This window comes from Hermetia illucens, chromosome 1 (assembly GCF_905115235.1).
Source record: "Hermetia illucens chromosome 1, iHerIll2.2.curated.20191125, whole genome shotgun sequence".
Lineage (NCBI taxonomy): Eukaryota > Metazoa > Arthropoda > Insecta > Diptera > Stratiomyidae > Hermetia > Hermetia illucens.
This window is the reverse complement of record NC_051849.1, coordinates 200,984,340-201,128,518: the sequence shown is the minus strand read 5'-3', so window position 1 is coordinate 201,128,518 and position 144,179 is coordinate 200,984,340. Positions and strand designations below refer to the sequence as shown.

The 144,179-nt window shown below is 41.5% G+C and overlaps 1 protein-coding gene and 1 long non-coding RNA gene across 2 annotated transcripts; both read right to left on the bottom strand.

Annotated features, from left to right (window-relative positions):
* Nucleotides 1-10,485: 10,485 nt before the first annotated feature.
* Nucleotides 10,486-11,515, bottom strand: LOC119646213. Its single transcript, XR_005248701.1, has 3 exons — nucleotides 11,261-11,515; nucleotides 11,093-11,182; nucleotides 10,486-10,776 (listed from the first exon to the last, which is right to left on the bottom strand). It is a non-coding gene; the product is annotated as an uncharacterized LOC119646213 (long non-coding RNA).
* A 14,003-nt stretch (nucleotides 11,516-25,518) lies between these two features.
* Nucleotides 25,519-104,313, bottom strand: LOC119646592. Its single transcript, XM_038047085.1, has 2 exons — nucleotides 103,205-104,313; nucleotides 25,519-27,716 (listed from the first exon to the last, which is right to left on the bottom strand). Exons 1-2 carry the CDS (start codon nucleotides 103,266-103,268, stop codon nucleotides 26,755-26,757), a joined length of 1,026 nt encoding a protein of 341 aa, XP_037903013.1. The 5' UTR covers nucleotides 103,269-104,313; the 3' UTR covers nucleotides 25,519-26,754.
* Nucleotides 104,314-144,179: the final 39,866 nt, after the last annotated feature.

Genomic DNA, 144,179 nt, shown 5'->3' with positions numbered 1-144,179 from the left:
ACCTGTTTAGCGGGATTTTATCCACAATCTGACGGTCATGGTATCGCTCATAGATTTCGTCGTTATGTAGACTACGGAATAATCCATCCTCATGTAGAAGGCCAAACATTTTTCGGAGGATTCCTCTTTCGAACGCGGCCAAGAGCTTGCAACTTTTCTTGCTAAGAACACAAGTCTCCGAGGAATACATGAGGACTGGCAAGATCATTATCTTGTACAGTAAGAGCTTTGACCCTATGGTGACGCTCTCGAGCGGAACAGTTTTTGTCAGCTGAAATAGGCTCTGTTGGCTGACAACGACCGTGCATCGTCGTAACTGTTATCGGTTGTGATTTTCGACCCTAGATAGGAGATATTGTTAACGGTTTCAAAGTTGTAATTTCTTATCTTTATTCTTTGACCAGTGCGGTTTGGTGTTTTTTGTTGGTTGGTTTTCGGTGCTGACGTTACCACCATATATTTTGTCTTGCCTTCATTAATGTCCAGCCCACGGTCTCACGTTAATCGCCTCCTGCTTTGTGAGTTTGTACGTCTCGGGTAGTTTTCCTCATGATGCCGGGTCGTTCTTCCCATGATCGTCAGCATAGGCCAGTAGTTGGGCGGACTTGAAGGGGATCATGACGCCCGTATTTACCTCAGCATCACGGATCACTTTTTCCTGGCCCAGTTAAAGAGGACGCGTGATAGGACATCCCCTTGCCGTAGATCGTTGTTGATGGTGAATGGTCTCGAGATTGATCCTGCTGCCTTTATCCGACCTAGCACAATGGTTAAAGTCAGCCTAGTCAGTGTTATCAATTTTGTGGGGATATCCAATTTTCTCATGAGTGTACAGTTTTACCTATCTATGTGGTCATAAGTGGCCTTGAGGCCGTTGAAAAGATGGTGCAACTCATGGCCATATTCCAACGGTTTTTGGATCGCTTGCCGCAGAGAGAAAATCTGATCTATTTCTGATTTGCCTAGAGTGATGCCTCTCTCTCTCTCTATGGGGCAGTGATGTTCTGGGCGTATCCGGCCTAGCAAGATAGCGGAGAATATCTTACATATGATACTCAGCAACGCGATACCTCTATAATTGCTGCACTGCGTGATATACCCCTTTATATGTATGGGACAGATAATGCCTCGTTGCCAGTCGTCAGGCATTGATTCGGTGTCCCACACCTTGAGCACAAGTTGATGAACTGCTTAGTGTAATTGGTCACCTCCATATTTAACCAATTCGGCTGTAATTCCATCGGCTCCTGGCGACCTATGGTTTTTAAGCCGACGAATTGCACGGACTGTTTCTTCTATACTTGGTAGTTGCACCATTTTTCGGTCATCTTCAGTTGGCGAGACCTCCAACTCGCCGATATTTTGGTTGTTGAGCAGCTTATCAAAATACTCAACCCACCGCTCTAATATGTCCATTCTGTCGGAAATCAGATTTCCCTCTTTGTCTCGGCAGAATGAACATCGAGGTGTGTAAGGCTTCATACCTCTGACTTGTTGGTAAAACTTGCGTATCTGGTGCGGTTGCTCCCTGTACTTTTCGAGCTCGCAGACCTGCTGGTTCTCCCAGCTTTTTTTTCCCATCATTCTTCCGTTCCGTTGCCAAATTACATTCATCGTCAAACCAGTCGTTTTGACTTTTTTTACGACTGGGGCAATATCAATAATAACGTTCTTTCTGGTATTTGTGAAAATCATTTGGCGATACTCCATCTCCCGAACCTCTGTTCACCTCTGTGGACTTGTTGGTAAAATTTGCACGCCTGGTGCGGTGGCTTCCTGTACTTTTCGAGTTCAGGGACTTGTTGGTTCTGCAAGGTTTCCTTTTTCCGTCTGTCAAGTCGCTTCTCCGTTCCCCGGAGTTCGTGATAAGTCGTCAAGGCTGAGAGGTGGCGGCGTTCGATCAACACGTGGTCAATTGGGTTGAAAGTGGTCCCATCTGGAGGGGTCCGCGTATGTTTGTGGACCTCCTTCCACGCAAACCAGGTACTTCCAACAACCACTTCGTGCGATACTGCTAATTTAATAATCCGCAGTCCGTCATCATTTGTATTTTGATGAAAGCTATGGGAGCCAACGTATCGCCTGAATACGGGCTCCTCCCCTACTTGGCTGTTACAATCCCCAAGTATGATTTTGATATTATATTTGGGACAGGCTTCGAGGATTAGTTCTATTGCCTCGTAGAAGGTATCCTTTCAATGACTCTGCAGTCTCCTCTGTAGGGGCGTGAACGTTAATGAAGCTTATATTTCTAAATTTTCCTCGCAAGCGCAGAGTGCATAGCCATTCGCTTATGTTTTCAAAGCCGATAACAGCAGGTTTCATTTTTTGGCTGACAAAGAAAGCTACTCCGAACACATGGTTTACAGGATCGCCGCTATGATATATGGTGTAGTGGCTCTGCTCCAGGAAACCGGTCCCTGTTCAACGTATTTCCTGTAACGCTGTTACATCGGTCCTATATTGGGACAGGGTATCCGCTAGCTGCTCAGCAGCTTCATCTCTGTGCAAGGAGCGAACGTTCCATTAGAAAATACGCAAATCCTTATTCCTTTGTCGTTGCCGTCATGGTGTTATCCGTCCAGTCCGAGGGTCCTGTTGTGGCTTCATAATAACTTGTTTTCCGTGTAGAGTTGTCAGCCCTACCCAACCCCTAACCTGGAGGACCTACATCGCCTTCATCCTTCTCCGTCTCCAGCTTTTCGTTAAGAAAGAACTCCCAGCGGTCACCACGTGGAGGTGGAGATAGTGTTTGGTAGTAGAGCTGTTGGTGTTGGTTCAGCAGGCGTTTCCGTGGTTTTATACTCCATCATGTGTACCAATCCACGTTTCACCCTGGGACCTATACTATCCTTTGATCACCACATTTCCTTCTAACCAGAAAATGGTCCGAGTCACAGTTAGCACCACGAAGCGTCCTCACGTCCAATATGTTTAAAGCAGCTCTTTTTTCGACGAGGACATGGTTGACTTGATTGAATGTCTGCCCGTCTGCTGATGCCCATGTCATTTTATATATGTCTTTATGGGGGAAGCAAATGGACCTTACGACTAAATTTTGTCTCTGGCCATCATCCTTTGTTTCATTATAGAGGTTCTGCCCGCCTGTTAAGCTTCTATGGAAAAGTTCGTTGCTAATTTTAGCATTGCCCAATAATACGTTGATGTCATCGGAGGACAACCCAACAAAAATTCGGCCCAGTTGTATGTAGAGTTCGTTTTTAATGAGATCATCTTTGTTTTCCGCTGGTGCATGGCAGTTGACATACCACATAGTGACAACCTTCATCTTGAAAAGGGTTAAGCAGATTCGTCCATTAATTTTGAAATCAGTTTTCATTTCTTTGAGCGCGAGGATGCTAATGCTGTTACGAGATACATCCTGCGTAAGCTTTTACAGTGCATGCGTTCAAAAAACCGATTACATTCCAAGACCAAAAAGGGTAGGCCATCTTACGTTGCCGAAGTCGTTGTCGTTTGATTCGTCCAACTGGAGGCTTTAAGGTGGGTCCGGTCGACCCTCTACTGATCTGGATAGTTTTTTCTGTGCGCGGTGTTGGAGAAGAAGAATAAATTAAAAGTTAGGAAAAACTCCAATAAAGTGACTGCGTACGAAACACATATGCATGTGTCATTGAGCGAAAATTGAGATTTGAGTGATTTGAGATACAATGTACGCCTTATGATGCATAAAATCACTGTCAGACATACCTATTCCTTGTTACCAAGTTACTGTTTCTATTCTTCACAGAAACTCGTAAAGTTGCACATTTGTATCTCATTCTTAATCTGAATTGGATTTATGAATAATAAAATAGTAATATATTGATTAAATCTGTCCCAGCTTCCAATATGATATACTCACATATTTGGAATTAATTGAATAACTCAAATAGCACTTGTCCAGTGTAAATGATGTAATTTCAATAGTCAATTGCAACAGTATCTTACATCAGTCTTTTTATTCAAATCAAGGATCATTGAATGCGCGTAAACAACACCCGGTCTGTTAAAATTTCATGTAAGTAGATGAAAGTATCTTTACATCTGGCTGGGAGTGGGATTTCGTGGATTACTAATTAATATTTTCCCTTACATTGTAATGTCGTTGTAATTTCCGCGATTATCGCATCAGAAAGTCACAATAATCTTAAAGATGATCGTTTTATTATTGCAATCAGCGGATGGTTGGCGATCGCAGTGATTTTAATGAATCTTTAATCAGTTCTAGGGGACACATGCAAATTCCTATGAGCAAGGTGTTTTACCGAACTGTCACTTGTTATATTTATATAAGTTGTAATTAATGTGACATGGTTATTAGAATTGAATTATACAAAAGATTTATCGACTGCGCATGTTAGATACTATTAGACGCGGAAACCGTTTCAGGTGGTTGTAGAATATGGAGCGAAATACATGTGCGTTTCAGCTTTGTGTTCACATGCAGAGCAGCTTGGCAATTTGTTTTACCTTTGAAATGAAAATGCAATAGCTGAAGCGTCTATAAAAGACTTGTAAGAATGATTGAGTGGTTTGTCACCAGTGAAGTTTGTCATCAATTAGTTGGTTATACAATTTTGGGCACAACGTAGACTCACATTTTAAAGGGCGATCAGCGATTCTTCCGACTCTATCCGGACCAAGAGAAGATGTGACTCCAAATTTGCGACGCTCTTTTTCCCCCTGAATTGGCTGATGCTGCTATCAAAAACTGGGAACAAGCTTCCTATAATGACAGGTGGCGAAGCTTTAATGCTGCTAGACAGACCAAACTCTTCCTGTCAGAACCAAACAAACGTACTGCAAAGTTTATCCTGTTGAAAAGTAGGAAGACTTGCTGAAGTATTGTGGGCATTCTGACTGGCCATAATTCACTAGTTGGGCCTTATGCTCAGAATAGGAATTATCCAAGATGATACGTGTCCATCTTGTAATCAGGAAGCGGAATCCACGGAACATTTTCTATGTGAGCGCCTATGGACGCATCAGACATCAGATTTGTGGTGCTCCAATTGCAGCGGGTAGTATCACATACACTAACGGAAAACCTGCCATACACAAACGAATCCGAGATATTCCGTTAGACGGGAGAATCGAGTACAATGGACCACTAAGGTCTGAGTGATCAGAGACTTTGCCTCTCCCCACCTCAAAGACACACACGAACACGTTTAATGACGATCACGTGAAAGACTTCCGATTTTGAACGATGAAAACGGAAGAATTGCTCATGAAAACTGATGGTGGGCGTTGGATACATTTTCTAAGATTTTTTCACTACGCTACAGATCTTCCTTATACAAAACAGCTAGTACAGAATACGGAGATTCTGAAAGTTGTGTGCAAGAAGGGTCTCAAAGTAATGAACAGAACGCTTCCGCTCGCGAGTTCCTTTAGCGATTTAAATTGGAAGATGATGATTTTCTAAACTCGGTTACAATTTGAGGTGAAACTGAGAACAAAAGGCAGTCCCTTCTTGGCGGTGGCAAACCAGTTTCTCATTTGCCAAAAAAAATCAAAATATCGGGCAAAAAAATCTGGTTTTGCCACTGAAAAAGGGCCATTTTAGTAGATTTTTTCTTAATGCAACACGATATTGTGTCATATTGTTGTCAGAGGGAGTGTTCGTGTCGCATCAATGCTCGCTCATCCTATTGGGACATTTTGAACCTTCATCTTTTCACTTGCCTTAAGACCACTGAGTGGAAAGCCGACAAGGAGTGTGAAAAAAGAGGTTCTGGACTAGAAAAGTAGGTGACGAGAAAATCCTTTGAAAAGTACATTAAAAGAAGTGTCCTATGGCTTCCAACCTGCATAGAACTGGACCACCTAGTTCAGCCCCGGTGGTGCGAGAAGCGGTGCTTTCTCTACCCACTTCCTTCTTAAATCGTGATGATAGTTGTCTTACTAATACGAGTTTCTTTATAAATGATAAAAAGAAGTGAACGGTGTGATTTTACAACGGAGTTGGAGAAGAAGGATCGCTCAAGGTAATATTCAAGATTACAAATTTCAAAAAATTATGTTTTCTGTTTTTGCATTTTTCAACTCTATGCACCTTCAAGAATTACCTTTCCAAATTTTTTAGAAAAATAAGAAATCAACCTACTGGTAGAACCAGGAAATTTCGGTGTCGAGATCATCATTCAAATGGGTGGGTGGTGACGCCAGATATCAGGGATGCCTTTTAAAGGGATTAAGGGCACCGTAGTTAACTAGAATTCCCTGGTTACTTATTTCGGATAATTGAAATCTACTTCTCGAAGAGACTCTCTGTTACGAGGTGGACGACGGGCCGAAAGAATACGTTGTAGCAGCTGGCGTTCTCCAAGGCTCCGTTTTGAGCCTCTGCCGTCAAACATGATATATGATGGAGTGCTTGGTCTACGTGCGCCAAAGAAGGCAACGTTAATTGGTTTTGTAAACAACCTAGCGGTAGATGTAGTTTTGAAACACCCGGGGCACATAAAGCATGGAAGTGAAAATATTTATTCCATCAAGAAGAATGGAACTAGGTCTGGCAGACAAAAAGACGGAGACGGTTGTTAGTACCATTCGCAGCAAAGACTAGATACTGGATAACACAGCGAACTAGATATGGTTGAGTTCAGCATTCCAGCCAATCTCAAGGTTTACAGCGCATATAGGACAGTATCGGCTGAGGCAGTGTGTGTGATCGCCCCTTGGATATTCTAGGGAATCAAACCCACTGTCTTTACAAGAAAAGGAACGCAAATTTGTACGATATAACTGCAGACTTCCGAAAAGCCTTCAAGTTATGTTCTGGGACCTATGGAGCCGGATTTTATCCACAACCAAACGGCCATGGTATCGCCAATAAATTTCGTCGTGTTGTAGGCTACGGAATCGTCCATCCTTATGTAGGGGGCCAAATATTCTTCGAACAATTCTTCACGGACAGGGTCAGCCCAGCTGGTCCTATCAATTTCGTCGGGATACCGAATTCTCTCATGGTCGTGTGCATTTTAACTTTGGCTATGCTCTCATAGGCGGCTTTAAAGTCGATGAAAAAAGGGTGCAACTGATGTCCATATTCCAACAGTTTTCTCATCGCTTGCCGCAGAGAGAGAATCTGATTTGTTGCTGATTTCCCTGGAGTGAAGGCTCTTTGACATGATGATGTTCTGACCGTATGGGGCTATCCGACCTAGCAAGATAGCGGAGAATATCTTATAGATGGTACTCAGCAACGTGACACCCCTATAATTGCTGCAATGTCAGATATCTCCCTTTTTATGTGTGAGATAGATAATGCATTGATTCGCTGTCCCACAACATGAGCATAAGTTGATGAACCGCTTGGTGTAATTGGTCACCTCCATATTTAACCGATTCGGCTGTAATTCCATCGGTTCCTGGTGATTTATGTTTTAAAGCCGGTGAATTGCACGGACTGTTTCTTCTACATTAGTGCCTCGTCTGGGACCTCCAGCTCGCCGATATTTTGGTTGTTAAGCAGTTAATCGATGAACTGAACCCATCGCTCCAATTTGCCTATTCTGTCTTAAATCAGATTTCCCTTTTTGCCTCGGCTGGATGAGCATCGAGGTGTGTAAGGCTTCATACCTCTGACTTGTTGGTAAAACTTGCGCATCTAGTGCGGTTGCATCCCTGTACTTTCCGAGCTCGCAGATCTGCTGGTTCTCCCAGGCTTCTTTTTTCCGTCATTCTTTCGTTCCGTTGCCACCTCACATTCATCGTCAAACCAGTCGTTTCGACTTTTTTTGTGACTGGGACACTATCAATGATAACGGTGGTTGGTTCAGGTGGTTGTGAAAATCATTTGTCGATGCACCATCTGCAGGACCTCTGTTGACTGCGGTTATTGCGGCTTCAGTGGTTAATCTCAACTGATTGACAGCCGGGATTTTAGGTGGTTTTGTAATTCGAGCTCAGAACACTATGCCAACGAGATAGTGATCCGAGTCTATATTGGTCCCCCTATATGACATCAAGACTGAGATGTGGCGGCGTTCGATTAGCACGTAGTCAATTTGGTTGAAAGTGGTCGCGTCTGGAGAGGCTCAGGTATGATTTTGGTCGCTTTTCCTTGCAAAGCAGATACTTCCGACAACCATTTTATGCATCAATTGCAAATTGAATAATCCGCAGTTCCTTCTGTATGGTAGCCGACGTATCGCCTGAATAAGGGCTCCTTACCTACTTCACTGTTAAAACCCTCAAGTATGGTTTTGATACTATACTTGGGGCAGGCTTCGAGGATTCGTTCTAATGCCTCGTAGAAGGTATCCTTCTCCGGCTCTGCAATCTCCTCTGTAAGGGTGTGAAGTTGATGAGGCCCATGTTTCTAAATTTACCTCGCAAACGCAGCTTATAATTTGATCATTTTCGGATAACAGCAGATTTCATTTTTTGACTGACTAAGAAAACTATTCCGAGCACATGGTTTACTGGATGGCTACTATAATATATGATGTAGTGGCTCTTTTCCAGGAAACCGGTCTCTATTCAACGCATCTCTCCTTAGCGCGGTTACGACCGCCTTATTCTTAAACAGGGTATCGGCCAGCTGGTCTGTACATGGAGCGCACTTTCCATGAGAAAATGCGCTTCTCGTTATTCCGTTTTCGTCGCCGGATCCGTCTTTGTGTTGTCAATACAGTCTGAGACTCTTTTTGTGGCTTCGTAACAAGTTGGTTTGCATGTAGGGTTGTCAGCCCTACCCAACCTCATTCTGGAGGACCAGTTGGTACAATTCCACCGAGGACCCGAACCATGTTATATCAGATTGTCCGAGGTTCGTGGATAAAACACTGAGGTTGAATGGTGCCTCAACATAGTTGGGGGACCTCATAATCTTGTGGAGATGATGCTGAGTTAGAAAGTGGATTGAAGCGTGGTGAATGCGACAATTACCTCAATTCAAGTAAAACTTCAAAACGAATGCGTAATTTAATGGTGTTGGCATAGACCAGAGCCCTTTTCTCGAAGTAATATATTTGGTGTAAGTGTTTTCTTTTAAAGCGATATATATATAATACCGATACCAGGAAGCTGATTGGTGAGCACTTCTGATAAGCGTATGTTGCTACATACTGACGTACCCAAAACCGATTTTAACCAAGTTATTGACAATAACATCTGTCTCTGAAGGTAAGCTGTCTCTCCTTTAGGGCGATTTGTGGTTTTTCAGGAGCCAAGCTTCTCATCTACCAAGACTGTTAGTGAGTGGTGATAGCTACACCCTGTACGTAGTCGAAAAACATCTCCCCCAAGCCAGGGGATAGTTAGCAGTCGCGAGTAACTGACTGCATTCGAACGGAGCCTCACTGATACCTGGTCACCTCAGTGAGTAAGTTAGACCTTACCGTGCGACGGGAGCTATGGCACGGCGGACCTCCTGCTCGCGGGAATCAAATGAGTACCCGCAATAAAATAAAAAAAAAATAAACAGCCAATGCCCCGTAGCATACACAAACTGGTTAACCAGGCGGAGGCATACCTTCGAAATACTGAGAGCTAGGTGGTTACATCTTGGGTGTAGGGGGAGAAGTTGGGACGTCAAGCAGTGGATCCAAGGTCAACATTGGTATACTGCGAGGACAACAGCAAACAAATACCACTGCTCAAAAAGCAGGACTAGCAAAACCACATCTGAGATAAATATATCAGACGTCAGGAAGGAGACAGATCTTAGTGGCGCAGGTGCTAAATGGTACCTGCAATATCTGAAAGAAAGCCTGATACCAGAAGAGGGCCTTAAGAAGCCTCAGGTTAGACCTAAGCCATCTTTATCGGAGCTAACAAAGCGGGGAGCAGCAGAGATTAGCCAGCATGAAGGGAATGCTCCCAAAAAATGCAAACCTTAACTCAAGGGGAGGGGGGGAGAACCCGGGCAGGTCAGGTGTGAAGGCAGGAATCAGAAAGTCCACCGTCAGCTACGCTAATACGGCGAAGGGCACCCGACTGGCCATACTGTCAAAAATGTTTCCCAAGCAAATACTCACTCGTGATGAGCAGGAAACCATCGAAGACCTTGTCAGACAGATGTGCAAGGGATGGACTGCGAAACTTGTGTTTCCCGGGATACGCTTTCGACCAGGACAGATACTGGCACACTGCGCGACGGAAGACACTGCAGAGTGGTTTAGGACCATAGTTCCTAAATTGCCAGGCTGGGAAGGAGCAGAACTGTCAACATGTGCTGGGGATGATATACCAGGAGCACACATGGTGACAGTTTCTCACCCAAAGGGCGCAACAATAGAAACGGAAGATCACTGGTGCCAACCAGCGTACATGTTTATGAGTGGTATTATCTACACCAGGGGTGGAGGCCCGTTTATGCCTTAGCATTAGTTTTCAAAATATCCATATCCATCCATGTTTAACGACATAATAATAATTTATTGCGAAATTATAGTACCTTGAAGGAAACATAGTCTGTTCATCCCTTCTTCGGGAACTTACATGTTGTACTTAACTCTAAATAGCGCTAGATTTCGTTTATTTCCAAATTTATTATCAGCAAGTTCCATATTTACCTTACGGTTACTTTATGAGTAAAAGCAACATTGTTGAATATCAAAATACGATTATTTTCATTGATAGCATACCAACTGTTCACTCCCACCTCATTTCTGGATGGCGATAACACCAAAAGCAGGTGACATGTGCAATTTATTCAGCTGAACGCCAGCGTCGGACCATTTCTAATCGATTTGTCAACAAACTTGTAGTGAAGTGTGCGCTTAAATAGTAACAGTAAATGCAGCAGAAAAGCAGGTTGAGCTGAAACGAAATAGACCCATAATAGTTAAGCTAAACTGATAAAATCGACGGCAAACGCCACCGGGTAAATATGGCAGTTGACGGTCTGTATCCATTTGTTTCGATGGTGAATGGACTGCAGAAGAGGCTGACCAATATGGTGCGCTGCATATATTTTAGAAAATGAGCCAACAATTAAGGCAACTGGTGAAGCTTCTGGATCCTTATACCCGCCTAGACCTAACAAATCTCAAAAGGCCACTGGTTAGCAACATTTACGATGTTACCCCTAATTTACATTGCAAAATTATTACTATTAGTATCACATCTCAGTTACCTTTTCAAGTTGCTTCCAAGTTCGTGTTTAGAGTAAGCTCCCCGAGGTATACAGACCCACGAGATCCAAGGCTGAGCTACCCAAAATTCCCTGCGAAATGGAAAGGTAAAAACCATCATTGGCGGAACTTCTCGGAATGTTAAAATACTGCGCGGTTCACACAGTTACCTTTACTACCGTCGTACACCTGAGCGTGGTAACACTTTCATTTTCAGGTAAAGGTAGCAAGTAGTCACCGAAATAAAAGGTAACATAAGCAGCGCACAAGTGCCATTGTCGTAGGGGAGCGGTAAGCTGGTGTCGATTCAAGTCAAACAATTGCTAATCGATAGATGCTTGTAAATAATTGAAAACGGGTAAAGCTCTCACCTGTTCAAACTCAAACAGGTGAGACTTACCTTCTACTTGCTACAGTCTCCCCAGTGCGGACGAATGTGTACATACGTGCTGTCGATTTGTGCGCTCAAACATGTCTCCTATACGGGATGAAATTGCTTGTACGTCTGTGTGTAATTAATACATCATACTTAAACTTCATTAAAATTAATTTCACTCCACATACTTTTGTTGTGGCACCAGACCATATTTAATGTGACCTCGTCGAAAGGTGACTGGATGGGAATGGGTATGCGGCTGACTACAATTTAGTGGCACATTTGTATTAAATAGTAGCCGAGTATGTTAATGTGTTAATTATTCGGTAGAGTCAATATATTCGGTGCCATTGGGGTGTCTATTTATTGAAGTAATAGTAAACAAGTGGGTTGTCTGGAGTCAGCAGACTTGATTAGGATTTCACTCTAGTCATTGCCTCGTCCACATAGTTCACGCAAGTTGTTTTCTAGACAACGACTCTCCTCCCTGGCGTATTCTAAATATAGCAAGTATAGACACTATGTAATACGGATCCTTATGATGCTTGTGATGCGTAGCAAACACTAGCAAAATTTGTAGGATTAATAAAGAAATTTATATAGACCATCCAAAATCCTCGACGTACCATCAGAACGTGCAAGAATTAGAGAAGAAGAACATTGGAAAAAACAGAGTGAAACATCAAATGTTACAAAATGACCAAAGCACCGGACATCATCCCCACGGAACTCATCAAACCAGACGATATATGGTCTATGAAAGCTATCTAGAACAGGTAAGAGCGGTCAAAAGCGTCATATGATCCACAAAAAGGGCAACAAATTGACACACGAAAATTACAAAGGCATCTCTCTACTTTATGATCAGAAGTGGGAGCGACAATGGATAGGTTACACATTGAAAAGAAGCGACAATTCTACGCTATGCGGGGGATCGAAATTTGACCAAGTTGTTAAGACAAACTATATGGCACACCTAATGACCTATTGACACAACAGACGAACTGAAATCAAAGACCAGGACATTACCAAACTGGCTAATGGCAGGAAGCTGACCAGGACGCTTCTAGCATCAGCCACAGGATCTTGGTTCCTATTAAAGGGCTACCTGAAAATGCCATCAGGTCTGCCAAGAAACAGTCCTGGCTGGATTACAGCTTAATCATCAAATTTAATTTTAAACACGGTAATATACTATTATTAAATTTATTTATGCAGATATCGGAACGGAATGTATTTTGAGGCCTAGATTTCATACAGATGCATCTTTGTGATTTTTTTCAAATTTTTCGGTTGGATTGTTCTGAGAACGAAACCTGTGCCACTTTTTGAGGTACTCATTTTGAGCCCTATCTCCCCTACATTTCAGCTAATATCAGAAATAAGATTAGTTTCGAAAAGTACTAATTGAGTCCTTTCATTTGATACCCCTTATGACTATATTCTGTGCAAAAAAATTATACTCCCCTTCCGCATGTATGGGGAACCCCCTTTCAAACTCAACACAAAATGGCACCACTTGCACACAGACTACATGTTCGTGCTAAATTTCGTGATAATTGGTTCAGTCGTTTCCGAGTAAATTGGCTGTAGCCGACAGACGGACGGACAGAGAGACATTGAATTGATTTTAATAATTTCTAATAAGGTTGAAACACGTTTTTCTTAAAACAGCATTTTCCAAGTCGGCGTTCCAGATAACTTAGAAATCACGTTTTGATCTAGCTACAATTTTCTACACATCCCTTGCATAGGAATTTTATCTATTAATTGAATCTGTAGATTGCGAAATATTAATTTTGTATTAAAAAACACATTATTTTAAGGTTTTGGGGAAAACAAAACTTCTTCATTGTCTGTCTGCCTGTCTGTCCGTTTTTGTGGGTAGAGATAGGGAGCATCGAAGCTCACATTGTGGGACTTTAACCCATTACAAATACTTCAACTCATCCGCTATGCGCAGCATGTAGATATCAGACATCTTTATCATCATCATCAACGGCGCAGCAACCAGTATCCGGTCTTAATAAGGAACTCTAGCCATCGTGGTTTTGCGCCGAGGTCCACCAATTCAATATCCTTAAAAGCTGTCTGGCATCCTGACCTACACCATAGCTCCATCACAGGCAAGGTCTGCCTCGTCTTCTTTTTCTACCATAGATATTGCCCTTATAGACTTTCCGTGCTGGATCATCCTCATCCATACGGATTAAGTGACCCGCCCGTCGCTACCTATTGAGTCGGATTTTATCCAAAACCTGACGCTCATGGCATCGCTCATAGATTTCGTCATTATGTAGGCTATGGAATCATCCATCCTCATGTAGGGGGCCAAAACTTCTTCCCTCGAACGCGGTCAAGAGCTCGCAGTTTTTTTTACTATGAACCCAATTCTCCGAGGAATACATGAGGACTGGCAAGATCATTGTCTTGTACAGTAAGAGCTTTGACCCTATGGTGAGACGTTCCGAGCGAAACAGTTTTCGTAAGCGGAAATAGGTTATGTTGGCTGCCAACAACCGTGCGCGGATTTCATCGTCGCAGCTGTTATCGGCTGTGATTTTCGACCCTAGATAAGAGAAATTATCAACGGCCTCAAAGTTGTAGTCTACTATCTTTATTCTTCCCGTTTGACCAGTGCGGTTTAATGCTTTTGGTTTTTGGTACTGTCGCTGCCACCATATACTTTGTCTTGCCTTCATTGATATGCAGCCCAAGATCTCGCGCCGCCTGCTCGATCTGGATGAAGACAGTTTGTATGTCTCGGGTCGTTCTTCTCTTTCATTCTGTCGGAAATCAGATTTCCCTCTGTGTCTCGGCAGAATGAACATCGAGGTGTATAAGGCTCCATCCTGCTGACTTGTTGGTAAAACTTCCGCGCCTGGTGCGGTTGCTCCCTGTACTTTTCTAGTTCACATACTTGTTGGTTCTCCCAGGCTTCCTTTTTCCGTCTGTAAAGTCGCTTCTCCGCTCGACGGAGTTCGTGATAAGTCTCAGCGCGTGCCCGCGTTCTTTGAGAATGCAACATTACTCGGTATGCGGCATTCTTCCGTTCCGTTGCTAGCTTACATTTATGGTCAAACCAGCCGTTCCGACTCCTTTTGCGGCTGAGGCCAAGTGTGTTTGTGGCCGTATCCATGATTCTTCAGGTCATTTGTTGCTGCTTCATCTCCAGGTCCTCTGTTGACTACGGTTATTGCGGCATCCATTTTCCTCTTATAGGTGTCGCGGAGGACTGTGTTGTGGATGGCTTCAGTGTTCACTCTCACCTGATTGTCAGAGGGGATTCTAGGTGGTATTGTTATTCGAGCTCGGAGCACCATGCCAACGAGATAGTGATCCAAGTCTATATTGGCCCCCCTATATGTTCGGACATTCATCAAGGCTGAGAGTTGGCGGCGTTCGATCAACACGTGGTCAATTTGGTTGAAAGTGGTCCCATCTTGAGAGGCCCACGTATGTTTGTGGACCGCTTTTCGCGCAAACCAGATACAACCATTTGGTGTGACCCTGCTAATTGAGTCCGTTATCATTTGTTTTTTCGTGTGAGCTATGGGAGCCAACGTATCGCCTGAATACGGGCTCCTTCCCTACTTGGCTGTTAAAATCCCCAAGTATGATTTTAATATCATATCTGGGACAGGCTTCCAGGGTTCGTTCTACTGCCTCGTAGAAGGTATTCTTTTCCGACTCTGCAGTCTTCTCTGTAGGGGCGTGAACGTGAATGAGGCTTATATTTCTAAACTTGCCTCGAAAGCGCAGAGTGCATAGCCGTTCGCTTATGTTTTCAAAGCCGATAACAGCAGGTTTCATTTTTTGGCTGACTAAGAAACCTACTCCGAGCACATGGTTTACCGGACGACCGCTAGAATATATGGTGTAGCGGCTCTTGTCCAAGAAACCGGTCCCTGTTCATCGCATCTCTTGTAACGCTGTTATATCAGCCCTATATTGGGACAGGGTATCGGCTAGCTGCTCATCAGCTTTATCTCTGTACAAGGAGCGCACGTTCCATGAGAAAATGCGTAAATCGTTAATCTGTTGTCGTTGCCGGGTTCGTCGTTATCAAATCCATCCTGTCTGAGGCTCCTTTCGTGGCTTTGTAATATCGGTTTTTCGTGTAGGGTTGTCAGCCTTATCCAACCCCCAACCTGGAGAGACCAGTTGGTACAGTTTGTCCCGTTTCTAGGCGCGGGAGACTCGCCTTCATCCTTCTCCGTCTGCAGCTTTTCGTTACGAAAGGGCTCCCAGCGGTTACCACGTGGAGGTGGAGATAGGGTTTGGTAGTAGAGCTGTTGGTGTTGGTTCAGCAGGCATTTCCCTGGTTTTATGCTCCATCGTGGGTACCAATCCACGTTTTGCCCTGGGACCTATACTACCCTTTGACCATTCTTAATTACAGGTTCCTTGAATCCGTGGAAAACTTCGTTTTGTTGTCGGATAGAGAATCAATAGATTCTTGACATTTATTTATTTATTTCCGAGTTGTCACAATTTCGGCACATGCTGAATTTTACCTAAGACTAGGCTTGGACGATCCTACCTACTCAAAAGCTAACGGGGCGCTGGTGGTTGTGGCCGGTGGTAGGTCAATGGGAGAATACGTCGAGAACTCTCTGCAACATTGAGAACGTATGCAGAATGGTGTAGTTCTGCATGGTTTGAACCAGACTGTGTGAGAGTCCCAGGACATCAAGGGAAGCCGTGAGGGATTTAGGTACAATACCTGTAGCTATTATGGGAACTACAACCATCCATTCGAGACGCCAAATTTCTTTCATTTCTCGAGCCAATGGCTCATAGTTCACCTTCTTCTCCAAGTATTTCCGTTCGATGTTGCTATTATGGGGGATAGAAACATCAATAATAAACGCGAACCGTCCCGTGTTGTCAACTAACAGTACATCAGGCTTGTTATCTGGAATATGGCGATCAGTCAGAACTTGTTGGTCCCAATACATGGTGTAAGCAGAACTATCAAGTACTGCTTGCGGCTCATATTGGTAAACCGGATATGTTCCCGTGATCAGCCCACCTACATACTCACCTTACATACTGCATTATGCCTCGTAATGTATTGCACCGGTGCCAAAACAGTGCAGCCAGAAATGAGATGTCCAACATCTCTAACGCCGAACCACACATTTTGCACCGGCCATTCTCCGCGTGTTCTTTCATGGTGAGCTTTTAACAAGCTCGGGTCGCGACCAGGCTGTCTTGAATGGATGCATGTGTGCATCCCTCCGTCGCAGCAATGAGCTCGCCAGTATACAGCCATTTATTCGACAAATAGCTGCCACAGACAATTCACGTTTTTACCGTGCATTGCCTATTCTATTCAACGATCCACTATTGGTCCGACTTAACCCCACTCAGGGGAATGATAGATCGATCCTTCAAGTTAAGTGGAGTCAGTCCACACTCTGCTATACAGACACCCGCATATAAGGGACTTGCCTCATCTTTGCTGTAAAAATAAGCGCGCAGCGAGCCGACTTGGCGATGATGTTGTGCCGCCACGCCAACTGCGCCCCTACCTCCGATGTCACGAGATAGGTTCATCCGCCCCACGGCAGAGTTTGGATGATGCATTCGGAATTTGGACATAGTTCTCTGTATCCGCTGCTGGACGTTTTCCAGATTGGCCTTCGTTCACGGGAATATTACGAATGCATAAGCCAGTGAAGGGATAGCGAATACATTCAACGCGCTTATTTTGTTCTTCCTGGTGAGATGCGATTTCAGTACCAGCTTTACACGTCGCAGGAATTCGGACAGCAGAGCATCCTTCAGATCACCAACTTGAGCATGGGTTCCTTGCAGAATTCCTAGGTACTTGCAGAAGTCTGTCTCGGTCATAGCTTCGATGTGGAGGTCAACAATGCTACGGCTGGCATGCGGCTCGTGATGACCTTTGCGGATGGCTTGGATTCAACACTTGTCTAATCCAAATTCCATCCGAATATCAGGGCTAAATATTTCTGCTATTCGTAACAGACTTCTAAGATGGCCGTCAGTACCAGCATACAGCTTGATGTCATTTAATTATCGCACTTAGCACGTAAGCCATATTTGATTGGAAAACCATGCCCCCTAGCACCATTCAGTAGCCGTGAAAGGGGGTGCAGTGCCATACAAAACCAAAGAGGACTCAACAAATCCGCCTGGAAGATGCCCCTCCGTATACGGATGGGCTCTGACGTATAGGCATCTTCAGATGTACCCACTGATAAGGTGGTGTGTCACCCTTTCATGACTGCCATAAACTGCCAAAAACTTTATTAGTTTCGGATCAATGCGATACAGATGTAGGACAGGTATGCAGGACGCTATCCAAAGCCTTGGCATAATCGATATAGCAACTAAAGAGGTTTCTTTGGCTTCTAGTTGCTTGTTCTACAACTACCGAGTCAATAATGAGTTGCCCTTTGCAACCCCTTGACCCAACTCGGGAGCGCTTCTGCTCCTCGGACAGAATGTTGTTGGTCTCGAGGCACCCAATTGACCCTTTCACTATTGATGGAAGTTATGAATTTGTAGCGGGTTGGTAAACAAGTAATCGGTCTTGTGACTACGCTGTCAAGCACCATGCACTTCTTACGGATAGGGCAGGTAATCCCCGCAGTGAGGAAGGGTGGAAATTCCTCCGACCGACTCATGAACTGATTTATGCTGTGGGCCAACCGACTGTGTACGCTGGTAAATTTCTTACACCAGAAATTCTGCACCTCTCTTGACAGGATGGACTGTAAAACTTGGATGCCTCCAGTTCTTCGAGCTGTTTATGGCTCGTCGAACTTCTTCTTCGGTAAAATCGCAAAATTCACGTTCGGAATAGTGGCGTGGCGGGTGCTTTCGTCGGTGATCCACTCAGCGTGCAGGGCCGGTAATCCTCAAAGTCCATCCCAGTATTCGTTCGCTTCCGTCACTGAAAGCTGCACTGTCTGGAAGGTCTATTGGGATTCGTTGAGAGATCTAAAAAACTCCGCCGGTTCCTCGCGTATGTTGCATTCTCAACACGTCTGGAGGGACTTTCGCCGTACCGAAGTAACCGTCGGCATACGACACAAAGTTTCTGTTTTAGTGCGTTCGGAATTTCAACTACGGATGTTTCACTGGAGATGGCATAGTTCCGGTAAACCCTCTGCACTTTATTCTTCATCCGTCTGCTGGCATTGCCAGAGGTGAGTTGAGTCAGTTTAGCAGTGTCCTGCCTTAGTGATTCCCGCCGACGTTCCAGACGAATTAAGCCGCAACTGCACCATAATACACAAGTGATTGTAGTTGCAGCAGCGACATATCAGCACACAGCCGAGATGCAATCTCATCATTGATTTGAGATAGAACGCCCGGAGTGGCCGGAGATGCATAAAGCCTGAGAATACCTCGTCTATGCAAAGGATCCATTTCTGAGAATTCTATACACGCTCTTTGGAATTCGTCCCGAAACTCAGTGGAAACCTCAGCTGAACGGTGGAGAAGAGTGTTTCGGCGAGTGCAAAAACTGCTGTCTGCAGTGCGGCGTGGTGTTGTTGATGCTGCCGTCTCTGTTCCTATTGACTCTCGGTCACCAGTTTCCGCGATGCCCTCAAGTCGAACACGCTCCCTGATGATGGCCGGGATTGTGTCGCTGCGAGTTATAAAGCGGTACTGGTCTGCGACTCGCAGCACAGTGATGTACGCGAATTGCGGGAAACCCTCGATGAATCTCTGGTGCAACAAGGGGCGATAAGATGTTGTACCTGCCCCCGTCGTTATTTCGTAGTAGGAGCGGATGATGGAAAGGTTCATTTCTTCAGTCTGCTTCATCCGCTGCCTAGGCGAACCCGCTGAAGTGGCCGCCACAGATTGTGGCAAAACAGCCGCAGAACGAGGAGCAATGCTCCTGGTCATCCTGGCGACTAGTCATCGAAACGCCCCACGACTAGCGATTTCATCGTCCTGCTGTCCATTACGGGAGCCCGAACCAGTCACCGAGTCAGACGACTCCCACCGGTTATCCGTACCGAACCTTAAATTCCTTCTTCTTCTCATAGATGGATTTGCACTTTATACCTAACTGCCTGGTGTGGGGATAGCTTCCTCAGTGAGTAATCTGCAGGACTGTAAAGTTCCTGCACTTTCCTCACCTACCCCCGAGACGCTGCGATGGCGTATAGCCACTCACATTGAAGTTATCCATCCCTCCTCCTTTCACAACCGGTCCTGGGACCGGCTACATCGGAGTTATTAGTGCATCGCATGTCAAAGTGCAAAAATACAAAACATGTAAGGAAAGAGGTAGGTGTGTTCTGTCAGTTCAGCAAGCTGTAATGGAAACTATCAACAATAGGATAATCAAACGACCATCCTGAGTGGTCAAAGACGACCTAGAGGGAAGAGCTATCCCAAAAACCTAAAAAGTTGGCGATATTGACTGTGAAGGTCTGCCCGCAAATACTAAAGCTTCATCAAAGTGCTCGGTTGACACGTTCTTGCACGCCTCTGTGCTGGCCAGGCTGGAGAATGTGGGGGGGGGGGGGGCGGGGGGATCCTTCGAACGCTTTGATCTCTCAGGTGTCATTAGTATGATACAAAATTAACGTGGACCCGCACCGGATCTGAAAATAAGACAACGAAAAAAGGAATTCGCGACGATCTAACTGAATATGCCAGAACGCCAGCTAAATCTGGAAAATAAAAAAAAGACGGCTCGACCGCGCGCGTGGAGCCGTAAGTCTCTAAACCCGAATGGCGCGATCGAGAGGGAAGATTCACGACGATCACAGTCCCGATCATTGCTTCTCAGATCGTTAGGCCGTCTCGGCAATTCCTTTGCTCGTTGTCTCATTTTTAGTTCCGGTGCGGACCCACGCATCGGTATAGACACGTTAATTTTTTGCTAATGACAGGGAGGGATCAAAGCGCAAAGAGAAACAAGTAGAATGTCTATTTAACAATTTTTTTGAATTGGATATATTAACATTGATGTTTTTGAAAAAAAGATTGATTGTTATAAAAGCTTCAAAGATTTTCGATTTTAATGTTCTTAATTAAATGTAAGAGAATTAACTTGAATAATGGTGGCTATTAAATGGGAAAGGTGGTCAAAGGGTAGTTTAAGTACCAGGGCGGACCGTGGATCGGTACCCACGATGGAGCAGACAACCTGGGGAAACACCTGCTGAACCAACAGTTCTACTACCAAACTCTATCTTCATCTCCACGTGGTGATCGCTAGGAGTTCTTTCTTAATGAAAAACTCCAGACGGAGAAGGATGAAGACGAGTCTCTCGCGTCTAAAATGGAACAAAGTGTACCACCATGTGGTCCTTCAGGTTGGGGGTTGGGTGGGAATGACAGCCTTATACGGCAAACCGATGTTACGAAGCCACAGAAGGCGCATTGACAGGATGGACTGTAAAACGGCGAACTCGGCAATAACAACGGAATAACAGTTTGCGCATTTTCTCATGGAACTTGCGCTCCCTGTACAGACCGAATGCTGCTCAGTAAGTAGCCGATACCCTGTCCCAATATAAGACTGATATAACATGCAAGAGATGCACTGGACAGGGACCGGTTTCCTGGAGAAGAGCCACTACACCATATATTATAGCGACCATTAAGTAAATCATGTGTTCGGAGTTGGTTTCCTAGTCAGCCAAAAAATTGAATTGAAAGCAAAAGGTTATGCACTATGCGCTTGTGAAGCAAATTTAGAAATATAAGCCTTATAAACGTTTACGCCCTTACAGAGGAGATTGCAGAGCCGGAGAAGGATACCTTCTACGAGGCATTTGAAGCTCGAAGCTTGCCCCAAGTATGATATCAAAATCATACTTGGAAATTTCAACAGTCGGTCAAGTAGGGACGGAGCCCGTATTTAGGCAATACGTAGGCTCGCATAGCTTACATTGGGATACCAATGATAACGGACTGCAGATTATTCAGTTGGTGGTTGTTAGAAGTACCTTGTTTGCGCAGAAAGCGGTCCACAAACATACTTGGGCCTCTCCAGATGAGACCATTTTCAGCTAAATTGACCACGTGCTAATTGAACGCCGCTACCACCTCCTAACAACTACAGGGTGCGGCAGCATAACTTCCTTTTTTAAAATGCGCGCCACTCAGTTAGTTGATGTCATAGCGGAGCGCTAGTGGTCTCGCTCAAGAGGGGATACTATAAAGTTTTGTCCCGACATGGTTTAGTCGCCATCATGCGTTGGAATAGTGAGGAGCGTGCCTTTGCCGTTGAAGTTTACTTTTCAAGCGGATGTTCGGTTGTTGCAACATAGCGTGCATTTCGGAATCGCTTTAATTTATCCCCGTTGGCTCCCGTCCCAGACCGCAAATCAATTGTTACATGGGTCACTACATTCAGACAAACTGCAAATGCGACAAAAGGAAGAACTGGAGTCCCTCGGCCCGTTAGATCACCTGAGAACATTGAAGCAGTGAGAGCGTCAATGTTGCGATCGCCACGGCGTTCTGCGCGCAAACACGCATCTGCCCTTGGACTATCCGATCGTTCTGTGAGAAGAATTCGTCGTGATGATCTTCATTTTCATCCCTATAAAATGGTGATAGCGCAGGAACTTTCAGAACGTGACTTCAATTCTCGGATGAACGCGTGTGAGCTTCTTCTTGATGTCGTTCCCGAGGGTGCTATTGTTTTTTTTAGCGATGAAGCCCATTTTCATTTGTGTGGGTCGGTTAACAAACAAAACATGCGCTACTGGGCTGACACCAACCCTCGAGAATTGTATCAAAAGCCTTTGCATTCACCCAAAGTCACAGTGTGGTGTGCAATTTCCTCAGCTGGAATTATTGGTCCTTGGTTTTTTGAGGAAAATGAGGTTACAGTGACAGTGAATTCGGACCGGTATGTAAACATGCTACAGAATTTTTTTTCCCACGGCTAGAAAATTTGGATTTGGGGGACACTTGGTTCCAACAAGACAGTGCAGCAGCACACACTTCAAGAGCATCGATGGCTGTTTTGAGGGAACACTTTCCAGGGCGCCTTATCTCAATTAGAGGCGATTTGGAATGGCCGGCGCGCTCTCTCGATCTGTCCCCTTGTGATTTTTTTCTATGGCGTTTTTTGAAATCCCGTGTTTATGTGAACCGTCCAAGAAGCCTACAAGATTTGAAGACCAACATCCAAGAAGAAATTGCCAACATAACACCTGCTATGCTAACAAGAGTCATGACAAACGCCAGAAATCGGTTTACGCAATGTATGGAGAATGGGGGACGTCACTTAACAGATTTGATCTTCAAAACAATGTAAATAAAAACTTAAGACATGTACCTACATTATAAAAAATAAATAAATATTTTCCGATGCATACAATAGTTTTTATTGAGTTTTGAAAAAAGGAAGTTATGCTGCCGCACCCTGTATAAGGGGGAAATGGATGCCGCAATAGGCGCAGCTAATATAAGTCCTGGAGAGCAACCATCAACAAAATATCTTCACAACTATCTGAAGAGCATTATCATTGATACGGCTACAAGCATATTTGGCCCCAGCCGCAAGAAAAGTCGGAACGGCTACGGGACGATGAATGTAAGCTAGTAACTGAACGGAAGAATGCTGCGTACTAAATAATGTTGTATTCTCAAAGGACGCGGGTATGCGCGGCGACTTATCTCGAACTCCGGCGAACAGAGAAGCGACTTCACAGACGGAAAAAGAAGCCTGGGAGAACCAACAGGTCTGCGAACTCGAAAGGTACAAGAAGCAACAACATCAGATGCGTAAGTTTTACCCCTAAGTCAGCAGGATGAAGCCTTACACATCTCGATGCTCATCTGCCGAGACCAAGAGGAAAATCTGATTTCCGACAGAATGAGCATATTGAAGCGATGGGTTGAGTATTTCGAACCAGAAAATCGACGAGTTGGAGGTCCCGCCAACTGAAGACTTAAAAATCATAAATTGCCAGGAGCCGATGAAATTACAGCCGAATTGGATAAATATGGAGGCAACCAATTACACCAAGTGGTTCATCAAGTTATGCTCAAGGTGTGGGACCACGAATAATGCCTGACAATAGGCAATGAGGCATTATCTGTCCTATACATAGGAGTACCACCTTATTGAGTACCATCTTTGAGATATTTTCCGCTATCTCGCTGGGTCGGATAGCACCATACGTCCAGAACATCATTGGCCCATACCAAAGAGGCTTCACTCCGGACAAATCAGCAACAGATCGACTTTCTCTCTGCGGCAAGCGATGAAAAAACTGTTGGAATATGGACATCAGTTGCACCATCTTTCATCGACTTCAAAGCCGCCTATGGCAGCATAGCCAGGGTAAAACTATACACGACCATGAGAGAATTCGGTGTCACGACGAAATTGATAAGATTGACTAGGCTGACCCTGACCAATGCGCGGGGTCAGATAAAAGCAGCAATATCACTCTCGAGACCTTTCAACATCAATAACGGTCTAAGACAACCAGATGGCCAATCATGCGTCCTCTTGAACCAGGCCCCAGGAGAAAGTGATTCGTGATGCAGATGTAAATGCGAGAGGCACCATCTTCTTCAAGTCGTCTCAACTACTGCTGACGATATTGACATTATTGGAAGAACAATCCGAGGTGGGCAGTTTATCTTCATCCTAATCGAGCAGGCGGCGCGAGATATCAGGCTGCTCATTAATGAAGGCAAGACGAAGTAGATGCTTACAAAAACTGTTTCTCCCGAGACGTCTCACCATAGGGTCGAAGCTCTTACTGTACGAGACCATAATCTAGCCAGTCGTCATGTATTCCTCGGAAACCTGGGGTCTTAGCAAAAAAAAAAAAATGCGAACTCTTGGCCGCGTTCGAGGGAAGAATCTTCTGAAGAATTTTTGACCCCCTACATGAGGATGGGCGATTCCGTAGCCTACATAACGACGAAATCTATGAGTGATACCACGACTGCCTGGTTGTGGATAAAATTCGGCTCAACAGGTTACGGTGGGTGGGTCATTTGACTTAGGAACGGGATGATTCTGCTCAGAAAGTCTACAAGGGCAATATCTATGGTGGAAACAGAAGACGTGGCGGACCCTGCCTGAGGGAGACGCCAGACAGTTTTTAGGCATATCGAATTGGTGGGCCTCGGTGCAAAACCGGGATGTCTGGAGTTCCTTATTAAGGCAGGTCTAGACTTGATACTGGTTGTTGCACCGTTGCTGATAATGATAACTAAATGTGAAAGAGTTGATATAAATAGTAGTATGTTATGCTACCAAACTAAGCAAAATCACACAGCTATTATCTCACAATTAGCGGTAGGTTCACGCGCGGCCTGAGGCGACTCCTCTGATAGACATTTCTCCACAATCTTGTTCTGAAACTCTCAGTCGAGGGTGGAACCCTTAGTGTGGCGGCCGTTTTAATCACCGATTGGGGATTGCGCATGTCTTAATTAGAACGGGCCCTACGGTCACCTTATGAGGGCTTCTCCGAAGTCGTTTAGCGAGGCCCACATAATTTTAGCCTCAACGACGAGGACATGATGAAGAGGGTCTCCTCGGCTCGGTTAAAGCCTTTCTTCCCGGAAGAAAGCGCAACCAGGAGGCACGTCCATTTTGGCTTGCAGCAGCCGAGTTGGGGAGCCTACGCGTCTGTTTCCTCACTGAAAGCCTGTTTGGTTTCACATGGAATAGAGTGTTGCGGTGGAGCGGGCAACCTCAGCGGCTAACGGATGCAATTCTGATTGAGTCGGCCATAATAACGAAAAACAATTTTGAAAGCAAACGACAACAAACAAAACTGTAAACCTATCCCAACCTTATTAAGGAAGTGAGTCCTTGTTGGTAGACAACTTTCACGAACGAGTTTAGCTTTATTTGGCCTAACCACATATACAGTTCTGCATATTTGAGGGCCATTTTCCTAGACTTAAAGGAGTTCTTTTGAAATTGAAGTTACACCCATTTTCGCCTAATTTTTCAGCTTACCTCTTTCGAACCATCCACTCTTATGTGTAATCAAATTCTCCTTGAATATAGAAACCAACTCAATAAAGACAACAAAATTATTTCTTATAATAACCATGGCATTTTATTTACAGTAAAAACGCACTTATATGTATGTTTTCCACCACATTTTGTTTGAATTTTTGTTCTCATAGCGTATTTCCCTCTGTATGGCACTTTTTACAAATTTGAGATTCGTTCTACCTTGAAAAATTATCTTTATTTGCTTTCTAATAATTTCTATTGAAAATATTGACGTTATAAATACAATAGTGGCATTTGTGTTGAATAACATTATTTGAGCAATAATTCAATAATTTTATAATAAAAAATACTTTTTTACTTTTTATTGTCATTTACGGCGAATCAAAGAATCCGAAGAAAACACTAATAAGAAAAATAGATTGTATTTCCTTATTATTGTCATTGAATTTTTATCGAGTTGGGCGTGGTAAATGTTCATATCTTCACAATAGTGTTATCCTTCATGTTCCTGTTTTCTCATTAATCATTTATTATGGCAAAAATACTTTCATTGATTTCTTTTCGATGACATTTTTAAAATTCATTTACGAGTAGTTGTAAAAACGGAGACATTTTCATTATGACTTAATTTTAGTTTGTACTAGTTTTCTCAATATTCCAACATGTCAACCGGTTTTTATTTTATTTATTTGTAATTGAACTTGTTGTCCAAGTAAAAAGATTAAAGATAAATAAATATGTTAATTGGCGGACGCTCTAGTTGAAAGTGTTCAATGTTCGTGCGAACGATATCCGAAACAAAACAACTCAATGGAAACAAATGAAGGGAAAACAAAACACCTTACAAACGGAAATTTTTACAGTTTCAATAAATTAGAGATAAAACAACTTAAAAATCCTTACTGTATCCTAATAATCACTTGTACCAGACTTTTGCGAAAAAATCGTAACAAACTTAGTTCGTAAGTTTTTCTTGTATTGTACATCCGGGAACAATAGTTCCGACAAAGTGTGTTCAGTTTCCTGGATGTATCTAGATAGTAACAGTCCTTGCAATTTCCAAGAAATACATAAAAACTAAAGCACCTTCTTGAATTGTAAAATATATAAAAGGAATCTTTGGGCGGATCAAAATCGTAGTCTTTTCGCTTTTTTTCTTATTTTAGTTTTCATGCTCCTGAGCGATGTTGCTCGAGTCCGTCCTCATCAGCATCGGTGTTGCAGTCAAGTTGCTTCAGGACGAACGTGATTCTGATCCAGTTTCAGAAGTAGACCCTCAGTAATTCACAAACTAAAATTCATTTTTGATTTTCGAACTTTATCGGAAGGAAACATTATTCATCCTTTTTCTTCCTAATTTTTCCCTCGGTTTGGATAGTCTTCGTCACCATGTCCATACACTCCGCCACAGAGGGTGAACTCTGATCCGCACTGTAGTCGAACCCAGCCATCCGACTCAGAGTAAGAATATAGGAACAGGCTACCCTTAAAACTGACAATTTGGACAGTTTCTGTGTATTCGAATACGATGGGATGGATTTCCGTAGAGTATCGTAGGCCGCGGAGATGGTATGGACTCGAGTTCTTTCTCGAGCATTCGCCTCAATCCGTCTCTCGCGGGTCATATTTTTGTAGTTCCGTTGCTGAGGTCGCTGGCTTCCTACGCTACTGCTACTACTGCTAGTTCCAGCCCGAAGTGACATTGATGCCATCAAGGACGTGCTGCTACAACTCGCTGTATTTTGAAACTTCATCGACTTATCACCATGTTGCAAGTTGCTGAGATTATTGTTAGTTTCCTCATTTAGGCCAATATGGCTAGTGGTTGCGTTGTGTGGGGCTGGAAGACTACTTGAAGGCTTCTTGGCAACTAGCGCTAGAGGTTCATCTTGAGTACTTTCCACATCGTCATATGGTGTCCTATGGAGGGTTGTCACGCCTGGATGCCTGATGAGTACTTCTGCAGGATTTGGCATTACCTCATGTGGCATTTGTTGATCCCATGGCCTGAAGGGATTTCTTGTATCAGTCTCTTCCTTACATTGGCCAGGCACATAGCGAATTCTCTTTTTTAAAGGTCCTGTTTCTTGTTCGCATATCACACGTGAAGGCTCGGTACTTTTGCGTTTGTTGCGGGTTAAAGTTATTGGAGTTACTTTTACTTCAACGGAATCCTCTGACGCATCCGTGGGGCTGTGGGGTTCAAGGCGTGAATGGTCCATTGGAGAAAGTTCGTCACCAGTTTCAGAACTGCCTGAACAAAATCCAGTATCACGATCCGTTGTCATTTGAGCTCCTGTAATAAGAAAAAAAATATATTTTAGTTATTTGGTCTGAACATCGTTGAAAATGTCTTAATTTCTATTCCTAGTACGGATTTTGATTTTTATTCATTAATTTAAGAGGAAAATAAGAGAGTTGTAGAATGTTAAGGGGGTTTTGGGCCAGAAATTCCATTACTGACGTGCAGGCAGTGTTTGCTCAAGCTGAGCTTATCATGGAAAGAAGAAGGTATAGAGGAAAAGGTATTGAGGTCATCGGCGTAAAATAAGCAAAAAAAGAGAGAGGGAAGGTCGTCAATGAAGAATAAAAATATTAGTGGAGCCAGAATGGATCACTAGGGTATACCGGATTAACGCGATAAGGGGCGAGATATGCAACTAGTGAAAGACACATTTTGCGAACGGTTAAAAATGTAGGTGGCGAGCATGTAATGACTGACGAGAATCTAAACATTTGACCACGATGTTGGATAAGTCTAGTAAGTTGGCAGGATTAGATCGACGTTTCACAAGGCCGTCAAGTCAAAATCAACCAGTAGTTGGCATATCTCCAGTGATTTTCATCATTTCATCATATCAAACGTCTGCATCCTTTAGTAATTGGCGTTTAGGAACTACTCGTTTGTCTGTGTCCGAGTTTTGAGAAGCGCTTTGCCAAATCCGCGTACATTGACCTTCCCAGTGTTTTAAAAACACTAAACTCAATTGTCCCAAATAGCGGTATTCTGATGACAGCTGACTGTTTTGTTAAATAGTTGTCGCTATATGATTTTCACTAAGAGCTTTCAGGTCCGAAAGAACTTCATTGCAACCAGATTGTGCAAAAGTCAGAACGTTACTGAAGCACAGAGCGCAATTGATTGGCACAAGAGTCTGGTTGATTCAGGCCTCGTTTTAGGCTCAATTTTTAAAATATCTTCTAACAAGGATCCTTACTTCAAATTTCATTTTTTAAAGAATGAAGCCTATGGGTCTGCGGTAGAGTCATGGTATTGACAGACGACTTACTGAAGGTGCGCGAGATAACTGACACAGTAAGCATCTCAAAGGGCCGCGTGGGCCATACCCTTCATGAAAATTTGTGAATCAGAAATCCATGACAATAAGCGCAACTGGGAAAACACTTCAGAGCAGCGTTTGACGCTGTTTAAGCGAAATTCGGAGTTTCTGCGTCGTTTCGTTTCCGTCGACGAAATATGGGGCCACTGGTACACCAGACGCCAAGAACAGTGGAAACAGTAAACTTCACCCGGCGAATATGCTCCGAAGGAGGGATACATTGCCCTGTTAGCCGGAAAAGTGATGACCACCGTTTCCTGGGATTCACAAAGTGTGATCTGAATTGGCTACGTTTGGAGGGGAAAAGGGTCACAGAGATCTACTATGCCAAATTACGTAGTTGATCTGACGCCGAATTTCAGAAAAAGCCGCATTTACCAAAGAAAAAAATGTTCTTCCATCATGACAGCGCACCTGCTCATACCTCCGCTGCTGCCACGTAGAAATTGGTCGAGCCTAACTAAGGACTATTACCTCATCCACCGTATTCTCGAAATTTTGCCGCGTGCGATTTCTTTTTGTTTTCAACCTTTAAAAAGTTACTCACCGCGCAGAAATTTGAGTCGAATGAAGAGGTCATCGTCGCCACGGAGGTCTATTCTGCAGACCCCGAGAAAATATATTTTTCAGACGGGTTAAAGAAGCTGGAGCATCGCTGGATTAAGGGTATCGAGCTTAGAGGAAATTATGTTCAGAAATTAATCGCCACTTTTCAAAAATATTTGTTTTTCTTTTGTAGGCTAAGTACTTATCGGACCGCCCTCGTAAATGCTTTCGGTTTTTCGTCCTTATTTATCATGGAGTTACTCGATTTTCTTCCTGGGTATGCGACGAATGCCGATTTATGACTTTGGAATTACCAAATGTGTAAGGCTTATCTTAACGTTGGTCCCATTAGGCACTAGTAGACTCGAGGCTTAATACCACAAATTTCACATCAAAAGTGCTTGCTTGCAGGAGCAGACCTGCGAGGGAGGGAAAAAGAAGCGGTGATCCCCCGACAACATGAGGTAAATAGGCATTTGTGAGGAAGTCTGCAGTATATATTAAGTAAAACAGCGGACCAAGGGCACTACCTTGAAATATCCCCGATGTTGACGGTTTTCGATTCTCATCTGGTGAAGCTCTCTGACCGAGGAGATACGATTCGAAATTTTTTTTCCTTTAAAAACGTTAGGCGTAGTCGGCCTTACGGTTTCTTACCAGGGCAGAGGCAAATCTTCAGATGCTGACCCACCTCCGCCCTGGAAGCAGCGTGACCCAAGTGGCTCGCAGATGTTAAATGCTTCTTTATATAATTCGCAGAACACGACATGAGTGCGAATTTTGAGGCAGCGTCTGAAAATTTATCTCAGCCCTGGTAAGAAATCGTAAAGCCGTCTTCGCCTAATGTTTTTGAAGTTTGGGTGCTAAGCCCTAAACGAGGGGTTCGTGGAGCAAAAAAAAAGTAAATAAGTTGCTGCCCATTTGGTCCGGTCCGACCCCATTTGGTTCGGTCCGACATCAAGTGGATGCTCACTTAGGACCCCTCAATCCTTAAAAAAGATAGGTTTTCCTTGATTTTTTAGCTGAGGCCTTCAAACGAGACGAGGAAAAAGTTACATAAATAGGCGTTCATTTGTGATGACCTGAGGGCCAAGAACAATACCTTCAGGTATCTCACATGTTGATGGTTTTCGAGTTTTGTCTGGTGGAGCTCTCTTGCTGGTGAGAAACGATTCGAAGGTTTTATGAGTATTCATATGCGTGATTTTCCTTAATTTTTTAGCTGAGGCCTTCAAATAAGACCTTGTTAATATGAATGTCTGTGCAACGTCAAAGAGTATCCAATAATAGTGCCTTCCACCCTCAAAAATATAGATTATCTCGGAGGTTAACTGATGAACTTTTTCACCCGAACTGGAACAAGGTCAGGTTTCTAACATCAACCAGTAGGCTAGCAGGTTGGATGACTGCCCGATAATATGTTCAATTCGTAGTTATTCGATATAGCAGCCCAAATTGCTTTGCTTCTAGGCGTGGTAGATTTTGATACGCACATGGCTTTGAGATTGGACTTGCCAGTTACAATAAATCGTCCACCAAATACAGTAGAAATTGTGATAAGATAGCCCAATTTTGCTACACATATAGCTGGTAGTCTGAAGTGGCGGCGAGGAAGACGATTCAGCAACCCTATTGACCAAACCAAATCCGAGTGGCCGAGGAGAACCTCCAGTGGTAGTACTGGAAAATGCTGTACTCACTACGGCTTACTGGCCGTGGTGCAGTAGGCGAATGCTCAAAAGCTTAATGAGGGCGATCAGACCCGCGTCTGCAGTGGAGTGGCTTTAGGTCACGAAACCTAACCAGGGGTATGCTGGTACCGCGGGAATAGGGACAGCTCATGAACTCATATGTCTCAGAAGGATTATTGGTTCATGGGTTATAGTGGTTTGCTACCTAGAGAGAGTTTCATGCATATTATGGTTACATTCAAGCGAGTTTCAACACAGATGCCGTACTCCACAGTTCGGTACACCACAGTTCGGTCTTGCATCAGTATAGACTGGTACTATTGCGCTTGTCTCAGTAGGGCTCTGATTATGGTCACAAACTCAATCCGTGTCTTAAGAAGACCGTGACATTAGGTCAACTCGACATGTACTGACGTTAAACCACCAAGTTAGTTACGGTTTGCATATAAATGGAATAAATGAAATATTTCAGGATAATGCTTTATGGGATTTTGACCATTGCCATTAGCGTGGTTCATATCGTAGGACCTATAGTCGGGTATTGTGAAATTATACTGGCTGATGAGATGATTCGCCGATAAAAGGACCCCAGTGTTAACGAGGAATGCTTGTAATTCCATTTGATGTTGGTTAATACCATTCGCATTCCAGTGCCAGATTACAGCCAAGCCCCCAGAGGTATGATGAAAAGTGGTTCTATTTCAGTAACCTGGACAAACCAAACCAGTGATTCGATCCTGGATAAGCGGCAGAAATGGTGTCCAAATGCGGTTGATTCTCAAGAAAGGTAAAGGAAGGATTTCGAAAGCAATACCCATTTTGAGGTAGTTTCAGATGGTTGGACCTCCGCTGTGCAAGTTCGTTCCAAGTGACATTTCCTTTGTGGATGCAGCTTCAGAAGTCTGGGCAAGGCCGAAAATGGGTGTCATGAACTTTTTGTCTCTAAGGACATGGAGTGGTACCGCATGGGAATCAAGCATTTTACTGATAGATGGGTTCAAACCATAAATTTGAATGGTCTCTACATCCAATCTTGAACTTTAAAAATTGATCTTTTATTTCGGTTTAAAATTTTAATTGACAAAAACTATTTGACCCAAACTGGAGTATGCCACATCTGTGCAAATTATTGCAGTTAAAGTCATAGATTTAGATAGAAATTCAATAGAAATATTGAAAGTCAAATTGGGGCTGATTTGGCAAAAACATTTTCCGTTAAATAGCTAAAAACGTTATTCTAGATTTCTAACGATCTAGGATTTCCGTGGATTTTAAATTTACCTTAAAGAGCAGACGGGAAATGCATATACACACATGTATATTTATGTTTTTTTTTTTTGATTTTGTTGTACCAGTTTTGTTGAATATCAAAATATCTTTGATATATTGTTGACAAACTGCGAGTCACAGGAAATTTGGCTTCATTATGCTAATTAAGCAAAAACACCTATTCTAAACAATATATCTAAGTGATAATAAAATCAGTTATTAGTTGGGTATCTTCCTCATCGCTGCGCGTTAAAAAGTTTAAATTCGTAATGGGATTGTTGTTTTTTATTATTGAATTTATGAATGTTTAATTTTTCAGAAAAATGTCATTGCAAATTATCAACGAACCTGAATTGGCAAAGTCATATTTCAGATAACTAATTCAATAATTAATTAGTATTAGGCTATGGATAGCGTTCTGGTGAATTTGTTCTATCTTAGTATCTTTTTTTTGCAGATGGAAGTAATTGACAGTGAATTGATTTGCATACAAACGTCCTTAATCATTGTCGATTGTATGTTGTGTCTTGCGGGATGTCGCCTGGCTTGATATTGTTGATATTGCATTACAGTCCCAGAGATGGTCGTTATCCATAGTTAATGGATTAACGGCCGAATTGGAGAGCGTGAACGGACATAATGTTTTGAATCGTCTATACTCTATGGTGTATGGAGGCTAACTTTTCTATAGACACGAGCTGCACGGACTTGTCAAGTGTGGTGTGTGGGTTATGTAGTTACTTAGAGATGCTCGGACTGGCGCCAGATTGGGCTAAATGCGTCTCGGCATGTCGCACTTTTGCTCTTTTTCAGCACTTGGCCATATCGCCAACGTTGTGCTGTGGTAGCATTCGCCATACAGAATGTATAACGACAACGTTATGGAAATACACACTCCAAAAGATAGAGCTTTATCTTACCGAAAAATCTAAGCGTGAAGCAGTTTTCGGTTGTCTTTTGGCGCTGTCTGAATCTACCATGGCTACCATAGTATCTGTGGATACTGTGCACATGTGTTCCCGTATTTGAATTTGAAAAAGAAATGGTATTTTGAAATATGCTCTAAAAGAAGTAATAAATGTAGATACATCCAACACAGAGGAATATTTGTTAAAGTCTCATTTAAAAATCAATCTGCTTTCTATGCAAAAAAACTGTAGATAGCCGGTAGGCTCTGAATTAACTATTCTTTCCACTTTCATAACCAACCCATTTTTTGCGGCAGCCCTTACACGGATCATCTATCATATTATTTATCTTTTGAACACTCGTGTATCCTTCTTGCAACATTTCCTAAAGTTTCATGCATTTATGCATTTCGTAGAAAAAATTCTGCCGAATCCACACTCAACTGAGGCAGCATCCATGTTGTCGCAGAAAAAACACATGTTCAAGCATTTTTTTGCAGTATCTATTGTTGTGTTCAATTTCAATTTTTCACCCGCATATTTGCGATAAATTCTTGACTAGATCAACAACAGATATATTGTCATTCTCTCCAGAAATGACAATACGGAAAGTATGTTTTAACAATCGATAAGAATTTATATCGCCTACAGCCAGTGGTAGTTTTGAAAAATTACCTATACAGGAGGAGGTGTGAAATAGCTAGATTTATATATGAGCTAATATGCTCATACAGTATCTGAGATAATGCATAAATGCATAATTATGCAAATGTTGCATGTCGCGCATCTACTTGTCCAAATCGCGATATAGATACAACAATCTAGATTTTAATTATTACATCTTGTTCCGATAAGTGACAAGAATGATCGCTCAAAGACTACAATTAATTTACCACATGGGAAAAGCCTTACTGATTACAGTGCTACCTAAGTCAGGCTTTAATAATTATGAATAATTTTTATGATTTTCAAGTTGAATGGGCAACCTTCGAATCACACAACTTGTTTCTTAGTTACTATGATTATAAATATAGATATAAAGACAATAAAATACGTCTGCCTTATGGTATGATCTAGAAATGGAAATTTTTAAACAAGTACAAGTGATTTCCATATATTATTTCCACGAATTGTACTTTTAAAATGTGTACTTGCTGCGTGGGATAGAATTTCAAAGAAAGCGACTATGAACAGTCCCACGGGGAATGGTTGATGTTCGCACCTGTTGGCAGAAAATGATAAACTAAGTTCTCAGCACTTAAGACACCCAGAATGCAATAGTATCCATCTTTTAAGCAGATATTCAGAGAATTCGGTTCCTTCATTCCAAATATAATCTTGAGGGTTAAGAACTGGAATCCGGAAGATTTCCGCCTTCTTCAACCCTAAAATCGAACACTAATCAAAAAATTGCTACAGTTAAACCCAAAACTGTCGTTGACTTTGCTGATATAATCATCATCATCATCAACGGCGCAACAACTGGTATCCGGTCTAAGCCTGCCTTAATAAGGAACTCCAGAGATCCCGGTTTTGCGCCGAGGTCCACCAATTCGATATCCCTAAAAGCTGTCTGGCGTCCTGACCTACGTCGTCTTAGGCAAGGTCTACCTCATCTTCTTTTTCTACCATAGATATTGCCCTTATAGACTTTTATAGGGGGCTAAAAATTCTTCGGAGGATTCTTCTCTCGAACGCGGCCAAGAGTTCGCAATTTTTCTTGCTAAGAACCCAACTTTCCGAGGAATACATGAGGACTGGCAAGATCATAGTCTTGTATAGTAAGAGCTTTGACCCTATGGTGAGACGTTTCGAGCGGAACAGTTTTTGTAAGCTGAAATAGGTTCTGCTGGCTGACAACAACCGTGCGCGGATTTCATCATCGTAGCTGTTATCGGTTGTGATTTTCGACCCTAGATAGGAGAAATTAATAACGGTCTCAAAGTTGTAGTCGCCTATCTTTATTCTTTCCGTTTGACCAGTGCGGTTTTATGCTGTTGGTTTGTTGGTTTTCGTTACAGGGAGCGCACGTTCCATGAGAAAATGCGCCAATCGTTAATCCGTTGCCGTTGGCGGGTTCGTCGTTGTAAAATCCATCCTGTCTGAAGCTCCTCCCTTGGGGGCTTCTATTAAAATATATTGTAGTAGGAGAAAGCTACCTAGTTTTGTTTTCATTTTCACCTACTCCCTCTCCCTCCACCCACATATAACTCGGACTTAACAATTAGCGACTATAACTTCCTTCCTAGCATGAAGTCACACCTGGGTGAGGCGAATTTTCAGACCGACGACGGGTTGACAAACGAGGCCAGAAGGAAATGCATGTTTAAACCTTCTAAGACCAGAGTAAATCTACGGTAAACATGTGACGTTTCATTGCAGAGGTGTATTGTACCAAATAGTCATGAAATTTTGACGCGAATTTTAAGTGCTGCTAACCAGTGAGCAATTACGGTAGAGGTCCCTGAAACTACGAAGGAAATAGCTGATGATAGGGCACCTGTCCTGGATAGTACTGGACCTCTCAAAGCTCTCAAAACCACAGCGACAAATATGTTCGCCCATGGCTTACAGAAGCATCCTTTCCCGCATAGTGAAGGAAATAGAAGCTATTATTATTATTATTTATAAGCCGGGTAAGCCCAGACGCTTCGTTCTACAGGCTGACATCCATTGTATGTAGTACTGGCAAATTATTCGAACTGACCAACTTTGGCCGATTATGATACCGACTACTCATTGTGAAGAATGCTTTCAATCCTGGGAGGTGTAATAAAATAATCCCTAATCAAATTAGGAGGACCGAAGCACTTGGAATCGATACCGAATTTCTTAGCAGAAGGCCACCTTGACCCATACCAATATCAAATTCTTAATTGAGAAATTTCATAGGCATAGCAATAGGTAATCAGATATTGTAGATTACCATTGCTACATATTTCTAATAGCGAGTTGATTCAATCCTTTTTCGAAAAGACCGCGGTTAACGCGAACGAAGCAACTTCGACCTTAAATCTTGCTCCCAGAACATTGGACAGAAGTGTTACTGATCACCGAGCAGAGGAAAGCCACGTTTATAAACACTGAATTAGCAGTACCAACTAACCATTTGTAGCCTCCGCTCCTTGGTTCCTTATCATGATAATGATAAATTAGGAGCCAACTTGAAAGCTTTTTTTGAGTACCATATACAGCAAAGAAGGAACATAACACCGGAGTGATAATTACGAGAATGGTGGCGACAGCTTGCATGTACTGATGTTGCCGCTCAATGACGAAATAAATGGAATCAATCAAGAAAAGACTCCAAATGTCTTGGAACATCGGATATTTCTAGATGGACCAAACGATGCCATAACGAAGGAGGCTACAACTTACAGTGACAGCAATCCAAGAAGTTTAGACAGTCTCGTGACATAATATCATATGGCATTCCCCGAGGATAATTAGGTGGGAAGGAGGTCATTTTTTGGGCTAGAGTACCATATAATTGTCTGGCAGGGTTCAGTGGTAGCACTTGATGCTTTCAAGCTTTCATGAAAAAAATTCAGGTAGACAATAAACTGAGTAGGATTAAGGATGAGGAGGTGGGACAAGAATGGCATGGACCGATTTATTTAGGTAGTGATACATATGAATTGGTACTGAGCGTGGAGGTCTACCTTACCTTTACTGTAGATCTGGTTTTAAGATGAGAGGACTGAATCACTGATCTCAATTTTCATATACTCAGGAATTAAGGGCTCAGTGTGAGACTAAATTTTGCTAAAACTTTCGCCGGATATCTAGCTATAATTCCATGCCGATGCGCTACGTATGGGAGTAACCTTTTTATATGTCATGGAGAAGTATTAATCCAGAAGAAGAAGCCGAAAGTGTTGACAAATCTAATTAATTGCTTAAAGTAGATTGTTTCTATTATTTGGGGAGTCAGGTAAAAACTTAGAATATACTACAGAGATTTAAGGGTACTATTATCACTGGTAAGCGCCTTATTTATTTGGGGATGGTATACAGCTTGATGGTAATGGTGATGCGATTTGTTTTACTGTCGGGATGGAGTAGCGTTAATTTTCAGTTCAGTTCGTTTCTAACTTCCTTCCCTCCAAAGGCACTTCATTGACTTTTTTTGCGGACTAGATTCCACTTGGTAAAGTACTGGTAGAACTCGTCCAAATATGGATTCAGACCAGCTTAAGCACGTACTGTTTTCTTCTTTACTTCATTCCGATGAGGAGGTGAGCATTCAACATGAAATTGTTTGTAAGGAAGGATACAAATGAGTTGATGCGATTACATTTTTGATTGTCAAATTGTTCGCTGATTGATGGAACTTTCCTTAGTTTTAGGATTGGCGGAGTTTATTTTTCGGATAGATCTAGTGAGAATGGTTACAAGTAGTGGGGGAGTGGACTTGAAAGAACGTTTACTTTTTGCTTCATGTCCACTGTGCTGTTTACTTCATTGAGGAATTGACCTGGAAGTTTTCGGTTTCCAGCAAGAAACACTAACCTGTCTATGCAACCTTGTGGCAAAGACTATTTACAAATGGATATTTTTCAGCAATCTTTTCTAGAAACTAAAGAAGTCCAACCCAACATCCAATGGTTCTGTATAAGAGGAACTAGCCTGCAGGGAGGGATTCTTTATAAGTCCGTAATTGGCGTTCTTGAAATGAGGTGCCTTAATAGTGGTTTGAAATGGGAGTTTTACAAATATTGCTAGTAACAATGAGTGCTAAGGAGCAATTACTACTAGTCAGGGATTAGTATAAAGGGAATATCTGTAAAAAGGACATTAGCCAAAAAAATTTTCCAAGAAGTAATTGTTAATTGTCAAAACATATCCTTCAGACTCTTGTCTAATAACTGGAGGAGAGTACCATGCTTGATAGATCATTTTAGGGTTTTAGGTTAATTCACGAGAAGGAATGTATGATCTGGTGGATGTTTTAGCCCTAATTAGGAAGGAAAGCATCCAGGGAAATCTTATCATGTTGAAACAATGAGTAAAATATGAAAAATTTTCGGAGAAATTTTTTTCTTATTAAATTAGCAGCCCCATTGTTGCTTGTGTTATTTTTTGTATAAGGTAATGTGGAAAAGAGTAATGTGTACTTTGCTTTTGAATACCTTCTGAAACAAACCAAATTATCATCAGTTAACTCAGATTCAAACCCCTTTCAACGCATACTGAAATACAAGACAAAAAGAAAGACCGAGAACATATTACGCATGTTATTTTTTTCTGTGCTACTAGGTGTAAATATTCTTTACCTGTTAAGTGGTTGACTGGCTTACTGGCCGACTGGCTGACTACACTTCAATCACACACTAGTTAAAAATATATAAGTAAAAAATAACCAAGAAAACCTATGCAGAACGCGCATATCATGTGTGTACTCAGCCAGAATTAAAACAAGCAATAAAACGACGCGACGCCAGTATCTTTTCATTCTATAATATAAACGCGTATCGAAAAGGTAAACGGCGAGGCCTGTCCTAAAAAAATGTTGTTCGAAAGACACCTGAAAACCTGTGAGAAGAAGATCACACATTCGTTATATTTTTTGTTTGATGTCGGATGTTTTTGTAGCCCCCGATTGCCTTTTCCCGCTGAAATCAAGGGTCTCCGGTTTGCACAGGTTGATTTTTAAGGGGTGTTTGGAATTTTTTAGAGATGATTTTAGGAGGTTCATTGGGGGTAAGATGGATTTCAAAGAGCATATGGAAATATGAAAAGGACTAGATCTGAATGAGTTAGGAGTATGTGACCCGAATTTGACTAGCAAAATGTTGAAGTATCTTTGTCAAGATATTTCAGCGATGTCTAGAGTCGAAGTCCTAACACTACAGATTTTTATCAAAATGTCTCGGTTGTACTTTTCTTTCATTTATAATTTTCAGAAAAAATCTTCATATTTTCCAAGCATCTACACCGAACCCCCTCCTTAAGACCGTCATACCAATCCTTGAAATATCTCCAAACGAATTCGACGCATGATCTCAAAGATAAAGGAAAAAACAACATCTTAGGTTGCACCAATCGGGTCCAATCAGGCCCGGTCATTGCAGCATCGATCGGCATGAAAACACTCTTGTTCAAGAGATTTGTCCGTTTTTTTTCTCTCCTGGACAATCAAGAAAATCAGAACACCAAAAAAGGTAGAAATTAAGTGTATCCCAAAAACGGATTGTCAAGATACCACACAGTCACCATCATGGTAAAATGCAACAAGACGTGGTGGAAACGCGTAACAATGCCGAGACAATCACAATGTTCTTATAGCCACGGATACGTGGTTTCCAGTCTTTTGACCTTCATGTTTTTTCTTATTGAAGGCAAGGAGAAAAGGAGTATGTAATGATCGTTACCCTCTTATACTTTCCATGTTTGTTATATTAAAAGAGTTCCGCGCAAGCATATGGTCAGCCCTCGGTATGTCGTTTTGGAGGACAGGTAGTCTCACAATTGTTAAGATTTCCGTAGAGTTGACAAAGACGAAGTGGAATGTGCCCTCAAAGATTTAAAGCTGCTTGCATATGGTATCATAGCTCTAACTGCATAAATTGTGTCCTTTGATATGTACTGATATGTAATATTTAAGCCTCCAAATCTGAGCAACAACAGCTACTTAAATGAGGGCAGTCTCGTGGATCAGAACGAGAAGAAAAGCTATTTTTAATTTGGCAGAAAATAGCTGACATTTTTCCCATCAAATCATCTAATTTTTAATTCGTTTTTATGGTTGGCGAGAACATCAAATTCCTTTCAAATGATATGATAAATCATTAATCTCTTAAAAACAATCCAGACGCAAAAATTAACTTCTATCAAAAAATCTTTGCCATATGGTAATCAAATGAGTTCGGCTGGAGTCCAAAAACCCCCACAAAATTTACGATCGTCAGATTATTATCAAAAACAAGTCACACTATGTTCACTGCATCTGAAGCATTCGGGAATCATCTATGTTAGCATTGATCTATTTATTGAGTCAGATGGAGACCGCTCCAAATAAAATATCCGCTAGTCTATCAACATATTGCAATTAATCACATTTTATCTGCATTTTGTATCCCGGGGAGACAAGTTCGTAATCATCAAGTTTTGCAGAAGAATTCGGTTTTTGTATTAATATTTTTGTGAAAAATGTTCAGATGAAATGTTTACATTGAAGAGATTAATTCCAGATAAAGTCGGTTTGCAAGTGGCTATGGTTTCTTAAGGGGTTTTCGCACATCCTGTTGCACTCGAGGCAATAGTTGGGAGACATTTCTTCTAGTAAAGTAAAGCATTGTCCGCAACTGTGCGCTATATGGTCTCAATGCTCTCCTCCGTAAAGAGGCACCTTTGCACTGCCCACTAGACCAACCTTTCAAGTAAACTAACTTTTAACTTCTTTCTCTTGGAAAAGCAAGGAAGATCTGGCCATAAACACTAATCCGCGACCTTCTAGGCAGAGATGAGGCACTGTTTGATAAGTCACCTGGAGGAAACGGTAATTACTTTTTTCTACAAACTGGAACTGTTGGGATGAGGTCAATATACCTGGTTGTGATTTACGGTGACGCCGTGAAGTGAGACAATGCCTGATAAGTTATCCTGGCTCTGAAAGGTGAGGCTGTATCTGATAAGCTGCATCTTGCCAGGGTGAAACTGCAATCATTTTTACTTCTTTTCCGGAAAACCTTCGGCATCATGAGCCTTCCCACAAAAATTTGGGAAACCTATTCTTCGAAATTAAATTGATGCAGACTCCGATCTCTCCAAATCAATGGAAGGAAATTATCCTGCTTGGTGCAGCTTAGGCAAATCTAAGTTCATTATTATCCCATATATCGCAAGTTACAAAGATGAACCCAAGCATCTGTGAGTTAAAGGACCCCAGATTAATACTAGGGCTTTCCACCAGCTTGGCTTCAATTTGGTCGGCTTACCGTAGTTTTAGATAGAGCAAAATATTTAGATATCATCTAGGATCTAGACAATGCCATTGAAGGGTCATTTTTGGAGTATGATCGGTTATTTACCTTTTCTTCTCGCGTTCTTTACAAAACTTCGGTTGGGAGTTTATCAGAAAATTGACAGGCTTGGTCACCCACCAAACGCCTTGATTACACTAGTGCTAAGGCAATTATTTCTGCCAAGGTAATATACTCGTAGAAAGCTATCTGGCCCATTCTAGGACATCCTAAACAACACCACCGTGGACGCAACCCTAGATGAGGCCATGTTGGTTCACACCTACTGTTGACTATATTGCGGTAGTAACTAGGGCTAGAACCATGCCAATGATACTCATCTGGGGTGAATTTTGATTCCTTCTCAGATTAAAGAACCACGGAACCACGGAACTATTGGACAGGGTTCTTTAGCAAACTGGAAAAGTTTCCAGTTCTACCCGATCTGATCTGCCGGCACCTAAGTGTAGCTTCATTGAAGCATCTGCTGACAGCACTTCCTTGCCTCTTTGATAGCGAATTCGGGAAGGTAGCTTACGTATTTTGATATTTCATTTTCCCACAAGCTATTATTTTGAATGGGCTTTGTAATCCAAAAAATAGCCAATCCCTAAATAAAAACACAGCTGATTGCATTTCGACTGATATTTTTCCTCACTCAACTGCTGGTAGTTTGTCACCTATGGGTTAGCCTTCTTTAGCATCTTTTGCCCGACGTACCGGGAGACTTTAATACTACGTAGAGCAGCACAGTTAGGAGGAGAATGAAAGCTCCACAAATTAAATAATAATTTTATTGCAAGTAACTTTTTGGCAGAGTTCGAAAGCATGCTTGTGTAAAATATGTTTTAATGAAGATTATTCCCATAGCGACCACTAAGTAAGTTCGACTCCAGTAAGGGGCTTTTAGGGAACATCCAAGGCCAAAAAGTTCACCAGAGAAAGCGAAAGTTTGGCAAACTTTTGTAGAAGTTGAGCTAAATTAGGTGCCCACAGAGTTTCCTTCAGAACAAAGTGCAACTGAAGCGATTTTCCTGTGTAGATCATAAAATTGGTAATCCGCTCGTTTGAATGTATATGAATGTGAGGATTTCATCAAATTTGGCCAACTGAAATCAAATTGGTGGGTCGTGACTAATATTCCCAGCTATCTTGTTGCTTTTCTCTACAGCTATCCGGAGGAAAATGGCTCCAGCTCGACATTAATGGTGGACTCAAGGAGTATATGGGTTCTGGGGGTACCCCAAAATACGCATTCTCCAACAATCTACGTTAGTAAATAATGTCAAAAGCAGTATTGCTTTTAGTCGTAAAACATATTTTAAAGATGTTTGGAATTGAGATACACGACGAAATAACTGAAGCTCAAGGAATAATAGAGGGGCTCGCATTTTTTTTCCCTGGCTCCGGGTTCTCTCTTTCTTGGCTCTGCATATGTGTGCCTTTAAATTAAGAAGACTACAGTATCAACTCGCGCGCCGATTTGATTATAAAATCACAAAATTCCTTAGTCGGAAAAATCCATCCAATTTCTAAAGCGCTCGACAGACGAGTGAAGCAAGGAAAGGGGAAATGTTTTTAGAAAGATACGCTTCATATTTTTAACCATGGCGTAAATTCGATGTTTGGAGAATCAACTTGTAAAACACACTGAAGAAGAGAACATTTGTTGCCGGAAGTGTTGATAGGTACAGATTAGAGAACACGTAATTATGCCTACCGCCTTTTAAAATTGAAAAAACAAATAGTTCGACAAGCTAACAATTAAATCAGCGACGGAGGGAAAATGGTCTCGCAGAATTCGCTAGTGTATTCCAAGGGGAAGTAATGACGATAGTGAAAGCCTGTTGATGGCTGGGGCGTGATCCCGGCCTAAAGCGTGGGTGGCAAGCGTTAAAGTCCCGGTTATAGAAAGAATGAGAAGACTGGCGCCCTGGTTGGCGGGACTTTGCCCTTGACAGTCTCTAGCTGGGCACAGAAGGCTCACTATCTGCGCCAAATCAAAGAGGGTTTGTCATCCCTATAACAAGACCCGATAATAAGAGCATTTGTGCCAGACGCGTGCACATGCCTACAAGATTGCGGCGGTCTGCACAGGGCAGTGGCCTACGGAGAAACCTCGTCGACAGACTTGGCTTGCTATACAATTCGCATTCCCGAAACTACGAAGAGGAGGGAGAAACCCTTAAGCCCCGCTTCTAGGGAGAGCCAGGTAACAGACACTAAGTAAACCATTCTTTGAGGACCTCAAGGGGTTCTCTAGTTGCAGAGTGGGTCCACCACTCTATACGTACCTACCTGAAAAATTAAAAGTATTTATATAACATAAACGAAAAGAAAGGCGGCGAAACGAAACGTCGCCTATCCGTGGTCCTTGTCGGATGGCGCTAAAGGCGATAGTAGCGACATAGTTTTCTAAATCGTGGCTAGCCAGCGTGCATACTCCTCTTGGAGAAAAAGATGAAGTAACTAAAAATGACGTCTACGCCTTCGAACTTTCTATCGATTGACTACCTCACAATGTTATTGAAATGTTGTTTAGAGATTTTATTACCCAAATTAGAAAGGGGGGTGCACTCAAGAATGATAGGAGGGCAGAGCATTCGTAAGATGAGTGATGATGATCGAATTTACAACAAGGTCGATCACGTGCTCATTTAGAAAGGATGTTCGGACATATCGAGGAGCTAATCTGCATTCTGAACAGTATTTAGTGAAAGTCGCCTATTGCTGCATATGTACAGTGTACGAAAACTAAGCTAACTCCATTAAGAGATTGTACACCGACAGGCTCCAAAGCAAACCCGTGGCGCAGGCGTATGTTTTTTCTTTACCTCGTAAAACCGCGCGGAGGCACTTTGGGAATGGAACCTTAGAAAAGAAGGCATGACTGGTTTGACTAAGAGTGCCAAGACATACTGGATAGGGACAAAGGTACTTCCTGACAATAAGTATATATAATAGATATAACAACCTACTAAAACTAAAGAAGATTAATATGGCGATTTTCGATGGATAACCAATAGAAACTGAGGAGAAAAAGACACCATTTTGACAATGCGCTAGGGAGCATTAAAGATAATTTTGCAGCTAATATAATAAGACAAACTTAGAAAACAATGAAAACGATAAGGATTGGGTTTTAACTAAAAATAATAATATGTGGACATAAAGATGACAATATCATAAGCGGAAACAAAGGTGGGGAGAGGGGAGTTGGTAATCCCGCAAATGCACGACAGTGATACTGGAGTTGACTCTCCGTCCCTGAAAGAGATTGGTGTAGTGATTAGAGGGGCTAGAAGCAACTAAAGCACCTGGAATCGGTTGTATACCTGGGAAGGTATGGAAAGGCGACAAAAATTATGTGAGAAATACCATCTACATATTATTCCAGCGAATATCAAAAAGGGAAGAAATCCCGAAAAAATAGCGTGAGATTATCATTTGTTTGATCTACAAATAGGCAGCATGCTAGCCATAGTTGCAGGGCATTTCACTGCTTTATTTCACCTAGAAAGTGTTTATCAAAATTTTGAATAATAGACCCTGTTCGGTAAAAGTCATGAAGAGTACCAGGACGGGCTCAGAGGTGAACGCCCAACAATAGATTAGGTCTTCTGGAGAAGTTCTAGGAGTTCAATTTCGATATCTATCAAATATTCGTTGACCTCAAATCTGTATATCACAGAATCGATCGCAATGGACTGTATGAAGTTATGCTCTACTTTGTCATCCCAACAAGACTAGTTCGTCTTACAAAAACAGCCATGGTGAGCTTAACTTTGCAGGTATGGATTTAAAACAGTCTGAGTGTCTCTTTTTTTTGCAATGAACAATCTTAAGTAGGGAGACAGGGTGGCACCAATGCTCTTCAACTGGTCATCGTGCATGCAATCAGAAAAATCTCTGTTGATACCAAATTTACGTTTCTTCTTAAATCAACGCAAATGGTAGCTTAGGTCAGTAGTTGAGATGCCGAGCGAACAATGAAGGTCGATGTCGAAAACGCTTCACTTTCAGGAATAAGGAATAAATAACTGGAAGAATTGGACGGAGAGGACTGGAGGTATTCGGGAAAAAGGCACAATCACTGTCAGCGGTAGTGATCTCCCCAGAACTGGGTGATTTAAACACCTTGGGTCAATGCTATCAGCCACTGGAAAACTGCACTAGAAATTTCTTCGCGCGTTAACGCAACCTGGATGAAGTGGCGTTCCACAACTGGTGTTTTTGTGATCGACGTATTAACAAACGTCTCAAATCAAAAACTTACGGCAATGTCGTCCTTCCTGTCACTCTCTATGGTTCTGAGTATTGGCGGACTATAAAAGACAATGAACGGCGTTTTGCTGTAATGGAGACGAAGATGTTGCGTTGGACAAGTGGCGTGACACGTTTTGATCATATCCGAAATGAGGATATCCGCGATCGATATAAGGTTGCACTGATCGTGGGAAAATTGCGAGAGAGGTGTTTTAGATGGTATGGTCACGTAATTCGCACTAACGAGAATTCACTTGACAAGATTGGTCTGAACATCGAAGTCGATGGTAAACGACCAAAAGGCCGGTCGAAACAACGCTGGATCCAGATCAAGCATTTGATAGAAGCAAATGGCGAACCCAATCACGACGAGCCGACCCTGCTTGTGAATGGGACAAAGGCTGATGAAAAAGACGGCAGTTACTCTAACAAAAAAATATAGATCCTGAACGTAGATAAACTTTACCGTTTCCCAAAAGATATTTTCCCAGAATAATTCATGGTAGAAATGACATAAACATTTCTTTATGCATTTCTTTATAATAGCTTTTTCACCACTTTCACTTTTTTATAAATGAATACCTAGTTCCATCCTTTAAGAAAATATGCAAGAAAACTGCATCAACTGCAGTTTTCTACTTAATCAAGTTAACTTTGATACACAAACATCGAATTGAGAGAAAGGTGAACTTTCTCGACTAAGCGGACATCATGGCCTCATCAAAATCCGATGCAAGCTTAACATGATTTTCCTTAATTTCTGCTTGTTTTTAATATTTTATTTATGGGAATTAAATAAATTTGCATTTATCTTTAAATAGGTGTAAAATTAAATGAAAAATCTGAAAGCACCACAGCTAACCAAAAAAAGAAAAACAGTAACATCACCGCAAAAAAAAGGAATGTATCGACAAGATTTGCATGCCCCCATCTTCAGCTTTACGTTTACTTCTACCGCCAACAATGTAAGGCTCATTGGCTCACAAACATACAATACTTATATGCATAAATTAGCAGTGTATTTTGTATTTTAGTGGTTCCGTTTTCTTTGACGCCACATGCCAATAAGAGTGGACGGCCTTACTATCTCGGTGTTTTCTGAACGAATCTTCTGCCTCCATGAATCTTACAATATGACTTCCACAGAGGCAGGTGGCGAAGCCGCGATGCAAATTTTTGTCAGCCCCCCCTATTCCTACAATATTTTGTTTCGGTGTGTTTGTTTTATTATTTGTTTTTTTTTTTTTTGACTAATTTATTAAGTTGAGGACTTTTTTCTTGAAATTATTCGTAAAATTCATCTGCTAATGCTAATCTCGTGCAATAAACGGATGTTGTACGATCGTCTTTCAATCATTTAAGCACCAAAACCGCCAATTGATCCCCCATTGCCGCCGTTGTTATAAAAGCATATATTAAAAATTTAAAATAGGAGAAAATGTCAGAAAAACTATCTAATCAAAGATGAACGAGTCAAATAGATTTATCTAATTCATCTGATAAACATATTAGCGCACATGGATCGAGCATCATTCAAGGTGTGCGGGTTTATTCTTTGTGATTTTAAAACAAAAATCCGTTGGGGATCACTAAGTGTTGGAGTCGCGATGGAGCGGTACACACACGGTGACGCTTTACCTGTAGAATTATGGAAGAATTATGGCTTTTTGACAAAACGATTTGAATCAGTCAATCGATTTATTTAAATCAATTTCCTACTGAAACAAAATGTCTGATGATCATTAATTTGATTTTCTGAATATTTCAGAAAGTAAGTGGATTTTATGAGACGTAGTTGTAGGAATACGGTCTTTGATGTTTTTTTGACTCCACCCGGATCTGATGTGAAACTTACAACAGGAAGAATGAATTCAAGGAAGTTGTTTTCTCCGATGATTAATGTTAGTTGCACGGTGTTGATTTTATCAAATGTTCAAAGGTTGCTTTGGATTCGAAAGAGAAATCCTGCTCATCTGGGTATTGGACCTACTTCCCAAGTGATACCTGACATTCTCAACTTTTGTATTTGTTTTCGAATGTTTAAATTTGGATTGAGCTAATAGTACACGCAAATAGACCTACAGACGTATGGCATCACCTGTTCCGGCTATTCTTTTGTAACGTGTCAAAAGGTGCCATCCTCGATCCATACCTATCCACCCTCAGAATGTCTGTCCGGTCATTCAATCGACAGAAGAATAATTGACTCGATTCAAACACACTGCCCACGATCATACAATTTCGCCATAATCTTCATCATCATTATCATCAACAGCGCAACAACGGGTATCCGGTCTAGGCCTGCCTGAATAAGGAACTCCAGACATCCCGGTTTTGGGCCGAGGTCCACCAATTCGATATCCCTAAAAGCTGTCTGGCGCCCTGACCTACGCCATCGCTCCATCTCAGGCATGGTCTGCTTCCTCTTCTTTTCCTACCATAGATATTGCCCTTACAGACTTTCCGGATTGGATCATCCTCATCCATACGGATTGAGTGACCCGCCCACCGTAACCTATTGAGTCAGATTTTATCCGCAACCAGACGATCATGATACAGATCATAGATTTCGTTGTTATGTAGGCTACGGAATCGTCCATCCTCATGTAGAGGGGGGGGGGGCGGCAAAAATTCTTGGAGGATTCTTCTTCCAGCGCGGCCAAGCAATTTTTCTTGCTAAGAACCCAAGTTTCCGAGGAATACATCAGGACCGTTATTGGATGTGATGCTACCCGTCGCAATTGGAGAACATCGGCACCAAAGATCTGATGCCTGATGCGTCCATATGCGGGGCATTTACCTTGGAAATGCTCCGTGGATTCCGATTCCTCATTACAGGAGGAGTACGTATCATTTTGAGTAATTCCTATTGTAAACATATGCTTAGCTAGTGAATTATGGCCTGTCAGAATGCCCATAATACACCAGCAAGTTCTCCTGCTTTTCGACGGGATAAACTTTGCGGTACGCATGTTCGGTTCTGGCAGGAAAAGTTTGGTGTGTCGAGCAGCATTTAGGCTCTGCCACCTGTCGTTGTGGTAAGCTTGTTCCCAGTTTTGGAAAACAGCCTTAGCCAATGCTACTGATCCTCCAATTGCTGGCTCCGGCCCCGGGATAGGAGAGATTGGCCCCTCTTTCGCTAAAGCATCCGAAATTTTATTTCCCTCTACACCACAGTGACCAGGTGCCCAGAGTAGTTCCACCGTATTGAATTTAGACATAGAGTTCAAACGGTTTATGCATTCCTGAACGATTTTCGAGGTGATCAAAGGACTACTCAACGCCCTCAATGCAGCTTGGCTGTCACTGCAAATTGCGATGCGCCTGCCCTTCAACCGCTCGTCAATCACCCAGTTTGCCGCCCTTAGGATCACGTAAACTTCGGCTTGAAAAACCGTTGCATATTATCCGAAAGGAAAAGCCGACTTCTCGTTTTTATTCGAGAGGTAGACTCCGGCACCAGAACCCTCTTCTGTTTTTGAGCCATCGGTGTAGAAGACTTCCGTATATTCCGCCACGCCCTGGGTCTTCCCAGTCCTCTCTACGCTTGAGGGTACCTTCACATCTTTTACAAAACAGATGTATGGGGACACGAGAATCGGAAGGCATTGTAAGAACTGGATTCAGTCCTCCTAGTAGCTCTTCGAATGCTCTGTGCCTCGCACATCCGTTGTTTCCCCATAGATCTAATCGAATTAGTCTATGAGCAGCTCTCATTGCAGTGCTTCGAATAAATATATCCAGGGGCTGCAAATTGAGTAGTGCATTCAGTGTTGCGCCGGATGTCATGCTCATGGCGCCGGTGATACCCAGACCCATAGTTCTTTGCAGTGCAGCTAGTTTACGGTGAAAACCTTTTTGTATCACCTTAACCCACCACACTACGGATGCATATACGAAATTCGGCCTGATGATGGGAACGTATATCCACATTACCACATGAGGCACATGAGTCCCCATGTCGAGGCAAAGGTCCGTCTGCACAGTCCATAAGCTGTGAGAGTTCGTTTTATCTTTACCTCTACATGTTTGTTTCAAAGAAGTTTTTTATTTAGAATGACACCCAGATATTTCACTTCTTCGGAGAGTGGAAGGGTAGTACCCCTAATCTCAGGGAGGCAAAGTCCATACAAGAGCTTTGACACTGTGGTGAGACGTTTCGAACGGAAGAGTTTTTGTAAGCTGAAACAAGCTCTGTTGGCTGCCAACAACCGTGCACGGATTTCATCATCGTAACTGTTATCGGTTGTGATTTTCGACCCTAGATAGGAGAAATTATCAATGGTTTCAAAGTTGTAGTCGTTTGACTAGTGTGGTTTGATGTTGTTGGTTGGTTGGTTTTCGGTGCTGACGTTGCCACCATATATTTTGTCTTGCCTTCATTAATGTGCAGCCCAAGATCTCGCGCCGCCTGCTCGATCTGGATGAAGGCAGTTTGTACGTCTCGAGTCGTTCTTCCATTGATGTCGATATCGTCAGTATAGACCAGTAGTTGGATGGACTTAAAGAGGATCGTACCTCTTGCATTTACCTCGGCATCACGGATCACTTTCTCGAGGGCCAGGTTAAAGAGGACGCATGATAGCGCATCCCCTTGTCGTAGACCGTTGTTGATGTCGAATGGTCTTAAGAGTGATCCTGCTGCTTTTATCTGGCCTCGCACATTGGTCAGGGCCAGCCTAGTCAGTCTTATCGATTTCGTCGGGATACCGAATTCTCTCATGGCCGTGTACAGTTTTACCCTAGCTATGCTACCAGGTGTACTCCTAATTAATTTCCGTTTTTTTTCGATAGATGGTGTTCTACGTTTTGTGTCACTGTTGGTCACATGTACCTGTCATTTTGTTTAGTTGTTGTCGAGTGTCTAAACTGCGTTAACGTTTCCCCAAAAAGTTCCTCCAGCAAGGTTTTATTGCGTGTCAAAAATGTCGACGTTTGTACCGAATTTCGAGCATATGCGCCATGCATTGCTTTTCATGTTTAATCACGACAAGACAACACGCAAACACAACGACAGCTTGCAGATACGTTGGGAGTTCAACAGCAAGCAATTTCGAAACGTCTGCGAGCCATGGGAAAAATTCGGAAGTGTGGAAAGTGGGTGCCGCATGAACTGACCGAGAGACAAATGGAGAACCGAAAAGTGACGTGCTAAATGGTGCTTCAACGGTATAAAAAAAGTCGTTTCTCTATCGTATTGATACGGGTGACGAAAAGTGGATTGTCTTGGAGAATCCTAAATGCAACAAATCGTGGGTGTGTCCAGGTGAACCATCGACATCGACGGCACGACCAAATTGTTACGGTCGGTAGGTCATGCTGTGTGTGTGGTGCGACCAGACCGGTGTGATCGACTTTGAATTGCTGAAACCTAGTGAAACTGTGCTCCACGACAATGCACCATCGCATAAGTCGAAAGTCGTTTGCGACACGCTGGAAACACTCAAGTGGGAGGTGCTTAACCATGCGGCCAGACCAGACCTGGCCCAATCTGATTACCACCTCTTTGCCTCGTTGGGCCACTTTCTGAGAAGCGCTTCGACTCCTACGAAAATTTGCGGAAATGGCTCAATGAGTGGTTCACCTCCAAAGACAGTCAATTCTACTGGCGCGGTGTCACAAATTGCCAGAAAGATAGGAAAAATGTGTAGAAAGCGATGGAAAATATTTCGAATAAAATACCTATTACGGTTCCATTGGAATTATGTGTTTTATTCACACAAAAAAAACGGAAATTAATTAGGAGTAAGCCTGGTATCATAGGCGGCTTTAAAGTCGATGAAGAGATGGTGCAACTGATGTCCATATTCCAACAGTTTTTCCATCGCTTGCCGCACAGAGAAAATCTGATCTGTCTGGAGTGAAGCCTCGTTGGTATGGACCAATGATGTTCTGAGCGTATGGGGCTATCCGGCCTAGCAAGATAACAGAGAATATCTTATAGATGTTACTCAGCAACGTGATACTGCTATAATTGCTGCACTGTGTGATATATCCCTTTTTATGTATGAGATAGATAACGTTTCTTTGCCAGTCGTTAGGCATTGATTCACTGTCCCACACCTTGAGGGGAAAATGATGAACCAGTTTGTGTAATTAGTCGCCTCCATATTTAAACAATTCGGCTGTAATTCCATCGGCTCCTGGCGACTTATGATTTTTAAGCCGATGAATTGCATGGACGGTTTCGTCTATATTTAGTGGTGGCAGTATTTGTCCATGGTCTTCAGTTGGCGGGACCTCCAACTCGCCGATGTTCTGGTTGTTCAGCAGTTCATCAAAGCACTCAACCTATCGCTCCAATATGCCCATTCTGTCGGAAATCAGATTTCCCTCTTTGTTTCGGCCGGATGAGCTTCGAGGTGTATAAGGATTCATCCTGCTGATTTGTTGGTAAAACTTCCACGCCTGGTGCGGTTGCTCCCTTTAAGTTTCGAGTTCACAGACCTGTTGGTTCTCCCAGGCTCCCTCTCTCCGTCTGTGAAGTCGCTTCTCCGCTCGCCTGAGTTCGTGATAAGTCTCCGCGCGTGCCCGCGTTCTTTGAGAATGCAGCATTACTTGGTATGTAGCGTTCTTCGATTTCCTTGCTAGCTTACATTTATCGTCAAACCAGCCGTTCCGACTCCTTTTGCGTCTGGGGCCAAGTATCTTTGTGGCCGTATTTATGATAACGTTCTTCAGGTGATTGTGAAGATCATTTGTTCAAGCTTCATCTCCAGGGTCTCTGTTGATTGCGGTTATTGCGGCATCCATTTCCCTCTTATAGATGTTGCAGAAGGCTGTGTTGTGGATGGCTTCAGTGTTAGCTCGCATCTGATTGTCAGAGGGGATTCTGGGTGGTGTCCTTATTCGAGCTCGGAGCACCATGCCAATGAGGTAGTGATCCGAGTATATATTGGCTCCCCTTAATGTTTTGATATTCATCAAGGCTGAGAGGTGGTGGCGTTCGATCAACACGTGATCAATTTGGTTGAAAGTGGTCTTGTCTGAAGAGACCCACGTATGTTTCGTGTGGCTTCGTAACAAGTTCTTTTCCGTGTAAGGTTGTCAGCCCTACCCAACCCCCAACCTGGAGGACCAGTTGGTACAATTTGTTGTTAGTTTCACGGTGTTGATTTTATCAAATGTCCAAATGTCGCTTTTTGATTCGAAAGAGAAATCCCACTGAATTGGGGACAGTAAACTATTTATCTGGGTATCGGACCTAATTCCCATGTGATACCTGACATTCTCAACTTTTGTGTATTCCCAACTAGAAATAACCGATCGCTGCTATGAAAACAAAAACAATCGTTTGTTTTCGAATGTTTAAATTTGAATTGAGCTAATAGTACACGCAAATAGACCCACAGACGTATGGCATCACCTGTTCCGGCTATTCTTTGGTAACGTGCCAAAAGGTGCCATCCTCGATCCATACCTATCCACCCACAGAATGTCTGTCCGGTCATTCAATCGACAGAAGAATAATTGGCTCGATTCAAACGCACTGCCCACGATCATACAATTTCGCCACAATCTTGCTGGGATTATTTTCGTACAACAAAGTTGCTTGCAATTTGGGAAGCAAAATACTGTATTGATGGAGCAGTTGATCTTTTTGGATGAGGTTGGCCTGATTATTTACAAAGACGGAGTCGCGCAGATGCATCGCCAGAAATGGAGTGAAATCGATTTAAAGAGCGCGTTTTTTGGATAGATGATCTTGATCTCAAGACGGATATTCGTTTGTGCAGATTCATGATTAATTACAGGAGATAATTGGAGGACCTACCTGAAGATTTGTGTTCTTCAAGTGAGTTGAAATATCTGTTGATTTAGTAAATATAAATTCCAGATGTTGAAAGTTACAGCACCAGATTTCGCCCAAATATTACTTTGTTGATCGCAAGGCTCTCTATGTTATTAAAAAATTTGCGCAAACACCAACCACTTCTGGTGCAAACCAGTTAAAATTAATGCAAATCATTGCAAATTAACAAAATATCGATCACCCAACACTTTGCATCCAGTTAAATCAACATTTTCCGCCATTCCATCACCAAATCATAATCTGCAGTGAAAGATCACCAACTCATCTGTGGGTGGAGACAATAAAAACGAAATGTGGAGACGACAAAACTTTCTTTTACAACCAACGAAAAACAACATTTTATCTGGAAGTATTTGAAAGGATTTCACGATGTCACGGTTTTTATGACACTTCTCTTTCTGGTCGTCTGTAATCCGGTAAGTTTTATGAGTGAGAGGTAGCGCGCGAACCTTTCATTTTTATCACTTGGATGCACCAGATTCACTCACATATGGTGTAATTTGCATAATCATTATGCAGTCGAATTGATCGTTTTTGGGGTATCCGTAATGGTATATTTTAGGTTTTCGCGATGCCCGGACAACTCACTGAGACGCCAATCCAATAATGGATCCGTAATATAGACGAGATGACTCATTTAGATAATCGCGCCTACTATCTTTAGTTTTTGCGCTTTGAATTAGAGTACGAGATGATTTTGGATTCAGAGGAAATGAATTGTGCAGATTATGAACAAATCAAATGTCTCCCACATGCTATTCAATTTTCAATATGGTAAATTGAATTGCCTTATTTGAATTTCCGTTGTGTTTTGTAAGACTAATTAAGCTTAATTGGAATTTTATTTAATTGTATGATTATCAGGTTTGAAATCTTAAAGTGGATGATTTAATAAAAACAAAGAAGGAAACCGTTGATTGGTCTGATTTAGCATTTTGGGTATTTTCCTAAGGTGCATAATGAAGTAATAATATTTATAGACAACATTGATATTTTGATTTTACTTCTGACCTTTTTGAAAATCCAAAAGCTTCCTTTCTTAACGAGAAGGCCATTTTGGGAACAGTAGCAATATACATCAAATAAAGTTATGCATCTCTGTAATGGTTGCATATAAAACTATACACCTTTTAAAGGGGAAAAAATATTTTGAAAAATCCAGAATAGACAGCCCTAAACTAACCTCGCTATTTTTATGTCCGTAGAAAAAACATAACTTTTCAACCGACAATATGGTCCCTTAATTTATGTTTTAATAAGATCAGTTCGAAGGACACTTTTTTAGTAAAATTATTTATTTTAGAAAACAAACGCAACTGAAATTTTCACCCAGGGTAGAGGCAGCTCGCCAAAGGAGACAGCGGTCTATTTATCACCTGACGGATAGAGGAACGCGATCAAAGTAGTTACCGCGTGTTATTTGCTTCCATATATCGACGTATCAGCGAATGTCTCAAATCTAAAATTTTCTGCAATATCATCCTTTATGGTTCTAAGTGTTGGCCGACTATAAAAGACAATAAACGACGTCTTGCGATAATGGAGCGTTGAACTAGTGCTGTGACACGCTTTGATCACATTCTAAATGAGGACATCCGCGAATGATATGAGTTGCACAGTGCGTGGAAAAATTGCGGGAGAGGCATATTCGATAGCGTGGTCATGTAATTCGTGATAGCGAGGATTCACTCGCCAAGATTGGTTTGAACACCAAAGTCGATAGTATGCAACCAAAAGGCCGGCCCAAACAATGGTGGCCTGATCAACTGGATAAGTTTTTGAAATCCTCGCTACTGCATCCAGATCAAGCCTTTGACAGAACAAAAAATAGCGCAACCGATCACGACGAGCCGACCCCGCTTGTGAACGGGGCCAAGGCTAAAGAAAAAGAATATTCGCTTCCGTAAATATACCATTTGCAAGTCAAGTTAACGTTCTTATAAATGAAATTAACGCTCTTACAAATGAAATTAACGCTCCAACAAATGAAATCAATGCTTCAAGAAATGAAATTAATGCTTTAACAAATGAAATTAAAAAAAAAATAAAATTTATTTCATCTTATTTTATCTAACTAATTTTCAATGATTTCTAATGAAAATTGAAATAAGGCGTTTTCTAATTTTATGGCTGTAAATGCATCATTTGTGAGTAAAATTATTAAAAGGAAAAGCTTTCAGTTTAACTATAGATTTTATTTAACAATTGCAGATACGTGTTTCAGACACATCAAATATGAGCATCCTACGCTAATATAAAAAACCAATGTGCATTGTTGGAACAGAAACGGGGTGGTTCTCGCCAGAAAAAACTGACGCCTAACTTGGAGCGTGCGTGGAAAGAAACTTATCAATTTCCATGAAGGAAGTTAAGCGGCAGTTTTCTCTAAAAGGGTTCAGTGAAAGTATATCGATCGTCGACAATGGTTTGACACCACCCTGAAACTTGCGCACTTCGAGTTAGATAGGGTTAATGCTCCGCGCACTATTGAGCTTAGAAAAGAGTATTCCAACGAGTTGTCAAACGCGAAATAAAGCTAATTTTCACTGATGAGTGTGGTTTTTAGTTACACCTTCGGTTTCGTCAGGCTCGATCAAAAAAGAACACTCAAGCTCAAGTAGTACTGCCAGTATGAGGGCCGTCATGTGACACTCATTACCGCGATGACGAAGGATATTAACGAATGGAACCTGCAATGGCGAAAGATTCTGCTGCTTCATCAGGAAATTATTGGAGAAGCTTGGTAGGAGGCATTGGTGATTATGGATAACGCAAAAACCCGCAAAGAGCCAAGAAGTCGCTGAAGTTATACACACTGCCGGTTTTTTTATCTTATTTTTGCCTCCATACTCTCCAATGCTGTACCCAATTGAAAAGGTTAATTTTTTTAAAAATAAAAGACACGCATGCGAAGGCTTGGCAAATGATTTACAAGAACATAGACTTCTGGACCTGATTCAGTTGGGAATTGGAAATATATCGCCTTCAGATTGCTATTTTTATATGGATATGATGATGCAACTACCAAGTGCGGCAACTGAAAACAAGTTGCACTAAAACTTTTCAAAAACAAGATGAAATAAATTTTTGAACTTGGAGAAACATTGTTGTTATTATTTACAAGAACGTCTACCTCATTTTGGTAATCGTTGATTAGTATTTTATTCGCGTTATTTTCACTCAAAAGTTCGATAACTTAGCTTAAAAAATAGTTACTTTGTCTTGAAATGCCGTTATTTCCACTTCTTAAATTGCTAATTTTACTTATTAAAGGGTTAATTTCATTTGTTGAAGCATTAATTTCATTTGTAAGAGCGTTAATTTCGTTTGTAAGAGCGTTAATTTCATTTGTAAGAGCGTTAATTGGACTTGCAAAGGGTATATACAGTGGAATCCCGATACTTCGTACCCCGATTATTCGTATTTCAGGCTAATTCGCGCAAATTTTTCTTTATTTTGTATTCTCGGTAATTGGTAATCTCCATAATTCAAGTTAAACCAACAGTCCCTTGGTCATACGAATTATTGGTTTCTACTATATATATAAATGCGGTGTGAGTGTAAATTACATTGAAAAGTTAGAACATGGGTGAAAGAAGAAAGGGAGCTGAAACGTTTATAGGCGGAATGATAGATTAGGTACCCAAGAAGGGACAATTAAATATTCGTGGCTATTCTAAAAAGTAAAAATAGATATGGTTCCCAAGAGCACTCTCAAACCAGATTGCAAAATTGTCCTGAAAAAATGCAGCGGGAAAAGTTATGAAGACCGCCTATTATTTTGCAAGAGTTTTTGTAAAGTAAAAAGTAAAGAAAAATGGGGTAGATTATACCCTTTTTGAACCCCTTCAACGAGGGATTATTTCGACATTGAGCATTCCTAGAACAGGGGGAAGGGATGCACAACTTGAAAATATAATGGTTGAAACCTCCTATTACTGATTACTTTCAACATGTTGATTTCTTTTATGATACGCATCAATAAGGTTCCAAGGTGAATAGCCATCTTCTCTAAGATCTTCCTTCTGTAAGAGCGACTCAAAAGGATATATTCAAAGTAAGCTGGATTTTGGCAATGATTTAAGCCACTTTCGCACGGAATCACAAAATTCCGTTTGTTATTTTCAATTTTTTCTAGTGCTGAACGCTTCGCCGATTATCATAAAAAGAGACAAATAGAGCGATCTAAGGAGCTTTACGTCTCACAGATTTTACGTACCTTACAGTCAATTTTCCCACAAAGTCAGCGACAGGAAAACTGTTGAAAGAGAGAAAAGATTCATCGTTTCTGGGTCCTGTCCTGATTACGGTCTTCTCCCTGATATTATATGAGTTCTTAATATCTTATAAAGCATAAACATTTTCAAGAAATTGGGGATTTTGTTGGATTTTGGTTTTACTATTCGGCTATTGTTTCGTTATTAATAACAAGATTTGCACCAAACTTTCTAGTATCGTGTCCTATATCATTGTTTGTATCGTCGCGGTTTTGTGATGGTTTTGTGATAAAGCTAAGAAGAGTTTCCAGTAAATATCCAAAATGTTATAATACGCTGCTCCAAGTAGTGTAATGGGTGGTTTATTTCAGTAGATATTAGTATACATTGCTGGATTTTTCGTTTGAGTAGTTCTTCAGAATGAATCTTGTTTCCATAGTCAACTCTATACTTTTCGAACTTTCATTCCTTTTTTTATAATCAATACCAAAAAAAACTTCTGTCGTAAAATAGTGGCCAATACTTTTGATTTGATATTCCCAAGGATATATTTGGAGAATTTTTCTTTTAATAAAAATACTAAAAGGGATCCAGTTGGCATAATTCGGCAATCTCTAAAATCTTAAATTTAAAACTTGCACTGTAAAAAGTTGAGTTCCACATTTATATGGGAATATGAACTGCCATAAATATGAAACATAACCAATCGATCACGCCAATGCGTGATTTGGTGTGATGAAAACAAATTTAGACCAGCATGAGTAGACAAAAATCATTGATAAATATATTCAATAGGAATACAAATAAGTTTGATTGATAAGTCACGGAAGCGTTGGTTGGACTGGACATCAACCTTTGAAGCACTCTAATTAAGAAAACTTCACCCCGATAATTGGCACTGCACCAGGTAAACGAATAAGGAAGCAACTGGAAGAGTTTATGAGATGTTGCCAATTCAATTATTTATTTATTGAAATTGACACAATACAAAGAAATTCTAATAAAATGTACGAGCATATGCAAAACGACAAAGAGAATTACGGAAGTCAGATGAGGATTTCACGGACGACTAATGAGCAACCTTTGCTGACATTAAGTGCCAACTTACTCTGTGCAAACTAACGAAACTGTGCGCCAAGGTTTGATTGTAGGTAATTATGTTCAATAAACCATTCAACAATAAAAATTAGTTTCGAATCGTTTGCATATAGAAGACAGAAATATTATTATTAATGAAGAGAATAAAACCGGACCGAAGGTGGGATTCTAAAGGTCCTCAAATGAGGCAAAAGAAGGAGTAGAGATTGACACTTGAAGGAGACTTTGCCTATTCTGTCACACCAGTAATATGTGAACCAGGAGCGAACAGATGGTGAAGAGGCATAGAAGCAGAGCTTGCCGAGGAGCAGGGTATCATCATCATCATCAACGATGCCACAACCAGTATCCGGGCTAGACCTGCCTTAGTAAGGAACTTCAGACGCCCTGGTTTTGCGCGGAGGTCCACCAATTCGATATCCCTAAAAGCTGTCTGGCATCCTGACCTATGCCATCGCTCCGTCTCAGGCAGGGTCTCGCTCGTCTTCTCACCATAGATATTGCCTTTAAAGAATTTCCATACGGATTAAGTGGCCCGTCCACTGCAACCTGTCGAGGCGGCTTTTATCCACAACCAGCAGGCTGTGGTCAATGATATTGTATTATCCTTATAAGAATGAAAATGTACATGAAAAATGCACGTTTGACTTAATGCTTTGCTGATAATAGTAGGATATGCACCAAATTTTCTGGTATTGCCTTTTCTACTATTGCTTTAGCAATAATAACAGCTATGGTCAAGAATTTTCACCTACCTCTCTAAAATCAGTTCGCAACGTTTTAGTTGATATTTTGTCGAAACATAGTTTACCTCGAAGCGGCTTTATTTTCTTAAAAACGGAGCATTGCAAAAGAGTTACTGAAGATATTTTAGAACAAGTAATTTGGACTTTACACCGAATGCATCATTCCAGATAGCGAAACCTAGGTTAATGATTGTAACACGCAAAGAAACCAACAGACATCGAAATGGAGCCACTTAAATGAACCAAAACCCTTGATATTCGTGGTGTTGTCCACTCAAATTTTAATTTTCCGGTAGTTCAAACTGAAAATGAACAATCTTTTAATAAATATTACGAGGCCTCCGAGGGAGAGTATCAGCAGGAAAAGAACTGAATTCCGGCGAAAGAACTCTTGGATTTTGCCTCGTTCAGTGCATTATTTCACCAATTAATCCTTGTGAGCAACTTTTTTCAGTAAAAACGTTAACGATATTATGGAGCAATCTCCAGATGTGATACCCTCCGAATTTGTTCCTTTTTCTGAAATCAAAATTACCATTTCGTGGGATCTTTTTATGTCGACTAAATGCAAAAAAAAAATATTCACTGAGTGAACTGAAGGCCTACCAAAAAGAAGCGTACAAAAACCTGCAGATGACTAGACTACTTGTAGGAAAAGGAGGAGATATGGTATAGTTTGTAGAAATGGACGGAACTTCTTTCTAACGGGAATCAGAGCGCAATGGCAGGAAATTCCATTATCAAAGACTGGAGGGTAAATTTGAAAAGGATATCCATCAATGATGGACGAAATATTATATACCAGATCGTGGACCCAAGGCCTTCCGTTCTTCAGTGTCCAATACTAAGGTAGAGAATTCTAAAAGATACAGATATTTAGACTAAGGAAATTGAAACGTTACAATCGTCTCCGTCGCTAGTATTATTAACCAAATGTCGATCTTTCGGGAACAACTTGTTTCCTTCTTCAGTGCACGGGTCTATACTAGCTGATGTGAACAAAATTGGAACTTATTTGCTAATGGATACGCTACGCATGTGTAAACACGAAACCTTATTAAAATCGGTTTACTGTCTGTCTGTCTGTCTGTCCGTCACACGCATTTCTCTCGGAGACGGTTATAGCGATTGACACCAAATTTGGAGAAAGGTGGGAACTGTGAACGCTCACGCATACAGTGAATTACATCCTTTTACGTTGAATTTAAGGAGGGGTCCCCATACATGCAAAAGGGGGGTGTAAAATTTTTTTTAATCAAATATAGTCATGTGGGGTATCAAATTAAAGGTATTGATTAGTACTTTTCAAAGCCGATCTTAGTTTTAACATTCGTTAGAAGGGTGGGGAGCGCGGGGGGTTGAAAGTGATCACTTCTTTAAGGGGGCCATTCTCAGAAACTACCAAACCGAAAAATCTGAAAAAAATCAGGAGGCTGCCACTGTATGGTGCCTGTGTTCTGAAATACCTTCCATGCCGATATCTGTTTAAATAAAGTTAATAATAGTATATTACTACAATTTTTTGTAATTGGTTAGAAACCCCCCTTAAGTTCATCCTAGTACCATGCAGTGATATAGGCTATAATATAGAGCATGATCTTACCAAGTTTGGTGGAAATTGCACTATTACTAACAAAGTTATAATACCTCAAATTTGTTGCTTCTTTGAAAATTGAAGACTATGAATGTCAATACCACCCGCAAGTGAATACTCTCACATAATATAAGGATATATTACGTGCTACGTACTAAGAAATACACAAAAACCTTTCGTACCTGAAGCTTCCAGCTTCCGGTTTCCCGACTTGTTTTATCATGGATTCTATCATCCTACTATCATAGCCGTTCTTATTGGCCGTATCCATGATGTACCTTTTCTTCTTACAAAAGTTTTCTGGCGGGAGCGGAGTAGTCAGGAGTCGATGGATCATTGCGTCGAAGGCGGTCTTTTTCTGTTGGTGATTGTGGAACGATGTGCTAGGGATAGTCCGTTGGGTGTTCGTTGGTTTTTTGGTAAATGCCGAATGAGAGGTGCCCACTGGAGCGCATAACTATCAAACCTAAAAATGACAGTCTCAGTTTACCTCCATCTCTTGGGTAAATATGGTCTTCGGGTTCAACATGGTATCTATGTTGGTTTTCGGGACAATGGTCAAGATGTCATCAACATATCTCAGCCACGTTTTCGATAAGATTTCTTTTTACTCCATGTTTTACTCTATTGATGACATGAAGATCTCGCGCATTAGTGGGGATAATGGGTTTCCCATAGCTACTCCCGAAGTGGTCTTAAAAAATCTTCCTCTGAAAGTAAAATAGTTTTCGTTCATGCACAGGGCTGCCAATTTTTTGTATTGCCTGGCTCTCGTTTTCCACTCAATAGAACTGCCAAACTGTAGGAGCCATTCTTCAAATTTTGCCAGGGCTTCTTTCATGGGTGTGTATGGAAATAAAGCCTTCACGTCCTAGGATACTAGGCAATTGTCTACTGATAGTGGGGGTATATCCTGCGGTCTATTAATAACTGCTTGAGAATTTATAACCGCATTGTTTAGGATAAGCGTCCACATCCACATGATGGTGGACCGGACCAAATGGGGAGCAACTTATTCCCATGTTTTTTTGGACCACGGATCGCTAGTTTAGGATATAGCACCCCAGCATTTAAAAATCAAAGAACCAAAAATCCACGTGTTGCCACTTTCGGTCACGCTGCTTCCAGGGCAGAGGTGAGGCATCGTCTGAAGAGTTGCCTCTGCCCTGGACGAAACCGTCAGTCATTTTTGGTTGTCTGATTTATAACCACCTATTTTCCGTTGGTGGATCTTAGTTTTTGACGTTCATTTACCAGTTACTTTGCAATTTTATAGGTGGGGCAATTATAGTCTGCTATAATTTCCGGCATTTCGTTGCCCTTGTTGTGGACCTTAGGTTGGTGTCTAATTCTTGACTAGTTTCTAAAGGGATTTTCTTACGACTCTCCTGAATAGTTTTTTGCCCCAGCAGTAGCGAACTATTAAGTTAAAATTAAGAGCAGACGACAAGATATAAATTGAAGAGAAACCCAGATGAAACTCCTTTCGAATGGCCAACTTTTTCCAAACGCAGCGCATGCACAAGTTTTTTTTCTCCTATTTCTTAATCTCTTCATTTATTTCCCGATCAGCTGGCATCAGTATCTATTAGAAAACATGGTAGCAATGCTAGATATCTTGAATATCTTTGCTTCTTCTTTAATTTAATTCAATTCAAAGCAAGCTTTTAACGACAATACGAGCCAAGAAGTGCATATATGACTGAATATCATAAACTATGCATTCTGTAATTAATTTTCTAAACATCTGACAATCACATCACGTATCACAACTCTGAACAGTAATGCTAATGACTCCATTTCAAATTGAATTCCTGCATTTAGCGAGTACTTACTCCGATTAAGACATTATCTCATTAAGGCTGCAAATATTTTACACAATTCCTTAGCAGCCTTTAGAAATGTCCTTTTTCATGGTACCAAAAGTATGTCTAAGAATGCAGCCGGAGTACTTCGAGGGGCCGGCCGACTACTTGTTTATGCAGAATTTGAAAACACAAAACCCTCAAGGAAAAAATCACTGAATACCTTTCGCCTTTGAAATATGCGTTTCTTTGCAAAAACCACCTTCGAATTTATAACATTTCTGGACAAGTTGAGTTCAGGCTTTCAAGAGGCTACTATTTATGTAAGTTATGCATGAGTTTGCGGCATTGGACATTGTAAGGAAACCTATACGTTCGCTTTGGCTGTCTTAAACAGATTTAGATTCAGTACGAAATCTAAGTTATTCGCGCGTATACTGAGAATTTTAAGAAGACACCTCATCATGATCGCGCCATCAGTTTCGTCGAGCTTCTTAACAGACAAGACAATCTACGCTATTGGCACTATACACTACTCACATGATGCGGCTGATAAAAGTCAGACAGTGGAATACAGTGAAAAACAGTCAATTAAAAATGTATGCGCACTCTATCTGTCCTGAGTAATTATCTGACACGCATAATTTAGAAATGTCGCGCATGTCGCACGGATAAGACTGTATAGTTGATGTAGGACCATAACACATGTTGATGGTGAGACACAGAATCTTGTCTCAGTGTTTTTCTGCTTCACAGATTTCTTTGAGTGAGTACTCGAAAGTTAAAGACTTTTAAATCATTGATCACAATATTTTATATTTTTTTTAGGTTCATTGGGTGAAGATCGGCAGACGATCTATAAGAGATTATTGATTCCTTCCAAGGAGTACCGACGCCCATTTAATTAAATCCGTTTCTGAAATATGTATATGATCTCTGAATACGCCAAGCACAGGTTTTTATCTGTTGATAAAGTCCTGATCCTAACCATGAACCGTGAAGTTACAGTAGGTCTTCTTGGATCTTCCAAGGCACAATCTATGTTTCGCAGTTAATCGATTGTGTACGCATTTGCTACTCTTGGTGTGGTAAAAACATCACATCTACTTTTAGAGTAGCCAGAGATGAAACTGGTGCAGCAAGTGGCGCCGGTGGCCCTATCCTAATTGATCTGTGGTGATACATTTAAGTGGTATCTTTACGATCAGAATAGGGCACCATATATTTCATTTAAAGAATTGAAATTGAGAGCCAATCACTAAATACTATGAAAAAAACTCGGATACCGAGTTCTAAACCAAGCTCTCCCCTTTGAAGATATTGAAATGATCGTCGCGACGTGAATAACGATCAATTCAAACCATAAACAACTGTAAGTATCAAATAATTGAAGCAAATTATGTTTCCACTCATCAAAGCACTGATTCCCTACAATGATCAATTGAACATGACACAAGATCACATTCCAGCTTTCATCGATCATTACGCTTGCGACCTCTCCATCTCCCGAGTCTGGCCAATCTTGTTGTCTGCAAGGTATCTAAGTATCTTTGTAATGTATCTAACATATGGTGCATTTATCTGGTCTTAAACGATGTGTTTTATATCGTCAATTCAACAGTAATAGCACCTGAGCACTTGCATGCGGAACGCATTTCTGCCCAAGTGATTCTCACTCTTTCCCCATTTGAAGATTACGATCCCATGCGTGCCTCACATTTAGACGCCTATTATCACCTTGATCACGCTCGATTGAACGTTTACTGCTGTATCATGGAGATATCGTACCAACCAACTCACTCAGTGATTATCATTTTTATACACATGTAGGGCGCGTAATGTGATATGTATTTTTATGCGTGCAATGGCTAACTGTTGAATATTTGATTCAGGCATGTGCATAATTTAATGACTTTATAGACGACATTCATTATATTATATGAATTTTAAATAGGTGCCATGATCTTACTGCACTATGCGCTTTACTCTACTCTACTTCGTGTTGACAGTTTCAATTGTCTCACCCATGTTTAGTTTGTTGTATTCATACTTAATATGTAGATTCGTCATTGGTTTTGGGTCGATGTCTGACGGTTATCGATAATTTACGGGGCAGAATTATAGGTTGTTATGTCATTGGAAAACCACATATGCGTATACCTGACCAATTCAATAGAATCTGTCAATAAGGGTTCCAGGGGTTTGACAGCCTTAGATGGTTTTTGCAGAAATTGGATTGTTTTTTTCAGAGCTAAGCAACTTTTTTGGTAATCATATGATCACCATATGTTTGGTTGATAAGTTGATAGTGATACTGGAGCTATGTGACTAAGCAGTTTTTTGAGTTCTATCTTAGTGGAGTAGTCTGTGGTTGTCTTTCACAAGGTCGAATTATTATCACGTCGTTATCATCTACTAATTTTAAATTGTTGAATGCTTCAAGTCTGAAGCAACTCTAAAGTTATATTGATAGAAGCCCCAAGTTCATTAGTTCATCAAGGGTAACCCTAGACTACAATGTCTCTTTGTCATTGGTGATACTTTTGAAGCAACGAATTCCTCCCGAAATGTATAACGTACGCAAGCGACTTATTTTGTTTGTAAAAGTTATTCATAGACCGTTCTGCACGAAGTGATCATGTCATGTCTGAACGGGTCGTTCACGATCAGTTGGTTGTGAAAAAATGCTAGGAAAACATCATCTGGAAAGATTAGTGTCTAAGTCGTTGAACGTTGGATGTCCCACGTGGTGTACTTGCCACACTTCGAACTCTCTTTTTTGCATCTTGCTAGAGCAATTTTATCCAGCGCTTCTGTCACTATGACACTAAATTTTATTCTTGTGCATACCAGATGAGATTGTGTTTTGCGCGGTCAAACTCCTTTTCTAGGTTGAAGAAGGCAATGCAGTAGGGAGATGTTTTCCATGAAATTTTCACATGGGGTATACCTTGCGTTAGTAACGTGAAAAATTTTGACAAAGTCAAAGTTTGTTTCACGGTGCTTTCAACGCTTGGCAAGAATGTTTCATAATAAGTTCAGGATTTGACAAAATTATGTCAGCTTTGAAGAAATCTGTTTCACCTGCCATCAATACGCAATGCTTCCATAAATAACATATAAAATGGATTATATCAAGGTATCACCCTCATTTTTGAACAATTGCTTGATGCAAACGTTGTAATCGGCAAGGACCGTGAGCATCGCCTTATTTTTCGACTAGAACCAATAGTTAACACGGCTTATTTATGGCAGGCGATTCACTCGCCTTAATAAACCCATACCTTCTCTCCAATAATAACTCATTTGATGAATGTAAAGTCGAATTCAACCATGGAAACCATATCTTCGTCTCGCAAAATTTAGTACAAACTCGTTGCTTTAAATTCAACTCCACTTTTAAGAGAGTAAACAATTGAAAACATGCTCTGAAAAATATTGACAGTACGCGGCATCATTTCTACAACTATGACGACGAAATTTAAAAGACATATCAGTCACTGCAGCAACTTGACAAACAAAAACAGAACTTAAATGGTGTCAGTAGGAGGACCACCCCGTGGTAATTCTAGGAGGAGCTGACTGTTATCAACTAATTTGAAAAATGTCTAATGAAACGAAAAAATGAAGAATGGTAGGTATGTAAACACGGTAGCATACCCTCTTCTTCAGTACAAAGCTACTAGCTAGCTCATTCATTTGATATCCCACATGGCCACATTAAGTAAAAAAAAAAAACTGCACTCCCCATACAACCCCCTCCCTTCCATACCACCTTAAACTTAACACAAAGTGGCGCTACTTATGTATGGTAAAGGAACAACAGGCCACATTCTCACCAATTTTTGTGATAATCGATCCAGCCCTTTCCCAATAAATCGGTTGTGACAGACAGACAGACGGATGGGACCCAATAAGGTTTTGTTTCACACAAGCAGAATCTAAACCGGGTCCATAGAGGTGTCCCATGGTAACAATTTTCGGAACAAGCAGGGTATACTGGTATATGCATAAAAATTATTGGATTTATGGTGAATGCAATGCAAATGATGGAATGGACAAATATTTTAAGATATCTTTGAATATCTCAAGGAGCTGTGCAAGTGGTAACGGAGTGAACAACTTTGACGTTCATCTGAGATTGAGTTCTGAAAAATAGTACACGTACTTTGAAAAGCTTCCTCTCTATTCGCGTTGCTACCTGTAAGTTCTTTCACAGATTCTCTATTTAGACCATCTAGTTAGACGCAGGAAATTTTGGCTTAGAAATATGTTTCTTCTTTGCTCCTTTATAGAGTACAATGGATCTACAGTCTCGGATTTTTCGGATGAGACTGTCAATTTCTGTATCATTGCGCCTAATGTTTCAAAAGTGATAAGCCTCCAGGAGCGAGACAGAATGAATATGAACACAAACATCAGCGAAACACCAAGACTCGAATCCAGGATAAAAAGAGCGACGGGCTGACACTCAACCAACTCGAGCATCACAGAGTCCGGCAAAGAAGATTATTAAGAATATTGTAACATATATAACATCTTTTATACATCTTTTATCTAATACTTTTAGAACTGTTTCTTCTATTTCGTTTCCTGTCATTGTGTATGAAATTTCCTGAAAATCTGTCATCAAACTACAAAAAAGTGTTGGAGGCAAAAGCATGTGATGTTTGGTATTCAAAAAGATGTCATTGGCCGATGCTGAAATGCAAACAGTTGAAAGAAAAGTCGTTGCAAACACCTCCATCGACTGGAATTTATCGTTAAAGAATGGATGAGTCATGCCACACTCTCGATGAAATACTTGAAGATTCGCCTGTGTATTTCACAAATAGACACTCAGTTGCAACTGTCAGAAAAAAAACCAGGTCGAACCAAAACTTCTTAGATACTACGATATGATAGCTTATAGTATTTCGAAAAAGATCAAGTTGGGACAAATGCGATGGGCTTGCGGTCATCATTCACATCTTCGATGTCCCCACCACTACTAATACCTACTACCATATCAATTATGGCGATAAGAGCGTCATGAAGGTACGGTGCAATCGCAGGAGTCTGGGGTGATCCATTGATTCATATTAAAGGAGCCAAAAATCCTACCTGCCTAACAACATCTTAAATGAGAATTTAATTTCCTTGTGTTGGCTAATTGTCCCACTGATTATTGACTTCTGGACTATGATAATCCCAAATTTACACTTCGATTTCCTTAGACATGGCTTTATCACAATGATATGCTAGTCATGCCTAGGTCATTGCAAAGCTTGAACCCAAATATAATCGGGCATGTTGGAAGAGCTAAAATGAATTTCGACTTATGTCGAATTGTCCTGGCCCTTCCCTATTATCCCTTTCTTCATTAAAATTCATATTCCGGGTTTACAGGCTCTTGTCAGGCCTAAGGAGAGAAACTATAACGTAGAGAGTAATGTGGATTTGACGTCCAACGAGAAAGAATCTGGAACTAAATTTCGATGCTTTTATTCTCTCAGCTTAACCCCTTTGAAAATGTTTTCAGTTACCTGAAATCGGATGTTTGCAATTCTCCGAATCCTGTTTATGAAAATAACGAAACAATAAAAGAGATCATAGGTAGATGCGTTAAAAGCATGCCAGACAGAATACGTAATGGCAGCCATTGTATTGAAGGCTGATCCTACCAAATATAAATATTGACGAACAAACTTTAACTTTATAAAGTAAATATTAAATGCAACACAAATTATTTCTCTCTTGAAAAGAGGGATTGAGAACAGAAAACCAAAGTTTGGAAAAATTTTTAGTGGTCTTAATTTAATGAAGACGGACGGTGTTATTGCATTGAGGGAATTCACTAGAAAACAACCACTGACTTCAGTCTAGGAGTACAAATTTGTACAGTAATGCAAATCATAAGATAGGCCACGATATTGAAAGGTTTTGTGCAAATCCTATCACAATTAACAAACCTTAACAAACCTATTTATTTTTATCAAAAACATATTATGGAAATTGTCAACTTTTTTCAATTGAAAATAAAAAAAAATTTAATGGGTAAACGTTTGCATACCTATATACATATATAATTTACTACATATTCCCAGTATATATGATCCCTCAATTTTAATAATTCTGGCCCTATTTTGGGTGACATTTTAGGGTCCCGTGATTCCATTAAACTTCTATGAAATAAGAAAAGCATTGAACTTATGCCTAGAAGAGCTGCAGCTCTTAAATATGTGAAAGGTATTTTGGAGGATTTTAAAATAATTATAATATCATTCTCCCAGGAAAGCTTTGAAAATTAATTTTAATAGCAAAATAAGTTTTTGAACAAAATTTTATTTAGTATTTATAAACAGGAGAATACCGGAAAATTCACGGATTTTCATTAATTGAATTATTATTTGAATAAAATTTTATGTAACCAAACAAAAACAAATCACCTACGGAAAAGACAGTTTATGTCTGTTGATTCACGTTAGATATTGGTCGGAGTATCAGAAAGTAGTGACAGCTAGGTATAGCTGGCAAACCAAAGCCAAATGTTTTCTTTACATTTTTTAATTTGCATTGAAATTCAATATGCTTAGTTATTATATGACGTTTTAAGAAGCTGAGAATTTAGTAGGTTTATAAAGATTTCATGCCGGTCAGTAAAGACTTCTTCTAAGACATGCAACTGAGCTAAGTTAAGCAGATCTTGATGGAGCCTTTCGACCTTCTCACTCTCTTGACATTAAGAAATCTTCATCACTAAGCTAAAATTGACTTCATTTTCAGGAAATGTGAGACATGTTTCCTATTAATATTTTTAAATACAATGATAAAAAAATTTGGTAATTTAAGTGTAAAATCGAGTCTTGAAATTAAAAAAGGTTCCTTCTTTTTTGGCTAATGGCGAAGTGATTTATTTCGGAAATCAGTTTAGTTCGCCACCGAAGAAGGAAACAACTGACTCTCGGAATGCGTTATTTGTGTAATAGGTCACCTCGTAGCCAAGAAAGGAAGAATCTTCTTCAATTTCATCACTGGAAATACTGGTTACCAAACTACCCCAAGCTGGCTCGAAAGTTTACAGAGTCCTTGGGGATATTATATTCTAGCGAAATATAAAAGTGTGATTAGTAGCCATCCATGAAATTAAATATCTTGCTTATTTCGTGTTTATTACCAAGGTATGCATATTACTCAGGAATAAAATAACAAATCACCTCAAAAAATTTTGAAAAGTTATTTAGTCTTATATATTTGCTAGGGTAATGCCTTCTCATAAACAATAGATTAAAGATGCACATTGACTTCGTGGATCAAGTTTGCATGGAATACCGTAACAACAAACTTGGAATATGCAATGTCTGCTTACCTTTTATCTGAAAACTTTATATGTCAAATTTCTAAACACAAACTATAAATTGTGAATCACTTCAATAAGCAAACCATTCCTTTTCCCACATATCCAGTGAATAACCACCCACAAAAGTTACCACAAAAGCATATTTCCCTAACAATAGCACTCAATAAAATTTTAATCAAAAAAGATGAAACCCGCATCGTTCAGGTGCAAATGAAAGATAAAAATTATTATAAATATAAAAAAAAACTGTTTGACACCCAATCAAGATCAAATTGGGTGATTTATCACAAATTCATACTGTAAAGCCATCAATATCTCTAAAGAATGGGTAAATTGATACATCATTAAATTTTAAAATCATGCATCTCGTGAGACCTATCTACAATCTACTCGGTTAGTAGTAGTCAAAAAATATAAAATTAACATTTTTTTCTTTAAAACGCCATTAGAAAACTAGAGAAAATTTGCATATCAAAACTCCTCCAACACTCGGATCCGACTTGTAGGTGGATAAAACAAATTTCGTATTGACCCGATATTTCCCCCCTTGAAAATCTAAGCATTGCAGATATTCGCTTCGTTCAGATATTCTTTGTGTTTGCGAAAAAATATTGCTATTTTTTCATAGATTTATGTTTATCTGATGATCAATGATTTTACATATGAAATGCTGGTCTTTTCAGGCTTCATATTGTATTTCTCGTATTTGAATTTTCAGAATAGGATAGGAAGGAAGAGTTCCATTTTTAACTAAAAAAAATTATATTTATTGAACAGTTATAAAACCATTAGATGCGCTGTGGGTGTTGGAATGTTCCCTATAGAATTTTCACGCTTGCATTCGATCTGCTGAGGAATTTAAATTTGTGTACATTGAAAAGAGTCTAAACATCATTCCAAGTTTTATTTTTTTCCCCAGTCAGTTTTGTTTTTTCGAGTAAACGATCATTTCATCGTTCGATCAATATCAAAATGAATTATCTACCAGAAAAGTGTGAATTGAGGAATCGAATTACAACCTATTCAGATAGTCAACATCGAAAGTCAGCTGAATTCTTAGCAGAAAAAAAGTCACACACATGGTGATCGAATAACTTGAGGTTGATAATCGAAACCAATCAAGATGAACATGTAAAGTCGTATCTTGATGCGCCCATATCAAAGCACCCAAGCAGATTTAAATAAAAAAAAACTGTGCTATTCGAATTTGCATATAAACAAAAGATAACGTGACACCTACTATAATGATCAAGATATGCTTAACAAGTCTGGTGCCATCAAACTTCAATGTTCTTAAAAAAACGATAAGAAAAACTGGCATACGGTTAAGAATCGTTGCCCTCACCTTTGCATGTACATTGATTTAATCGAGTTGAATTGAAGGCAACGAAATTTGATCCTTAAGATGTTGACATTCATGTAATGACCGCCTGGCAAGTGTAGCTTCCAGACAAAATTTTCAGCGCTAGAAAGAAGGGAGACAAAGTTTTTATGTGCAACATTTTATAAGGCAAATAATAAGCCTCAAAATGTAGGGGGTATGAATTCTATACAATAAAAGCGGTAACAAATGTTAGATGAAAGATACATGTACAGTAGTTCGAAAATTAGAACTCACTGAAATGAGAAAAGCTTGGAAATTAGAGCAAACAAAGTGATTCTAATTTCCAAGCTCAGAATTTTGATTGCTGTTTGTTTTTCCCATATGCATATTAGCATTTTAGGGAGCCTTAAGGAGCCTTCAAGTCAGGGAATTCCTTCTACCCAAGGGAGGGGAGAGGAGGAATTACTAGTTTGAAAAATCTCCTGTAATCCGGTCTCTCCACCGGTGGAGCTCAACCCAAACGTAATGTGCAATACGGTTCCTTCCGCCGGTGCTCCTTAGCATCTCTCTGGTAATGTCGTCCGGAGAAGACTCCCTCCATTGTATCTGCATAAAGTTGCTGGCAAATCCCATACCATACCCATACTTCAAAAAGAAAAGAAGATCTAATCGATCTTGTGCAGGTAACATGGAAAACCTCGATGCCTGCTTCGGAGTTGCCACGAGCCTAAGTCGCCAATGAGCCATGTAGTCCATTTACCTCTAGACACGTCTTTCCAAGCGAATATCTACTCATTCAATGTATGCTGCCCGTTTTGACGAGGAACCACCTCCCTTGAGTCCTACGGTTGTGAATGGTTTTGTTTTCCTTAGCAAGGAGGCCAACAGGTATCACTTTCGCGATCACTACCGCTTTTGAGACAGCATCACTTGTAAAATTCCCCATTTCTGTATCTGCGCAAGATGCTTACGATAAACTTCCTTGCCGAGGACATCAGCCAAAACCTCCATTGAGTAGACTAAAATAAATTGTGTTGCATTCATAAGAAGACGTCACCTGCCAGAGATAGGAACCCCAAAGCTTGCCATTAGCGAACTTAGGCAGAAACTCCAGTTACGAGAAAGCTTATCTTCAGGCCAAACGTCGATTATGATGATGATGATTTGAACCTATTCAACAGTGCCTCCAGCAGAAAGTATGGCAGCATCATCTGCATAATCGATTAAGCGCGACTATTCTGGCATGACGAGTCTTATCAAGTTATTGTCAGATGCGTTTTAAAGGGTCCTTGTGCTACCTCCGCGGTGATCTCCATCTATTATTGGATCTCCAGTGCCTCATAGGCAGGAAGCGGTCATCAGGTATTCCTTCAATATCCACAAGAAGTAATCCAATATGTAGAATTAACTTTTGAGTGTGCCTGGCATATCTGCAATCTTACCGAATCGAAGGTACTTCTGACAACAAGCGTTACGAGGAGCACTACTCGGCGATATCAACAATTGGTGCTCCGATGCTTCGATGAATAGCATCCAGAACGTCTATGATAACACCTCCTGTGGATCTCAATTCTCTTAAATTGAACTATCTTGTTACCTTCCGGCGTGAAATGCCAGTTTATATGCTTCTACTGTGATACCGTCGGTTCCTAGCGCGTTCTTATTTTTCATGCCTCTTCCGGCTCTTTCGTATTGAAAAGTGGAAAATCGTTGGTGGGGGTCCATATAGAATAATTTCCACACAATCTGCTTCATATGTTCGGAATTAAGCGAAAAGAAGTTCCGCAAAGCCTTGATTTTTCGTGTTATCATATACCTTTTTGCTAAACTCCTGTTAGCAGCCAGCTCTGGGGTTTAAAGTTCATAACTCAATTAACGACAATGCCAGCTGCAGGGCCACCACACTTCGAAGAGCGCTACAGTGCCGCTTTGGTTGTTCCAACAGCTTTGTCGAATCTCCTGGTGTTCACCTTCGCAACATTCCAAGCGTAGGGATAGCACCGTGCTGGCGCAGTTCGAAAGATAACGTCTACCATTTTAGACGTGATGCGTTAATGGTCATTCGCGGGGAAGTCTTCCACAACATGCTAGCCGTCCACCGACTACACTAGTGATTGTGACACAAAAGTTCCATCGGGAATGCTTCCTTTGCAGCCTGGACATCGGAATGTGGGAGGGGGGATCTGATGGTTAAAATTACGAGCCCTGTCCTCGCCGATGTTATCAGTCATTACCCTGGCATTGAAGTCATCTCCAACCTAGATCTGAAGTGACTCTTCGCGAAGCTGACCGGAGGTTGTCTGGTACCATCAGAACCTGGATGGCCGTCTGAAGCCTACGCTCCAAAAAAAATTCTTCGGAATGTGCTCCCGGCCCGATTATTTGCAGTTGCCCTCAGAAAGAGGAAAAAACAAAGACTGTAGTTTACTCTCAAAATTAAAGTGCGAAATGCAGTTGACGGGACCAAGCTGTAGTGCAGCTGTGAAGGGGGAGGAAAGATAGTTAACACGGGGGAGGTTCATTTTAAAGAAGAGCGAGTGAGTGTATCTTCTCTAGGGCAAGACAATCACAATTACGAAAGTGGGACCAAATCGCGGAATAATACTCAGAGATACTTCGCACGAGGGAGTTAAAAAGCACTATGGAAGGTTGAATCGAGCTGAAATCTGTGCAGGAACGCAGTATGAAACCTAATATTTGGGAAGCATGGTTGGCGATATCAAAGTAGTGACTGTCAAAACAGAGTTTATCTTCGAAGGTTAGGCCCAGGTCAAGGATAGAGGTCAGATATAACAGAGAGCAACCACCAAGAATAGGAGAAAGGGGTGGGAGAGGTTTTAAGCGTGGCATTTGCTGACATTAATAGCCAAATTATTAACTGTGCAGCAATGGACCAAAGTATCCAGATTTGCCTGCAGGGAAGCGCAATCCATTGGGGAGGAAACAGAGGAAAACAGCATAAGGTCATCAGAGAGGTCGTTCATAAAGAATAAAAATCGAAGAGGTTCTAGAACGGATCCTCGTGGTACTCCAGAAGAGGGGAAAAAAGGCTAGAAGTGCAACGGTCAAAGGAAACGGTACAGGATCGGAAAGAGAAGTGGGAGGCAGGTCATGTAATTAATGATGGAGGAATGTTGAGAGAGCCAACTTTGGGCAATAGTATCTCGTGGTTAACGAAATTGAAGGCCTTAGAAAAGTCCGTGTAAATGACCTTGACTTCCTGCCAAGAGTTGAGGCATTTGGCCACAAACTTGGTGAAGTTCAGAAAATTGGTAGCAGTGGATCGACGTTTTATGAAGTCGTGCTGCTCCTGAACTCTTCGAGGCTCTTATTGAAAATAATGTAGAGAGGACAGAAAATGAGTTTAAAGATTTGAATCAGGAAGAGGTTGGGAAGACCATCGGAGCCAGGTCCGACATAGTCATCAAGTTTATTAGTGAGGTAGCCTATCAAAGATGGAGCAAGGAAGGGATTTGCAGCAAATTCGGAGGAAGCTGTACTCAGGAGGAGGAGAGAGGAAGAAGAGGAAGAGAAGTTATGAACCGAGGAGAAGTAACTGCAAAGTAAATCACAGGATAGCTGAGGAGAGGTAGCAGTGGAGCCAGAGAATTTGATGAAAGTGGGAAAGGATTGGGAGGCATTGCGGGCGTTACGGATGTGAGACCAGAAAGCCTTCAAGCTACCACGGGCCATTTTTACTTCAACACTGTCCAGATAATCCTTCCTAGACTCAACTATCAGCGACTTAACTAAAGTTCGTAGAGCACTGAAATGGTCAAAGTCTGCACGTCTTCCGGTCAACTTATTTCAGACGAAGTTTTTTATGGATTCAAGTATTGAACCATAAAAGGTTAGGAGCTCAGGGATTTGGAGGAGTAATCAACGTAACTTGGGAGGAGGTCAGGCAGAATGGAATAAAAGGAGAAGAGGGCTTGGTCGCAGGTTAAAGGTGAGAGAATGGGCTACCCATACATGTGGAAGGGGGTGTAAAACTTTTCAACCAAATATGGTCATGTTGGGTATCAAATGAAAGGGATTAATTAGTACTTTCCGAAACTGATGTTGGATGAAACATAGAGGAGTGAGGGATCAAAATGTGGTGCACCTCTCCGAAATCTAGGCCTCAAAATACATTCGGTTCCGATATCTGCACAAATAAAATTAATAATAATATTCCATATTTTCCATATTTTTTAAAATTTACTCAGAATAGCTGGGGGATGGAGAAATGTATTTCTCACATAAGATGAAGCAAAACCTTTATATCTGAAGCGCAAGCTTGGGTTATTCCGACTTGTTATATAATAGATTGCAATTGGCCAAAACTTTTTATTTCTCATTTTCGAGCTGGTAATGTATAAACTGCATTCATTATCTGAGAACTATTAGTTGGTGAATTGCTTTTTTTTTGAAACGTCCAAGGAATGATTTATAATTTCGCAAAACCTACTAATTTTCAACAATGTGTCCTAAATGAACAGATTTATAATCTTTTAAAAAAAGATAGAATAATCATTTTCAGGTTTTTTCTTCCTCTCAAACAAACATCGTGATCTTTCTCTTGTATTGTTTATGGAGGCTAGTTGACTAATTATGGGCGGATTTTTATAAAAATTAGCAATTCAAACGCACGACTTTTAATCGATCACATATGGATCATCAGCTTTTGTATCATCATTGCCGAGCACGCATGTTCGTTCTTATATGGAAATTGAAAGAAACGACATTGACTTGTCTACTATTTAAATGAAGCTCACCTGCTCAACGTATGGTACACCACAAGGTAGCGATATCGGACCCCTATTGCCTGCAATAATACCATCTCTCGGGTGCTCAATACATGCGTTACTTTGCACCGTACACTGTCCACACTTGGGGCTATATAAAATGTGGCGGCTTATTTTAAATTTAAATTTTCTCGTCAAGTAAATTGTCGAGGCTTTTACGTCTGTTCTCGCTTTGTTTTATTTATTTTTTTTTTATTTTTTTTTCACTGTGGGCTTTCGTTTCATGCCATTTTCAATTTTTTTTTCGTCGCCACTGTGATTTCTGCATAAGGCAAATAATAGAGTGCAAATGTCAACCGGCCTGACAGACATCGTGAATTTTCCATTTGTTCATGCTGTCGAACAAATTATTGTAGGTTTTGTTGTTATTATTTCAGTTAGTATTTCGTATGGCGAAGCTAAGGATGGAATACATGGGACCACGTTTGACTATGTATACCTCAATTGTGTCTTTCGTGCTGTTCTTAGGATCTGAACCTTCATAAAAGTATCTGTCTAGATACAAGAAGTGAGCCGTAACTTTTGCCGCTATGTCTACCTTGAGAACGGTAGCGAGACTTTGCACAAATTAATTACTATGATATTTTGTCTCATATGAATTTTATTAATTTCATGGTAATGTTATGCAAATCGTCCACATATCGAGATTAGCCGATTTGTATGTATAATTATAGCGATGAATAAATATATTTCCAACTGTTTTATCGGAAACATTTTAATCAATATGCATTTATTTAAACGAATTTTTGATGAAGTCTTATTAAAAACGGTACGGTGTCTCGGAGATATAACTACAAAAGTTTATTGTTCAAATGGTTTATTTTGATAGTCAATAATAAATAATTTGAAAAATATCGAGGTCAGCCGAATAATTTGACGGAATGAAAAGAACCGAATATGCTTCTAAAGAATTTTAATAAAAATAGCGAAGCACCATAAGATGGCGGCATACAACTTTGTGATTCACAGGATGGTCACAACACCGCTCAATAATGAGAGAAGAAATAAAGAAAAGAATTACATTCTGGAAACAGCCAAGAAAAACGGATACAACAGGAACCTCATCGAAAATCGGATCAAAAAAAAACTACGCCAGACCTCAAGACAACAACTTTCAACACTCTTCCAGGAGGTGTGGATTCCGGGCCACCTCGACCAGCAGACGATACCTACTTAGGACCCGGTTACAATCAGTCAAGGACAAAGAAAAGTGTACGGTGAAAAGCGGCATTCATAAGATCTCCTGCTCAGACCGCGACAAGATTTACGTAGGGCAAACAAAATGGCTAGTCCACACTAGGGTGTTAGAACACTTAAATGAGGCCGAATCCGCTGAAAATAAGAATAACCCACACATAAGGTCCGCGGTTGGCAGACACATAATAGAACAAAGACACCACATGTCGTTGGGCATCGCCAATATCTTGAAGGAGGTTAACGACGTTAGGAGACTAGATTCTTACGAGAGTCTCCACATCGCGAAAATTTCCCCTGGAAAAGGGCTAAGCACAGCCATGGGCAACAATTTTTCCACCTTGGTGGAACCTTTAGGAGAAGAATAAAAGGGGACAGTTGGTCTTCGAAGTACGTACATGTTTAAATTAGACACTTTTAGCCAATAAAACGGAAAAATATCTTCCAAAGCAACCTTTCATTTTAATAGTGAAAGAATTTTGAATTTGGAAGTGTTCTCTAACATTTGATCCCTCTACGGTATCCACCACGAACATGGAGAAGACGAAGGAAAAAAAACGGTTTAGGAATTGAGGGATTCCTAAGTCCGCCATCCACTTAATGGCCGACCGGACCAGCTGGAAAGCAACATGTTTTTGCGGTTGTTGTCCACGGAACCCTCATTCTTGGGCAAGCACCCAAGATGCAGAATTTAAGACTTGCGGTTTCGTCCAGGGTAGAGGCAACTCATCAGACGCTGTCTCACCTCTGCCTTGGGAGCAGCGTGACCGAGGTGGTTATAAGGTCGTATTTGCTCAATTCAAAAATACGTCATATGTATGAATTAGAACGAACACAAATCCGTATTGTAAAATTTTTAGGCCTAAGCCGGCCAAGACCAAAATAAAGTTTTGTTTAGAAATTGAGGTATTCCTAAGTCCGCCATCCACTTAATGGCTGACCGGACCAGTTTTTGAATTAATGAAAGGGAGCAAATACCACCTTGTAACCACTTCGGTCACACTGTTCCCAGGGCAGAGGTGAGGCAGCGTCCGATGAGTTGCTTTTGCCCTGGACGAAACCGCAAGTCTTAAATGGAGAAGAAGTTTCATCATTGCATGCCGCCCTTTATTGAAAATTGTTCCTTGAAACGTGGTCAATAATCGATACCCATGTTGAACTCTGCTTCAAGTGCAATTGATTACACGACCCCGAAGCAACAAAATACATATAATAAACATGGATCGAAAATGGCTCAAATAATGACAGAAACCTGTGAAAACAAAGTTTAAGTGATTAAGATGGATCTCGAAGCACTATACCTAATCGAACCATTAAAAAGACCAATCCCTCTATAGAATCGGAAAAAATAAGAAAATCCATTGCAGAAACAATAACCACCAGACATAGAGCTCATAAGGAGAGACGACGTACCGGCGACTCAACACCATACCATCAACATGAGAAACTGCAGCAAAAATAAAACCAACAAAACCCATAAAGAGGCATCCAAGAAACGACAAAGAAGAGCCACACCACTAACAGCCATTTATAAAACGTTTCTACACCCGAACCGTGTAGATGTTTTATCGGACAGATGGCGCCAAACGAATACCCACACACAATTTTTCCCACTTGTACACGAAATCTGGATAGAAGTTCACTATCGTCCCAAACCATCATTCAACCATGCCATGCCAAATATATAGCATGGATGGAAACGAAGAATTGCTGAGTTAGTGTGGGGAGCATTGGAGCATGGAAGTATCCAATGTGTTTCCATACTGGATACCGAATCCCAAATGGAGAACATGGCACAATCAGCCGGAATGGGAAGGATTCCATAGATCAAGGCACACACTATGCGTCCCATATTCACCGCATTTGGGTATGATATCGCGAACAGATGGAACCGGCTAGTTCCTTTGTGAGGCGACGGAATGAGGATGAATGGTATATTTTACAACATTATTGCTTCCACGAGAACAGTGCTAGTCAATCTTGGCTGGAAACTTTGTCGAGATGGAACCAGCTTCCAGACCGCATTGCTAGACTTTTCAGCCCCTGGAACCAACGAAATCGCAAATAGCACTCCATATGACTGGGAGCATTAGCTGACTCCTCTAAGGAACCATTCACGCAAATGGGTGCTTTTTGTGGCATAGTGAATGCCACATGAACTTTCTTTGCTTTGCTTCAGATAATCCCAAAGATGATTTCTGAAACAAATACCATAACCCGCTAATATGATCCAAACTGTATCTTATCCGATAAGTTGATACTTGTTCGCTTTACAGTCACAAATAGCCTCAATGCTGGAGCCAGAAGGTCGACGATTGTCGGTTGATTGGTCGGTCATCAACCATCTATCCATCCAGTGGTTGCGTCGGTTGTTTCTCGATTTTCTGTACAGAGGGAAGAAGTTTTGACGAGCCAACTAAAATTGCCAGTTGTTGCTCAAATCACCTTAAATGGTAGTCAAATTGACATCTGGTTCGCGGACATCTTGCCCGGTGGATTGCTTGAAAGGTAAAGTTGCTTGTCTTCCAGAATTGAAATCGATCAAATGTTGATAGTCATCAAGTCCAAGAGAATATGTTTAAATGGTTTGTTTGAGACACCGCCGACAAGGATATTGCGAAGTTATATGAATTTATGGTGTTTGGAGCTGGGTTGCATTGGATGTGACCGTAAGGTTTATGTATAAGTACACCCGAAAGGTGAAAGAACATGGTCGCATTATTCGAGATGAAAAGACACATAAAGCTGAGAAGCAAACTGGCAGCTTCAGTTTTCACCAGCATGTTCTTCCAATACCTTGCAACACACCTTTTTCTTCAAAATATTGAATTCTTGTTAACATTCCTTAAATCGTGCATTTTTTCATTATATTTTTTTAGTAACTCCTAAGTCAGCATCCACTTAATGTCGGAGCGGATCAAACGGAGGACAACTTCCTCTCACCCCCATCTTTTTGGTCCAATCTGACATCCAAGTGGACGTGAGACTATGGATTACTCATTATAGCGTTGGTCCAGGTCCATGTCGTATTTGCGGTGCTTGCAAGGCAAAGGTGAGGCAGCACGACGAATGACGAAACCTGGTTCAAAAACAGAACAGGGTTTTAGAGCAGGAGCCTGTCTACCTGTCGTATAAAAAGGATAAGTGGACTTTTCCCTTGGGACAATATACAACGGTCTTTCACGCTGAAGTGAATGCGATTCTAAGGGTGGAGACCTGGATGAATGACGAAGGGCTGGCGCATCGCAATATGCAGCGTTAGTCAAGCTGCATTGAGGACGTTGAACAGTCCTTTGATCTCTTCAAAAATCGTTCAGGAATGTAGAAATCGATTGAACTCTGTTTCTAGATTCAATACGGTAATGACAGCTGGCAGAGCCTTAACTTGCTAAACACACCAAACTTTTACTATCAGAAGCAAACAAACAACAACAAACAAAGTTTATTCTGTCGAAAAGCAGGAAGACTTGTAGAAATATTTCTGGGCATTCTGACAAGCGTGAATTTACTAGCTGGGCATATGTTCAGGCTAGGAATTCTCCAAGATAATACGTGTCAACCCTGTAATGAAGAAGCGGAACCCACGGAGCATTTTCCATGTGAGTGCCCCGCCTTTGGACCGATCAAACATAAGATTTTTGGTGCGGATGTCCTCACATCAACTAACGAAAATCCTGCTATACATAAACGAATCCGGGATATTCAGTTAGACGCGGGAATCAAGTACAATGGACCACTAGGGACTTAGTGCTCAGCGGCTTTGCCTCTCCCTCCCTTTTCGTAACCTTTCTGATCCCCGAGATCTTCTTAATTTGGTATACCGTACTTGAACATGATCTAGGATAAGACTAAAAAGACAAGAAGCCTCCGCATTTCATCCGAACTGGCACATGCTTGACTATGTAGGCCAAAATACTCAACCCAAAATTACGGCAGAGAAATCACGGTCGTAATCACCCCGAATAGACCATAGACTATTGCGTCACCTGGTTTCATGGCTCACAGCGACAACAAATGTGAATAGCATCTATTATCCTGATTCTGTAACCGGTTATGCGCAATTTTGGTTTTGTCAATTCCGGTCTGGAAAATTAATTGTCAAAAACGTCAACGAAATTATTGAAATCAGCAAATCCGACTGTTAAATGAACACTGTTACGATTGCGCAGGATTCAAAAGCATGATGTATGGCCGCCGCACGAGTTAACGCGAAGGAACCTCAAGGAGCGAATTCTCATTAGAGAATAGCTGCTGAATCGCAACAAAATCGACCCCTTCAAAAAAGTGTGCGGAAAGATGCTGTCACACTGAAAAAGCTAGTACTCCTCGGGAGGTGTTACAGAACACAATGAGAAGCTTCACTGCGCTTTCGCTATCCTTAGACCACAGTTGAAGTGCGACATTGATACACTGTGAAATTCTTGGCTTATGCCGGAAGCGAATGTAGAGTGCTGTGTCCAGCAGTTACCCATTAATTGATTTTCCCCGCTATTATTTTCTGGAAATCAAAAGGTTAACCTCAGCAATAATTTGAATTTTTATGCTTTATTCAGGTTTCTCTACGCTCTTTCTCTTTTTTCTTTTTTTCTAAAGATTGTAATTCGTTGTCGATTTTCCCTTACTCGACCGCTGGAAGGGAGACGTCCCAGACGTATGTGCGTGGCGGAGTTGCTAATTTTATCTCCTATTCATCTTCCGGGCAAACCACATTGAATACTTGTTTACGCGAGATTGGCTATTTTGGGCAATGTTATGTTATCCTGGTGTCAGTACCAAATGCATGAGGGATAAGGTACGTGAATCTTGCAAATCATATGAAGAGCAAAGAGGCAAAGGAACCGATTCACTATTTAATTGGTTAACAAAGTCAAAGAAACAAAGGCGTGTCAACGGGTGTTTCATTGGAGCTTCAATTGCTGAGCCTGCACTCAGTATAAACCGGTATCGCTGCAGCATTCAGAGTCTGGTTCTGATTATGATTACTAAATCAACCCATGTCCAAAGGTAACCGTGAGTTTATGTTAGTTAGATACCAACCTTAATTCCCTAGGATTTTCATCATATCTTTTTAGTTGTCAAATCGCAGAGGTTCTCGAGTTTTGGTTGCCGCGGCTATAGTTCAGCGTTGATTCACACGCTACAAACCGTAGTGGAAATGAATCACTTTGGGTGCAGGCGTGTGGAAACGAATTCCAGCTAACAAATGGGGAGTTTAAATGTTATGAAGAGATGGAACAAGTGGGTACTTTTCTGTCGGCTTCAAGAAGTTCCTGGTTGTCTTCATTTTAAATATTGCGAAAACTGCCCAGAAGCAAAATATCCTATATCTGGTCGAACCCACGGCTCTGTAGCAAAGTAGTAAGTACAGCAGAGGTTTTGCAACTACATTCTAATTCAAGAATCTATTGATTAGTTTCTTCCATCATGTATAGTGTTTGTTTTCTTAAGGACTGGTAGAATCCAAAGATTTTGTAGCTCCCCATTTATTGGACCACAGGTAGTTTCAAGACCTGTCTAATTTGCTTCACTGTCCTGGGTGCGTGTATAATAACTTGTTTCGCGTGGCTGATGCCACTATAGACGGATTGCCACAAGGTCATCATGGAGCTGAGCCACTTAGTTTTTCAAGCACATGTTTGCTTCTTACCAATATTAAGGACAGTTTATTCAATATTTTCATCACTCATATTGTTAGTAGTGCTGAAGAAGGATTGGTATTTTGTTTTCGTTTATCTAAAGGATTTAACCCTCCATTCAGTCGTATGTTACCGCATAGCCTCGCCTTGTCATCATCATCAATGACACATCAACTGGTCTGGTTTTCTTGCGATTACTGATTTTCCAACATGCTCTTATAAATTGAGGCCCCGCATAGTTTGATATTGCTAACATGTCTTCCAAGTTTGTCAGGTGCTTCTTCGTTTTAGAGTCGTGAAATCATACCCTGTAGATTGGGCCCTACAAATGGCATGAATTATTTTGAATGAGGTTATGCTAGGCCAGTGACAGACCTCTAGCAGTTGGCCCGATAAAAGCGTCCCTCACGGGAGTCAAGATTCCAAGCGTGGTATGCAGACCAACGGTTGACACATGAGCATTTCCACTGCAGCACTGTCAAAATAGGTTAAATATTTTTTTTAAATTGTTGTGAAAGTACCTTATTAAGCCTGCCTTCTAGTCCCTTTTGTTTTTCATTTTATTTGATAAAAGAGGCAGTGGCTTGTCGAAATACAATATTTGTGAAAAATTATTAAAAAAAAAATTGGGTCTCTTCGATGTTTTTCCCCATTTATCAACAGATTCAAATATAAAGTACCCATATCTTTTTTGTTTATAGTTAAAATATTTTTATCCTACAAAATCAAACAAAATATCATACGCAATCCATCTGCGATATGTGCTAATAAACCATTTTTTACTCTCGTTCGTTAATTCGCCTGACTACCGAATTGGGCAGAAACCTAACATATGTTTGTGACAAAAAAAATTTTCAAACTGGATAAGCTGGTTAAATAGAAAAACAGTTATATTTTCTTAGCTTTTCACGGGGACACTGAATGCCAATGATTTACAAGATAATTAGTTGATATTGTATGAAATCTGCATACATATTAATTAGTATCTGAAATAAAAAATGGTTTTTAGGTTGAATTGTTTTAGAAATTGGATATTAGGCACTGTTTCATGCATCTTATAGTTTCTTATAGATTTGTCAATCTTCACTTAATTAAGTTATAAATGCAATTTGATTGTCACCATATGTTGATATCCGGCTGGAGCTTCGTCCTTGAGCAAAATAAATAAGCTATCGATCGGAAAATGAAATAGAATAAGTTAATCGTAACAACCATGAGGCTTTAGTTCTTTGTATGATCACAGATAGATTTCACAAAAAGTGTTTTTTTTTCAAGATAATTACGCATCATTTTTGAGGTAGGCAATTTGTATTGCATACATACGTCAGAGAGAAATCAATCGCTGGTGGAAGTTTCCTTAGTTTATCAACAATTGGAATTTTTTCCCTGAATAATCTTTCGGGTATTTGGTGTTCTAGTGGCATAGTGGTTAGAGTATAGGAGGTCACGGTTCAAACCTCATTGGAGCACAGAAATTTCTATCGCAAGCTAGATGTCGGAGGATTTCAGTCCACCCACCTATGAATGATCATCTGAGTTGAATCAGAGTAATCCTTTCAAGTGAGAGTAATGGTGGCCAGATTACCTGACAATGAGAGAGACAACTGCTCTCTAGAAATAAAATGCTCATACATACTACACTGTTACGTCATCGAATAGGTTGCTTTTGGTACGCCAATATCTGGTAGTTCAACCGAAGTAGAATCCTCATGAATGGCATACAGCGCTACATTTGTTTCAATTCTTTGTGCCAATTCCTTGTTTGAGCGTCTAAATGAAATTCCCATGGCTTGGAAGGAAGTCAAAGAACATGAGATAGTCATGAAGAAATATAAGGCAAAAGGTTGACAAAGGCTTCATTCAACCTAAAACACGTCCCTGGTCAAAGCGAGACTACGAGGTTAGACAATTAAGTAATGAGACTGATTTTGTTGCCGCGCTTGTGGTAAACCTGCAACCTTCAAATTCCCTTCCCTTTCCTCGGCAACCTTCCCCTCCCCATTGATATATTCATCATCGCTCTAGCTTGTTTAGTTCGCCTGCTGTATCGTGTTGAGTAGACATGTGTTGGTGGTGCTCGTCACGAAACTGGAGAAAAGAACTTTTGCCGCGATAAAATTTTGCGCCAGATTGGGCGAAACAGCTTCGGAAACGTACGTCAAAATTGTGAAAGGGCATGGTGAAAGTGCTCTTAGTCGTACCCACGTGTTTTGATGGCATAAAGGGTTTAAGGAGAGGCGCGAATGCGCAGCGTGTGCGCGTCCTAATTCGTGAAGATCGGCGTTTAGCAGTTCGAATGTTGGCCTCGGAACTGGGTATGAACCGTGAAATAGTCAGACAAATTTTAACAGGCGATTTTGGGATGAAAAGTTGTGCGCGGAAGTGGTTCCAAAGAACCTTTCTGAGGAGCAAAAGCAGCATCGAATGACCGTCGCAGAAGACTGTTTGGAACAAGGGGAAAACGATCCTACGCGGCTTGATCGAGTTATTACAGGCGACGAGAGTTGGTTTTTCCAGTTGTCCAACACGACCCGGAAACCAGACGCCAAAGCTCACAATGGTTGCCTCTGTACGTCCACCGCCCGAATGAGCAATCACGTGAGCAAGTCGAAGGTGAAAACGATGATTATTACTTTCTTTGATAGCCGTGGAATCGTCCACAAAGAATTCGTTCCACCGGCGCAAATGGTAAATCAAGTCCACTATCGCCAAGTAGTTGAAAGATTGTGAAAACGAGTCAACAGGGTGCGCCCAGACATCGCTCGTAACTGGATCCTTCATCACAACAACGCGCCGTGCCACATCGCCCTCAGCGCGTCCCAGTATTTAGCCTCTGAAGGGATCGCCGTGTTGAAACAGCCACCTTATTTGCCCGATATGTCACCGTGTGACTTTTTTTGTTCCCTAGAACAAAATCGGTGGTCAAAGAAACCCCCAGCCGAAGCGTTCCAGAAATGTACGAAGAGTGGAAAACGTGCTGGAATCGCTGTATAGCTGCCCAAGGGGACTACTTTGAAAGGGATGGGAGAGTTGTAGAATAAGTTTTAAATATACGGCTTTTATGGAATCAGTCTCATTACTTATTGTCTAACCTCGTATTATAGTTTTCGGCTTTACTGGAAACAGTGGGCCATTTGCTTTGTCAATCCATTTTACAGAGGTTGCGTTAAAAGGGATTCATGAAAAATGAGACGAGGCTTGGCATGACAACATTTGGTTTTTGGTATACTTAACTTTGTCAATTCGCCAGTTTTGTAGAGAAGGTCGGATATCTCGAAAGATAAAACAATGGCGTCATTCCCTTGGCTAAGCAGACATTTATTTTCTTACGGAACCCATATTTCAGGATCAATCTGTTCCCGTACTCAGTTTGAGGTCTGCTAGCAAACATCGGAGTTGAACTTAAATATATGGCACTATAAGTGGTAACCTGGTTGAAGGAATTTAAATAATTGTGCAATGCAATTATCTATAGCCGAGTTTAAACTATTCTAGTGTTAATAAGCTGTTTCATAAACTCTTATGAACGTCAGGTTTATTAGCTCTTATTACTTATTTAAGTACCTGCAGATCAGTAATGTATTCGTATATTAGAAGACCATCTTCTATAATTGTAATCACAGATTCTCTTATTTGTTCCATGAATTGTATAGTGATTAGTTCATTAACATAATACTAAATTAAACTGAGATATAAATAATTCCAATTGGTTTAAGCGGGTATTATACAATTGTATATACATATGTATCTTAAGGAATGCAGACTTAACTGGGGTAAAGTAGTTTTAGAGTTAAAATAATTAATGACATCACAAATAACAACGTATAAGTTCAATTTCTGATAATTGTTAGCAGATGTCTTGTACTGAGGTAGGGAACAAGTTGTTGCCGAGACATCCATATTTGCAAAAAAAATATGTGATGTCATTCTAGAGAGCGTGATCTCTCAGTCTCTTTGCCTTTGGTTCGCATCCCGTTGGTCACGGATGTTTGTGTCCGTCTTTATGCTTTATGATTTTGGTCGCAAAAAATAACATCACCATAATATGTCCCCACTTTCCACCTTAATCCCTGCAAATTTTTTGTTCAAAATTGATTGTATTAAAATAAATACGTCACGGACCTTAAAAATCTATCCGGAATTTCTTTGCGAAAAAGGCTTTGAATGGGACAGATTTCCACGAAAATGCGTCTATACGAAATATTATCCTCTATTCTGGTGCGAAATTTGGTAGTCCTAGGATGAATTTAAGGGGGGTTTTCCAATCAATTTCTAAAAGTTGGTGATATACTATTAGGAAGTTTATTTGAGTAGATATCGGAATGGGACATCTTTTGAGGCCTTGATTTTATCTAAGGGCATTACCCTGATTTTTTTCGGATTTTTGGGTTTCGGAAAATGAGTCTTGTCTCATTTTAAATGTGTGTGTTTGGCTCCTTACTCGCGCACTTTGCAATTGACGTGAAAACCAACACCAGATTCGGAAAGTGCTAAGTGAGACTTTTGATTTCATATCCCAAATAACTATATTTGATAAAAAAGTTTTTATATCCCCCCTTTACATGTACGGGGAGCCCCCCTTTAAACTGCACGCAAATTTATGTCACTCGCTATATGCGTGGGTTGTCATGGTTCCCATCTGTCCACCAAATTTCACTCGGATCGGTTTAGTCGTTTTGGAGAAAAGTGCGTGTGACAGACAGACAGACAGTGAATCGATATTAATAAGGTTTTGTTTTACACAAAACTTTAATAATTCAAATAATTTTGAAGAAAAAAGATGCCGCATTACTCGGTGCGCATGATATGGTAATAATATGCTTAACTTTGCAATTTCTTTTTCTCAAAAATGCACACTCAAAACTAGGCCAATAGAATGCATCTACAAATCAAACTCCATTTTATTATCATAACAATCCTGAATAGTCAGTAAATTGAATACTCTGGGATCACATACGACCAAAAACAATATAAAATCATTAACAATGCATTTTCAGAACCATCGGTTACCTTGAAATTGAATACCAAAACGTGACTGTTAGAATGCATCTGAAAACTTCATTCTCAACAAATTTAGCTCATTTTATACCCACAGCACCTCATCGCTTCTCTGATAGTCTCAATTCATATCCGGATCGTAATTAAAAAAAAAGTTCCAGATGGAATTCAAACAGAGGATTGTGCACCTGTTCACGACATAGCCATTGTGCTCATCTCATCACATTCCCGGCTTGTATGGTTAGAGCGATAGTAGTTGTTAGCAGATGACTAATAATTGTATCTTGAAAATTGGATGGAAAAAACTTTTAGTGCCGATAATTGGGGTTTTCCTCCCATAAAAGTGCACCTTAGGTGAACAGTCGTTTTGTAAATATGAGTACTTGGCGAAAGTCGTAAAATTCTCATTCTTATTTGGACTTTTTCTTCATTTGTAAGTTTTAGTTGAGGCCGTGAGTTATTTAAACATAATCATTAATCTGAAATATAAAATAGGAATGAAATTTAGTTGATACCGCCTTTGGACTGGGTAAAAACTATTTTTTGCAACAGATTCTATTAGTACAGTTTTGGCACCACTGGAATTCGTGGTATGCATATATCCTTGTCATATGCAGTTTGACAGCTGACAATTTAAGCACAGGTTGAGCAATTTGGTTGAATTTTAGAAATTTCAAAACAAGTTGAAAATAGAAGACCAAACTGAGAAGACAAGAGAAGAACGCTAGGGAAGCCTGTTAAAAATTGTGTAAAATTTCCAACAATTATGGCCATAAAAAGCGTCAAAGGCAGTTAACTAGTTAAACAAACTCCGCGTTGGGAATTTTGATATTAAAGATGCTCCTCGGTGAGGATGACCTACCGAAATTGATAGAAACAAAATTGTGGCTGAGAATAAATTAACGGGAGGGTATAGTCTTGACATTTTTTTGTAACATATTTTTTCAATTTTCTTTTATGAAAGCACAACATCTCAAGAATGTTGCGTCAAATTTTCAGAGCGATTGAAGCAAAATTAAGGGGAGATATGAACCAGATTTAACCATTCAAAGATCTGAATCGCTTCGCTGGATCTGTTGAACTTTAAAACAATTTAGAGCCATCACCGTAAAACGTCTTTTTTTGAGACGTCTCGGGAGATTTGCTGCCAACGGCTTCAATTTAAATATTCTTTACAGAAAAATGTTCACTTACTCCTAAGAAAGCTTGGATACTTAAACAAACTCGATATTTGGATTCTTCATCAACTCAGAGAAGTTTATTCGAAGGCGGAATAGAGATTTCAATGAATCAAAATGACAGTAGGGGGGTTTACACCACCAGCTTTGACCCCGAGCCTAGTTATTTCGCATAATTGTCACTCTGGGCCCGGATTTTCTATTTACTGTCCTGAATGCTGCATATTACTGTCAGGGTGCTACCCGAATAGGAGTCACATGTGTAGCAACACTATCCAACGCCGTGTAGAAGTCAATGAAATGATCTTTAAAAATGCTAGTCAGGTAAATGAACCTGCAGAAAACACCGTATTTGGACCAGATATTGATATGTATACGAGGGCGGTCTGATAACTACTTAGCCTACAAAAAAACAAACCAAAAAATGTTTGACCTAGCGATGCTCCAACTTCTTTAATCCGTCTGGAAAACATGGGGCCTGCGTGAAGGCTATGACTTCTTCATTTGACTCAAATTTCTACCCGGCGAGTGACTTTTTAAAATTTGGAAACCAAAAGAAATCACACGGGGCCAAATCTGGGGAATATAGTGGATGGGGTAGTAGTTCGTAGCCCAATTCGATCACGACGTGGAAGCGGTGTCTTGGTGGAAGACCATTATTTTCTTCGCCATATGGGGCTTTTTTCTTCAATTTGGCGTCGAATCGGCCCAATAATTCGGGATAGTGGAGCTCTGTGACCATTTCGCTCCTTAATAAATTTTTGATTCAGATCTCACATTGTGAATTCCAGAAAAAGGTGGCCATCCCCTTTCCGGCCGATAGGGCAGTCTTCACCTTTTTCGGAACACATTCGCCGGATGAGGTCGATTGTCTTCACTGTTCTTTGCCTTTTGGTGCACCAGTGGACCTATGTTTTGTCGACGGTTATGAAACGACGCAGAAATTTCTTTGGATGCGTCAAACGCTGCTCTGAAGTGGTTTCATGGTTGCACTTGTTATCCGGAGTGAGCAAACACGGTAGCCACCGCGCCCGCAGATTTCTCATGCACAAAACTGCATGCATGATTTGACGCACGTGGTCTTTTGAGATGCCTACGGTCTCAGCTATCTCGCGAATCTTCAATCGGCGGTCTGACAATACGAGATACTGAATTGTTTTCCCTTTATTCTTCGTGGCAGCCGTTTTCAGGACACCTGGGCGTGGCTTACAAGAAATCGACATGCGACCTCGTTGGAACTTGTTAAACCAATTTTTTACGGTCGTTATCGCAGGAGCAGAGTCATTGTACACAAAATCCAAGTGCTCTTTGATTTCCCTGCGCGATTTTCCTTCGAAAAACATGAATCGAATCACCGACCGATATTGCTCTTTTTCCATTTTTCTAAAATCCGCGGATACACCCGCTTTTATACGCAGTCAAAACAAAACTTCGAGTCCGATTCGGCTGGAATTTTGACAGTGGGTGTCTACGAGAATATACTACACGATAGTGAATTTCTCTTTCGATAGGGGCACCAATGGGGAGTAAGGATAAGCACTTATGGAACCGCCCTTGTATTTTTGGCAATGGGGCACTAAGTGATCGTCCTTTTCTGATTGGCGAGTAATCTGTTGATGAAATTGGTGATTTCACGCTTAGTTTTAAGTTTGTTGAACCAAGGGGTGCTAGGCAAGGTTGGGAAAGATTTTCGGAGAAAGTCGTCCAATGAAGGCTGACTTTAGTTTACACTAGCTTCAGCACATCAGCTTCCGATGGCGAAATTTCCCTGACAATGACAGAGTTCGGGACAACGATCACTTCAGCGTGGGCCTGATGATTAGATGAGTTGTTCACTGTAATAACTCCCCTTGGGAGCATGATACTTGGGAGAGCAATGTGAAATTAGGTAGCCGCCGGGACAAAGGCTGAAGGAAAAGAAGAAGAGAGGTAACGATGACAGCTATTTTTCTAAAGTTTCTCTTGGCGAAATCTGCATGGCTATATGTCTGATAGCTCAACCGGTAAGATGGAATGACTGCTGGTTTGGAAGCCAATACTGAGTTTGTGGGGGAAGAAAACTGCTGATAATCCTATTTTTTCGGGAGAGCCCGCAACGTCCGTCCCAATGAGGTGGAAACTTTGAGTGGCGAGGTGTTGAGCGAAGTAATAATATTTAGTGGCTATGTGGAATATGTTGGTAATATTATCATCAGAAAATGGAGGTTTTATTGAGATAACCTTTGCCACTTGTAGTATGGAATCCTGTCATGAACTTTTCGACTAACCAGTCAACCTTCCTTTATGTGTCAGTGTGTCACAGTACCAGCAGCGTTGCTTTGAATGTCATTGAAGATCTTTTGTCTTTCATTATTTCTTTAGCAATGATAGCTACTTTCTTGAGCTGTGGGGGTATTCCATTTGACCCTATTCGATCCCCGTTACAGTCGTGGCTAAGTATTTGAATGATCAGACCGTAGAGGAAGCTGAGTATTTGAAGATAGGTTTAACTGGACTCTTATATAGGGATAGGCCTTGTTTAATGTGAATCCTCTCTCTCTCTTTGTGATGCTGAAGAAGGGAACAAGTGGTTCCCGAAATGTCAGTATTTGCAAGATCAATGAATATCACTAGCGAATTGAAAAAGGTAAGTCCATTTTTTATTGTGGCAGAGGCATCTTTAAAGATTAGTTTCCCTTATGACAGGAATTTTGAAAATGATAGTACTTTTTAATTGGGTATAGCAAGATCCCTGAATCAAAGGATTCATAGGCACTTTGTTTATCAAAAGAAACAGTTGTAACCTGTTTATGACTTTCCTTTTTTCTGGAAATAAGTCGAAGCATTTCATTAGGGGCAAAGGGGACAAAGTCTTCAAATCTATTTCTAAGGACGAGAACAGCGGAACATTGATGAAAGCAATTGGTTGGAAGTTGATGACGTCCTTTAGGATTTTGTTGCGTTTTACTATAAGGACTATCGTGCTGATAAACCAAGACTGGGAAATTTGCTTAGTCAGCAGGTGTTGAGAGTTTGGAGCAGCCTGGATTTTGACTGATAATTCAGCAAGAGAGATGAAATTGGGACGTGCCAGGAACTTGAGCGAGCCTTGTGTTTGAATAATACGCCACTGAACTCCTCCATGGAGGAAGGAGTGAAGTAAGGCGGAGTTGTGAGGCCAGTGATAATGGAAACGCTAACTTGCGATGGAGAGATTTGAGGGTCGACATTTGGTTCTGATGCTCTTGGTTGTGCCCCAGAATTCATGCCAGTTGGAAAATTAACGAAAATACCGAATTGTATGGTTCTAATGGCCTTTTTTTTCCCTGACATTTTGGTCATTCACAGGAGTTCTGTTTCCTGTAGCACTTATAGATTTTGGGGTTGGAAGATTTTGTGAACAATACTCGTATATGAGGTGCTTATTTGCTTACAAAGTGGGGTTTTAGGTGAGTTTGTCATTAGCCTTTGGGAGTGGAGCCCTAGTCATTGACCCGCGAGTTGGAAGGCTCAATCTGCGGTCGAATTTCATAAATAATGTTTCCCAGGAGCGGCGATAGCTAAATATTATTATATTTAATCTGGCTTTAAGGGCACCATTTGCAATAACGAATTGCCAGGACAAAATTTCGACTTGCCTCAAGCGAAAAGGAATGACATGATGATGACTTTGCTGAAGTTGAACGGGGTGAATACCCATGGCTACTGAATGGTGAGTGGGTGGTTTGCCAACGTTAAAAATAAGGAATTGAGAGTTGAAGATAAAAGTGGTCGAAGGTTCTCCCTTTGCCAGGCATGATCGAGTCTCCAAAAGTTCTGGATCAAGCATTGATGTTGCCTTCTAGAATCACATTCCGTTCATTTTCAATGAAGGTAAAAAATTTGTGAACTTTAGGCAAAAGATCTGATTGAAGGAATGCGGGTAGAGCAAAGAAGGCAGAGACAAAATTGAAATTTAGCGAACAGTTTTTGATGATACTATGAGAATATCCCGGTCGACAAGGTAGCTTTTTCTGTAAAAATGGATATTTTTCCTGCAAGCCAGGTTAATACCTCAATAATTATCAGCTCTTAGTATGAGAATGGTGTTCGAACCTGAAATATTAACTCGATCCTGGAGGTTGAGCTGTTAATGTTGGGGATTTCCGAAAATATGATCACATCTATGTTGTTTGAGTTCATTGAGGAGATTGAGTCAAGGTTTGGTAATTATGGTTTCCTCTGAGTACTTTATTACGTCACTTTGCTGACTCATTTTGTCTAGTTTGTTTTTGGCGTTGAAGTTTTGAATTGAATTTTTTTGTGGATAGTCGTAATAATTTTGAGAGATTTTTTGTGCCTCAGCGATTGATATGTTTTGGATTTTAACATCCTCTATCCATTTAGGGAAGACTTAATCGACCGACTGATGTGTAACTCAGGCTGTTGGTTTAGGAATATTTTCTATCACACTTATCCAAATATACAGGAAGGAGTAGTTGCTAGTGTGTCCCAGTCACACTTTTGAATTTGAAATAATTGCAGCTATTCATCATTAAGCCTGCGTTGAAAACTTCCTAACTTCCTTGGACATCCTATTATTTTCTGACCATACTTTTTGTAGTTTGTAATGTGGGTGCACAATTCGTGGAGTGATTTCATTCCCTGCTTTTTTAATTCAGAATGGTGATCTGCTTCTTTAAAGTAATCTTGGAAATTGTTGGTCTATTTTGCAATTATTTTAAGCATTTTTGATAAAATTTTAAAATTATTAATAAATTTAAAAAATTAATTATTAAATTAAAAAAAAAAATAATATTCACTTAAAAAATAAATAAAATTATTTTAAAACAAAATATTAACATAAGTAAGACAAAATTTTATAAATAGCTGGACGGGCTGTACTGTATGAAGAAACTTGTTCTTTAAGCACATATATATATATCAAAACAATTTTCTATATCCCCATTGCCTATATAATTTCAAAAATTCATTCTGAAGTAAATTCAAGGGAATCCAAATATGCATAGTCATTTTAATTAATCAATCAAAGATGTATATTACCTATAAAAGGTATTAATTTAGTTTCCACTGTCTTTAATCATAAATTTATATCTACTTAGTGGCAGGAATTCATTTGCACATTTATTCAGAAATTTACATGTCATTAAACGCCTTTTAATCCATGCTTCAATTGAAATCTATACTTGGAACTATGCTATATATAGCATGTAAGGTGTACACAGTACTCATCATCGTCCCCGGAAAGTGGTAAGGTCAAGCGCTTAATTCGGTTAGTATCCAAGTGTCAAACGTTTCCACTGATTCACGCTTTCTAACCTCTTGTTACTATTTGGTAATAACATGTGCCTGTAATAACTTTGATGACCACCAAACTCTTACCATTATATGAGTACACCTATGTCATACGCCCTTCACCAAAGTTCCAAAAATTATTGTACTTGGTAAATGTGCGTATGCAGTAAAACATTAGCCAGTTGATTATTTTGTGTAGTGGAAATCTTTTTTCGTAATTAGATTTGTGATAGATACGATATTTTCGCAATTTTAGGGAAAAATTTTGTGGCAACTTAATTGCGAAAATGGTAAATGATGGGTTGGGTTATGGTAGAACTGGAATATGGGTGGTGGGTAACTACGTTCCAAATGGTTTAATGGTTGCGATGTGGGATTAGTAAGGTGTAGTGAATTACTTTCAAAATTTTATGGTGGATCAATTTCTACACAGTTGACACCTGATCGTATCTACATGGTCGTAGGAGCAAGTATGCTTAAAGTAGATGATCCCACCGGTACGATTCAAATAAATGAATGTGTTTCTATTTCCAGCAAATATTTTTTAATTTGATAGTTAAGGAAAGTCAATGTAGATAGTTGAAGAAAAGTCGGAATCGGTTTTATGTAGACACAGTAATGAGTTATGAGGCCGTTTTGTATGGCTCAATAATAAGAGCTGGCAAAATTATGGAAAATGTAGTATTGCCTCCCAAGTATCGTTGGTTTAATTGGAAAACCAGGGATATACAGAGTGCATCCATTTTTACTAAATAAAAATCAATAGAAGATTGTTTCGTTTCCGACAAAATTTTCTTTATCGGGAAAACAAAAGTTACCCAAAAAGTAATAATTTTCGACTGGTTTTTCTACAAGCGAAGAATTGAGTTGTCGTCATAATTTTAGCAATTATAAAACCATGCACAAGGACATCTTTCCCAAATGAAACAATTTTACTAAGTTTTAAAAAAAAATATTATATTCAGTGTCTGGTCAAGTTCCTGAATTAACCAATGGAGACGCCAATATTTTCCGTTGCTCAGACAAAACAATGAATGATAGCCTTCATGTGCCTGTTTAGTCATATCAATTATTTGCAGGCCTTTATCAGTGTTTTTGTTTTCGATTTGCAAAACAGGACAGTTTGGTAGTTTATAAAAGTGTCGCCAGGGCGAAGAGAGTGAAAATTACTTGTTTTGTTAGAGTCAATTTTAGATAGTAGAATCTATGTTTCGTCTAAGTTTCCTAATATAAGTTTCTCATGTTGCATCTATGAGCTTGGTGGAAGAGGGACAACTTTATTAACTCAAAGTTTCGTCAATTTCCTGAATTTCAAGTTACTTTTTCGTAACCATAATTGGTTTAAAGACTCTTCAGGTATAAAGAAAGAGGAGGGGCTTGCAGTTTTCAAAAAGGAGAAAAGTCGCAGGTATTTAAATAATGATGATACTACCATGCAGCCTACTGTCTCTGCTTAGGATAGTAAGGAAATGGACAGCAGAAATCAGTCAAAAAGTTCCCAAGCATTAGACTGCATTGGGTAGTGATGAGGACAAAAATGCCCTTGAGCAAGTCCTTGTTTAGGTAGACTGGGAAACGGACTTTAATGATATTAATATGCTGCACATAATCAAACATTTTTTGGGTTCTAATGGCTTCCGTCATCCACAATTCCGAAAGAAATTTTACTGGTGATGAATAGTACTGCAAAACTGGCAAAAAAATATATCGTGCAAGCTTATGTTGGAAGCACACTTAAACCGGTTGAAAGTTTCGTAAGAATTCTTCTAGGTTTCTTCCAATTTGCATATTGAATTATGATGTAGTGCCCGCATCAGATGAGCTGCTTCCCCTTGTCGTAGGTAATCGTTGAAAGCATTTAGACTTCTGAGCACTGAAGTGTGCGAAAGGATCAAAATAACGCAATATATTGCATCATGTATCATAGTCACCTTCCAAAAAGGGATTTTTCAAAGTTATTTTTGTTTTTATTTTTGGATCAGAAAGCTGCCTTAATGAGCGACAGTTTTAGTAGCCATGCGAACATGAGAGTTGTGAGTCATTCCGTGTATGCGCCTTCCCCCATATCGAACTCATTTATCTTAACCTTGAATGTTCTAGATTTAACTCTTTGTATAAAGAAATGGGGGTCATGCTAGCAGGCTGAAACTGTGTGAAACTTGTCTTAATGTAAAACGTTTGAAATGAGTGCTTTTCCAATATATGTATTTTCCAAAACTTATCAGTGCTTCCGACAAAAAATGATAAACGAAATGAAAATGTGCAAGAATGCAAGAAATGTTGTTACTTGATCCTGAAGAAGTTTGTCCTTGAAACGGACGAAGGGAAGACTGATAGTAATGCCTCCTCCAAAGCAACAGTCTATCGAAGGGAAAAAGACGGAAAATTATTGTCACACGTTTCCAGAACAATATTTGTGGCCAATGATCAATTGCTCACGAACGCTTTTAAAAAAAGAAAACAGATTTCAACAGATTTGAAAACCAGATTTGGACGAACAATCAGGGTAAACAGGGTATAGAAGCGATGAATTTATATTGCTGCCGTTATCCCTTTTATGGGGTATAACGGGTCAACCACACTTACGGGCCGTCCCTGCTGGTTTGTTGAAATCAGCTCCAGCTTCCTTCAAGCATTTCCGAGGTGTTTGCGTTCCTCGTCAACTGTTCTGAGTTGTTGAGAAGTAGGACATGCTTCAACTATTTATAATGGTGTCTGGTCATATGGATAATTCAGGTATTCTTTCTTCACTTTCTGCCTGAACGGCAGTTCCACAGATTCGGAAATTGAACAATTTTCAGAAGAAGTCTCGAGAACGATATTTTGGTGGGTAATGTTTACAACTGAATTTTCAGTGTTGTGGAAAAAAGTGGAGAAGTTCGTAATGTTAATGCATCCACTAACAAGGAACCGAAAAAAGAATCATTACCAAACAATGATAGACCTCAAGTCAAGCAAATAGGGTCGAATCGAAAAGAGTTAACTAAAATCACACTAAATTCCTAGCTTAATTGTAGCGATTGCTCGAAAAATCATAATCTTTCTAAATAAGTGTAAATTCTCAGCTTATCTGTTTTGAGCAACGTGAGTGCTGCACTGTTTTTTTAATTACACATTGTCAAGAATCCTTAGAAGGTTATATTTTTACAAAAACTGCTGTTTCAGGATTTGAGTTAGTCTTGAGTCCACCATCAATTTGATGACGGATCGTGCCAGGAGCATGGAGCAATTAATTCCTACTCTCTACAGCCTGGATGGCTCATTCTGGATAACGACACAATTTAAGAATTTTAGATTGTTTTATGGCAAACAACTGGTAGAATCAGGACCGCCTCCAATCCTCAAACAAAATTTTTTATCTAGGCTTAGGAGAGATAAGGCGTAAATCGCCGATGTGCGACCAACTCCAGTAGTCCCTTTCACACTTCTCTATTGGGCGGAGGTTCGGCAGTCTCTGAAAAGATGCCTCTCTCTATATGTCAGCAATTTTTGAGTTACATTTTGAAGTAAATATTGTTAAGAATATTTGGTCATCCATTGTAATCATACCAGGTAGTATTGCTTGTACATGAGGTGGATCAAAGGGTCAGACCCACCTTCTTGGCAAAGAGGGAAACAAGCACGTGGTGGCTGGTTGAAATGTTTGTTGTGATAAAGTCCTCAGTGGAAGAAAGTCTCAAACATTTTTGGGTAATCCCACGTAGGTCTGTAGAAGCGGAGAGTTCCAGGTATCATATCTTTGCATGATTGTCAGAAGGAAATGTTAACGCCCAATTTTTCGAGAATCAATTGGCGCTTGACCATAAGTTCGATCTGGTAGCACGAGAACCTACACAGTTTTCTGGGAGCAAAATTTGTCTTAAGTCACTTTCAACCCCAGTTGTTTGTGATTGGTCCTTTACAGAAGTTCATGCTGGTTGTTGTTGATACCACTATCCATGGGGGAGGGCTATTTGATTTCGGAGTGGAGTTTTTATTTCATTTTATTTTATTTCAATCTGATGGCGACACGAAAGAGGGCAGGGGTGTTAAATAGGCTTCAACTGGTATTTTTATTTTAGCGTTGAGGACGCTTTCCTATTATTTGATCCTTTTATGGGCGGCAAAGTTAAGAATTCAGCTAGAGCCTCTTTGCTTCACAAAGAGAAAGAATTGAGGTAACGAAAGACATCTTCCAGTCCTGTTTTCTATGGTTGGCCGTCTGGTGGGAGTTTTGTTCTCATTGCCGTTGTTACCGCAAATCATGGGGGAGAGTCTTTGAGCTCGGGCGTGAAGATGTCGATACTTAAGGCGACTGAGGTGATCAATAGGCCTTACTTCCCCTACTTTCATCTTGAAGGCAAAAGTCATAAATACGTCTGACGAAAATTCAGAATTTTCCAAATTAATTCAGAATTTTCCAAACTAATTTCAGAGCTTTCTAAACTAAGTGGAGATTTTTCCAAATCCATTTGAGAATCTTCCATTTAAAATCCAAATTTTCCCATTTTCAATTCAGAATTTTTTAATATTTTATTATACAGTTTCATACCAACTTTTTACCACTGGATAATGCTGGTGCTGGGATTCTTTGAAAAGAATCTAGAGCGCCCGTCAATTTTTTATGATCATTTACTTTCATGAACTGGTATGAGAATATAATGGTCGAATGGTGTCCTCTAGGACGAGTAAGTGTCTGAAATCGCCAAAATTTAAACTTCTTAATAATGAGGTTCTAGAGGAAACGGCTGGGAAGCATTTCAGTTAAGTCCACGATTTTATTTCTAGAGGTCATGCAAAAACAGCAAATTGAGGGGATTACATTTACATTTACATTTATATTCCAGATCGAATACCAAATTAAAATAAACAATGGCAGAAATTTGATAAGCCATTGCCGAAAACAACCCCATCTCGATCCTTATTCAGTGGTAAAAGGTTGGAATAAAACTTTAGAGTAATATATAGGAAAATAATCTGAATTGGAAATGGAAAAGTGTGAATTTGAAATGTAAAATTCTAAATAGATCTGGAGAAATCGGAAGCTAGTTTGGAAAGTTCTGAAATTAGTTGAAAAATTCTGAGTTGGTTTGGAAAATTTTGAATTAGACTTGCAAACCCTATACTGGATTATTATTGGATTATTATTATTATTTTCTTTCTAGTAGAGAGTTTCGAAGTTGAAAAGAACTAATCCGATTTTTCTTTTCGATTTCCCCTGGTTTTAGCTCATTTGGTACAGTTCCCCCGGTTCCAGAATAATTGTAGAGTATAAGACCGGTAACTTTACCAATGAATTTTCAAATTCCTTTAACTTATAAATGTCTACTTAAATTATTAGATTTTCAGACAGATAATTAGAGACTAAGACTAATAATCTTCTCAGTAGTAGTAGTAGAAAAAAAAAGTGGGAAAGTTGTCCCGATTGACACTAACTATCACGATAGAGAGTGATATTTTGATACACAGTGAAATCAGTGGTTGAAACCACGTGTATTCTTCCATAAATGACAGCGGTTATCCGGATTTTGGCCGGATTTATTAGACGACTTGGCAGGTAGTGTTATAGGACTTAAATCACGGTGTTTCTAAGGATCATAAGGAGGAAAAAGAAAATGGAGCTCACCGTTCGTTTCGCAAGTATCATTTTATGTTTGTGTTAACACCAACATTTTGAAAACACTTGGGCACTAATGAAAGGAAACAGTCGTGTTCGAAATAATAGTATTTACCCCATACTGCAAGGGAAGGAAACGGCATCCGTTTCTTTTCCTTTGATCAAATTATATTACTTCAACTTTCCTGGCAAGCGCGACAATAGTTACAAAAATTAAATGTCCGTTTGGGCAGAAATGTCTTAAAATACGAGGGTCATACAATAGGTAACAACGTAACGAGGTAACGAGACAGTAGAAGGGCGACATGGGATGAAACATGGATACATTCTTTTTTTAAGGATTGCGGGGTCCTAAGTCCGCATCCACTTGGTGTCGGACCGGACCGGATGCGGACCTAAGACCCCGCAATCCTTAAAAAATATGTTCAGCTCTAGTCAAGCTTTGGCCCAAAATATGGGCGGATCTACGCTCCATATAATATAGTCATGTCATGTTCTGCTAATTATATAAAGGAGCACTTAACAGAACTAGGCAGAGGTGAGCAGCGTCTGACGATTTACCTCTGTCCTGGTAAGAAAGCAATCTTCGGCTAATAGAGATATATTATTTTGAGCAGGAATCTAAGCGACAAATCTTTCATTGGAAGCAGGCGTCCAGACAAAACAAACTTCTCCCTCTCGAAAAGAACTTCAGAGACATAGAAGAAGTCATGCTTAGAATATTTTGGGATTCACATTGGTCTATTTATTGCTCTCAAAGACGAACGAGCCAAAAACGCTCTGTTTTATAGTGATATGCTCACAAACAAAGTAGGGCCTGACATTCAAATGGAACGTGGTGACCTCCTCACGGAAGATGTGATTTTATCACTTGAATATGCCCGCCCATAAACTGTGCAGTTCAATCAAGACACACTTAAAAAACTATATCCCTCCAACAGTCCTGATATCGCACCAAATGACTTCCGTTTGTTTGAAACCTTCAAAGAGACTTTACGTGGATAACATTTTCGATACAGTGAGGAAGTTGAAAATCAAGTGGAAACGTGCTATCAATATACTGATGGCTTCGTGCCAAATATTAAGGTTATCATCGTTGAGTATGAAGTGCATTTGTTGCTCGTTGTAACAAAGCCCTTTTTGTGAATTACTGTACAACCCGTATTTCGGGAACCATTTGTTTCCTTCTTGATTTTGAGATCTGCAATCCTTAATCTTCTAGTCTCCAATTTTCTAACCATTAATCTTCCAATGTCAAGATATGTCACTGAAAATAGGATAAAATGGTTCCCGAAATACTGTACATGCGTTAATTCAAATTTTAGCTAAAAACAGAAACATATTTCTTAAGGATTGCGGGGTTCTTAGTTCGCATCCACTTGATGTCGGAGCTGACCGGAAAATATGTTCACCTCTGGCCAAGCTTAGGCCCAAAGTTTCGGCGGATTTACGCTCAAAGTAATTCGTAGTCATGTTGTATTCTGCGAATTATATAAAGGAGCATTTAACATCTGCGAGCCGCTTTGGTCACGCTGCTCCTAGGGCATGATTTTCCTCTGCCCTGGTAAGAAATTGTAAAGCCGTTTTTTCCTAATATTTTCAAAAACAGAAAGTTAAAGGCATTCTTAACTTTCAGTTGTATCTTTTCCGTTTATGATTTGCTTAGATGCAAAAATATAAGAAAAATCTGTGGATCACGTAGGTGAAAGTTAATGAGAAAGTAGATCGGTACCACATTTCACACTCAAATTGACTGCATCATTATTTGTACTATTGCCAAACTATAAAGAGAAATTTATATCTCATGGGACCTTAACAGTATAAAAAAGAAACAAATACTCAGCATTAAATATTGTCTTGTCAGCTTGATTAAGTTGATAAATAATAGGATATTTATCCTAATAGGTCAAGTTTCATTGGGGTATTTTCTATTCAAATCAATTTCGGAAAGTGCACAGTCAATGCTAATGAAGTACCGAATTGCGTTGTTATCAACTTGCTTTTATAATGTTTTAATCCCGCCTTGATATCACCCCACCCCACTGAATCCGGATCTATGGACATTTCTTATTAAATATGCCATGTTGAACTTTAAGAAAACACATCATAAATTTAATAGAAAAGCTCGAAAACAAATTTCCTGTCCAACGAGATAAATACACATTCATCAATAATGCATCAAATTTCGTGATTTGAAATTTGCATATAATATAATCCCTCCCCCTTATGAAATTTATATTTTTTGAAAACTGACCAATCAGAGCGCGAAAGTTAATCGATCACTTTGTAATAAGCCTCGGTTATTGCTGGATTCGTACGTTGTTAGCGCTTTTGATTACATACATATGTGCAAATATAAGGTCCGTGCAACATTGTCGTAAAGGTTAGATCCAGGGATGAGATAAAAAGATATGTAAACCTACACGTGTAGTTTGAAGGTCCAAGTAGCAAATGTGATTTGCACATGTGATTAGGACTGTTATGCAATCGTTGGAAAAAGATGAAAAGATGACTTGGACGATTTAAGCAAATTTACTTGTACTTTGGCCATAACTTGGGGAAAAAAGACTTGTAATGGAAGTCTTCAAGTACACTTGTCCATCCTGATAGCGCAGATTAAGAAAAAACACCAAAAAGCGCGGAGAAAGTTTGGTAATACCACCTCAAGAAAGCTTGAGATTTCAGAGGAATCGAAAACTCTGGGTCATATCAATAATTTTCGACGCAACTAGGTTTTCCCATATGTTGTTTTCATTCAAAATATGGAGAAATAATTTTCTTGTCTGCCTCCTCTAATGCATTGTTCTGGAGTCATTCCTAGGAAATTTATAAAATATTTATTTTTTGAGTAGAACCAGCAAAAGCAGTTTGGTATCTACTGCAGCATCTTTGTCAATTTCCGTATCTTTGACGGGGATCATACCTAGATCAAATTCCTCTAGTAAAGTCAGCTTTATTCTTTCACGTAGTCGACTCTTCATAAGATTGGAAACGCGCTCTCTTCATTATTGCTGCGGAGGAGTCATCAGTATTGACAGCCGAAATTCGTTCTTGAAATTTGATATGTGTTAATTAGAGGCAAGAAGAAATCAAATTTTATTACTCTGCTGCCAGTACGCAGAGAATAAATATTTTATTGTTCACTAAATTAACCTTTTATCCTTACTACCTATCTACAATCATCATCTGTTTCGACTTACCTTTGAGTATAATCGCTGACAAATCAGATGCACTTAACTTCGCAAAAGGATTTTCCGCTGCCATTCTGTAGGTGTTGCAGCCGATTCAGACGCCAGATGTGGCCTTAATAGATAATCCGAAACAATGAACTACTCCAGATACGGAAACAGAACAAAAACCGCACTGAGATCAAGTACAAGGGGCGGGTACTGAGATAACTAGATATCATAAGTTGAGTCGTCAAAGCACAATCAATAATCAAGTACACTATCAACTTTAATCAAATAAATTCCACCCAACTATTCATCACACTATCAATTTCCAAATTATGATTCACCTTAAGAATTTCAAATCAATCATCATTATCGCGAACACTTGTCTCCACAATTCACATATGTCGCGGTAAAACAGTCGAGCCGTGTGTAGTGAATTTTGTTAAAAAAGATTCTGAATTCCAACTGATTTTTCATAGACTATAAACAAAACGAGATACAAACAAAGTTCCGACACTAGAAACAATATTTACGGAAGTTCCATAGAATCCAATCCAAAGAACAGGCGATGCAGATGAGTTCACAGAGTTTGAGAAGTTCGCCCCCTACTCAAGACGTACTCGACCGCACTCTAAGATCTTGTATCTTATCTAGACTAGCTTGAGCTCGAGACTCGGACTCAGAAGCCACCATCACTTGCTACAGCCAAAATGTGACTAAGAGGCGCCGCGCAACATTCACGCCGCCCGCACTCAGTACAGAGCCACAAAGTCGAATCAAGACCACGAGCCACCAGCACCAGCCGTTTCTACACACTTGGCCTGTCTGTCGGTTCGGTGGTGCACGGTGCACAGTCACGACGTGACGGTGACGACACGGGAAACGGACAAACTTGCACCGGCTTCGGCACCATCACACATCGACGTCATTGGCATGGTCACACACTGCAGCCAGGCAACGCAACTGCAACCCACCGGCGAGGGCCGGGAAAAGGACATCACAGCATCCCGACAACAACAGCTCAGCCTTGTAGCCCAAGCAGGCGCACAGGCACATCCTTCATGCGACCGACGGGCGACCGTGCACCCTCGTGAACATATGGGTCAACGGGGTGATGTGGCGCCCAACGTGGGGGGAGGCAGCATCCGTCTCTGGACCAAAACGTAGGAAGCGAATGAGTGTTAGCGTATCAGTGGGAAATTTTCAGATTTCCACATGTGAATTGAGTTCTAATAGTTGGAAATGATAATCAATTTCTTTTCCTTTTACTTCTTAGTCCATTGTACAGAAAAGATTTCATCCTAGAGTGGCTTCGAGCTTCAAGGACCGCAAGCAGATAAAATCTTTGCGAAGCTATGAAAGTTTAGATTTATGTTAGGAACACAAAAATCTGGAAGATACAAATAATTTCTCAATGGAGATCACTTTCTTAAACTGAGAGTTTCCGAAACAGTAATTTTATAGAAAAGAATTAATATCGACAGATTTTAGATTGTATCTTTTACAGGCAATCAGTGTTCAGGGCTGAATATGGTATGGATCGATGCAGTTTTATGCAATCTGTATATTAAAAACGATCCTTGGTCCATGCATAATATTGACAGAAGGGATACATGCTCGTTAAATAGCCAAACTACTCCTATCTAATGTTTCTCTGTTGATTAGATACTATCTTTTCTTTCGGGATTCATGTAATTATTAGATCTAAATTTTTAGAGATAGTTATGTATGTAAATATTGAAATTTTGGTTCTCAAATTAATCACTATCTTGGATACCGCGGTAGAGGGAACATCCACAACTGACTACATTCTCATTTAATACTCATTTTTGGCGGATATGGGACTTTACCTAACATCTTAAGGTCTAACTGAAGCAAGATGTTCCTTGTTCTTTGAATCCTACTGGGAGATAATAATAAGAGGGGGAAAAGGTCATCAGTAACCAAATAAAAAATTAGCAGAAATATAAATAATTCCTCCGTTGTCGATCGCAACTCCTGTTGAGAAAGTAAGGGGGTAGATGAGTACGTATCTGAGCGAGTGAAGTTGGTTATAACTAATTTGGGGCCTCAAATTAGCAATTTTTTGGAGTGATTTGAAAAACTGGCTTTCAATTGGAAAGGAAAAAACAATTTGGGAAATCGGGAGCTGGACACTTCAGGTATTCTTTTATAAAAACATTTGAGTGGACAATTGTCCCATTAGAACCTAAGACGTAATATATGCATATACTATGTAAAAATATCCACTTTCGCGTGATTTTGACATTCAAAGTCTTGAATTCACACAGAAGCGACAACTTTGACCTATTATAACTTTGTTAGGTTGTTGCAAATGAAATGTCGGATATTTGAGTAAAATTTCAAAAACTATAACTTTTATGAAAATTAATTTTATTAGTCAAAATAAGAACCAGCAGCTTCAATGCACTTCTCCCAACGAGATACAAGGGCATTTATTCCAGTTTCGTAAAAGTCTGGGTTTCTAGAGCTAAGAAATTCTTCAAAGGCACTTTTGACAGCTACTTCATTGCTGAATTGTTTCCCCGCCAAAAAGTGATCCAAATGCTTAAAAAAGTGGTAGTCGGTTGGCGAGAGGTCGGGTGAATATGGTGGATGAGGAAGAGTCTCATATCGTAATTCATTTAATTTTTGGACCGTCATTCTGGAAACATGAGGTCGGGCGTTATCATGGAGCAGTATCACTCCATCTCTGTTGACCAATCTAGGCTGCTGAACACGTAATTTCTCGTGCATTTCATCAAGTTGGGCACAATATTTCTCTGCATTAATTGTTTCACCACGCTCCAAAAACGAATAATGAATAATTCCAGATGCAGACCACCAAACAGTTACCATTACCTTCTTCGGGTGAAGGCTCGGTTTTGGCATGTGTTGTGGGGGCTGATCGGCATCTAGCCATTGCGCTGATCTGCGACGGTTGTCGTACAATATCCACTTTTCATCGCATGTCACTATTCTGCGCAAAAAGGGATTGTTCCTGTTGCGGTTGAGTAGAGAACTGGATATTTCCATTCACAGCGCCATGTTTTGCTCGTTGAGTTCATGCGGAACCCACTTATCAAGCTTCTTCACCTTTCCAAGCTGTTGTAAGTGCCGAGATACTATCGAATAGTGTACGCCTATTTTCTCTGCAATGTCACGAATCGATGATCGGGGATCAGATTCCACTATCAAACGCAACTCGTCGTTGTCGATCGATGGTCCTGGGTGTCCACGAGGTTCACTTTGGAGGGTCATGTCGCCTGATCGGAATTTTTCGAACCACCGCTGTGTCGTTCGTTCGTTTGCTGCGTCAGCTCCAAATGCTCTGCAAATGTTTCTGGTTGCCTCCGCTGCGTTGTGACCAAGTTTAAATTCATATAGAAAAAGTAGACGTTTTTGACTCCCTTCCATGCTTTTTTCTTTGAGTTCTACTTGGAACTTCAATGACGATTGAAACTGAAATGACTCCTTGATCGAACGAACGACTATTTATACTCAATTATCCCATACCACCAGAGTCACCTTGCGGCAGTTTTAAACATTAAAATCATAACTAACTTCACTTCATTGAAAAATCCGACATTTCATTTGCAACAACCTAATAATAGTGCGATTTCCACCAAACTTGGTAGGATTTTTCTCTATACTACAGCCTACATTGCCGCAATTTCGTGATTCTAGGATGAATTTCAGGGGGTTTTGCAGTCATTTTCTAAAAATTATAGTTATTTACTATTATCAATTTCATTTGAAAACACATCGATATGTAGGGTATTTCGGAGCCAAGGCACCATATAGTGCCAACCTCTTGATTTTTTCAGATATTTCGGTTGGGTTGTTTCTAAGATTGGGTCTGTTAAAGAAATGATCAATTTCGATTCCCTGCACTCCCCACCTTTTCAACAAATGTCAAAACTAAGACCGGCAGAAAGGACTAATCGAGACCTTTCATTTGAGATCCCACATGGCTATAGTTGAAGGAAAAAAATGTACACTCCCCTTTTAAATGTATAGGGACCCCTCTTTAAATTTAAATTCATTAAGTGACTATAAGCGTGAGCATTCATAGTTACCGCCTTCCAAACAAATTTGGTGTCAATCGCTACAACCGTTTCCGAGAAAAATGCGTTTGTCGGACAGACAGACAAAAACAGGCGAAGCGGTAGAACACTGAGATCGCGGACAGGAAAAGCTGATGTAGACTGGAAATTGGAGCATACACCAATTGTAAGTACTGCCAAAATCTCAGTGGCAAACGGCGACAATGCTGCAATCGGCGACGAAAAAGATGCGTTCTTAAAGCTAAGGGTGATGATCTCGAATCCAGTTCGTAGGTCCCCGATACAACGTGCATGGTAAAATAAAAAGCCAAGTGCGTGCTATACGATCAATGTATTTTGAGGTAGGGAATGAGCTACACTGCTCCAAGAAAACGAACGCCACAGTAGAAGTAGCAACGCAAACGTCGTCAAAGTCTATACCCCCCGTAGTAACCCAGACTAGAGGTGATAACACAGCAGTGGATCGTCTTCAAGACGGAAGAGAGACACCAGAGACCCGCAAAGGGTATAGGGATACTAATAGAGAATCCCCAGAGTAAACTCCAAAGCAAAATAAGGGGAAAACACAACCGGCCCAATCAACAGTCTTACCTAAAGAAAGTTTACTCAACCATCTGGAAATACGCATCAATGCGTCTACTTGGACTAAAGAAGAGAAAAAAGGAAACCCGCAAAAGAAATCGTGGCCAGATGCGCTGATTATAAAAACAACAAGGGAGCTGTCATATGCGAAGATCTTGCGGAAGGTTAAGGCAGTCAGTTCCCTTGAGGACTTGGGTGAACATATGAACAGGATGAGACGCACGCAGAAAGGTGATCTACTCCTAGAGCTTAGGCCTGGGAAGAGTAAGTCTCACGACCTCCATAAGAAGATCGCATCATTAGGGGGCAAAGTAGCGGAAGTAAAGATGAGCCAGGACTAAAGGCTGATTGAGTGCAAAGATCTGGATGAGATTACCTCAAAAGCGGAGATCTGCAAAGCCCTAAAGAGTCAGCTACAGGCTACGTAATGGTGGTACTCAGACGGCCACAATTGTCTTGCCATTCGAAGCAGTGAAAAAGTTATTGCTGTTGGTAAAATTCGCTTTGGCTGGGTCAGCTGTCGACTACGAGAGCAGATATCGCCAAGGAGATGTTTCAAATGCCTGAAATTTAGACACATTTCAAGAAACTGTACAAGCAAGTACGATGAATCTAAGTTGTGCCGAAGGTGCGGAGAGGAAAGGTATAATGCTAAAGAGTATAATGCGAATCCTAGATGCCTGCTATGCAGAGAAACACAGGAGAGTAACATTGACCCTATCACAAACACCCGAGGTTCAAGAAGGCGATTTCAGCTTTTCATAAATGAAATTCCTACAGCTCACTGTCCCTGCTTGCCTGCTTAAAAATAAAATTGACGTTGACGTCATATGTAAATACTATACAAATCTTCGCAGTGGTATTTTTGTATCAGACAAAAGCGGCAATCTGGACCTGTAGAAACCGAGCAATCGAAGAGACAACAATATCTCAGAAGACACACGGGCCAAAGTAGGCGGCATTCACGCTAGATGAATTCGTATTGATGGTGGAAAGATTAGCTTCAGAAGCAAGCCTCTACAGCGCAATAATAATAGCTCGCGATTTTAACGTTTAGGCCGAAGATTGGGGTAGTCGATTCAGAGACGGGATACGGGATCGATGATAGATCTTACGTTTGTTAGAGATACTTTATCAAAGGATCTCCATTGGCAGGTGAGCGAGGAATATACGCACAGCGGCGATCAGACTATAGTCTTCCAGTGGAAGTGTAGGGCAGGTGCAAAACGTATCAAGAAAACGGAAGTACCGGGTTTGACATTCAAGAAAGTTGACAAGGAAACGTTCGAGAATATACTTCTGCATAAAACGATGCCGCTGAAAAAAGCAGAAGAAAAGGTGACGCAGGTTCTTGAAAGGTTACAAAAAGCATATGACGCTTCCATGCCACTCCGGACTGTACAAGAAACAAATGCCCAACTTCTGATGGAATGATGAGATCGATACACTTCGCAAAGTGTGCCTTAAACCCAGGAAATACAGCCAACGCAGCAGAAACCGGCCGGAGTCTAAGGAGTTGAAGAAGGCGAGAAAAAAACTGCAAGCAGCCATCTTTAGAATTAAAACTCAACACTTCAAAAGGTTATGCAAGCAAGGGGACTCCGACTCATAGGGAGGTGCATATAAGGCACTCATGATATCAATCAAGGGTGCACTCGCAATCAATCCCCAATCCTGATTTGCTGCGGGATATCATTAGTACCCTCTTCCCCACAGTTTCAAATGAATCGAATCTATCCTTCATCTTATAGGCCTTTATGTCTATTAAATGGCATCGGCAAACTTTCCGAAGGAGTCATCTACCGTTGACAGATAGACAGTTCGGTTTCCCAAAGACAAGATCTACTGTCAATGTGATCAGTACGGTGATGAAAATTGCTAAGGAAATAATTGCGGATTTGGGCAGATTTGGCGCTCCCAAATACCTGATGCGCATAGTCATAGAGTTCCTCCGGGAGAGGCAATTATATTACGATTCAGACGATGGACCTAAGACATATAGAACAACCTGTGAACAATAATTTATGATGGAATTTTAAAGTTGAAACCGCCCAAAGATGTGACAATCATGGCATAAGATATTGAGGAGATCGAGGTCCGCACGAACAGGGCAATTTTTAAAATAAAGTCTTGGCTATATGACGCATGTCTGACGCTCGCAAAGCATAAAACCGAAGTAGCTTTGACCACGAAGCGAAGGAAGCGAACATCAATAAAGATGAGAATCGGCGAACACATAATATATTCGCAACCAACGTTCAAATATCTAGAAATCATGGTTGATCAAACGCTGAAATTCAAGCCTCAACTTGAGAATTTGGCAACCAAGGTTTCGAAGATGGTCCAAGGCAAAGCCGTTGACTCCTTATGTCGAGAATTGCCAGTTCCATCTTGTTTTATGTAGCTCCAATTTGGGCATCGGCACTAAAGCGAGAAACAAATAAAAGGAAACTCGCAGACCCATATCAATTGAGTGCATGGCGAGCATTGTGTGCTTACTGTTCAACATCAGACGAAGCAGAATGTGTGATAGCAGGCATGTCCCCATCGACATCTTCGCGAACGAGGGTCGACGCCTCCATGACCCAATATGCAATCGGCGGGTCCTGTAACTATAGTCGGTAATTAGCGCGAAATGAAGCTATTTTGGAGTGACAAAAAGATGGGATAATTTAACTAAAGGACGCTTGACTTATAGAGCTATTCCACACGTCTGAAAGGGCGTGACTATTTTCTATATTGCCCGATATGCAAGATGATTCCAGAGGATACGAAGCATGTTGTTTTTGCTGCTTGAAGTTTGCCACACATAGAGCGGAGGCGGAAATTGAAGCCGGGGCGCGGTTGTCTCTCGAGAATATCGTCGATAAAATGTTAGTCTCTGAAAAACTTGGAGGGCGATAGAAAAATTGATGAAGACGATTCACAATCTGTAGAGGAACGAGGAGCTTCGGAGGAAAGTAGCAAACGACACGGGCCGCAGTTCGTAAGTGATCCTGCACCGTGACATAATACCGATATGGCAGTCCCGCGGGGTAAGCGAAAGAGAAGAAGGTCATTGTTGTAAGTGAAAGTCTCACCCTTCCAGCTTCTAACGCCAAAAACAAAACCAAGTCAGGAAATCGTAAGCTTGGCGCTTCAGGTATAAAAGGTTTTGTGTTTCCCTATGTGAGGAGCATAACGCAGTTCTGTCAATGGCAGTAAGCTCGCTAGAACTGAACGTTTATGAGGCTTATATTTCTAAATTTGCCTCGCAAACGCATAGTGCATATTTTGAAAGCCGATAACAGCGGGTTTTATTGAATGACTAAGAAACCTACTCCGAACACATGGTTTACTGAATAATAATAATAATAATAATCGTTGGCGCAACAATCCATATTGGATCAGGGCCTTGAAGTGTGTTAGAGCACTTCATTCAAGACCGTAACGGTACACTAGGAGGCAATGTGGTCAGCATTGCGCTCGCCCGAGATTATTACCCTGATTTGACTCAGGTACTCATTCACAGCTGAGTCGACTGGCATCCGACGTCAAATCACGATACAAATTCCACTGCCACCAGTGAGATTTGAACCGCGACCTTCCGTATGACAGCCTAGTGCTCTAACCACTGAGCTATCCGGACACACGGTTTACTGAATGGCCGCTATAATATATGGTGTAGTGGCTCTTCTCCAGAAAACCGGTTCCTGTCGAGCGCATCTTTTGCAGGGCTGTTATATCAGCCTTATATTGGGACAGAATATTGGCTGGCTGCTGAGCAGCATTCGGTCTGTACAGGGAGCGCACGCTCCATGAGAAAATGCGCAGATCGTCATTCTGTTATCGTTGCCAGGTTCGTTGTTTTAAACTCTATCCTGACCCAGGCTCCTTCTGTGGCTTCATAACATCAGTTTGCTGTATAGGGTTGTCAGCTCTACCCAATCTCCAACCTGGACGATCAGTTGGTACAATTTATCCCGTTCTGAGATGCGGGGGACTCGCCTTCATCCATCTCCGTCTGCAGTTTTTCATTAAGAAAGCACCCCCACGGATCACCACGTGGAGGTGTAAATAGGGTTTCCTAGTAGAGCTGTTGGTGTTAGTTGAGCAGGTGTTGCCCAGGTTTTATGCTCCATTGTGGGTACCAATCTACATTTCGCGCAATAATAGAAAGCAAAACTAAAATAATATTTGCATGAAGAACAACCTTGAATATCAATGGGCATGGGGTAGAGGAAAAAGTTTTATAATTACATTTGCAGCTAGAATTTTGAAAAGGAATTAGATTTTCATAATTACATGTAGATTCAGGAAGGGAAAACAGAAGGGAGAAATTCGAGAAAAAGTTTTTTATATGATGTATATATAAAAACTGTACGCATGAATCTACTGTGCGCAATTGTCTTATGCTCTAAGTTCATGGTAACAAAATGAAGGTAGTTACAACAAATAGCGCCCAATGTGGGCTCGAACTTACAAGCAAGGGATTAGGAATTTATGTTTCACAAACTGATCTGGCCGTGTCTTACATTGGATACAGATTGGATAGAGCTATTTAATAAGTTGAAAATCGAACGCGAACAATTTAAACTCGATTAATTTCCAAATTCCACTCGACCAGTAAGCCCCAAGTGGCAAAATACAAGTTCAACCTCTAAAAATTTATCAAAATATTCGGAAACGAAAAATGAAAAACGGAGACGAATCGGACAATTTTGATTAAAAAAGTAGGACCAGAAGTCAACTGAAAGTAAATGCCGGAAATTCATTTTTCTTTGTTTTCGATTGGTAAGCGATATGGTTAAGGAGCCATTGTAAACGAAGAGGCAAAGCAGGATTTGCCGACCCTCACTTTTTAAAAAAATTATCTAATAACTTTCGCATGAAGGAAGGCAGAGAAACATACGATGAAAACTGAGATAATGGGAAAACCTTTTAAATTAGGTAGAACGGGTTTGGTTAAAACTAAGAAATATCTGAAAAGGCAAAATGTTGATTTCGCGCAGCATAACCTAGGCAAACAACTCAAATTCGATCCAGTCCTTGAAGTGTGTTAGAGCACATCATTATAAGACCGTAAGAGTCCTTTCTGGAACCATTACCCTGATTAAATATTAAATTATATTTGAATGGATCATGATACGATTTCCTGAATGATTAGTCAGTTTTGAGCCGTGACCTTTCCTTACAGGAACTTATTGCTCTAACTATAATATAATACTTCGCCATCTAGACGGTATAATCCTAGTGGGACAAGTATTTATACTTGTTCCTACTTAGAACTCTGAAGAAGTAGTAAGCAGTATAGTCAATTTATCAAGAGTATTTAGATTTTTCACAAACGGTAACTCTTACCGAATTCCAATCAAGCGTGGACAAGTGCAATAAACGGGAGACTGGGATTTCGGCTCCAGCACTCCGCGATGCATTTTCTCACTTTGCTCTTACCGGCATCGCCTAACTTCCGTCGATAGTCGCTGTTTCTCACACCACAGCCATTATCGGTCGTCCACTGCATCGTTGGAGCTGTTCTGCTGTAATGTGTACTATGGCGGTCCAGCCATGATGTACAGCATCATTTGGCCAACAATGGCATGTTGTTGGTGTGACGATGGGGCCGCGGTAGCGTGGATGCTGATAGCAATCTCTACTGAGCACAACTGGGCAAGCATCACGGACTCATATCATAACATTCACAGTCCAAGTAAGCATTGGTAAAGTGGGTGAAAGTAGTTAGTGGACAGCTTTTGAAGTGGATTATTTCCTTCGGGTTGATTTTAGGAAAAAAGGGAAGCCTTCCTCGCGAGTGTACTCGTACTAAACGTATCCTTCATTTTGATGGATACTTTGGTCTTTGATTGGAATCCAGTAAGGTGAGAAGCACATTGGAAGTATAGACCTTTGAGCATAGCAGGTTCCGCTCTTATAAAAATTTAGTGTAGTATTGCTTTACCCAAGAGCCACTGATTAACTGTCCCAATTGAAGCAAAATTTGTCAAGTGTGATGCTAGTAAGTGTACGAAAAAAAGAAAAATTCAAATAATATGGAAATAATCATGAGATTTGGGAATTTCCCCCCTTTCAATTCAAGGTGCTAAACGAGCCGAGCTTTTAGGGATATCGAATTGGTGGACCTCGCGCAAAACCGGGATGTCTGGAGTTCCCTATTAAGGCAGGCCTAGACTGGATACCGGTTGTTGCGCCGTTGATGATGATGATGAAGAAGCGAGCCGTGTTCACTGGATAGTGGCAGTTAGTCCGCTCAGTCGCTAACCGTGGACTTACTATACTATTGGGGACTTTGGTATGGCACACTTCTTAGCTCCCATACACATAGGACTCATATGAGTACCAATAATAAAAACAAGAACCAAAATAGCACAATAAGTGGGACTCTATGCTGCACGTAAACTAAGGTAGTAAGTGTAGGCACATTTCCACAATACTTTTAATCAGTTGATACCACCCAACAAATGGAAGCGTCTTCCATTTGATACCCTACATGACTATATTTGGTGAAAAAAAATTTACACTCCCCTTTTGAAGGTATTTGGACCACCCCTTAAATTCGACGTAACAGGATGTAACTCACCATATGCATGAGTGTTCATAGTTCCCACCTTTCCACCAAATTTGGTGTCAATCGCTGCTGCAGTCTCCGAAAAAACTACGTGTGACGGACAGACAGACTGACAGACGAGGCACAAGATATTGATGAGATCGAGGTACCCACAAATAAGGAAAATTTTGAAATCAGGTCTTGGCTAAAGGAAGCTGGTTTGGCAATCGCGGAGCATAAAACCGAGGTAATCTTCATTACCAAGCGAAGGAAGCAAAACGTCGATAAAAGTGAGGATTGGGGAACACTTCCGGATAGCTTAGTGGTTAGAGCGCAAGGCTGTCGTACGGAAGGTCGCGGTTCAAATCTCACTGGTGGCAGTGGAATTTGTATCGTGATTTGACGTCGGATACCAGTCGACTCAGCTGTGAATGAGTACTTGAGTCAAATCAGGGTAATAATCTTGGGCGAGCGCAATGCTGACCACATTGCCTTCTAGTGTACCGTTACGGTCTTGAATGAAGTGCTCCAACACACTTCAAGGCGCTGATCCAACATGGATTGTTGCTATTATTATTATTATTGGTGAACACTTCATACGGTCGCATCCTTAAATACCTAGGAGTCATGGCTGGCCAAAGACTGAAATTCAAGTCCCATCTTCAAAATTTAGCAACCAAGGCTTCTGGAGGGGCTACATTGTTGACAAGAATGTTACCAAGCATAGGTAGTCCTAGGCAAAGCTGTCGGCTCCTGATCTCGAGAGTCGTTAGATCCATTTTGCTTTATGCAGCTCCAGTCTGGGCACCGTCTTTGAAGTTGGAAGCAAATAGAAAAAAAGCGCAGCCCCATACCGATTGAGTGCATTGCGAACGTCGTGCGCTTATCGTACAACATTAGACGAAGCACCTTATGTGATAGCAGGCATGATCCCCATCGATATCTTGGCGAACGAGGGTCTACGCTTCTATAACCCATCATATGAAATCGGCGAGTCCTATACCTATCGTCGACAATTGGCACGAAGTGAATCTATTTTGGAATGGCAAAAAAGGTATGATGATTAAAGGACGCTGGACACACAGGATTATTCCAGGTCAAACGAAGGGACAGTGAGGTTAGTTACTACCTAACTCAATTCCTAAGCGGACACGGAGGGTACCGTGCATACTTTTATTGCTTCGGGCGTGACGACTCCCCGTATTGCCCGACATGCGTGACGATTCCGGAGAATGTGGAGCATGTTGTTTTTAACTGCCCGCGATTCGCCGCACATAGAGCGGAGGCGGAAATTGATGCTGGGGCACGGTTGACACTCGAGAATATCGTGGACCACATGGTAGCCTCTGAAACATCTCGGAGGGTGGTGAAAAAATTAATGAAGGTGATTCACAACCTGCTAAGGATGGAGGAGCTTCGGAGGAAAGTTACAAATAACAACAGGAGCCGCCTTTCCACCTTCCAACGTATCGAGAAAAAAAAAAGACAGACAGACAGTAAACCGTTTTTAATAAGGTTTTGTTCCAAATCCTTAAAAAGGGAGAAGTTGCGCAGCCAGTCAAAGGAGCCTAGCTAAATATGGGGCTGCCGCAACCACCACAACCAACACGTCATATCTACGGCGAGAGGGAAAGGGTCATGAAAAATGCGTTCGAGGTTAGCACATCAGATATCTGAAAGGCGAACCTAAGCTTTCAATACCGAAAACAAAAAGGGAGGGAATCCTCAGAAATCAGTCGACAAGAGAGAAATGATTGCAACAAAACCAATTCCGAAATCAAGAAGAAAGAAACCTTGGGTAGGTTACGGCCGAAGGTTGAAGACCTGAGACCTGGAGTTACGCAAGCCCTGAGACCTGGAGTTACTAATGCAAGCACAATAAAGGATATGCAGCTGGTCATTGTTCTCAAATCTTTTCTGGTGCAAATACTCCCTTGTGAGACGTAGGAAATCATCGAGAAACTTGTCGTCCAGCAGATGTCTAAGGAATGAAGTGTTAAGCTTGTGTTCACCAGCGTACGCTTTCGGCTAGGTCTGATACTAGTAGACTGTGCGAAGGAGGACACTGTAGAATGCTTCAGAACCATAGTTCCTGAATGAGAACAGCATAAATTTAGTCAGCGGCACACCTTCTTCAAGGTGGATTAGCATAGCGTTAATTAAAGCTTCATCAACACTGTGCTCTCTGGCGGCATCACAGTCCTTTTGGAACACCGCACAGTCAAACGCCCTTTCAATGTTCACGAATACCTCTATCGCGTACTTGCCTTTCAGGGTTGCGTGCTCTATCTCTGCACCGAGGAGAGCAGACTCACAGGACTTTCCACATTGGAAAGCATGTTGGTTTTGATTTAGTAGGTGCAACCTTAGCCCTTCCTCGAATGTGACAATCAACTTTCTGGCAAAAGGACAAGACATACACGGAAAATATTTCCTAGAAGTTGCTCTAAGTGCTTTATACCCTCCTTTAGCATCGCTGAGTAGATTCCATCCATTCGAGGTGCTTCGAAGTGTTCAAATGACAATATAGCAGCTCGCGCCTTTTCATCGGTAACAACCGCTCTCGCAGTGCTCCAATTCTCCTTGCAACAACTGCTAATTCTCTTCTTCCCAGTTCTGACATCTATTCTCCCTGGTGGTCCACTTCCAAGTCTGTATATACTCAACTCTGGAGTCTGTGAAAGTACCATCCGGTTTTCTAAGAGAGTCTAATTTGCCGACTCATCCTTATTAAGGTCTCTGCACAGCCTGGAAGTCCCCCCGTTAGACCAGTTGCGTCTACATTACCAGCTTCCATTTCATCCGTTTTTCCGGGTACAGACGAAGGAGAAGGTTCTGACAGGCAAGACTCCCTTCTCCTTTGTGGCTGAAGTTTCCTTCTGCCGGGCCTTTCTCCCCCGTATTTTAGAAGAGTTAGGTAACAGTGTCACCGACCGGCCGGCCGTAGTCAGATTTCTAGTTCCTCTCACGCTGACCGCGCCATAGACACCGAGTGTAGGTTTTCCACTGAAGTGGAGAGCCTGTCTTTTACAGATTTCTCCGTGGGGGAACATGAATTAGGTGAGGCCTCCAAAATCTGTGCCTCAGCCACGACCTGATTTATCATAGTCGCGGGTGTATTCGAAGTCTGTGGTTTCTTACCACTTGGAGAGTTACAATCCTTTGTTTTCATCTTCATGTGTTTTTGGAGACTCTTAGTGTAGTAGTAAACTACCACAAGCTCCCCCACCACGGCAAGGTGTTGTCCGAGGGAGAGCTATAAAGAGGCACAGAAGGCGTTAAAGAAGAGCATAAGATCGGCTAAACGATCATCATGGAGACGTTTTTGAGAAGAGACTAGCTCTCTTGAGGCAACCTCAAGTTGGAGCGGATTTTGGTTAAAGAACGTAGTCAGAAGCTGGGTTATTTACGTTTACAGAAAGGGAGGTTCATGGAAACGGCATACCATTTGCTTGAAGTGCATTTCCCAGGTAGCATCCAAAATCGAATCTCGGGCCCGACAGGTGCATACAGTCACAACCGAGAGACAGGAATCTAGCATGCAAAGCAGTATTACTGGACCGAATAAAATGGGCATTTAATTCGTTCCATAAATACAAGTCTGCAAGTCCAGGTGGCATCATTCCTGCGCTAGTAATAGAGGGAATGAATGCCTTGGTTCTACATATTCGGAATATATATCGCACATGCCTATCATACGCGTATATTCCAATTAACTGAAGTGAAATCCTGCAGATTGCTCTGGTGCTGTAGGAATGCGATTGGTAAGACCTGGAGACTTTTACCAAAACGGATACAATGGATATAGATATCCATAATAAAACCCATTTTATGTATGCATGCATCGTCTGGTGGCCAAGGCTGAACTTTGCTTACAGCAGGAAGCCACTAACGCAGATTCAAAGGCTTGGTTGCTAAGTACTATTGAGCAATGAGTACTACGTCGACTGCGGCACTTGAAGCTACCCTAAACCTGTTGGCTCGTCGAGAATCTGGATGCACAATGGTGGAACCAGAACCAACTTTTGGAATCCTGTATCCACTGTCAAGTCTACTCTGAAAGGTGAAATTGCAAGGATTCCCGTAGCCGAGTGGAAAAATTTGAACTCTAGCCGGCAGGCGAAAATCCTTGCGAGAGAACCTGGGCTCGCCAGAGCGGCATTTTTGTTGTCCCTTAAGAAGTAGGACATGGAAAGCCGTTGTAAGGCTTTTAACGGGACACTGTTTCTTAGACTACCATCTGGAAAAGATTGGGGTGATCGTTTCGGCTATGTGCAGCCAATGTGAGGAGGAAGAGGAGGAGGAAATGGCCCTGCACTTTTTATATAGCTGCCCGGCCTCCACAGATCTCAGACGCAGACACCTTGGTAAGGTTTTTTTCAACGAAGGATCTTCGCACTCTGCCTCTGGAGAATGTTTTCAGATTCGCTAAAGCCTGCGAACGCCGTAGGCGGGAAACTATTGAATAGGTGATTTACAGGGATAGTGAGTGCTTGGAGCTGCGGCTCCCCCCACAAACTAAACTAAACTAAAAACCAGTAAATTTAAAATTTTGCCGTTGTTTTCTTAACTTCTTGTATTGCTCAACTGGGCCTCGAGAATTCGCAGAGCTGATGCCAATCCGGGCATTGGTTACCTCTGCAAATTCGTGTATGATGTCTTCTACTTCAGTCTTTTCAGTGAGGCAGAGAGGATGGGATTCTAGGCTAGAAACCACCGTTTTATCTGCCAATAGTCCCTTGACCACTTCACAGAATGTTCTTTTGTCTGTTCTACTCGGACCCAATCCGGCGAACAGAAGAAATTTGTGCTCCCCTGTTTGTAGGCTTAAACCTCAAACAAATTTCGCTGAGCACTTCCACAAAGGCCCTGCCATTCGTCGGCTTAACAAGTGGAGCTGGCAGTCGAGTCCCCCTTTGCCCCCAAAGAACAACAATTAATTGGGAAACCAAAGAAACGCTAGGCGGAGCCAGTAGACGATCTCCGTCATTCCAGCGTATCGAAGTACCTTTAGAGGTGGTGTCTTCTGAAGATGAAGGCCTCGAAAGCGGCTGCAGGCCTTCAAACCTCAAGGCAATGAAAACAATGGGGAAATAGGCTGCTGCTAGACCGACTTGTTTGGAAGAACCGATTCCGGGAGGTCACAGTTCAAATTGAGCCACCACGCCAAAAGTCAGACGTTATCAAAGAATTATTACTACATTAAAAAATACAAATTAAAATCTTTTTATTGCCATCTAAACACTTGCAATGACCAACTGTTAGTTTTATCTTAGCTGACGCGCTGACAAGCCCCAACATCTTTGCAGTCAATTTCTGGTCCAGAGCAAGATGAATTCGTGAGATTTGGCTTTGGGGCATTCAATTTGAATTTTTCTTGTGTGGGTCGAGACTTCAGAGAAAAGCCGGGACAGGTTGGGTGGGCTCCTCGTTGGTCAGGGCGATAGTGAGGGTGATCAAGGGAGGACATTCGATGTGCACCATCACACTCTGAGAACATTACGTCGCGCCAATCGGTCGGTGCCAGCTTCCAAAGGCCGCAACTATTTAGATCTGGCACATGTGGTGTTTGGGGAAGTTTCAGCAATAGTCAAACGAGTCAACAGTGGCCAGGCAGCCTGTTGTGGATGTCTGAGTCGCCAATGCTCGAAGAACATCAGATCTTGGATACTGTTCAGTCTGGGATCTCAGAAGGAGGTTGCACGGTTCGCTGTTTTTGGATGCTGTGACGATGGACCCATGGAATATGCTATATTTATGTTGATCGCGGAGCGAGATGGAAGCGACGCTAAATTCCACAGAGTTAACTTCTCCGTGGATTGTATAGACATAGAATGGCAATTTGTGTACGTCATGTCACTCCATATGTTTTGGGGCGTATGGTACCAGTTTAGACCTGGCGAATGTTGGCGCTTAGAGACGCATTCACATGATAGGCAGCCAGTTTGTTAACACATTGAGTTCCGCACACTTTTCCTGGGCAGCTCTGAATAGGCATTCGAATAAGGAAAGTTGTGCATCATCATGTCTATAAGATAAATTCTACGTATGGACATTCAGCTATACATCTAAGTGGGTATTAGAATGTATCTTTTAAATTTCGTTTGTCGCGGCTACGGGGCTTATAGAAATTCATGCTATAAGATGTCCCCATTGGTTTCCTGGAAAACCGGCGTACAGGTTCAAAGCAAATTTTGTCAAATATCTGCAACCCTCTCCTTCGCCCGGGAACAGCTCGCATCTTAAAGATACAAACTATTGGAATGCTCCATTTGGGATTTTCCAAGTCATTGTGTGTTTGAAATTTTATATCCGCCGAATGGGCGCTAACAGAGCACTTAACCGAGTCCGATGTGGATCTTGGGGGCTGGGAAGGAGGCTAGGTTGACCGTACTTGTCCGCCTTATTACGATGAACTGCTGACTGTGCATGTTCGCGATGTGTTCGTTAGCACCTGCTGTTCTCGCTGCGTTTGTTGTTGCTGTTGGGGCTTTGGTGCGCCACCTCCACCATCACAGCCGCTGTCCGTGCTCTGAATGTTGGCTGTCGTCATATTTATGACTGCAAATTTTTTTATATTCATTAGTAGATTGGAAAACATCTGGGCACGACTGTAGCTATTTTGGGAGAATTCCGTCTCGATTTTCTGAATTTTCAACTTACTAAGTGGTATTGCACTCAAAGCGAGTTAAAAATAATTTCTTGTGTTTAACTTATCATTAGAGATTAAAAGTTGAACGCTATAACTGTGTAAGATTCATGTTTTTGTTGAATCTCATTGTTTGTCTGCAAGTCATTACTTTTCCGATTTTTGTTTGAAAAAGGAGGAAGTCGCATGACTTAATCGTTATTGTATTATCTTAGTTTATTATGAAGAGTTGTTTATTGAAATACTTCGAACAATAAACAAAATCAGTGGAAATTCTCGATTTTGAAGAAATTTCATACAAAATCACTTAATTGTAATTAGTAAGACAATGATAACCAGACTAGCAAGAAACCATTAAAAAAAACTTGATTATGAGCTCAACGAGTCCTATCCTGATTCCCGCAACAGTACGCTGTCGAACTGCCAACTAAACACCTACCTGTCAACAGAGAACTAGCATGGAACTGTTTGACAGCCTTCCCGCTCTTTCGGCTTTGGAAGCCTTCAAGTCAGGGACACCCTTTCACCTCTGGGAGGGAAGGGGAAGAAGGGAGTTGTTAGTTTAGGGAACCCTTTGCCATCCGCTCCCTCTTCGCGATCAGAAGAGCCCAAATATAATGTGCTACACGACTCGAGCTGCCAGCGCTCTTCAGCATCTCTCTGACAATGGGGTGTCTGTGTCTGCTGCTCACGAAATCTGTGCCACCTTTCCCAAGAGAAAAGGTGTGTTCAACATCGTCCGTCATTCCATTGCAGAACACAAAGTCAGTATATCACCACTTCTCAATCTCGTGCAGGTAAGATCGAAAACCTCCATGCCCCATTAGAAGTTGGGCAAGGAAGTAATCAATCTCACCGTGCGTTCGGTTCAGCCATAGGTCTTAATTGGCTTATTTTGCCAAGAGAGTTACCACTCGGTAACGGTGCGTTGACGTTCTTCACGGGCAATCACCTCTCATAAGTTGCGTTGTTCCCATAAGGAGACGTCTCCTAGTAGATATAGGGGCCCCAACATTTGCCATTAGCCGACTCAAGGCCAAGACCCCAGCTGCAGCTCTGTCCGCTGCTGCTTTAATCTCCTCGATTCGGAGAAGCTTATTTTCGAGTCGAGCATTAAACCAAGGTATTTAACCGCTAGTTTTGACTCTCTAGTTAACTCGCCGATCGATATGGGACTCATGGTCGGAATTCTCTTTCTGGTCAAGATGACTACTTCGGTTTTTTCCTGAGCAAGGCTGAAACCATAGGCAGTCATCCGCTTACCCGTCGCATCAGTATGCCCAGTCTTCTTTGCGCCTGCTCAACATTGCGTTCGGCAACAAGTGCCGTAACGTCGTCCACATAACCGACCAGACGCGACTCTTCGAACATATCGGGTCTCAGCAGGCTATCGTAAGAAGCGTTCCAGAGGCTCAGCCCTACGATGGATCCTTGTGCTATCTTTGACATGATTTCCATCCTTCTCTAGCCCTCTAGCATCGCATAGAACAGGGAGCCGTCTTGATGATGATCTCTCAATATTCGGAAGAGATAGCTTGGCACATGGCATGAGTTCTCTAATGTGCCCAGCATATCTGTCCATCTTATCTTGTTTTCCATAGTGGGAACCGCTTCTTCGAGCTCTCTCATTGTGAAGAGGGGCAATCCTAGACGCTTCCCGTGCTATTGACATCAACCCGTACAGGAAGTCTGGGGAATAATGCTCATACAATGCGGTCCATCTGGTCGGTATTTAGTAATCAGGGCAAAGCCCCGATTTTCGAGGTGACAAGCTTATAGCCAAGTCGTCACGGGTCCTCGTTCATCTGCTTAATCAGTTTCTGCCAGCCGTGAGCTTTGCTTTTATTTATCGCGCTGCGGAGTCTCCTTTCTGTTCATCTATATGAGCCTTTACGGCCGGGAATGCCTCCTGGTTGGCGTGTAAACGTTGTGCCAAACGGTGGAGCTTATGATACTCATTCCGTAGGTCGCAATGTCCGTCCACCAGTACATAGAAGGCTTGTCACGACTGGGACCCTTCCGGGACATGGAAGCCTCATACGTCGTCGTTATCATGATCATCACTGAATTTACGACGATGTCATTGCGACGCTACGTGATATACTGGTGATCACTTGCCGAGAAGTCTCTAGTCTCTAGGACGTCCACCGATGGTGCCAGAGGTTCCGGCGCAAGAGTGATGTCAGGAATGCTTCCTTCACAACCTGGGCGCCGAAACGTTGGCGTGGATCCGGTGGTTAAGACTATGAGTCCGGTTCCCGCCGCCATTTCTAGAATCCGTTTCCCGCTGGATTCTGGCTCAGGCATGCCCCATTCAAGGGCATTAGTATTAGCATTCAAATCACCGCCTACCAGGATTCGCCCATCCGTGCTCGGAACGACGTCCCTTGGAGCATCAAGCCTATGCCGAAAGTCCGCCATCGTCTCATTCGGCGTCAGGTAAACACTAGAAAAGTTATCCCTAGACACCGAATCCAGACAAACCCATCTCTCGGCCTCTGACAAGAACACGAACTCGAACGTCGTCCTGAACCCAGATGGCAGCGGTGCCCGAGAAGGTGAAATGCCATGTAGCCGGATCCCTGTTTCGGTATTGCTCGCTGATTAGCATCTAAATCCGCAGCGAACTGCGCTAGCAACTGGTGAGCGGTTGCATTACGGGCATGTTAATTTGTAAAATGCGGATCATGCCATTAGCGCCCTAGCCCTTTCCAGTGTCGCCCTAAAGATTGGTGACCTACCTGGCCGCATCTTCGGTATGCTGTCCTCCTGTTCAGTCCTTTGCAACTTGTTAACGTGTGTCCTAACATTTGCCACAGTACGGTTAGGTTATGATTTCGAATGATTGGCAGCCATCGAAAAAAAGATCGCTACTTGTCGTTCTGGAGACGAAAATATTCCATTGAGTCAGTTGGCTCGCGATCGATATGAAATGACACACGTCGTCGTTGATTGTTTTTGTTTGCACGAGAGCGCTTTCGGTGTTTATATTATCTGCGCTGGTGATAGCGCTACCGAAGATGTGAAACGAACCAATAGTCTACCGAGGCAGCAATGGCTGGATATGCTATGTAGTAATTTGGAAACCTTTTGACTCCTCCCTCGAAGCAGGCGCCACTCTTTTTCATAGTAACGTCGCCAGTGCTGAGGCAGCCAACAACACCTTTCTTAGATCTGACGCCACCATTAGCTATACTCATCGACGCTTCCGACTTTGTCTGCAGTATGGAAACCAGTAGCATGCAGGTTTCCTTCAACTCTCCACCAAGTTGGCTCTCGTCAAGGGAAAAGGTAACGTGGTTGCCACCACGTCGCTACCATTTCCAAGTGTTCGACATCCAGATTGGATCATCGGCCGCTGACAATCGACGAATTTCAATCTCCTGCGAACCATCTACGGGGCCAGTTCAGCCGCATCTACAATCGAATTTTTGACGTTTGGTCTTTGAGGCTACTCATAACCTCTCTCACCCGAGCGTTAGCTCTACCACACGCCTGGTGTCGCCGAAACTCTTTTAGCAAGCATGTTCCAAGATCTCAACTGTTGAACGCGCTGGTGCGAACTCTGCTAAAGAACTAAAATTCATCGGCTTGATCACAAGGCCTTGAACAACTTTTCCACCCCGGGGGGGATGGTTCGATCATAGGCATCAACTGCATCAAGCTTCCTCTATACAAGGATTCCAGTGCTGGGTTACGATTGTGGAGAAATTCACCAGACAGTAGGAGACTCCTTCCTTACTAGCAAGCAGTCGATGGGTGTATCAGCCTATATAGGAAGACATTTAAGATTGCGGCAGACCAAGGTGTCTGGGTCAAACCCGCCATGTTCCCCAAATCACCACTCTACCATCTACAGCCGAATGGTATGGTATAAAGCACTCATCGTACACTAAAAACAACTCTCTCGTGCAAGCCGAGAACACCATGGTTCAACCTACTGCCGGTGTTCTTGCTCAGTCTCCGCACCAACATTAAGGACGATTTGCCTGCATCCTCTGTAGAGATGTTGTTCGGCACGACATTCAGAGTTTTGGGGATTTCCATACAGAATCATCCATTTACATGCCCCTCCACTTTGGTGGAAAGTTCCTGTAGCGTTATATGGACTGTCAAGCCGGTGCCAGCTTCCCAGCCTAGAGAACGCGGCGTTTTTTTCAGGGAAGAGAGTGATTTGAATTTTGTTCTGGAAGCCATTTAATCTGCCTAATCTATATTCTGATTTGAAAGTTAACGTTTTCTTTCTAGTGTGGTCGCTACGCAGAGGCAAAGGATTGGCTTTAGATCGTATACTAGACCATAATTTGCTACTGGAGGAAACTAGTTTGGCACCCAGTTTTAGTGGAACTTTCGTCTTGATATGACTTGATTATAAGATTCTTTCGATTCGGAGCCTGTAGTAGGGCCTTCTATCACTTAATGCTTGAGGGCAGCACTACTGCATGGGGGCTTCTTGTTGATCCGCTTTTATGTAATCCGTTTCGGGCATTTAAGTCACTGACCCTGGACGCCAGCAAAAAAAAGTCTCTTAACGTTTTACTAGGTGAAAACTACGGGTCGAGAAATACTGAGCCTAGACTGCTTCATAGAAATGTCTTCAAATATCGTCAAAATTTTACTCTCAAGATAACTGAACCTTTTGAAGTCACGGTGGTCATTTTAAAATAAACATGGAAAGCACAGTTTAAATAATTTTATTAATATAAAGTTAACGGAAAACTTCACAACTTTTTATCATCTCTTCTCTTCATTCAAAATCAAATGTCAATCTTAATTTAATAACTTCCATTATTTTTTTGCGACCAAATCCAGGCCGCCTGTCAGGGGAAATGAAGTGGCCGAGGAATCTCACCTGTACCTGTGTTTGGAGAAACTTGCGTTTATCAACGTTTAGGACTAAACCGGCTTCAAGGAGACGTTGAAAAATGCATTCGAGATGGGCTAAGTGCTCGGACTCTGAGAAAAAAGCGACCAAAACATCATCCAAATATACGAAACAGAAGTCGAGGTTTCGCAGGATCGAGTGAATGAACCTTTCAAATGTTTGCGCCGCATTGCACAATCCGAAAGTCATCCGGGTGAACTCGAAGAGTCCAAAGGGTGTACATATTGCCGTCTTTGGTATGTCTTCTGGAGCTGCAGGGATTTGATGATATGCCTTAGCTAAATCCAAGGTCGAAAAGATGCGGCAATTCGTGGATAAGCGGAATTGGATATCGGTCTGGAACAGTCTGTGCATTTAGCCTTCTGTAATTCCCACAGGGGCGTCATTTGCTGTTTGGCTTAGGGACCATATGGAGTGGGGAAGACCAACAGTTGTTTGAAAGTTTACAGATACCCTGTTGAACAAGTTGCTCAAATTCTTTCCGCGCAATAGCCAGTTTTTGGGGTGGTAGGGGACGCACCTTCGAGAAGATAGGGGAACCAGTGGTGTTAATGTGATGTTGCACATTGTGCTTCAGTGGTTTGGAGAGACTACATTCGGTAGTAATCAGGCTGAATTTTTGGAGGAGTGCCCGATCACGATAGTCAGTAATGTCCTCCAAAAGTATGGAAAGATTGTTGTTAGGAAGAGATGAGATTTGGCCTGACGAATTAAGGCCGGTTGTGGAGTTTATAATGGACCTGTTCTGCAAGTCCACCAGCAACCCATAGTGACACAAGAAGTCTGCGCTTAAAATGGGGAAATTGACATCCGCCAGGATGAATCGCCACGGGAGCGTCTTACGTAAGCCAAGACTCACATTCACTTGCCTGCGCGAGGAATTTGCCGCCGCAAGTTTCAAAGGTTGAGGGAATAACCGATGATGCCGGGGTACGGAAATTTCACAACTTTTTATCATCTCTTCTCTTCATTCAAAATCAAATGTCAATCTTAATTTTCTAACCTCCATTATTTTTTTGCGACCAAATCCAGGCCTACTCCGCCATGGAGAACACCGGTGGTGGCAGCTGTCAACCGAATTAACAACATTCGAAATAAATTTTGAATGTTGTTAACCCTGCTGCGCCACAGATCTCTAAATCTTAAGTTAGAAACCGTCAGCTACTCGACCCATTTCACTATATGTTAGCAACACCCTTCCTTAACTCTTCTTTCACCCACCACGTGGAAGGGATTGTAGCTCCTCAACTATTTTTATTACTAGATTTAGTTAGAGGATGCAAGTAATAAAAGAGTCTGTTTTCGGTGAGCAAATTGTTAGATGTAAGCCCAGTGAATAATCAAATGAGATTAAAAGTGTCTTCACCATGCATTTACGCCAGCATTCCCAACACTTTTGCAATATGTTGAATGATGCCTCTTTTCGAAACTGGTTAAATGATCATCTCATATAGTTATATACAAAATTACTCAAAATTATGGATTAGCGATACGTTTTGTGGGGCAAAAAGGATCTTAGGAGATATTATGTTATATGTAAATGGGAACTAAATGGTTCCCATTTATCTGCATATGATGGAACCATGGATATGGGGGATACTAACATTAGCCTTCATCGGGAAGATATCGCTGGCTTGCACTGTAGAGCTTCCAGATTGTGATTACAACCTTTATTATTTGCTAATAAATCCTTCTCAAGTACCAAGGTGGGTCTTCAATTAAAACTCATGCCAAAAAATTAAAATTTTATATTATCCACGTAATCAGACACCAAACTCATTCATAATTTTTTTCTTCCATTAAACCATGAAAGCCATAAAATTAAGATGTCACAAAAAATCTCTGCGTGTGGTCTCGCTCAATTCGCATCTAAACAGTCCAAAATTTCTCAAGTGCAAAAAGATTCTTCAGACCTCGTTTGCCAACAAATTTTTCAATCATTTGTGCAACCTGAACCATTCAAGATGTGCAGATTTGTGATTTGAGGTTTCCTCCAAACCACTCAAGGAACTGGACCGTTTCCTATGGATTCAAAGATTATATGGATATGCTCATCTGCAGACATCCCATTACCAAACCACTTGTAGGACTCAGGAATAGATTCGGATCAAATTAAGTCAGATGTTAAGTAAACAGATGAAGACAAGTAATGCGATCATCTGGACTTGTACTCCTAATTCTGCACTGTCGTCTTTCTGAGGTTCTTTTTCACTTGGTTAAAAATGGTCGCGACTTTTTCGAAAAGAAAATATCTCTGAAATTTGAGACGATTTCAATGCGAAATGTTCATAGTGTGTTGACGCGGTGTCAAACTCGGCTTGCATAAGAGTCAAATTTTACGAGGGTGTAACTGATATCCTGGACTGTTTTTTTGCTCGTGGGTTATGAATATGAATTCCTTCCATTAGGGGTTTTTCACCATTTGCACTCACTTTGGGATGGTATCGGTCGCCGGGTTTTTTGCTCCTCTGCAGGTTTTTCGATCATCGTCTTTCATAACCAAGTGATCGAATGTCATCGTCTGATTGATTGTGTTAGCAAGTGTTTGGAAAAATCACGAGGAGAACGGTCTTTGATTACACGGTAGCATGATATCATGTACTCAGTTCATATTGTAGCGGTCGCGAGCTTCCACCAGATGGTTTCTACGGAGGATTTTATGAATGAGAATGGGGCTTGGATCAATTGCACAAGTGAACTGCATTTTTTCTGTTACATAAAAGGGAATGGAACCCGAAGACCAGTGCAAACTCTTATGACACGGATCGGTTTGTCGGCCAAATGCTTCTTGTTAAGTTATTGTCAGAAGGTGTTATACTCCCTAATTTCCACCTGTATGCTAGGCATTCAAAAAATGCAACTAAAAGCCTGGCCATGTACGAGTGAGGGACTAATGTGTCCAAATTAAAGCTTCGATATTTTGCCCTCTAATGCAGACGAGAAGAGTGCGATGACCAACCAAACTGAGAACCCTGATTTTGTTGGTTTTTTTCTTCGATCTTCCCCAATTCCATAGCCATTTGGGCAAGGTCCATGATCCAGTGAGAGGGCAATAATATCTCTTCATCGTAGTTGAGGTGTTTAAGGAAAAATGTCATGGACCATGAGACTCCTCCATGTACTCCATGATCCTTATTGCGAGAGACAACGGTCAGAATACCATCCTGGGTGGCCGAAGACGGCCAAGGGGGAATGCTAGCCTGAAACATGAAACAACAAAATTGACCGTAAAGATCCGCCCACAAATAGTGAAACTACATCGAACGTGCTTGTTTGCCTCTATGTTAACCAGGCTGGAGAGAGTTTGGGCGTACTGCAGATATATCACCTAAGGGTGGCGAGGCAGGAAGGCAATCTCAAAAGCCGCGCCTCATGATATGTCTGGTCTTGGTGTCCCTAACTTCCTTCAGGGCAGTTAAGTCGTTTATGGAGATATTGGTGGGCTTCGTTCACGATGTTCTTTAACACTGCCAACTTTATCATGTTTCAATCCTTTCCTCTCCTCAGGCCATCAAAATGAAAGATGCCAAGGCCTTGCCCGGGAAAATCTGAAACAGGAGAAGTATGGACTGAGGATTTGATTCGACGTGGATCTTCCCTCTTAATTGCGCCACTTGGATCCGGAATTGTATGCCTCCCCGCGCACAGTCGAGCCATTACCTTTTTATGTGTTTTTTTTCGGATAGGTTTGCGCGATATTCCGATGTTATTAAATGTTCGCTTGGAACAGAAGCCGGGGGAAGAACAGGAAAAACAACCGAATTGATTATGTTTTTCTCCAATTTCATGCTTTATTTTGCTTAAATAATCAATTATAACATATTCACATTTCACTTCACATTTAACTAGGTTTTAATTGACAATCGTTTTTATGACCTTAGCTGGTCGGCGGACAGAACTCGAGTGTCATGACAAATATTATCCCCAGCCTCCGAATTTACGTTGCCGTTCAAGTTTTGCGCCTCCATTTTACCACATCACTCCAACCCAGCTGAAATCGCACGGGTTCAGGGGAGCAAACCGACCAAGTGATCCCGTCAATGGGGTCACTGTGCGAATCTGACGCTTCGCGGGTGCCGTTTTGAAGGGGCCGCCGGTTCGTCGAATGCTTCCAGCCTCGACAAGGAGACCCAGTTGGGTCCGGCCCGGACGTTGAGCTTGAATAAGTTCCAGCACTTTAAAAGGGTCCTCGTATGGTAGTTGTAGAGGCAGGCGCCCGCCCAAATGAGGGCCTGCGTAGACGTCTCAAGCTCCCAAAGGATGTTGACCTTCGCTGTTGCGAGGCAATACTTGAAGCCGAGCGAGTTTCGTAAAGAACCGATGATGTCGAGATGGATTATATGGAAGCATTTGGTTGACCTAGGGATTACACCTACTTCCTTTCGTACGCGCTTATTGAATCGAAAATCGGCCCGAATAAATGGTTTGGGTCCCCTATCTGAGGTCGTGCAGAGTAAATAATAGTTTGAGCCGAAAGTAGGAAACTCCTTGAATTTTATTTGGAGTTTGCCTTTAGACTCTGAAGCTCTGCGTCGCCTTTTTGTGCCCCGGCGATTGCCGTATAATCGACCGCGGCGAAGAATGCGACCTTTGAGATTCGAGACAAAGCGTCTGCAACAACGTTGACTTTTCTAGACACAAGTTGGATATCAGAAGTAAACTGGCTGAGATAACTGAAGTGACAAAGTTGACGTGGGGGCATTTTATCGGACTTTTGTCTATGCCCGAACGTAAGGGGCTTGTAGTCCGTGAACACGGTGAACGGCCTGTCCTCAAGGGTGGATCGGAAGTATTTTATAGCGAGACTGAGGCAATGCCAATAGTGTTGCATCAACAAGCTGTACTTTGACCGACTCAAACGCATGGACGGCCTCAACAGACCCCGTAACCTCGCAGGAGTCTTTAATTTTGTGCCCAGACAAGTAAGCGTTCAGGATCGCTTGGTGATGAGCGGCCTTGGGCAAGAAACAACGATAGAAGTTTAACATGCCCAAGAACCTTTGCAGATCCTTCACCGCAATTAGTAGTAGCAAGCTCTTTATCACCTCAACCTTGTCTGGTTCAGGGGGGGGGGGGGGGGTTGTTAAGAGGCGGAGAAATTTTACCTACCTCTGGAGGAATCTGCATTTCTCAACGTTTTGGACAAGTCCAGCCTCAAGGAGATGTTGAAAAATTCACTCGAGATGTTCCAAGGACTTGTCCATGTAGACGAAATAAAAGTTCAAGTTTCATAAGGCAAAGTGGATGACCTCTGGAAAGTCGGCGCAGCGTTGCACAAGCCGAAAGTCATCCTAGTGAACTCGAAGAGTCCGTCTTCGGGAGCGACAGGGATTTGGTGATACACCTAGATCCAAGGTCGTAAAAACACGGCAGTTCGTACGCGAGTGCCGAAAATCATGGATGAGCGGAATGGGATATCCATCCGGAACTATCTATGCATGCAGACGCTTATAATCTCCACATGGTCACCACTTGATGAGGCTTTGATCATAACAATAATCGATGCCGCAACAGTCCACCTTGGATCAAGGCCTGGATATGTGCTAGAGCACTCCATTCAAGACTACTTGTGTGCGATCTCATGTCGGGTATCTCACAAGTATTCCAATTTGTTTCCTGGGCTGGATCGCCTAGTACTTGCCGGTCTTTTGAAGTAGGTCTTTCACAGCATCAGATTTGATATGAGAGCTAACTTTCTAGGTTCCAAGAGTGTAGTCATTCATTCGTTTGCGGGGTTTTTCCTGTGGTATAAATCCTGTTCACGACTATTCATCCTGCAGCTTCCACTTATGTTTGGTTTTTCTGTTGATAACGGGTTGCATTGAACCCTCAACCTGAAAGTCCAGGTCAATTGTCAATTGATGAAATTGTTCTAACTAACCTGAATATTCACCCCACTTTCCCCAAATACTGGCTCTTTTACCGAAGATTGTAGTAAATATGTTGCCTCAAAGCTTTGGCTATTGAAAACGGACCATAATTGGTTTCTGGAAAGTGCAAACACTTCACGACAACAGTAGCGAAGATCCTCTGAAAACTTGCTTTTTCCAGCTTGAGCGGGAATTACAACGATATAAGCTTGACATTCTGGACCTAAGCGAAGTAAGATAGTGGGATCCTGGAGAGTACTCCTCTCCTCTTCGGTTTCTAAAGGGATCACACATAACGTTCGCTTGCGCGTTGCATCCTCCACTCCTCACAGGGTTGGAAAGCTGTGACTCCCCAAATTCAACATCTACTGCTTGTATGATCCACTTTTCAGTCGAAAGTGGGAGAGCTATCTTGATGGTCGGACGCCAGATACACTGAGTAACTCATCTGAGAATGTCGATAAGCATTGGGCCGTTATCAAAAATGATCTTTTCTCGGGTACTACACAGGACATTGACCATGTCTCAAAGGGGCATCATAAGATCTGATTGTCTGTGCAATCTGGGATGCGGATCTATGAACGGAAGTGGTGGAAGGGTCTAATGACTGCTGCAAGTGATGACGGGCGCAACGGACTCGAACTCCGATATCGAGAAGTGCAGGTTAGAGTGCGCCGTAACAAAAAGAACTTTGTTATTGTGCTAATCAGGGCTACGGACAAAGCCGCGGAGCGCAATGATTTCAGAAGTGTATACCGCATCATGAAAGAGGTTGCATGTGATCACAAATCTTTTGATGGGACTGTGAAGAACACTAATGGTCAACTTCTCATGCACGATGAGGTTCCTCCTGTTGTGTATGAAATGACTAGAAATCGTAGCATGCGGATACAGACTGTTCCTCCAAGCAAAACAGATATTTTTGGGCAATCAATGCATTAAAACGGTGTCAGAAACAGAGTTATTTATTGTTGCCCTTGCAGTTACTACAAATATGCTACTTCCACTCATATGGAAGTCTTGGGAATCCGATTCCCCAGAGAGTGGAACAAGAGAATGATCGCTAAGATTGCAAAGAAGGGCAACCGTTTAAGTGTGATAATTGGGGGGGGGGGGGGACGCATGAAAGAACATCTCGAAAACTGGCGTGCTCCAAATAGGAGGGGCATTCCGGAGAAACTGATAGCTATCACCAGAACGATATATGATGGCGCAAAATGTCACATGCTGCACCGAGGTAAAATCTCAGAGTATTTTGAGGTGGAAAACGGAGTCCATCAGGGTCGCATCTTCGCACCGATATTGTTTCTTCTTGCTATCGGTGATGTTCTTCATGCTACCTTTTCCAGTTCGATAACGGTAATGACAGAGCATAGAAGGCGTCGTGGTTTCTGTTGACGGTGTTGCTGACTGATCCACACTGTTATTCAAAAGCCCTAAGTCTTCGTCAACACTTGTCAGTGTCTTATTATCGGAATATGGTGACTTGATACTATTTCAAACATAGAACTTGGTCGGCGCACAGAGGTGGCACTCATATGCAAGATGACCGGAAGCTGAAGTGGCAGTGCATAGGTCACATATTAAGATGGCCGACGATTATGTTAAATCCCAGATTAGTTCGCGTCCTTTGTCGTCCACTTTGACCCTAGCGACTTTTACTAGATAAATTTATATGTTGTCATGGCTTTTTGACATCGGGTCGTTTTCTATGTGTCATTAAATAGTAACTTCACCGCTTTTGACTAACTCATTGTCCACTTTTCAGCTATATGTACAAATAACAACAGCAAGGTTGTTCATAACAAATAGGAATCCATAGGCAACGAATATACATATGTACATATGTTATGTAGAGCAGTTTCAGTCAAAATAAAAAATTAATTAAATATTGGAAAATTTCAAACTATAACCAACTGTTTCCTTTCCATATTTGCCAATTACACTTTATATTCTGCACATGCTTGTTCACCTCAATTTTATTTGAACACATGCATGCATGTCTGAACGGAGAGTTTCTAAAAATAGTGCCAATTGAGAGATAGCTAATTTGCTCAGCTTTGAAGACATCCTAAAAATAGTTCCATATTTGCCAGATACTATTCGCTCCTTTGCCTTCCATTGAAACGTACTCAAATAATCATTCAGCTTTCCTACGCTTTTCTTGTTATTATAATATTTTTACAGCCCAAGCGCTGGTACTTTCGTAATCCAACATGTATAAATTTATTCGGGTACTTTTCTAAAAATAATAGTGCCAATAACTTCCATGAATCGTTTACGAAACTGGATTAAAGATAAGACCAAGATTGTCGTGGCACGTAGTGATGACGTAGGATCCAGATATTAGGTTTCGAATCTGTTTACATATATTCCTATGTTTATAATAAATACGAGTGATACAATATTGGTGGTCTTTGATTATGGGTGCACTTGCCCTCCGTTAGCGACGCTCAATGTTTTTTCAGTGGCCGATAGTAGATGAAAGCATTATTGGACAATAGCGCCAACCTAATCTTATCTGAAAAATGTTGTGTATATTTCACATGTATGTGGCTACAATATCGCATTTTTTCACATATTGATTATTGCTAGTGCATATGCACTCTATGTAGCTTGGTAGTAAATAAACGCATCTGGCGCGGATGATGCCTTAATATGGTTAGTTCACAAACCATTTGACTAAGCAACTTTAGGTAATACTGGTAGCGTATTTCTTCAACGTCCGGTCTATCATTCTTTGCTTCATCCTAGTAACTTTTCGAGCGAGCTTAATATGGATAGCAGCTTCTAGTTCGTCGTACAGTAGGTCTCGCATACAAGCTTTCTGAAGTCCTCCAGTTCCATCCGCACCTCTGCAAGCTAATTCTTAGCTTTCTTGATGGGCGGAAATCCCAAGTCCAACTCCGTGAACACCTCTCCTCACCATATTCTAGCCCGGCTGGCATCCCTCAGGGGTCAGTCCTCTCCGCTACCCTCGTTTCCCTGTTTACCGCAGACCTTCCTAAACCAACTCCACACCCAAATCCAATCCGAATCCTTCAATACGCGGACGATCTCATCCTCTTCACCTCCACCAGAAACATCCCAGCCGGTGAAGCCCGCCTGAATTCCTATTTGGACGAACTCTACCGGTATTTCACCCGCTGGAAATTGTCCCTAAATCCACAAAAATGCGAAACCATCGTATTCCGTGGTACCGCTAAGATGACGCCGAAAATGAGGAACGACATTTCAACCCTATCCCTGAAGATCCACAACGACACCATCCCAACCGTCAAAGAAGTCACCTACCTTGGGGTGACAATCAATTCCCGCCTATCCCACGTCCCACATATCACGAAGGCACTGAATCGTGCAACAGGAGCCTTCAAATCCCTCTACCCAATCCTAAAATACACTAGTCCAACTCCCCAGAAAGTCAAGCTGTTTTGCTACAAACAGCTTATCCGTCCCATTCCTCGTTTTCGGCTTCATTTTCTGGTCCGACGCTTCCCCTCACCAAATCGAACGAATCCGCTGCAAAGAACGCAGAATCCTCCGCCACTGCACCAACATATACAAGAACGAAGACCGCTCCAAATACATCTCCAACCAGATCCTCTACGACTCCTCTCAAACGCCCCGCATCGACGCCGTCCTAGCCCGACATGCCCTCAAATTCCTTGAAAAAGCCATATCCCACCCAAATCCACTTATCTCCCAGGCCATGCAGATCGAGATCGTCGAAGAGAATCTTCTACGAACTCATCTGTTCCCACAAATCCTCTTATCTCTCCAGGCCCGTAACCTCCTTTTCGATCCCGGCGGTAGAGTAATCTTCTACAACGGTATCTACTCCTCATCCCAGTTTACAAAACCTACCCATCCTTAGCGCCACTCCTAGCTGCCTTTCCCAAACCCCTCCCGCATGCCCCCCATCCCAACCCACATCCTAGTTCCTTCCCCGCCCGCCCGCTTTTATAAAAAATTCAACTAATGGAGGTTTTTTCGACCTTTCCTCCAGAGAACAGGTTATATATTTTGCCATTTATTCTTTAGTGATAAGTTAGTTTAAGCCATAGATTGTACCTTAGATTAAGCTAGGCTGTTAAAGTAGCACATAAGTTAGGTTAATTTCGAATTGTATGTTTATAGGTTAAATAAAAATTGTTGTTTTTCGCAAAATTGTTGTTTTTCGTCGTACAGTAGGCACAATTCACTGTTGTATCTCATTCACTAGCTGATGTCCATCCTCACTGGGGCATAAAATTCTGCAGAGGACTCGATGTCGTATTGGTTTTTACACGTCAGTTCCCATTTCATTGTCCGCTTTTTGCAGTCGTTATGCAGGACTTCTATTCATTTTTAAGGTTTTATGTCAAACAAAAGCTAATTAAAATCGATTCAATGTCTGTCCGTCTGTCTGTCGGTCTATCTGCCTATCTGTCTGTCACACCACATTTACTCGGAAACGGCTGAACGAATTGTCACGAAATCTGGTGGGAAAATGTCATCTGTTAAGACGTTTACATGTGGCAAATGGCGCGATTTTGGATTGAGTTTGAAGGGGGCTCCCCATAGATGTCAAAGGGAGTGCAAATTTTTCTTCACAGAATATGGTCATGTGAACTATCAAAGCCCGATTATTACTTTTGGAAACTCATTTAATATCTGTTATTGGGTGAAACATAGAGGAGTGAGGGCTCAAAATGAGACCAGCTGAAAATTCTGAAAAAAAAATTGCATTTATATGAAATCTAGGCTTCAAAGTACATCCTATATCCTTAGCTATAGCTCCTTAACTACTGCTGAACCAATGAAATCACAAGTTTGCGAGTTGCATAGAGGCTCAGGGTGGTGGTGATGGTAGAGAGGAGGTTCAGAAGCAACTGCATAACCACCTAAAAGAAGTTATTCGGGGGAGCAAAAAGAACTGCTTCGAACAGCTTCGTGAGCCTGCCCTTGGAGCGAAGCCTACAGAGTGGTAATGAAAAGGCTGCGGACCTAGCTGACCTATCCGCACCTCCTGAAACAGATTATTACGACTGTATTCCCTCACCGCGAAGATAGGGGAAGGCAAACGCTTGTCCTGCTAAATGAGGGCATAATATCTCCAGTACCTTTGGAGGAGATGCAGGAAATACGTGGTAGGATCGATGATAACAAGACCCCAGGTTTAAATCTTATCCCCAGCCAAGCTTTGAAACTGGAAGTGAAGACCAGTCCCAACGTTTCCGCCAATACCTTCGAGGCGTGCCTCAAAGAGGCAATATTCCCTGTCCAGTGGAAAAAGCAAAAGTTGGTGTTCCTTCCGAAACCTGGCAAGCCACTTCCCCCCATGGAGAAGATGATGGAGACCGTCATCTACTTCCGACTCCCACCCATCACCGAACCCAGAAATGGTTTGTCGGAACGCCAGTTTGGTTTCCGAAGTTCCCATTCTACGGTATGCGCAATTAGAATGGTAGTCAACCTGGCAAAAGGCGCACTGATTTCTGGCAGCTGCTGTGCCGTGTTGGCGCTGGATGTCAAAAACGCATTCAACTCGACCAACTGGAACAGACTATAAGGAGCGTTGGTTGACATAGGTGACATAGGGTATTTAGCGAATTCGGTAGAAAACTACCTCTTAGAGAGGACTCTCTGGTACGGGGCAGATGGGCCTCAAAGAGTACATTGTCACAGCCGGGGGTGTTCTCCTGTTGTGAAATATCATGTATAATGTGTGCTAGCTCAGGACTACGACTGTCTGCTTTGCTGATAACCTGGTGTTGATTATTACAGCAAAACACCTAGAATATGTGGGGGCCTATGTGACGAAGTGTCCGGATAGCTGAGTGGTTAGAGCGCAAGGCTGTCGTACGGAAGGTCGCGGTTCAAATCTCGCTGGTGGCAGCGGAATTTGTATCGTGATTTGACGTCGGACACCAGTCGACTCAGCTGTGAATGAGTACCTGAGTCAAATCAGGGTAATAATCTCGGGCGAACGCAATGCTGACCACATTGCCTCCTAGTGTACCGTTACGGTCTTGAATGAAGTGCTCTAACACACTTCAAGGCCCTGATCCAACATGGATTGTTGCGCCAACGATTATTATTATTATTATTATTATTATTATGTGACGAAAACCGTAAGATTACGCACAGGCTCATTCCCAACATTAGGGTTTGGCTTGAGCGGAAACATGGGGAGACCAACTATCACATTAGCCAGTCGCTCATGGGTGTTTGCTGCAGGCAGTATCTACAGCGCTTTGAGTTGGATGATTCTCCGATTTATGCTAGATTCCATGGCACACCGGAGGATCCAGAGCATGTGATGTTTCACTGCCCAAGATTTACAATGGAGAAGGGGTAATGCCTAAACCAAGCATTGGGCAGAAACGTGAGCCCGGAGAATTTAGTTGGGGAGATGCTTCGAAGAGAACTCTCGTTCCGCAAACATGCAAATACAGGCGGATTTGCTGAAGGAGCAAAGAACGAGGATACCCGAAAGGGGAAGTAGGACGAGTGCCTAGGGCAAACGTACCCCGCGAAGTAATACCTAAATGGTGAACCCGCGGGGCTGGGGCTGGAGAGACCGGCGATGGTTTTTAGTGGGTGCGAATCCTGACATCTTTCAAATTACGTATTCCAGAGCGATGTTGAATATATTAATATTAGGGTTAGACCTTGGTTTAGTCCGTACTTTTCGCAAAACAACTTGTTGGTTGGTTTTATATCTTTACTTGAGCACTATACTGACCCATTGTCGTTCTAATAAGTCTAATCAATTTCGCCTTCACTTCAAATTCAGACAATGTGTGGTACACTACCGGGGGATCACTACTGTCGTATCCCTGTTTGTAACGAACGAAATGATGCACATCAACGGTATATTTTCAGCACTTCGGCAGCATCTGCTTGACTGAGAAGACCTGATCAATAGTTGACTCCATGCCCCTTATGATATTTGACAATAATATTTTTTGAGAAGGGTGCGTGGCTCCTTTTCGGTTAGGTAACTATATCCCTCTTTAGTTCTCATAGTAGAGTTTGCCCCCGTTTATAAATAGGGTAAAAGACATTTTGTGCCAATCCGCCGAAACACATAGTTTCGTCAGATCAAACTGTGTTCATGAGTTGATGAAATTTGGTCGCCACCAAGTCTCACCGTCAGATCACCGATACCTAAAATTCAATCTGACTATTGCAAGCGAACAGTCTACAATACAAAGACGAAATCCTAGGAAAACGGATTGAACGAAGTTCAATGAACTTCCTGGCAATAAAATACAGCTGCTCAGGCGACTAAGTCCTACTTTGGCACTTGAAGATGAATTGGAAACTGTCACTTCTAAAGTGCTCAGAAGAAGCTTGTCCTGTTTCCCGAGGCCAACGCGATAAAACGGTTTCTTAGTGCAACCGGGAACTGCAAAAACTTAGGAAATCAAGCAATAGACTTCTAAATCGTGCTTGCAAAAGCAATAAGAACGAAGACTAGTTAGAGTTCCGGAACTCAGAGCGTGCATACAAGAGGCTGGTTAGGAGTTTGAGCGTACTGCGAGGAACTGGAACGCAAACGAGAGACTTCAAAACTGCGCAGAGTCCTTAAAATGGATGAGTCAGCCAAGTTGGACTCTCTTAGAAAACCCGATGGTACCTTCACGAGCTCCAGACTGGAATCAGTACACACCCTCCTGGAAGTACACCATCCGGGAGAAAGGGGGAAAAAATTGATAAGGGGAGAGTTGACCATTCTTGCAACGTTGCGAAAGCGGTTGTTACCTATGGAAAAGTGAGAGCTTCCATACTCTCCTTAGAACACTTCAAAGACCCGGCATGGTAGACATCTATCCAGAAATACTAAAGGAAAGTATGGAGCACTTAGAGCAGAAGGTTAAGTTAGTCCCCATACCTAATCTTGGGATAGATGACTATTCTAATCCAAAGAACGTCAGACGGATCAGCTTGACTTCATTCTTGTTGAAATGTTTGGAGAGACTGGTTGAGCGTCATATTCGTGGCAAGGCGCTTTGGTCATACCCACTTAATGGAAACCAATTTGCTGACCAGCGGTGAACTTCCTGTGATTCTGCTGTTCATTGTTTGCTTCCAAAGATAGAGGATGCAATTTTGAAGGGTGAGTACGCGATGGTGGTGTTCGTGGATATTGAAGGGTCGTTTGACTGTGCGTCCTTCAAAAAACTTTATGATGCTGCCAGAGCGCACGGTGTTGATGATTCTTTAATTCACTTAAATAAAGAACCATCAACACCGTTCTATGCTATGCTAACGCAGAAATTTCTGTGTGCTGAAGTAGGTGTCGATCGCTACCTAACAGCAAAATCAACGGAAGGCGGGGTGCTGTCGCCACTTCTGTGGAGTATGCTAATCGACTCACTACTATGCTCATGGATCTCGAAATACTGTGAATATACAACGTGCCTTTGATCTGATTTCCCTTTGGGATAATATGCAATGGCTTTTCAAACCGTAAGTATATGCGATCCTAAGGGAAGCCAACTGGGTGATTGATGAGCGGTTGAAGGGGAGGCGCATCACAATCTGCATTAAGGGCGTTGAGTAGTCCTTTGACCACCTCTAAAATCGTTCAGGAATGCAAAAACCGTTTGAAGTCTATCTCTAGATTCAATATGGTCGAACTACTCTGGGTACCTTTTTACTGTGGCGTAGAGGCAAATGAAATCTCGGATGCTTTAGCAAAAAAGGGTTCAATCTCCCCCATGCTAGGACTGGAACGAGCAATTGAAGTATCAGTAGCATTGGGTAAGGCTGCCTACAAAGCTGATAAAAAGCTTTCCAGAATGACAAGTGGCAGAGTCTAAATGTTGCTAGATACACCAAACTTTTCTTGTCAGAACCGAACATGCGCAAAGTTTATCCTGTCGAAAATCAGGAGGACTTGCAGGAGTATTGCAGGCATCCTGACAGGCTATAATTCACTAGCTGCACATATGTTCAGAATAAGAATTATTCAAGATTATACGTGTCCGTCCTGTAATGAGGAAGCTGAGTCCACGGAGCATTTTCTATGTGAGTGCCCCGCATATAGACTCATCAAACATGAGACCTTCGGTACCGATGTTCTCCAGTTGCGACGGGTAATATCACATCCGGAAATCCTGCGCGTGTCGCAGGATCCTATCCGGGATATTCTGTTAGATGGGGGTTATGAGTACAATGGGCCTCTACGGCCTGAGTGCTCAGCAGCTGTAGCTTCTCCTCCATCACATACGCACACACACAAGCAGTCAGCGCTTAATTTCAAAAAGATAACTTTTGGATGATCCACGGAGGTTAAGAAAAGCCCGGAGTCGGTTCAAACTAGTTTTCATTTCTGGAAGGTTTTCTTAGAATCAATATAATTGGTTTCATATAATAAAATAGATTAGGTTTGACCCTAAACCGTATCCTAGCCTCTTTCGAACCTACCTTACGAACAGATTTTGTTAAGATTGGATGTCTTCTGGGCTCCTTGCCAACATTAGAAGCAAGTAGTAATTCACTGATTTGATAGCAATTTTTAACTATAAACGCTGAAAATTCTTCCAGTTTTGAAGTGGATAGTCGGCATTCCAACATATTTACACTCATATGCAAACATATCTCTACCGCTGTCTGTGGATTCAAAAACCGCTCGTAACACCCACCATTTAAGATCATAACCAAATCAAATCCGCATGGTAATTTTTATTTACTTTACTCATATCTTGGAGCAGATCATATTCCACATTCCAACGACCAGAAAATACTGCAGACAATGACTGGACAAAAAGCGTCAAGTGTTAATGCAGCCTATTCAAGAGCAGCATCAACAGCGACGAGCACACAATAGCCTTCAGAGAACAGCACTTGAGGAACGCCACCACGATACCGATCGGCGGATACCTTGTGGTAGCCAAACAATCCGTGGAAGGTATCGGGTTGACAGGGAAGCTGAAAAGACGACCACGACTCCGAAAGCGGTGGAATCGCGTGGAGTTTGGAGCTCCAGCGCAAACATATTGACCGCCAAGGTGCCCCCTTGTAGGCTCTCTCGAGATAACAAAACACAGCTGGCGCCTATTGTCGGCCCACGCAGAAGAAAGTGTTATGTACGTGAAATAGCTGAGATTCAGTGGTTCAATTTATGAGAAGATACTCGTATACTATCCATATATATTTTGGAACGTACTTAAAGTGCTCGTACTCGAGATGGCTAGCCACAACAACCTTACAGAATGCATAGCGTACTTCCACGGTTGAAGCGAAAGACCATGGGCAATCGAGATAAATCTTGAGCGTGTCGTTAGTGGGTCCTAAGTTTTCGAGTTCAATTTTTACTCTTTTTGAAGCAAGCCGCGTAATCCGTTGGCACCCCTTGGGCTGTTTATGTTAGGGTCGGAGTAAGCCTTGCAAATATAGCGGAAAAATCTGTTTTGTTAATATCTTGATTCAAATTACAAATGCGTCCTCTATTAGATACATCATCGTGAAACTATGTGAAATGTGAAGGTCCACCTGGCTTCACTCATTTCGTACTTTCGTGAGCGTATTGAATTTGAGATAAAATATAAGATACAACAACTTATTTTAGTTCGCTTATACAAAGTCGGTTTGTGCCCCAGTTTGGTTAATGCTCTGACAAACCTTATTGTTTTCTCTGAGGCTAGATTTTCATAGAAGTTATTTTCTGATAGAAGAGTATGGCCACTGAGTTGCTAACTAATTTACACATTTCTCAACAATAACCATAAGTTTTTCATTTCGGTGGGACTATACAAACGATAGGACAAACACAAAAAAGTCCAATGTTTTCATCTAAATCCTTAACTAGAAGTATTGTAAATATTTCATATCTATTTGTAAAACTTCTTCCAACTTCCATTTCTACTAGGCTAGGCTTTATCACCTGTCATTGTGGCAAGCTTGTTCCCAGTTTTTGACGACAGCTTTACCCAATTCTACTGATACTCCTATTACTGATTCCGGTCATGGCTCCCCCACTCCCTCTTTTGCTAAAGCATCCGAGATTTCATTTGCCTCTACCCAACAGTGACTAGGTACCCAGAGTAGTACCACCGTATTGAATCTAGAGATAGAGATCAAATGGTTTCTGCATTCCTGAACAATTTTCGAGGTGATCAAAGGACTACTTAACACCCTTAATGCAGTCTGGCTATCAATACAGATTGCGATGCGTCTGTCCGTTACCCGCTCGTCAATCGACCAGTTTGCCGCCCATAGGATCGCATATCGCACAGCTCTTATCAACTTTACCTCTACATGTTTGTCCCAAAGGACCTATCTAGAGTAACTCCCAGATATTTCACTTCTTTGGAGAGTTCATCTCTGGGTGGCAAAGTCGATCCAGTTTTATACTTTTTGTAAATAATACCATTGTGGTTTTATTTGTATTAAATGAAAGCCCATGCCTGAGGCACCAATCTATCAGATCATCAAGCACAGCCATGTCTCCCACATAAGCTTGAACGTGTATTGGCAAGTTTTATAGTTTTCATAGTAAGGAGTAGTGAGTTGCGACACCACACCTCCTTGGGAGCAGCCTTTCGTTGCTTTCCGCTGTTAGGTAGCGATCGACATCTACCTCAGCACAAAGCAATCTCCGCGTTAGCATAGAATAGATCCACTTAATTAAAGTATCATCAACACCATATGCTCTGGCAGCATCACAAAGTTTTTGAAAAGACACACTGACAAACGCTCCTTCAATGTCCATGAACAGCGTCATCGCGTACTCATCCTTCAGAGTTGCATCCTTAATCTTTGTAACCAAAGAATGAAGAGCAGACTCACAGGACTTTCCACGTTGGTACGCATATTGGTTTTCACTATGTGCCTGCGACCTTACCGCCTGGTCTCGAATGTGATGCTCAACCAGTCTCTCTAAACTTTCAGAAAGAATGAAGTAAAGCTGATCTGTCTAAAATCCTTTGGATTAGAATAGTCATCTTTCCAGACTTCGGTATGAAGACTACTTTAACCTTACACCAACAGGTAGGCACATAACCCAAAACAAGACATGTTAAAAAAGTTTCCTAGCAGTCGCTCTAGGTGCTCCATACCTTCCTATGGAATTGTATGATAGATACCGTTCCTGCCACGTAGTGTGATTCTGATATCACACTTGGGACAGGCCTCGTAGAAGGTATCCTTCTTCGACTCTGCAGTCTTCTTCCATTTTCTAGCTGACTAAGAAACCTACTCCGAGCACATGATTTACTGGATGGCCACTATAATATATGGTGTAGTAGCTTGTCTCCCGGGAATCGGTCCCAGTCCAACGCATTTCCTCTAACGCTGTTACATCAGCCCTATATTTGGACAGAGCTATCGGCTAGCTGCTTGGCAGCTGCATTTCTGTACAGGGAGCGCACGTTCCATGAGAAAATGCGTAAATCCTTATTCCTTTTTCGTTGC

Bases quoted from the DNA above. Each gene is read 5' to 3' on its own strand.
- LOC119646592 (XM_038047085.1), bottom strand. From the start codon at position 103,268: ATGGCAGCGGAAAATCCTTTTGCGAAGTTAAGTGCATCTGATTTGTCA. The intron at 27,717-103,204 runs GTAAGTCGAAAC...TTCTTATTACAG, and splicing joins GTCAGCGATTATACTCAAAG to GAGCTCAAATGACAACGGAT.